The sequence below is a fragment of the Schistocerca piceifrons genome, chromosome 4 (assembly GCF_021461385.2).
Source record: "Schistocerca piceifrons isolate TAMUIC-IGC-003096 chromosome 4, iqSchPice1.1, whole genome shotgun sequence".
Taxonomy (NCBI): domain Eukaryota; kingdom Metazoa; phylum Arthropoda; class Insecta; order Orthoptera; family Acrididae; genus Schistocerca; species Schistocerca piceifrons.
In genome coordinates, this window is record NC_060141.1 from 207,370,277 (window position 1) to 207,514,455 (window position 144,179).

General features: G+C 42.4%; 1 protein-coding gene across 1 annotated transcript; it reads left to right on the forward strand.

Moving 5' to 3' along the window:
* The first annotated feature begins 6,452 nt into the window (after positions 1-6,452).
* On the forward strand, positions 6,453-91,599 carry LOC124795732 (endochitinase A-like). Its single transcript, XM_047259815.1, has 4 exons — positions 6,453-6,475; positions 21,028-21,645; positions 21,690-22,688; positions 91,500-91,599. Exons 1-4 carry the CDS (start codon positions 6,453-6,455, stop codon positions 91,597-91,599), a joined length of 1,740 nt encoding a protein of 579 aa, XP_047115771.1.
* Positions 91,600-144,179: the final 52,580 nt, after the last annotated feature.

The window sequence follows — 144,179 nt, forward strand, 5'->3', positions numbered from 1 at the left end:
ACGCACTCGTGCTTCCTACAGCCAAATGAGCGCGTTAGAAAGATGTCGTATTGTGGCCTTCCGAGTGATGGGATTGTCCTTTCGGAGAATTGTCACACCAGTTGTACGTGATGCATCAGCTGTGCAACGATGCTGGTGCCAGTGATCACGTGAACTTTCTCACACCCGTAGGCAAGACTCTGGACGCAGCACAGGCGCCCGCCAGGGTCGTCGTACTGTAAGGGCGACAGTGGCAGATCGTACAGCTACAACCGATAAGAGGGCCTGTGATCCCAGACATGTCAACACGAACTGTTGCGAACTGGTGGGACTACGAGCACGCACACTTGTAGCCCATCTTCTACTCACGCCACACCATCGACGTGCACGGGTCGACTGATGCATTCGGGAGGACGACGGTTCAATCCCGCGTCCGGCCATCCTGATTCAGGTTTTCCGTGATTTCCCTAAATCGCTCCAGGCAAATGCTGGGATGGTTCCTTCGAAAGGGCACGGCCGACTTCCTTCCCCGTCCTTCCCTAATCCGATGAGACCGATGACCTCGCTGTTTGGTCTCTTCCCCCAAACAATCCAATCGACTGATGCATCAGAGCATCACTTCGAAGATGGAATGGCGCACCGTCGTCTTCAGTGATGAAGATAGAGTTTGCCTGCATGAAAGTGATGGTCGTTGTGCATATGACGTAGACCTGGTGAGTGCTGTCACGCAGAGTGCATTCGTTCAAGACACACTGGCCCCACCACAGACCTTAAGATCTGGGGTATGATAAGCTACAACTCTCGTTTACTTTTGGTGTTTCTGGAGGGGACGCTAATCAGCGCTGGGTATGTGCAGAATGTTGCTAGACCCGTTTTTTTGTCGTTCTTGCAACAGGAAGGTCATGTGATGTTCCAACAGGATAATGCTTGCCCACACGCTAACCGAGAAACTCAATGTACTCTGCAAGACACGCAGCAACTTCCCTGGTCGACATGATCTGTGGATTTGCATCCAATCAAGCACGTGTAGGATATGATGGTGCGAGAAGACAACTCGAACAGAACTACACTACTGGCCATTAAAATTGCTATACCAAGAAGAAATGCAGATGACAAACGGGTATTCATTGGACAAATATATTATACTAGAACTGACCTGTGATTACATTTTCACGCAATTTGGCTGCATAGATCCTGAGAAATCAGTAACCAGAACAACCACCTCTGGCTGTAATAACGGCCTTGATACGCCTGGGCGTTGAGTCAAACAGAGCTTGGATGGCGTGTACAGGTACAGCTGCCCATGCAGCTTCAACACGATACCACAGTTCATCAAGAGTAGTGACTGGCGTATTGTGACGAGACAGTTGGTGAGAGATCTGAAGAATGCCAGGGCAGCAATTGAACATTTCCTGTATCCAGAAAGGCCCGTACATGACCTGCAATATGCGGTCGTGCATTATCCTGCTGAAATGTAGTGTTTCACAGGGATCGAATGAAGGGTAGAGCCACGGGTCGTAACACGTCTAAAATGTAAAGTCCACTGTTCAAAGTGCCGTCAATGCAAACAAGAGGTGACCGAGATATGTATCAATGGCACCCCATACCATCACGCTGGGTGATACGCCAGTATGGCGATGACGAATACACTGCGATGTCACCAAACACGGATACGACCATCATGATGCTGTAAACAGAACCTGGATTCATCCGAAAAAATGACGTTTTGCATTCGTGCACCCAGGTTCGTTGTTGAGTACACCATCGCAGGCGCTCGTGTCTGTGATGCAGCGTCAAGTGTAACCGCAGCCACTCTCTCCGAGCTGATAGTCCATGCTGCTGCAAACGTTGTCGAACTCTTCGTGCAGATGGTTGTTGTCTTGCAAACGTCCCCATCTGTTTGAGAGGTGGCATGAGCCCCCTCCCATATTTCTATCTTAGTCTGAGTAATTCGATTTTCTTCTCTAATTGCATGCGGTGAAAAGTTGCTATTCCTTCACATGCGGACTTCCCACGCAGATTCTCTCGTCACCCGGGTGGTCTGGTGACAGGCGAGTTCTGCTGAGCTTGGAAGGGTTAAGCCGACGGGTGTGAGGGAGTTGAGTGGATGCTTTCCAGACGCCAACATTGTCATAAGAGCGGGAGCGACATGCCGAAAGGGGCCAGAAGGAGCGGCTGGGCTAGAGATTCCGTTACTTCTCAGTGAAAACACTTTCTGGCGAGCTACCAGCGAGGCGTGTGAATGACTTGTGTTCCCAGGCAGTCTTGGCGGGCAAATTCCCGCGTTTTCTGCAAAATCGTCACTGTGATTGGCTTGCTCAGGGCATAGCTCCGTGACGTAGCAAAATCTGCACAGAAATTGGCTCCAAGAATCTCCATTGCTGGACTAGTAGTGCTTCGGCAATAGAGTGAAATTTTCCGCCGGTTTTCGAGTTGCTGATTGGAACGTTTCACCACGGCCACTGTCGTGGGGGCGGGAATGTTCTGTGTTCGGTTTGTACGGGTGCTCTTGAGAGAGTCTGCTCTCGCCTTTCAGTCGGAGTAGGTTACAAGACTGAGCTCTCGCTGCTCTGGACAGCTTGCCTTCCGTTGGCTGTCTAATATAATTTTATTTGATTGTAACTGTTTGACGAAGTTGCTGAAGTTTCGACTTCAACATAACTTTCCGAGTACAGTTGGCAATTGAGCGTTCTGCGTACAAGCGGCCTATGTTGTCTGTCTTGAGCAGTTTTGGCTAAAGTTGACTGTATCGGAGTTACTGTGTGACTTCGCTTGTTAAAATCAATCACTGATTGTGTGGCGAGCCTTCTTCGTCGCCCTCAGAGGCGCATTTGTATTGATAGGAAGTCTTTAGTCTGGAACAACCAGACCAGGATAATTTGTTTCGGGCTATACTCGGGACATTATCATCACCACAATGGGACGTTGAAGCAACCAGCCATCGCGTCCGGTACGCCAGATCGTGTTCTTGCAGTTAAGAAGAAAGCTTGGTAATGTATCAGCTCCGGCAGATTAGCGAATTTGCTCTACGATAATCAGAGCTCAGCAGAACGCGTCTGTTCACGTCTTTTCTTACGTGGTTCTGTCTTGGATGTTCATTGCCTGAGTTCTCACTACTGTAGCAGCAATTAATGTTGGGTTGGCTGGGTGTTTCTCTTAAGATCTGAGTTGCAAGGAATTGGCTCCACATACCACTTGATCATAAATGTCACAACCTAGTTTATGGACAACCTCACCTTCACAGCATTTATTTGAGTATCCAATTTGATGTATTGTAAATGTTTCATGTGTTTTGTTTACTATTTTGAGTTTAGTCATAATAAATCAAATTGTTATTTTGGACAGAACTTTCTTTCTGTTAATCGGTAGAGCAACCCTTTCATTTCTCACTACGTTAGTGAAACTTTCCTTAATTTCTATCCAATTAAATTATTGCAGGTGCCAAACTCTTTTCTACTCCACTTGCAGGGTCGATTACAGTCAGTTCGCGTTTCTTCTTAATCCATGTGCAACAGCAAAAGTCGGAGATAGAAAAGGGGGGCTTAGAGCGTCGCTTCCATATGAAGATTCGAGAAGAATTTAGTGTTAAACACACTGCTAGCTCCGGCACCTCGCATGTTGACTCAGGGATCGAGACGTGGCTGCACGATCCGTTACAGCCATGCGGATAAGATGCCTGTCATCTCGACTGCTAGTGATACGAGGCCGTTGGTATCCAGCACGGCGTTCCGTATTACTCTCCTGTACCCACCGATTCCATATTCTGCTAACAGTCATTGGATGTCGACCAACGCGAGCACCAATGTCGCGATACGATAAACGGCAATCGAGATAGGCTACAATCCGACCTTTATCAAAGTCGGAAACGTGATGGTACGCATTTCTCCTCCTTACACGAGGCATCACAACAACGTTTCACCAGGCAACGCCGGTCGAGTCCTGTTTGTGTATGAGAAATCGGTCGGAAACTTTCCTCATGTCAGCACGTTGTAGGTGTCGCCACCGACGCCAACCTTGTGTGAATGCTCTGAAAAGCTAATCATTTGCATATAACAGCATCTTCTCCCTGTCGGTTAAATTTCGCGTCTGTAGCGCTTCATCTTTGTGGTGTAGCGATTTTAATGGCCAGTAGTGTATGTGAACAGGTCGACAGGCGTGGAATAACGTATCCCGGGACCATATTCGCCATCTGTACGATCAGTTGGATATCAGAGTCTGCATTTCCGCCCGTGGAGACTACACCACTTATTAATATGAGTGTTATAGGATGGGTCGATACCTGGTACGTCAGAACTGTGTTATTGATCTGTAAATGTAATCATTTCATTTACTTCATACGCACAGTTGCACCAATAAATGTTGAGTTAACTGGTAACCTCTAAAAGGATATACTAATTGTTTCTGGCAGTATGTGTAATGCAGCACCCCGGTGAAGGATGTATATTCACGTCTGAGATGACAAACGCAGCCAAGTCACGCTGCTTCTGTAAGGTAATCGAATCGGTAGCAGGCTGTGCAGCAAACTTATAAACACCGGATGCAGATGTGTGTGACTGCAGGACTCAGTAGCGTTGTGTAGGCCGTTAGCGTCATCTAAGACCTGTTCTTCATTACTCGAGGTTAATGAACGACCCAAGAGAGACAGGACGCAAAGCTACGTATATTAAGCACTGTATTTAGTGTCACACTACAGAATTACGTTCAGACATCAGTGGCCGACCCACGCGACGTCCCAGTTGAATTGCTCGAGTTAAAAGAATATTTGTCGTCTCCATATCTCTCTAAACTGTTCAAGTGTTTAATTATGTAAAACAACATCAATGTGTTGATACTGAATTGTGATAAAATACTCGGATGGCACTTTGCGCAGGGAAAGAAGTAACGTAGTGACGAAATACTGATGCCAGCAGTAAGGTTTTCCAATGTAATTGAAGGACTTGCTTATGTAGAATTCCAGCCTTAATGATATAACCAAATTGATTATTAAATATTATGATCATTCATGTGTTACTTTGGACTGTTTGATAAGTTATTCCAGTTTCATATTGGTCACCTGTGTCCCAGCTATTGTAATTATCTGATATAATTGCTTTTATACAACACTGAATGGATTAATTTACATTTGACATTAACAATCATCAAGAAAGCTCTAATTTATTAATTAATTAATAGTTATTTGTATTTTTGCTTCTTTTATGGATCCTCATTAGCAGTATTAGATTTTGAAATTAGCATTCTATTTATTTGCTTCTTGAATTTAATGATTTTTACAGAATAATTTGAGAATTACGGACAGTAGTTGAGTATGATAGCACCACTATTGAGAGGTCTCTGTTTTTTTTTTGTTCTCATTGAAAATTCACTGAGCATGACGTATTTCAACATAGTCTGTTGTCTATGAGAAAGTTCCAGTTTTTGAAATCTCACAAGAGGGCGGGGGGATGTGTAACATTTCTGGTTCTTGGAGCCATGGCTTTATTCCAGCCCACATATCACATCTCAATTGAGTGAAGATACAGTAGCAGACTGTGACGTCGTAAGGTAGGGCGAGGCAAGTACGATAGGTACAATAGCGGGAAATTGCGCCACATGCCAGCTGCATCTATTTGTGTTCCGAGTGACTGCTCTAATGGAGTAAGGGATTGTCCTCTGTCTGTGCATGAAGAATTTTACTTTCAATTACTAATTATCACCAAATTAACATTCAGATTTTGTCCATAACAGCATGGGACAACTTCTTAACACTGCACTACCACTATGTAATCAGAACAACATTTTATTATTATCTTCAAATTGGAAATTTGCGGTAAGGTCTAATGAGATCAAACTGCTGAGCTCATCGGTCCCTAAACTTACGCGCTACTTAATCTAACTTAAAACTAACTTATACTAAGCACAACACACACCCATGCCCGAGGGAGGACTCGAACCTCCAACGGGTGGCGCCTGAGACCGCGCGGCTATCTTCAAATAGACAATTGAATCACTAGAAAGAGCCAGATCACTTCACGTGTCCTCAATTCGTTCAAAATTTCCAACTAACGGGATGGATCGTGCCAAACAGTTCAGTGCTAAGTCGGAGGGGAGGGAGTACTGAGTACTAATGCAATGCACGTCCAAAATTGGATACCTGCTGCTAATGCAGATTATTATCGAGTTTATGAGAGTGTAATTTTGCTTATTATACCTTTTAAATATTTGTTGCTCAGGTGGAAATCGCTAAAGAATTATATTTTGACCAACAGCAATGACTGGTAACTTTCGTGTGGTACTTGTGGACATTCCCGTGATTACCCAACATCGTTGTTCAGTTCGCTATGTTATCTGAAGAAATGTCCATAATAAATGCCGATAAACCACACAACTGATTATTTCGTTGAAAAAAGACTTTGCCAGTTCGTTATAGGTCCATTACACACAAACAGCAAAAGCAGCAAACTCAAGATCTACGTGTTATCTTTTTTGCTGAGAAGATGACATTACTGGAAGGCACCAGGTTGGTAGGAATATTAGAAATTCTGTGTTTTGCTCTGGCCTAGCAAGATACACATGGGTTGGAAAAAAATATGGAAACACAGCGGGAAATGCGTGTTTGAACATAACTGTAGATGCTAGCCAAACCTGCAGGTTACGCCGTTATATCTGACCACGGACGGCACCTGTGTGATGTCCTCAGAACTTCGCAAGTGTCAGACGTGATCAGGATAGTGTTCCGTCTAATTGTGAGTGCATTATGTCGGAGCTAAGTGAATTCGAACGTGGGCTAATTGTTGGTGCTCGATTGGTGGGCGCTTCCTTAACCAAGGTAGCCGAAGTGTTTGCTTTTCAAGAGGCACTGTATCGAATATTTACAAAGGTAACTCAGAAAAACATCATACGCTAAGTCAGCAAGCGGTCGAAAACACGTGTCAAGTTATCGTGACGGACGGTTATAAAAGAGGATTGTGACTAAAAATAAGAGGACGACAACTTCAAAAGTCACTGTAGAACTGAATGTCCCACTCGCGAACCCTGTCAGCACCATAAGCCGGGAAATGCAAGGTGAACTGGAATCCCAAAATCATTCAAAAATGGTTCAAATGGCTCTGAGCACTATGGGACTTAACTTCTGAGGTCATCAGTCCCCTAGAACTTAGAACTACTTAAACCTAACTAACCTAAGGAAATCACACACATCCATGCCCGAGGCAGGATTCGAACCTGCAACCGTAGCGGTCACGCGGCCCCACACTGAAGCGCTTAGAACCGTACGGTCACACCGGCTGGCAAGACCATTCATCTGTGAGACATACGCCCGTAACAGAACGTGATTCCGAAGCCATAAAACCTGCGCAGTGGAGCTATGAAAGAGTGTCATTTGGCCGGATGAGTCTTGTTTCGCACAGTTTCCAACTTCTGGACGAGTTTACCTCCCGAGAGCGATACTTGGCGGGGATTCGGTGATGATTTGGGCAGTCTTATTGTTGTGTTCCAAGGGTCCTATGGATATTCTGCAACTCCACGTTATTGCCAAGTGTTATGTGACCATTTTGGCTTATGAGGTCCTTCCCGAGCTACAAGTGTGATGGCGTTTTCCAAGATGACAAGGCCTATGTTCACTCACACAACTGGCATCTTCCAGGACTGGTTTCATGAGCACGACGATGAGCAGCCGCATCTCCCCTGGAAACCGTTGTTACCAGACTCCATTATTACTGAAACATTGTGGTCCACTTTGGAGAGAAGGAATCATGTTCCCTAGCCGTCTCTATCATCTTTATCTTATTCTCCAAGAAGATTCCCTTGAAAACCCTACAGGTTATGTATTTATCCGTTCCGAGACGACTCGAAACTGTTTTGAATTCCAACGCGTTTCCTACACCCTATTAGGCTCTTTAATGTATTGTGTTTGTGGTGTTTCCAAATTTCTATCCACCCCATGTAACTCGGCCTCTTATACGTGTTGCTACTCCAGTATAAATGCAGACAGTTACGTGCTATCTGTGGTAACACAGACAAGGGAATCGCGCATTGGACTTCATTATTATATTCATTGTGTTTAGATCGACATAACTTCCCCTTTGAATTTAGGCCTGAGAAATAAGTCCACTACAGAAATCAGGCGAACGTTCACCTCAATTGATAACGCCTTCACGTTCTGTCCAGCGGTCAGGAAAGAGTTCGGTGAGCGCTTTCCTAGCCGCGGGCGACTAGTTAGCCGAGTACCCACCGCTCCTTTACCACATGTCGTAGATCAACACACTTCAAATGATACTCTCGCTAAGATAGCCGGTAGCACTTCGGTAAGAATTGTGTGTATCCTTCACCTGTTAAGATTCCTCAAGCGAGGTAGGAGGAATGACGTAATATCTAATAATACCACATCCAACTTTCACACTCCACTGCCCCTGATGTTCAACCTGCCTCAGCCAGTGCAGCTTCTCACCGGCCCAATAACACATGTTTCTTACATTTGAAACGTCCCCTTTGAACAATTTATACAAGACTGTGCTTATACTGACACACAATGTTTTTAGCGCAACGCAATCTGACTTTCAAAATTCCCTACTAAAGAATGGCCCTGACTAACATTAAACTATACCTTTCACAAATCACTTACCTCACAAAAATCTTCGCTGCTCAAGCTACTGCAATACAGCGAGCGCCACTACTGCCAGCTAAATAAAAGATTCAAACTATGGAAGGCACTAACTACTGATAGGGATAGTTTGCAAATGAAAGATATTAGTAGAGAACAAACAATGTATTTACCTTGATATCATCATATATAAATATAGCAGTTCATGACAAATTACAAATCTCCGCCATCTCTCTCCCCACATCCACCACTGCTGGCGGCTCACCTCCAACTGCGCAACGCTACGCGCTGTTCACAGCCAGCTGCCTAACACTACAATGGCGAGTATTACAACAATGCAAAGCAGCCACAGACTGCACACAGCACAGCCAGTGATTTTCATACAGAGGTGGCGTTACCAATAAAAAAACCTAAACAGCCTACTTACATAACCCCCATGCTACCCAAAAAAAATTTTACAAATTTTTTTGGGCACTGGCCAATACATATTTGTTAAAATTTTTTTCACAATTACAATAACAAAGAAATCAAAGGCACACACTAATTGATACAATGTTGGTCAAAAGCTAAAATTTTCTCACAGTCCATAAAGACAGTCCTCATCATTCGTCACAGTAAAATTGCAGTGTTTTTCTCAAAGTCTGACCAGTAAAAGACAATGCACACAGACGTAGTGGATTTCCATGCAGTCTTGAAGAAGTAGTGTTGTCCTTCCAACGGAAAGACAGTGCTGACTCGACATGCAGACAGGTAATGGGCCACAACAGAGTAAACCCACAGCAGAGTCAGTCGACGTTTTGAAGAATATTGGTAGTTAGGTCATCACAGAGCAGACGCACTGTAGTCCTGGTAGAAATTACGGTACTGGTGGGCCACCAGAGGTGCAGACCCACTGCAGTCCTTGTAGCAATTGGTGGGCCATCAAAGATGCAGACCCACTGTAGTCCTGGTAGAGACAGCCAGCAGCCATCTGTTGCAGATGTGCAGGTGCACAATCACCATCGAAGAGTCTTGCGGACAATATAGCAAGTCCATAAACCACCACTTGTGCACTCACAAAGTTTCTGGAATTGTCCTTAGATCCAGCAATGCTGTTATCCAGTCCCTTGCTGAATCATTAACACACGTGCAAACACTATCAGTCCCTACTTCTCACATATTGTCCATGTACTATGACCAACAGAAACGTGTGCAGTGAAATGTTACTTAATTTGAAGAACTGGTAACAATTACAATTTGGTAACATAAAAATACAATAACAAAGCTACAAAAGAACATAATAATACAGATAACATTTGTAGTACAGGCTTTACAAAAGAATAGAAATGAACATATACATCAGTGTTACAGGAATTATGACATGAGTACAAAAATAAAAGATCAGAATCACTTTCGAAACATCAACTTCACACATGAGCATTAAAACAAAACAGAATAAATAATGTGTAAGCATATTTATAAGGTAAATAACATATTATTAATGCCAATTATATTTGAGGATAACAGTATTCCTCATCATAGTGAATGTAGCTTAATATTAAAAGAAAAAAAATTCTATGAAACTACACAGAGACAGGAAGAAAACAAATACACAAGGGTACACAAACATATAGTGGGATAATACAAAAGGAAAGGACAGGGTTTGTTGTACTGCAGTATTTTGCAAACAAAACTTTCTTTACTTCGTGGAGATCTCCCTTCATTCAACATTATTCCCAAAAAGTCCTATCTATACCTGCTTTCTGTATTCTATTCATATTTTTTTCAATATAATTATTTCTCAGTGCACAATACTCATTCCAAGTCTGTTTCATATAACTTCGCAATGCATTCTTTACCTACTCTCCATAGTCAGTTTCTTATATAGTCTACCCCTCTTAAGCTAACTTAAATCTACTGAGCTCAGATGCTAAACTAAGGGACGAGGCAATGCAGCAGCACATAAAACAATTAATATAAACAGCAATGAAAAAAATGGAAAATCGCAAAGCAAGCTACAGTAAATCTAAATTACCAAGCAATTCAACATTACAACTAATATGAGGCAATGCACAGCAAACAAAAAAATAAATCTGGCTTAGCAGAGTAACACAAATTAAAGTTCAGTAGCACTATGCCTGGCAAACAGCAGCTTATATCTAAACATGACATAGCTCAAGCAGAAAAAATATTACAGTAAAGATAACAATGCAGATAAGGGAAATGTATAATCACATCTTAATGTCTAAGTAATTAAAGTGGTGCACCACTAAAAGAAATATTACCATGTACTTGAAAAGAATATTATGTGTCCAGTTACTGTTACTAGTCCCTTCTTATTGTTCTATCCTTTCCAAGTGCTCCTTTTTTAAAGAATGTGGATTACAAAATTATTATTTAATAGATCTGTTGACAGAAAGTGTTCACATTAGCAAATGCATTTTATTTTATAAAAGCAATGCTGCAACACAGCTGGAAACCAGATATCAAGTGAAATAAGCAACTACGAAAAGCAAAGCATAAAAATATCATTCAATAGTCATGTGACATTTCATAAGTAAAAGCTCTCAACTCTCGTAGAAAGACACTTGTCATTATAATGGCCTCCCCCTTTTTTTTTTTCTACCTGTGCCGCTGAAAGGCTAATGGCTTTTTTTTTGGGCGGCTGTCGCCCAGGTAGATGCCCGCGACGCATTACGTGCAGGTGGTCACTTAACTTCCTTAACGGAAATATTTACGACAGCAGTTTCCGCTACAGTGACAGTCATATATACAAAATTTCACAGGTCGAGAATTTACGTTGCAAATGTGTAGAAACAAAATCCTATGAATATAAGTGTCCAATAAAATTTTCAGTGGCATTGTGATACATTCACACATGATTCACACATGTACACACATTTCATAATTCTAAAGTATGATTCTTGGTTTCCAACATCCTTTTCCATAAGTCAGAGTCCCTAATCACTATTCATTACTCCTTACCTTATTACACATATACGTATCCATCGACACTCGTCAATATTTCGTCACTATAAATATGAAGCATAATCAAATAACTCATATAGCCTCAGCCTATTAATCATAAACATACCTCAGCAGCATAATACACATCGTCGTCGTAAAAATAACATCATAACACCTCAGTCAAATCTCAAAATCGTCGTAGCTTCCTCCAATAATTAAAAAAATTCTCTGCTCATGTCAAAAGTGTCATCTGCCTCAAACGTACTTTGAAATCATGCTCCCTTGCCAAATATATCATTCAAAGCTCTCATAGTATCACAATGGGTCTGAAAAAATATGAACAGTTCACACAGTACAGACAAAATACAATTTCATAAGTGTGAAGTTATCCAACTGTGTAATTGCGTAAACATCTGTCACTGATGTAATAAAAAAATGTTTATCTCTCAGTTAAATGATCAGATAGCTGTGTAATTCTGTGTTAGAGAAATATGGTACCGATGTGTAAAGTTGTATAAGCAAATACCATATTAGCTAGGGTTCCTTGAGGTTGCCACACACATGGTACACAAAGTAGGCGTATACCCCCCTGAGGATTAATGTAATTATACCCTCAGGTGTTACAGATTACAGCAATGAAATGAAATGTATCACTGAAAACCTTTGTATCATTGTACTTCAAATATCTTTAAAAATAAATGTTTTAAGTACAAAATTAATCACTCAAATGCGTGTCCTGTAGCGCTAAACGTGCGTCTTGCTGTAAGATAATTCTGTGGAAGTGTCGTACTTATCGTCCTCCGAAAGCTAAGTTCTGCAGAAGTCAATGTACTTACCTCATGATAAACAAAAGTGAAATGTTTTATGTATAGATATCTTAGTTATTACGCTTAATGCCATGATGAAGAAAGTACTGTGCTGTAACGTATTGTTGTGCTACGGAGAAGGCAATCTCATTGTAGCTATACCACAAAAGTTACTACTAAAACATGTTTTACTTTGCAGAATAAAACAGAAAAACTGTGCAGAAATAAAACAGAAACACTACAAAAGCAACATTGTAAATTGTCACTCATTAGAAGCGTCGTGATAAAACCGTGTAGTTGTCACTTAAACTAACCACTGTGTCGTCTGGTATCTCACAGAAAGTACATTAAACCCAGAATGTATTTTCAAGTAAACCAAAATGTTGCATTAAAATCTCATTAGCAGTACCAGTATGTGTCCTAAGTATGTAAGCCTGATAGTCGTTACGTAATCGTGCAACTAACAAGCAAGAATGTACAAATACAACACTGTGTCGTCTGTTCACTATAACAATGCATTCGTAATTTCTGTTTAAAAATGTTCCCTACGTTCTAGACTGGATATTTAACTTCAAACATTGTTGCATGTTAACAGTTTCTTAAGTCTGACAAAGCATACTAGAAATGTGAAGTGAAAAGTTTTATGGCAAAGACAAAGTTAAAAAGCAGATTATCTTTCAATAAATGGTTTTACATGTGAAATGTGGTGTAAACCTTTACTCTTCCTAGTACGCAGAGTTTCAACTTCAACGCAATTATCATGTGGTATACGTCGGATTCTGTATGGTCCATTGTAAACTAGAAAGAATTTGTGACTCAAGTGTTTCTTCTTATGTAACAATGAATGAGCTTTAATGAGAACTTTCTGACCAATATACAATTTCTTTGCATTTGCTTTACCGTGTAGTTTTCTCCTTTTGTCTGCTGCAGATTTTATATTTTTAAGAGCCAAATCAATTATGTCTTTGTGTCGAAGTTTACGTGTATTCGGGAAAGGTACAAGCTCTCTGATTCTGTTCGGTGGTTCTTCATTCTTCAGTACAAGAGTAGGTGGTAAAGCAGTGGAATCATGAGGCATTTCATTCAGCACGTTTTGAAATAAGTGTAAATATCTGTCCCAATGCTGATGCTTTCTGTGACAATAAAGCCTGCAAAGCTTATTGATTTCTTTCATAATCCGTTCGGAGGGGTTACAATGTGGTGAGTACAGTGAAATAAAAACAGGTTTGATTTTATGGTTGCGAAGCATGCGTGACCAAACAGCAGATTTAAATTGCGGTCCGTTATCTGAAATGACTTTAGCAACGTGGCCAACTTCACGTAAGAAATTTTTTACAAAGGCGTTGGATACAGACCGTCCAGTGGCTTTACGTAACGGTGTGAAAGAAACAAATTTTGAAGTAAGTTCAACAGCGACTAGAACGTACGAAAATCCATTAGATGTTCTGACAAGCGGTCCCAAGAGATCAACAGCAGCAAATTCTTTTAATTTAGAAGTAATGATAGGAAACATCGGAGCACGATGTGAGACAGTAGATGGTTTCGCCTTTTGACAAAGTTTACAAATAGACAAGACTCTTCGAATTCTCTTTTCCATATTGTTAAAATAACAAGTCGTTCGAAGAATATGATAACATTTTCGTGGACCAAAATGTGCGTAGCTGAAATGAATGTACCAAATGAGCTTATTAACAAAATCGTCAGGAATGCAAAGTACCCATAGCTTGTCATCAGCAGTGCAGCGTTTGAACAGTATGTTGTTTCTAACCAGATAATAATGCCGAATCTGTGTGTGTGTCTTTTCATGCCATTTGCTCTTGATGTCTTTCCAAATCGGATCTTTATCTTGTTCATGAGCAATGTCCTTTAAAGATGTGGTGATGAAGTTTTCAAAGGCGACTTTCTGAATGTAAAGAATACTGAAATTTTTCTCGAGGTTGCCTTCTGTGGTACTTTTCTCAAGCCCAGCCGGTGCGCGTGACAGTGCGTCCGCAACAATGTTCTCCTTGCCGGGAATGTAGACTATTGTGAAGCGGAATTCTTGCAGAAACAATGCCCAACGTTTTAACCTGTCATGATTTAATTTAAAGACATAAGAAATTGTAATGCACGATGATCACTGTATACTTTTACGTGCTTACCAGAAAGAAAGAAACGGAATTTGTTAAACGCCCAAACGATAGCTAAAGCTTCTAATTCAGTAACGGAATAATTTTTTTCAGATTTTGTTAGCACTCGGCTAGCAAAAGCAATGGTTTTCTGAATGGTAGTGCCATTTTCTATGGCTTCTTGAAATAAATGGGCACCAAGACCGACTTTAGAAGAATCCGTGCTAAGGCAGAAATCTTGTGACAGATCTGGATGAGCTAAGATTGGCGCGTGAAGTAACGCTTCTTTCAAAGAATTGAATTCCAACTGTGCTTGTTCGTCCCAGTTCCAAATAGTATTTTTTCCAGTGAGAGAACAAAGTTTTGGTGTAACAAGAATTTGCATATTCAGAAAACGACGGTAAAAATTTACGAGACCTAGAAAACTGCGGACTTGTCTTTTTGTGGATGGCACTGGAATGGCTCTGATTGCTTCTAACTTTTCAGGATCCGGCTGAATCCCTTCAGAAGAAATAATATGTCCCAAAAACTTCACCTTTGTCCTACCGAATTCAGACTTTTCCAAGTTAACTGTAATTCCAGATTCTGCAAAAATACGTAACAAACTGTTGAGGATGCGATTATGTTGTTCCCATGAAGCTTCTGCTATCATAATATCGTCCACATATAAGGTGATGTGACGTTTTAAGAACTCAGGTAATATGGAATTTAACCCACGAATGAATGCTGCTGAAGAAATGTTCAAACCAAAAGGAAGTTTCCGAAACTGATAACAAACGCCGAAACAAAGGAAAGCTGTGTATTTTCTACATTCTGGATGAAGTTCGATCTGATAAAAGCTGGATCTGAGATCAATGGAAGACAACACTTTTACACCATTAAAATTTTGAAGAAGTTCTTCTAACGTTTGCGGCCTGTCTGTTTCAGGAATAATGATCGTATTGATTTGTCTCGAATCTAAGACAAGCCTGATCGATCCATTTTTCTTCTCAACAACACGTAATGGATTGTTGTATGAGCTTACTGCAGGCTCAATAATGCCCTCATTAAGCATAGATTGTATTTCTGTTCTAACACGGTCCCTATAATGCGCCGGAATTACGTATGGTCTAACACAAAATTTAGTATGCTCACGAACACGAAATTGGTATTGAAATCCCTTGATTGTTCCTGTTTTATGAGTAAAAACTGTGGAATGTGCTTGTAAAATCTCAAAAAGGTCCTGCCTATCAGTGTCATTACAATTCTCAATTGTTTGAATTTTATTCTGAATTAACTTATTAGTGTCAAATGCGCCGTCGATATCATCCCTGTCAGTACTTGCAGAGTGATTGTTAGTGTCTAGTTCCGTAGAAAAGTCCGAACTGTTGTCTAACAGAAGGTAAAGCCGATTAATTTCCTCGTCATGGTTTGAGAGCCAATCTTCAAATTTCAAAGCTATTGACTTACCTTCTTTCTCTAAACTTATTTTAGCATCGTGAAAGTTTAAGATTGCTTTGTATTCATTCAAAAAGTCTACTCCCAATATACTTTCCGTCGACAATAATGGAACAGTGAGAAAGTTCATAGAGAAGCTGTGGCTTTGACAAAAGAATTCTAAATTGGTTTGTTGGCGTACATCTACACTTTTTCCAAAGATTGCACCTTGTAATTTAATCTTACGTAACGGAAGTGTGGGGCAATCGTTCGATTTGTTGCATTTGCTAAAGGCTGTTTCACTGATTACTGAAATGGGACTGCCAGAGTCAAGTACTGCCGTAAATTTTACGTCATTTACAGTAATGTGAATCACAGGATATGCAATGTTGTTATGTTTTACGTCGTGTTCCTGGAGTAAGATGTCCCTAATGTCTTCCATTTTTACGTAATTACTAGCTACGGCAGCTGCGTCGTTAGTGTCATAAGAACATTTTGTGGCTGCCAGCGGTGTGAGTCATTGCCTATTGTCTCTTTGTTGGCGCGCGTCGTTATTGGGATTTGGAGACCTAACTTCTACAAATTCACCTCCTCGAGAGGGACCTGCTCTGTTTGAATCCCGCCAGTTCTGATGCAATTCAGGTCTGTCGTTACGATCACATCGTCTGTCGTCATGTCGGTAGTTCCTGTAGTTTCTTTCTTGTCGGTTAAGTGGTGGAGAATTTCTCCCTGAATCGTAACTGCGCGCTGAACTGTTGCGTCTGAAGTTATTCTGCCTCCCTTGATAATAATTATTTTGGTTCCCATATTGTCTGTTTCTCTGATTGTCTCTGTGATAGTCACTACTGCGGAGAGGTGATCTTTCCCTGTAATTATTACTACTCTGCCAACGGTTGTCGTGCGGGTGGTGTCTATTTTGGTCACGATTTGCGTTGTAAGAATAGACCAGTCGTGTCCGGTTATTGTTTCTGTCGTCACGGAATTGTGACGGATGTGACCTGTAATTGTTGTGTCCTTGTTTTCGCGTTCCGCGATTATCAGTGTCAATTTCTAGTTCTTGTAACAGTCCCTGAAAAGCTTCAATGTCGTCTTTGCAACGTCCTGCTAAAATAATATGTCGTAAATGTTCAGGTAATTTGATTAAGCAAATGCGGATGAGTTCTGAGGGGCTGTATGGGTTTGACAGGTACTGATTCTTGTGCAACATGTCTTCAAAATATTTCACAAGACTGGAGAATTCAGATTGCTCGAAATGTTTCATCATTATGATACCATGTTTTACTCGGTCTTGTGTGGCTTGAGACCAATATGCTGAGAGGAAGGCATGGTAAAATTCTGCTTCACTGTGGCAATCGTGAATGACCGATCGCATTCTTACAGCTGGTTCATTCTCTAAGTAGCCACACATAAATTCTAATCTGTGTTCCAACGACCAGTTGGGAGGAAAACAATGAGAGAATTGATGGAGCCATGCTTGTGGATGAATGTCGTTGCCAGAATTCTTAAATGTTTTGAATTTACGTGTAGTAATGAACAGCTTGTAGTCAAAATCATCATGTCGGCGAGTCGCATATCGGTCATTGTTAGGTTGTGTCGGCCGTTCCATCTCAAAATTCGGTGCACATTGCTAATTTCTTTCATAACTTCCGAAATGCCCTGTGTTATTATTTTGCGGCTTTTCCGTGTTTCTAAGTCCCTCTTCCCGTGTTGGAGCGCCAGTGTCCTCTGAAATACGTAATTCTTGTATTACCTGTGTCAGCTGATCTTGTACTTCCCGGATTTCTCTTTGGTGTTGTGTATTAATTTGATTCTGATTTTGTTTGAATTTTCTTATTTGTTCATACTCTTCTGTGTCAGTGAAGGCTACGGTTCTTGTGTCATTCAGATCATCATCTACCTTTGTAGATAAGTTAGTGACTTGATCCGAAAGCTCGGCTACTTTCTCCGATAGTGTCCTTATTTCTTCAGTGTGTTTTTCTGAACCAAGTTTCAGAGTATCTACTGTGTCCTTAAAGTTTTCCTGAGTTTTTGCAAGTTGCGTAACCAAATCGGTAGATGCAACTGAGTCAAATTTAGCTTGCAAGGTCTCATGATTTTCATGAACAATAATTTGCAGTTCTTTTATGGCTGCTTCGTGATTCTGTAATGCATTTTCATGCCGCGAAAAAATAGGTTGAAAATGCTCACAAATTTGTGTTTTTACATCATTACAGACTTTTTGACATTTCGATTCAATGTTACGTAACTCAGTAGTTAAATCTTCACGTGTTTGTTCAAGTGTTTGTTCCAATGAGTCTAACTTTTTAAGATTTTGTTCCACTGTGTCTAACTTTTGAAGCTTTTGCTGTGTTTGTCTCTGATTTTGTTCCATTGTGTCTAACTTTTGAAGCTTTTGCTGTGTTTGTCTCTGATTTTGTTCCATTGTGTCTAACTGTTGCTGTGTTTGTCTCTGATGTTGTTCCATTGTGTCTAACGTTTCAAGCTTTTGTCCTATTTGTTGCATTAATTGTAATAACAATGCACTGGTGTCTGAAACATGTTCCTCAGTGCTTTTCGGCAGTGAAGTTGCACCGGCAACATTCACATTTTGACAAGTGGAAAATGTGTCTTGACTCATTTGAGAAAACGGTGGGAACCCAAAACCTGAGTCTGCAGTATTTGCAATATTGTGTTCTGTCATTCCCGATTCCTGAGGCGAGCTGTTGCCGACCAATCGATCGATAACGCGTCCCTGTTCACTACCTGTTTCACTGTCTACACCATTGTTTGCCGCCCGCTCCATTTCCCTATGCGCAATTACCAAATTACTACTTTGAACATTAGTTAATTCACTACTCTGCGGCGCTAACACACTGCTTTCGTCTTCACTGCCATTTCTCAGTTTACTTTGGAGCCTAGTATTACGTTTTTCACACGCCATTATTGTCACAGTATTTCACATGATAACACAGAAAAGCGCAATTTGAAGAGCAAAATAAAATAACATAGCAATGGAAATAATGTCTACTTAATTGCCAGCGCAGCTGCGAAATACTTGGTGCAAATCTACATGCATGCCACAACTGTTTTACTGTACAACAATGAAAAACTACAACTACAAAGGAAATTCTCTCTATAATTACGCGCTAGCAATAAACAATAGCTACACTAATTACACAAACTACAAGAAAAAAATCAGAAGATTCCAGTGAGGTATCCTAGGCTAAGGGTCGACATATGAAACGTCCCCTTTGAACAATTTATACAAGACTGTGCTTATACTGACACACAATGTTTTTAGCGCAACGCAATCTGACTTTCAAAATTCCCTACTAAAGAATGGCCCTGACTAACATTAAACTATACCTTTCACAAATCACTTACCTCACAAAAATGTTCGTTGCTCAAGCTACTGCAATACAGCGAGCGCCACTACTGCCAGCTAAATAAAAGATTCAAACTATGGAAGGCACTAACTACTGATAGGGATAGTTTGCAAATGAAAGATATTAGTAGAGAACAAACAATGTATTTACCTTGATATCATCATATATAAATATAGCAGTTCATGACAAATTACAAATCTCCGCCATCTCTCTCCCCACATCCACCACTGCTGGCGGCTCACCTCCAACTGCGCAACGCTACGTGCTGTTCACAGCCAGCTGCCTAACACTACAGTGGCGAGTATTACAACAATGCAAAGCAGCCACAGACTGCACACAGCACAGCCAGTGATTTTCATACAGAGGTGGCGTTACCAATAAAAAAACCTAAACAGCCTACTTACACATTCAACTTTTCGTGATTTGTTAAGGTAGCTTCATTGGTAATAAGAATTCTTTGAAGAAAGAACCTGTACTTTTGATATCGCATCAGAACCGAGTACCAGAATTCCATCAGCGTTCTGCAATCTCATAGATCAGTCTGCTGGTGCAGTGACACATGAAACGAGTGGAAACTACGCGCTAAACGCGAAAAACCTTCAGTTGTCTTATTCAGAGCCACTCCCAGTTACTCTGGAGCTAACATATGGACTGTGAGCAACAGCTGCCAGAACATTAAATTTCGTTCAATCCGCTCTTTGGTTCAAAAAATGGCTCGAAGCACTATGGGACTTAACATCTGACGTCATCAGTCCCCTAGACTTAGAACTACTGAAATCGAACCAACCTAAGGACATCACATGCATCCATGCTTGAGGCAGGATTCGAACCTGCGACCGTAGCAGCAGCGCGGTTCCGGACTGAAGGGCCTAGAACCGCTCGGCCACAGCGGCCGGCCTCTCGTTGGTGTCTCGCTGTTTAGCCTCTGCATAGTATTCCAATGCTTTTCCAATAACAGTGGTTTGCACATTAGTGAATTGTCAATGTTGTAGAACGCCGTCTTTCGACATACCTTCGTGCACTCAATCCTACTGTTCTCTCTGCATTCCTTCTGCATTCTCCATAAGGAGGTAGCACGTATATCTTCTTTTAGTTTGTGAAAGGCATTTATATTTTTCCAAACTGTCAGCACTCGAGACACGCAAACGACACAAGCAGAATGAATGCTAAATTTCCTCTGTGACCGTTTTATAATGGTTGCGCGGTGATGCAACACACGGTTTCCTCCTTCCCTGACGCGATTTCCTTGTTTGAGTATGAAATGACGAACTTCCACATACGACAGCGATAGGTTTCATGTTCAAAATAAAGAAATCCTCTGTTCTAAATATTGTAATCACGCCGAAACTAGTAATAGGATCTGAAGTGTGAAACGCCATTGAATACGTGTCTTTTACGATTACGAAGGCAATCCTAGAAGTAGCCACCCTTACATACTGAGTGAACATTAATAAAAGGCACTAACTGCATGGACGGAGCCCTGACTGAAAATAGAGGATATAAGGTCCTATTAATATGTGTCCTGAAATGCATCGTTGCATGACAATGCCTCCGACTAGGTGCCGTGTCTTCCTTGTGTGTTTCAAGCTGTGTTATTGACGCAGCGTACTTACGCAGCAGATTGTACGGTATTCATATCGGGAACGAGCCGAGATGGTGTTTGTGTATGGCCAAGCAGATGGAAAGAGTCGAGAGGCAGCATGGCTATTCCAAAACGAGTACTCTCACAGGCACCAACCACATGACACAACATTTCAAGTACTTTTTCAAAAATGTTCAAAGGTAGTGATTCTCCAACAGAAAGAGGCTCCTACTCAATGATTTTGCAGGTGCCAGCCAGCCAGCCAGCCAGCCAGCAAGCCAGTAGCAGCAACAGAAGCGGTCCAGCCAGCCGGCAGCAGCGGTCCAGCCAGTCAGCAGCGGTCCAGCCAGCAGCAACGGTCCAGCCAGCCAGCAGCAGTCCAGCCAGCAGCGGTCCAGCCAGCAGCGGTCCAGCCACCAGCAGCAGTCCAGCCAGCAGCGGTCCAGCCAGCAGCAGTCCAGCCAGCAGCAGTCCAGCCAGCAGTGGTCCAGCCAGCAGCAGCGGTCCAGCCAGCAGCGGTCCAGCCAGCAGCAGCAGTCCAGCCAGCAGTAGTCCAGCCAGCAGCAGCGGTCCAGTCAGCCAGCAGCGGTCCCGCCAGCAGCAGTCCAGCTAGCTGCAGCGTTCCAGCCAGCAGTGGTTCAGCCAGCAGCAGCGATCCAGCCAGCCAGCAGCGGTCCAGCCAGCAGTGGTCCAGCCAGCAGCAGCGGTCCAGCCAGCAGTGGTCCAGCCAGCAGCAGTCCAGCCAGCAGCAGTCCAGCCAGCAGCAGTCCAGCCAGCAGCGGTCCAGCCAGCAGCGGTGGTACAGCCAGCAGTGGTCCAGCCAGCAGCAGCAGTCCAGCCAGCAGCGGCCCAGCCAGCAGCAGTGGTCCAGCCAGCAGTGGTCCAGCCAGCCATCATTGGTCCAGCCAGCAGCAGTCCAGCCAGCAGTGGTCCAGCCAGCAGCAGCAGTCCAGCCAGCCAGCAGCAGTCCAGCCAGCAGCAGTCCAGCCAGCAGCAGCAGTCCAGCCAGCAGCGGTCCAGCCAGCAGGAGCAGTCCAGCCAGCAGTGGTCCAGCCAGCAGCAGCAGTCCAGCCAGCCAGCAGCGGTCCAGCCAGCAGCAGTCCAGCCAGCAGCAGCGGTCCAGCCAGCAGTGGTTCAGCCAGCAGCAGCGATCCAGCCAGCCAGCAGCGGTCCAGCCAGCAGTGGTCCAGCCAGCAGCAGCGGTCCAGCCAGCAGTGGTGCAGCCAGCAGCAGTCCAGCCAGCAGCAGTCCAGCCAGCAGCAGTCCAGCCAGCAGCGGTCCAGCCAGCCAGCAGTGGTCCAGCCAGCAGCATCGGTCCAGCCAGCCAGCAAGTGGTCCAGCCAGCAGCAGTCCAGCTAGCAGCAGCGGTCCAGCCAGCAGTGGTTCAGCCAGCAGCAGCGATCCAGCCAGCCAGCAGTGGTCCAGCCAGCAGCAGTCCAGCCAGCAGCGCTCCAGCCAGCAGCAGCGGTACAGCCAGCAGTGGTCCAGCCAGCTGCAGCAGTCCAGCCAGCAGCAGTCCAGCCAACAGCGGCCCAGCCAGCAGCAATGGTCCAGCCAGCAGTGGTCCAGCCAGCCAGCAGTGGTCCAGCCAGCAGCAGTCCAGCCGGCAGTGGTTCAGCCAGTAGCAGCAGTCCAGCCAGCCAGCAGCAGTCCAGCCAGCAGCAGTCCAGCCAGCAGCGGTCCAGCCAGCAGTAGTCCAGCCAGCAGCAGTCCAGCCAGCAGCAGCGGTTCAGCCAGCAGCGGTCCAGCCAGCAGCAGCGGTCCAGTCAGCAGTGGTCCAGCGAGCAGCAGCGGTCCAGCCAGCCAGCAGCGCTCCAACCAGCAGCGGTCCAGCCAGCAGCAGTGCTCCAGCCAACATCGGTCCAGCCAGCAGCAGCGGCGGTCCAGTCCGCGGCAGCAGCAGCTGCGGCATTCCTGCCAGCCAGCATTCCTGCCAGCCAGCCAGCTTTCCTGCCAGCCAGCCAGCGTTTCCTGCCAGCCTGCGTTCCTGCCAGCAGTCACCTCCCACCAGCGCCACCAGCAGTTGACTTTGGCCCCAGTTGTCGTCCGTCTTCGTCCATCCCCTGTTTTCCTCTCTACTTTTCGTCCTGTCCTGTCTTTGTTCCTACTTGTCATCATGTCAGCCCCCACCACCACTACCACTACAACCACCACCACAATAGTCAATACTTCTCTCTCTGCTGCCACCACCAGCATTATGTGGTGTGCCCAGTCGCCCCCCTCATTCCATCCCTCCTCTTCTCACTCTCCCTTCGCCCTCGATCTTGGTCGCCCCTTCCCCAGCTTCCTCCTCCCACACCACGACATGTGATCCTTTCCCTCCACTCTCAGCCTGTTACTGCAGCCCCCACTAGGGTGGTGGCCCAGAGGGCCACTGTCCATGCCCAGCTCTCACCCTCACCTTCACCATCGCCGTCATCTACGTCATCACCGTCGCCTTCACCATCGCCATCCCCATCTCCGGCGCCAGCTCCAGCGTCCACGCCGGGACCTGCCACCTCCCGCCACCTCCCTGTTGCTACTGTCCCACATCTCCTCTCATTCTTCCATCGCCCTCAAACGCCCTAGTGGCACCACTGCCTCCTCAGTTTCCAAAAAGGCCCCGCCCCGTCCTCCTCTCCCCCCAGGATGTCATGGATGTCTCCCTGCCTGGCCCTGCTCCCTCGGCCTCCTCCTCCTCCTCCCCCCCTTTCCCTACAAATACCTCCTCTCTCATCCCGATCCTTCCCTCCTCGAGGCCTGGAACCTCCCACTCCTCCTCTGCCAACACTTTCCTGGAGCCCCCATCTCCCTCCTCACTCCCCGAAGAGACTCTGTTCTCCTCCAGCCGTACCCATCATACTGACATCCTTTCCCGCATACCCATCACCCGGTTTGGCCCCAATGCCTCCCTCGCCCCTGCCCCTTCCCCCTCTCCTACCCGCCAACCCCAACCTCCGCGTCGCCCGCCGACCCTCACTGCCGTGAAACAGAGGAGGAGGTGTTGGCGGAGCTGAAGCCACATCCCTCATTGGAGGTCCGGGCAGTCCGTCGCATTTTCAACTCTGCCGGCACCACCCACCTTATGCGGGTTTTTTCGGAAGACGCCCCCTCCATTGACGGCCTCCTGAAGGAGGGTGCCCTCCTCTTCAACCAACTATACAAAGTCGACCCCTCCTGTTCCCCTCCTCAATCTATCTGCTGCCAGAGGTGTCTGCGCTACAACGCACACACAACATCTGAGTGCCATGAGGCCCCCACCTGCCCGCACAGTATGCAATCGTATTTCCTCCGGCAGTGCCCCAACCTTCAGTCCACTCCCTCCTGTAATACCTGTAATCTCCCGCATCCCACATACTCCCCAAAATGTAAAGCCCGACCCCCTCCGACCACTCCTGAACTCACTGTCCCTGTCCGCCTTCTGGACGCCCCCACCCCTCCTGGCAATTCCCTTCGTCCCCCCCCCCCCCCCCCACTGCTGAGGACATCATCAGGTTCCTCACCATCGTTCTCCAGAATGTCCACCCTTTCCAGCGCCCTCACACCCTACAGCAGATATCCCTCGCTGCCCATTCCGTCTTCCACCTCAAAATGTATGCCACCTACTCCCACAACCAGGCCCATTTTACCTTCTCCTGTCTTGACACCCTCGTCTAAATCCCTGTCATGGTGCGACAGCACCATATCCTGTTAAACAACATCCGTTCCCTTCCTGCCAACAAGAACCCCTTCATGCACACCCTTGCCACCCACTGCTTGGATGCCTTCCTCCTCAATGAAACCTTTTTTCAGCCCCACCACACCATACACACCTCGCCCTACCTCCTTCACCGCTCCGGTAATCCCTTCCCGATAGCGCGTGGCAGAGTTGCCATTGGTCACCACCGCCAGATCCCAGTTCGGCTCCAACCTCTTCTTCCCGACCCCACCGAACACCTGATCCTTAGTCTGTTCTTCCCTGGCTTTACCGTCAACTCCGCCACCATCTATGTCCGCCCTCATGCCCATATTCCTTTTGACTTCCTCTCCCACATTGACCGTACCTTCTCCTCCTATGTGATCGCCGCTGACCTCAACATCCATAGTCGTTCTGCCAACCAGTTATGGCGGTGGCATCGGTTCCTCTCCTCCCTCCAAGGTGGCCTCCTCCCCATTCCGCAGCACACCCACCCCAAATCCAACTCCACTCCTGAAGTCATCCTCCCCTCCCCTAACTTCCTTGGCCGCATAACGGTGTATGTCCTGGACCCCATTGATAGTGACCATCTCCCTGTCCTCCTCACTGTTTCAGATGGTCATCGCCCCCGCCCTGACCCCCGTAATGAACGTCCCCCAAAGTACATCCATGATTATTCCCGTGCTGACTGGAATGCCTACCGGAATACCTTCTCTACCCAGGTCGATGACCACCCCCTCACCTACCGCCATCCTGATGATATTACCCATGCCACCTCCTTTCTCCATCAGACCTTGTCTGAGGCTGTGGAGGCCCACATCCCTTCTGTCGCCATCCACCCCCACCATCCTACCTTACCCCCACAGGCTGTCCTCCTCCTCCATGAATCCCGCCGTCTCTACTGTGCCTTCCTTCATGCGTGTGACCTGGTCACACTACGACGCCACCGGCAACTCCAGTGACACATCCGAAACTTGCTCGCGGCTAAGAAACGCCGGGACTGGCGACAGACATGCACCCGTTTAAATACCACACTTCCTATAAACTCATCCAAGTTATGGTCAGTCTTCCGCTGCCTTACCAGATCTAACCCCCCCCCCTGCTATCCTCTCCTTCATGATAACCAACCCTTCCCTGACAACCTTAGTAAGGCCAATCACTTTGCCTCCTACCTCTCCGATGTCTTTACCATCCCTGACGATCCACAGTTCCATTACTCCCTCTTCCCAGATGTCCGCGATCAAACTGATACCTCTGTCCCTCCCCTCGCACCTAGTTTCCAGTACTTGGACAACATTGCACACACCGAACTCAATGCCCCTATCACTACACAGATTCTCATCACTACACTCCGCACGAAAGACAACACTGCTCCTGGTCACGCTCGTGTCACCTATCGCCACCTTCGTGAAGCTCCTGCCTCCTTCCTCTCCACCTTGGCCAGGCTCTACAATGTAATCCTGCCCACCAGCTACTACCCCGACCTGTGGAAAACCTCCCGTATCCTGATGTTCCTTAAACCTGGTAAACTGCCGTCCGCTGTCTCCTCCTACCGTTCCATCAGCCTTACCTCGGTCTTCAGCAAGGTCCTGGAATCCATCCTAATCCGACACATCCACCAGCATCTCCACCAGCACCGCTTCCTTCCCGTTACCCAGTGTGGCTTTCGGCCATCCTTCTCTTCCGATGACCTTATCCTTCACCTCACTCATCTCCTTTCCGAACAACTTAATTCCCATCGCTCCGCTATCTTCCTCTCCCTTGACCTTGAACGAGCCTATGACCGCATGTGGCATTCCGGTCTCCTCTTCAAGCTCCAAACCTTCGCTCTTCCTATTAACTACGTCTGTCTGATCGGCTCTTTCTTTCCCAATGTCCTTCCTACGTCACCATCCACAACATGGGTTCCTACACCTTTTTCCCCAAGGTTCCATCCTCTCCCCTCTTTTGTACCTTTTGTATACGGCCGACATGCCGCCGCCTTCACCCCTCATCCACCTTCTCCAGTACACTGCTGACACCGCCTTCCTTGCCCTTGCGCCCACCCTGCAGCACTCCCAACACCTTCTCCAATCCCATCTTGACCGGTTCACCACTTGGTGCAACCAGTGGTTGCTTAAGATCAATCCTTCCAAAACCCAGGCGATCATTGTAGGCAAAACCACCCCTTCCTTCCGCCTCCTCGATTTCTACAACACCATCTACGGCCGTCCTATCGCCCTCACTCCCACCCTTAAGTACCTTGGTGTCACCCTCGAGCGTCGCCTCTCCTGGACCCCCCATCTCTGAACGATCCAAGCCAAGGCACACTCCCGACTCTGTCTCCTCAAGCTCCTTTCCGGCCGTACCTGGGGTCTGGACCCCTCCACCATCCTCCATACCTATAAATCCCTCATTCGCCCTATCCTTTGCTACGTCCACCCTGCCGGGATTTCTGCTCTCCCTACCTTTTACAAATCCCTTCAGATCCTAGAACGCCATGCTCTTCGCCTCACCTATTGCATCCGTCTCCCCTCCCCCATGCGGATCCTGTACGACCTTATTCCGTTCCCCCACCTCCTCCTTTTCCTCGAACGGATACGGATCCTCTACACCTCCCATAAACTCGATCCTCCTCACCCGCTGGTTTCTCCCATCCTCTCCCGTCCCCGTCTGCTGCCGCACCTGTATTTCCACGTCCCACCTGCTCTCCATCTCTCCACTCTCCACACCCTCCCCCAAGGTGGCTTCCGCCAGCTCCCCCTCCCTGATGATGCCCTCCTCCCCTCCATCTACCCCTCCTACCAACTTTGATCCTCCCTCCCTCTTCCTGTTTACGTTCCTATGGGCACCCTCTCTCCCTTCTCTCCCCCTTCCCTCCCTCCTCCCTCTCTCCCCACTTCTCCCCCAGGCTTCCCCTCCCCCATACCTCCACTCCTACCTTCTCCTCTGCCATTGGCATCTTGCTCTCCCCTCTCCCTCCCCCTCCCCCTTCTTCCCCTCTTGGTAGGTCCCCGGACTCGCACACGTTACGTGTTTAGTGTTCGCCGTCACGCTCCTACATTCACCTGTGCCGTCGAAGTTGTCAGTGTTTGTGTGCCGTGCTGACAGTTTTTCGTGTGTTTTTCGTCGAGTGTGAACGGCTTCATGTTTTTTGCATTCTGTGTCTACTGTTTTTTGCCCGCCAATTTGTTCAGTCTATGTGTCTTCTTCATATTTTTCATTGTCAATCCTGAGGCTGAAGAGCAGCGTAGGATGCTGCTGCCAGCCCGCCTGATGTACAGGTGTTTAAAATAACAATAAAGGAAAAAAAAATTTTCAAACTACCCCTCCCAGATGATGCACTCTCTCCCTCCATTTATCCCTCCTATCAACTCTGATTCTCAACCCCCTCCTTTCATCCGTCTTTTCCTGGGCTCCTTCTCTCCCCATCCCATCGTCTTTTTTCCCTGCCTACCCTCTCTCTGCCCCCTTCTCTCCCCCAAGTCCTTTTGCATTTCCCTCCTCTGACTTTTCCCATTCCCTCTCGCGTCTGCCCTGCCCTCCCCCCCCCCCCCCCCTTTATGAGTCCTCTACCTCCTTCGGCTCCCACCCCTTTTCCTTTTTCCTCTCCTCCCTCCTTGTTTTCCCCCTCATCTTTCCAGCTTCCCCCCCCCCCCCCCCTCCATCTGCCCTTGGCTATGGTGTGTCTTCTTTGTGCCAACATTTTGGTGCAGTGTTTACAGTGAGTGTTCAGTGTAGTGTGTCTTTTCCGAAGTGTTGCAAACGGAAATCATACTGTCGCTGGGTGTGATTTTCATATCTCTTGCGAACAGAAACCAGACTGTCACCATGTTTTTTTAATTGTCTGTGTACTATTTTACCTGTCTGCTTCCTGTGTATTTTATTAGCATTGCCAACCCTTTGTTTTATGTTTTAACTTTCCACAATTTTCCACCGTTTTTACAATTTAAGACACCGTTTTATCGCCTGCTTTTATTGTTTCTTATCTTCTTCTTACGTTTTAAAAAGTCTGTAGGCTGAAGAGCAGCGTACTAAGCTGCTGCCAGCCCGTCCCCTTAGCCTTAGGAGGGAATCAAAATTCAATAAAGGAAAAAAAAATGTTCAAATGTATATGAAATCTTGTGGGACTTAAGTGCTAAGGTCATCAGTACCTAAACTTACACACTACTTAACCTAAATACCCACATGACATTGCATCCCATGGACGCCATTTTGAACATCTGTTGCGACGTGTATGCGACGCAGCTCTGTACTGTGATCCGAGACGTTTTTTTGTCGTTGTACGTACACCTTCCATTTCCTGACACGTGTTCACAGGACCTTTTTCTTCCATTACCAGTCAGCAATCGTCCCTGCTGTTTGTCGGTTTTTTAATAATCACCCTGTGTAGATAGCGGTTGTTGTCTCAAACAAACGACTATGGAAGAAAGTACCAACCTTATAAAGCGTTAGTTTGAAGTTTGACGGTTTTACGTTGCTTAGTATTTGTTTGCAGCTATCAGTAGGCAATGCTCTCATCGAATTTGTAAACATGGATAAAACTGGTCATCGTTATGTGATACAATATTTTCGTTTGAAAGGTCTTAGTTCAATTAATATAAAGGCTACGTGCACACGACAGGATTCTGACGCGCGTTTTCGAATCGTGTATTTAGACATCCAACATTCAACCTACCAGACGATCACATGAGCGCGAGGTGACGCACGTTAACGCAGAGAGCACGCAAAAAGCCTCTAACACAACCTTGTGCTGACGTGCTGTTAGAAAAATAGATAGCACCCGTGGTGCTGTTCAGTTGACCGCGCGGTTCCCTAGTGACAGGACGTGTTTTCGACAGTGCAGTGCCTCTGCAATATCGTCTTTATCTGCCGACACCTGGTTTGACTTTCAAGTGAAATGTCTCCCCTGCACGGCAATTCACAGAATGGATGTGCGAGTGCAGGTTTGTAGAAACGTGGTTGACAACATGGAGAAGCTTCCATCTGGCCGTGGCTCGCACTCAGATAACCTAATGGTTCACATGATGTTCAGATGTGTGTGAAAATCTTACGGGACTTAAATGCTAAGGCCAACAGTCCCTAAGCTTACACACTACTTAATCTAAATTATCCTAAGGACAAACACACACACCCATGCCCGAGGGAGGACTCGAACCTCCACCGGGACCAGCCACACAGTCCATGACTGCAGCGCCCAAGACCGCTCGGCTAATCCCGCGCAGCACCTAATGGTAAACTGGCCGGTCGCGATAAGCAGGAAACGGGGCTCGAGTACCGGTCTGGCAAAAAGTCTCATTGTCGTCGTTCCGTTATACAACAGATGGTTGTCCATACTCGCAACTGCGAATGCATTCCTCGTGAAGACGTATTTTCTGTTATTTTTCTTCGTTGGACGATGCAAAAAATGAGTCAAATCGGAGGCGAAATTTCTTACATCGAGATACTAACTGACGCAGTAGAAAAAAAAACAGCATTTTGGAATACTGAGTCGGAATTTCACGAAAATAACGAATTTGTTTTGATCTTCTTCCAGGCAAATGATTAAGAAAAAAGGAAAAATACAGATAAGAAAAACATTACTGTCAACAATTATACTGCCGGCTGCGGTGGCGAAGCGGTTCTAGGCGCTTCAGTGCGGAACCGCGAGACTGCTACGGTCGCAGGTTCGAATCCTGCCTCGGGCATGGATGTGTGTGATGTCCTTAGGTTAGTTAGGTTTAAGTAGTTCTAAGTTCTAGGGGACTGATGACCTCAGATGTTAAGTCCCATAGTGCCCAGAGCCATTTGAACCATTTTTGAACAATTATACGTACTTCCTTTCATGCCATACGATCTGCAGAGTTAAGTCTACCTACATTAATAAAGTAATAGATAGATTTAGCCAGAACGTTATCGGCCGATGAAGTAGGTCTCCCATTTATACCTGTGAGATGTCTTCATGCCTAAAACCACCTCGCGAAAATCAGATCTTATTAATTTGAAGATAGATTCATGTTGACGATCACAGAATTGATGTCTCCAGATCTGGCTGGAGATCATCGGCATAAAAAATGACGTTTGTAGGAAAACAGAAACGACGAAATGTAATTGACATAAAAGGAAGGCAATCGTGTGCGCAGAACTTATCCTTGTATCACGGTTGAGGGAACATTCTCCCAGGACGACTTTCATTCCCAGAGGCGAAATGCTACTATTTCGTTTTCAAGCAGCTTTCAAATCATTTCAGCACAGAGAAAAATTTTGCTGTCGCATTTTTCTGTGCAGAAAGTTGATGGTGTCAAATGCTTTGCTGAAGCCTATTAACCTGACTCTGTGGCCTCACGGCTGTTTATGGCATATTTTAGGCTATAAATTACCGTAATTAACGCAGTGTTGGTGCTGTGGCGTTTACGAAAGCCGGACGGGTACTTGTCACACAAGTTGAATGTAAGATCTCAGCATTTGAGGCGTGAACAACATGTTCTGTGCCTTGAATAAAGCAGATAGGCTGCTGAGTGGGCGATAATCACAAGGTGCTTGTGCGTTTCGTTCTTAGGAATAGGTGGAACTATGTTTCCCTCGTGGTGAGGATTATGTTCCATTATGATAGAAAATTAATACGTCTGTTAAGGTAGGTACTAAGCTAGCTGTAACATTTTTTATCTTGGTTATGCTGTTAACGCATATCCCTTCACAAGAAATTTGCAGTATTGTTGTCCTTGTTGTGTTTGCTGTAACACGCATTAGGTGGGAAGTACCGTAGTTATTATGTAGTCTGTCCGCAGCTCGTGGTCGTGCGGTAGCGTTCTCGCTTCCCACGCCCGGCTTCCCGGGTTCGATTCCCGGCGGCGTCAGGGATTTCCTCTGCCTCGTGATGACTGGGTGTTGTGTGCTGTCCTTAGGTTAGTTAGGTTTAAGTAGTTCTAAGTTCTAGGGGGCTGATGACCACAGATGTTAAGTCCCATAGTGCTCAGAGCCATATTATGTAGTCTGGTGATTCTTGCGGGCATTAGTTCATTGCAGCGTGGGGGCTGGCTGGTGCTGGGAAAATTCATTCAGTTCATCACCTGTGACCTGAAAAAGAGTTTGTGATTTTGGTTTTCGATACCCAGACTGCAGAGATTCTTCTACAGAATCGGGGGAGTCGCAACGCTGCATATAAAGGAACGAGAGTGCCTGATTTTGCAGTTGTGAATCCACTTCTTTACCCTGTCTCGCAGCATTCTGAGTTCTTTGTAGCCTTCTGCTTACAGATTTGCCTTGAAAAGTCTGTGAGCTGCATCCCCATTGATCCAATAAATTTTGGGAGCGCAGCCGCAATAACTCTGTTTCTTCTTCATCGAATATTTCGGCCGTGTACCTTTCGGCCGTCTTTCGAGTGAGCCGACAGTCTGAAGCTACAATATTCGTTCCTTCGTTTTAAACCACAGATACACAAGTACGAGATACTTTGATCGGCAGCATAGAGTGTGCATAAGTTGAACCTATGGCTCGATGTATCATTGTTAACTGCACCGTAGCGACCTATTTTCGTGTTTATTAAAGAAAGCGCCGGATTCCATTATCTGTCCAGATTGAAACCGTTCTTGTCGTTAATTAAATCGTTCGCGAACTCACTATATGTGGTACCAAAATGTTGAAATTCTAGCATGGATTTCATCTTGTTGAGACTCGGTGCTGAAAGAAACAGTTTAAATTCGTTTGGTGAAGAATTCAATTAACAGAGACAGCTGTTCCAACCTGGACAAGTCATGGAATCCAGAGTTTTATGTAATAAACTCGCAAAGACGTCGCTACCGTGTAGCTAATAATGGCACGGCGGTATCCCAGCACGGATCGGCTCCGTAGCCACCAGTGATGTGGTAGCCACGGATTCGATTTGTGCGTACTGTTTGCCGCCGACCAACGTCTCCAGCCCTTGCTTATCTGTGGCTAAAAACGACAAAACGAGAACTGTATTTTCAGTCTGTCGCCTCACTTTGAAAGCGCTGAAAGATGCACGGCCGAAATACTAGAAGAAAAAGACGAAGAAGAAAGAGTTTATACGGCACCAGTCCCGAAACTGAATGGGTCAGTTACAGCGCCGAAAAAATATGAAGACGAGCAGCATCCCCATTGCTCATAAATTGCTGACAACTGGCACAAGCGGAAGTACCCTCTGCCTTGCACTTCACAGTTGTTTACAAAGTATGGACGTGGGCGTAAATTTTTTTGAAACTGACATTTGAGCACTGCCCCGTACAGACATCCTCGGAAGCAAATCATAATAATATACACCTAGTATAGATGCAAAAGGAAATTGATGAAACCAAACACTAATGATGATCACATAAAGCAAAGATAAAACAAATCTGAAATAACATACTGAGATTGCACAGTTATTTAATTTATGTAAGTTGGTTCATATGTTTCTTTAGAAAGGAGTAAAGCTCTTTATACACCGCAAAGTCTGTTGATACCAGTAATGTTGACACAGATCTTGATAAATGTTAATTCTCGCACACGACATTCCTTAACAGATGTAGTTTCAGAATCTTAATTCTCTTCTTGTTTGCCTAGTCCACGTTTCACTTACGTGTAAGGCTTCACTCCAGACAAATGCTTTCAGAAAATAGTTCCTGCCACACAAATTTACATTTAATGTCAACAAACCTTTGTTTTTCGGAAAATTTGTTTCTTGCTGTTGGCAGTCAGCATTTTATATTCTTTTTAATTGAGAAGTGCTTGAGAATCTTATATTTTGCTGTCCAAATAGCAAAGCTCATCTACTATTTATGTCTCATGTCCCTGTTTAATTCACTCAGCATCTCCTGAATTAATTCGACTACATTCCATGATCCGTGTTTTAGTGTTGATGATATTTATTTTACTGCGAGCACGTCCACTGCACTCAGTCGTGCTGAAAACAGAGGACGAAGGCTTCAGAAGAAGAGCAAAGGGTGTCGTGCGTTTCCTGCCAGCTGAGGGAGGGTGGGGAACGGAAATTCACCAAATAATAACTGAAGTCTACGAAGAGCACTGCATGTCCGTTGTAAGGGTCAAGGAGTGGCACAAGCGATTCAGTGACGGACGGTTTTCCTGGTCGTTGGCCTACGGTCAGCAACACTACACCGCGTTACCGATTTCATTGTCCAGCACGCAACAGCTGTTCCCCGAGAGGTCGGAATGAGCATCGGATTTGCACTAATAATTTAGAATACCAATTACACACATTCCTAGGGTATACTTAGATTCTAGTCGTTTATTGTTCAGAGGGCAGGACCGCAACTTCATATTAATGTTTTAGGTGATCTTGTCTTATTTCTTTCCTGATTGTAAACAACGTGACATCGATGCACTAAAAAACTTGTGAATCAGTGTTGCCACCTTCACACTAAAGGAATACAATGCAACATACGCACATCTGTCGTCTCCTGCATCTCTATCAAGGCTTTCGACAGAACACCCCCATCTCCCCCCCCCCTCCCCTACAGTTCCCTCTAGTACCATGGAGGCTATCCCCTGATGCCTTCACATGAGTCCTTTCATCCAGTCCCTTCTTCTGTCAATGTTTCCTACATATCCCTTTCTTCGCCGATTCTACAGAGAACCTCCTCATTCTTTATCCTATCAGCCTACCTGATTCTCTGCATTCTTCTGTAGCAGGACATCTCAAAAACTTCGACTGTCTTCTGTTCCGTTTTCGCGCTGTACGTGATTCACTACCATCCAACGCTGTACTCCAATCATTCTCAGAAATTTTTTCCTCAAATGAAGGTTTGTGTGTGACACCAGTAGACTTTTCTGGGCCATGCATGTCCTCTTTGCCTGTGCTAATCTGCTTTTCATGTCCTCCTTGCTTCGTCCGATATGGGTTATTTGGCTATCAAGTCAGCAGAAGTCCTTAACTTCGTCTAATTCGAGACTATCAATTTTGATGTTAAGTTTCTAACTATTATACTTTCTAGTACTTCTCATTACTTTTGTCTTTTTCTGGTCTACTCTCAGTCAGTACTCTGTACTCATTAGACTGCTCATACCGTTCAACAGATCTTGTAATTCTTCTTCACCTTCAGGAGGATAGTAATGCTATCAGTCAATCTTTCCATGGGCATCCTTTCACCCCCACTTTTAATCCCACTCCTGGACGTTTCTTCCATTTCTGCCACTGTTTCTTCGATGTATAGATTGAACAATATGGGCGAAAGATTGCATCCTTATACCCTTTTTAATCCGAGTAGTTCATTCTTGGTCTCAACATCTTATTGTTCCCTCTTGGTTTTAGCACATATTGTTTATCATCCGTCTTTACCTGTAGAGTACTCCTATTTTTCTCAGTCTTTCGACACATTTTGCATCATTTCACATTGTCGAACACTTTTTCTAGATCGACAAATTCTTTGAGCTTATCTTGATTCCTCTTCAATCTTGCTTCCACTATCAAAACAAAAGTCAGAACAGCTTGTATGGTGTCTTAACCTTTTCTAAAACCAGACTGATCGTCATCTAACAGATCCTCAATTTTCTTTTCCATTCTTCTGAATATTATTTTTGTAAACAGCTTCTATGCCTGGGCTGTTAAGTTGATTGCACGACATTTTTCGCACTTACCTGCCCCTGCCATCTTCCGAATTGTGTAAATGATATTCTTCTGCAAGTCTGTTGGTAAGTTGCAAGTTTCATAGACTCCACATACCAACTTGAATAGTGGCTTGGTTCTACTTCCCTCAATGATTTTAAATATTCCGATGGAATGTTATAAGTCCCTTCTGCTTTATTTGATTTGAAGTCTTTCAGAGCTCTTTTAAAGTCTAACACTTGATCCGCTTATCGCCTCCAATTTCTTCTCCTAACCAGGAGCGAATTATTTAGTCTGACCTGTGTGCTTCGGTAGATCAAGTTTTGAATCCCTGCGCGTTAATCTAATTGAATAGACACAATCGTTTTCGTTTGTGTCTACAGTAGAGTTCCGCAGCGCATGTCGATAGTCGTTTGTTTGTCTGTGATTGCTGTGTGTTAATGCAAGCTGATGTCGTGAAACCTCGCTTTCAGCTTCAGTCTGTGTGGGCGTCGGTTACACAACCTGAAGCTGCAATGGACGTACACCACTGATGTGGACCGGTCGTGAGGATCCAAAGGACGCCCAGCACGACCCACGAGTCCGCTAATCGGTCCGCACTCGTGGCCAGCACATTGAGGTTGACCCCTCATCTGTGGTCGAGTGGGAGGCTGCCTCGGAGCACGGCAGGCTGTGAAATGGTTCAAATGGCTCTGAGCACTATGGGACTTAACAGCTGTGGTCATCAGTCCCCTAGAACTTAGAACTACTTAAACCTAACTAACCTAAGGACATCACACACATCCATGCCCGAGGCAGGATTCGAACCTGCGACCGTAGCAGTCGCGCGGTAGGCTGTGAAAGACTTCCCATGGGCTGAAGGTAATGCTTCCCGGTTAGTCTGACAAACAGGTTCCAAATGCTGTCTGTGGCTGACACTCTCCCTCAGCCAGATGCAGTCACTTGTCCTGTTTCAGGGGAAACCTGTCAGTCTGTAAGATCTGGGCAGTCACAGAGGGTGGGATTATTGTTAGTTGGGAGCTCCAACTTTAGGTGCGTTTTGGGTCCCGAATTAGAGGCTCATACGGTTTTGCGACCCTGTAGGCTGCAGAGTCCTTGACTTGCTCCATAGGGAAGTGGGGTTTTCGGTTCTGCTGAACTTGTCAGGAGTCCATTACAAGCAGGAGGTCGCTACACGGGTAGTGGGGGCCCTGTGGCATGAACTGGGCGGTATTTTAGGATAGATTAGTTGGAGGAAACACAGAAAGGGCTGCAGTCTCAAAGGGTGAGGTCGAACACGGGAAGAACGAAGATCCAGGAACCATCTGTGTAACAGTTGTAAATTGTCATAGCTGTGTTGGGAAAGTGCCAGAGCTCCAAGAGCTAATAGGAAGCACTTTTGCTCAAATCGTTACAGGCACTGAAAGCTAGCTGAAGACACAGTTGAGTTCAGCCGAAATTTTTGCCAAGGACCTAACGGTGTTCAGGAAGGATAGGCTAAATACAGTTAGCGGTGGTGTTTTCTAGCCGTTAGAAGTATTTTTTATCTTGTAGCGAAATTGGAGTAGATAGTTCCTGTGATCTACCATGAGTAGAGGTCATTCTTGGCAACCACAATATAATAATAATGGGATCCCTTTACCGACCTCCCAGCTCAGATAATACAATTATTGAAATGTTCACAGAAACGTAAATATTCCAGAATGGGAATCAAAACCAACTGCCAACATGACTAGCTTAGAAGTAGATCTCCACAGAGTAGTAAAGGAACTTAAATCACTTAACAAAAGCAAGTCTTGAGGTCCAGATTGTGTACCAATTACGTCCCTTTAGAGTATTCTGATACAATAACTCCATATTTATCAATCATATACAACCGCTCGCTCAACGAAAGATCCGTACCCAAAGACTGGAAAGTTGCACAGGTCACACCAACTTTCAAGAAAGGTAGTAGGAGTAATCCAGTAAATTACAGGCCCATATCATTTACGTCGATATAAGCAGGATTTTGGAACATACATTGTGTCTGAACATTATGAATTACTTTGAAGAGAATGGTCTATTTACACGTAGTCAACACGGATTTAGAAAACACAGCTAGCTCTTTATTCACACGAAGTGTTGAGTTCTGTTGACAAAGGATTTCAAATTGATTCCCTAGTTTTAGATTTTCAGAAGGTTTTTGACACCGTGCCTTACAAACTGGTTGCAATCAAATTGCGAGATTTCCTGTCACAAAGGTCACAGTCCGTATTAACTGACGGAAAGTCACTGAATAAAACAGATGTGATTTCTGGTGTTCCCCAAGGTAGTGCAATAGGCCCTCTGCTGTTGTTTGTCTATATAAACGATTTAGGAAACAATCTGAGTAGCCATCTTAGGTTATTTGCAGATGACACTGTAGTTTATCGACTAATAAAGTCATCAGAAGATCAAAACAAATTGCAAAACGATTTAGAAAAGATATCTGAATGGTGCGAAAATTCACAGTTGAACCTAAATCATGAAACCCACACAAGTGCTAAAAGGAATCCGTTAAACTTCGGTTACACGATAAATCAATGAAATCTAAAAGCCATAAATTCAATTAAATACTTAGGAATTTTAATTATGAACAACTTAAATTGGGAAGAGCACAGAAAATGTTATAGGGAAGGCGAACTAAAGATTACGTTTTATTAGCAAAACTATTAGAAGATGCAACAGACCTACTGAAGAGACTGCCTACACTACGCTTGTCCATTCTCTTTTGGAATATTGCTGCGTGGTGTGCGATTCTTACTAGATAGGATTCACAGAGTACATCGAGAAAGTTCAAAGAGGGGCATCACGTTTTGTATTATCGAGAAATGGGGGAGAGAATGTCAAGGACATTAAACAGGATTTGGGGGGGGGGGGGGGAGGGGAATAATTAAAACAAAGGCGTTTTTACTTGTGATGGTATCTTCTCACGAAATTTCAGTCGCTGCGTTTCTCCTCCGAATGCGAAAATATTTTGTTGACGCCGAACTACATAGGGAGAAACGATCATGATAATAAAATAAGTGAAGTCATAGCCTACTCGGAAAGACACAAGTGTTCGTTTTTCTTGCGTGCTGTTCGTGAGTGGATTAATAGACAATTAGTGTGAAGGTGTTCGATGAACCCTCTGCCAGGCTCGTAAGTGTGGTTTGCAGAGCAGCCATGTAGAGGTAGATGTAAGAAGGAATCAGACAAGTCCTCCCTCTCATACAGGCCCTCATTGTACACTCGCCACCTATCCACTCTTCCCTGTGCTTTTAACAATGGAATAATTCCTATTGCACATTAAACCACCGATGCTTTTAATTTTACCAAAGGTTGTTTTGACTTTCCTATATGCTGAGTCAGTCCTCGCGACATACAGAAACAAAAATGACTACAAGAAGGCCAAATTAAAAATGTAACAGATTGTTGTCACTACGAACATCAGAAGATTCCTCTTGATCAGAGGATTACAAAAGTGCAATTCGATTTCGTCTAGGTTGGGTATTATGAAAGTTACTGATGTGTCTTTATCAGTATCTTAATTGACAGTAAATAAAACAAAGTTTTTTAAAGTGAAAACAGCTGTCAGAAGCGAGGTATTTTGACCTCCTGCTTCGACTGAAATACAAAAATTGCATCAAAAGACTTTTTTTAAAGCTAATGTCAAGATTAAAGTGTGAATATTCTCATATCAAGGATATGCAGGATTAGTTGCCACCCATCACAAAAACCATTTTGTCACTGCTATTTATTAGAGCAGGGAATAATTTCTAAAAGAGATGAAACACCGAAAAAGTAGATAAAATACCTTCTGCACCATCCAAAATTTTCGCTGTTTAATATCCATTGCTAACTTGCACTGTACTTTTGATTCTTAGGCTGTAAGCTGTTTTATAGAAACTATATTTAATACGTAATCGATGTACTATTCTATTTATTTTTGACTACATACAGGGTGTACATGAAGTCCGAGAACAATTTCAATTATTTATTCCACAAAAGCTAAACATTGTACAGATGTCTTACATATTGCATTTTGAAGAGAAACTCTGAAAGTTTTTTTTACAAACATTCGATATACGAACCATGAGTGACTCGGCAGATGTCAATACAGTAATCGAATTCTTGTCATACCCGTTCCAGCATGGCATCGTCGACTGTGGCAGTCGCTTCCCATATGCTCTCCTGGAGCTCTGCTGCATCACGTGGTAGAGGCGGTACATACACCAGATCTTTAATGTGTCTTTGTTGGTGGCTTCTTACCATACTTGGTTCCAAACATCCGTTGAACAGCTGTAGCACACTTGTTTTTGTCGAACTCCAACACACAGAAAGCTCGCTCCGCACCTGAACTCGCCATGTTTGCGACTAGCTCTGACTATCGGCAAATTATCAAACTATGCTGTGGCGGTATATACGAAAAAAAACTTTCAGGGTTTCTCTTCAAAATGACATATGTATGATATCTGTACAATGTTTGGCTCTCGTGCAATAAATAATTGAAAGTGTTCCCAGTCTTTATATATACCCTGTATAATTGATTGTAATTATAATGACAATATTATAAATTGCTGGGTAATAGCCAAGGGAACTTTACTGAAATGTATCGACAGCAGCGACGAAATAGTAGTAGCTGGGCCGTTGTTTATCTTTGTGTATGGAGAGTTCCTGTCGCATTGGGCACAGAGAAGAAGCAGAGGTGCTTGAGTCATGAAAGAGTGCGAAAGTGTTTGTTGGGCTCTCCAGCCGCCGCGGTCTGCAGCTATGCTCGCGCCAATGTAGACGCACCTAATTTGTTAACCCTCGAGTATTGGGAACACGGTAGGAGTGGACAGGCGGAGGAAACTGCAGCTCCAACTATTGCCTGTCCCATGATTATCCCTGGCTCTGAAGACGACTAGGGGTTCTCATCGAACTGCAGCAACAGCAACAACGGCAGCTCAGCATTGTCGTCTGCTATATTCTTCATAGTCAGCACAGCTAAAATATCGAATGACTGCTAAGTGAAAAATTATAAACTCAGGTTGACATTGCCCAGCAACATTTCTTTCACAAGGTATGAATAACTTGAATAAAAACTTGCAATACTTAAAACTTGTGGGACACCTGTGTTGTCATTGTTCTCAGACATTATTACCAAGCAGAGTCCCTTTCCTTTCCATGCAATCACCGGGTGTCGTAGTCCGCCCTGGTAGCTGAGTGGTCAGCGTGACAGACTGTTAATCCTAAGGGCCCGGGTTCGATTCCCGGCTGGGTCGGAAATTTTCTCCGCTCAGGGACTGGGTGTTGTGTTGTCCTAATCATCATCATTTCATCCCCATCGACGCGCAGGTCGCCGAAGTGGCGTCAAATCGAAAGACCTGCACCAGGCGAACGGTCTACCCGACGGGAGGCCCTAGCCATACGACATTTCCATTTTTTATACCGGGTGTCGTAAGAGTACGAAAAGTGATTAACTATTTACTGCCAGTTAGTGTGTTTGCTAAAGTTAAGTTTCAGTCTAAATTTTCTGCTGCAGTAACTGTTAATTCTTGTATTGCATAAGAGAGACTACTTAAAAGTAAAGTAAAATTTCACTGGTAAAACTAATAACTAAAGATACAGCACAAATTAAGAGTGCACGATTTCATTTATTCTGTATTTAGCTCAGAGAATGACTTCTTCTGGCTTGATATGTATTTTATTGTTGTTATTTGAAAAGAAAAACCAATTGCTCATTTGCTTAAAGTAAATTCTGTTCAAGTTTTCCATAATCAAAAGTAAATTGCTTGCGTTTTTCTAAATTTTGCCTTACGTTACACGGAGGTTACTGAAAGTTATTTTTTTACATAACAAAGTTTAAGTTACGCCAGTCATTTATTTAACCAGTAACTTCATTTAACCTTTATTCAACCAGTAATTTCATTTAACGTTACCTTCAAAATTCTATGTTTCAGGATCAGTAACTGCAAACTCAGTATTTTCTGATTCATTTTTTTTCTCGTGAGCTGTTGTGCTGTGAAAAAGCGTGACAACCTTCTGTTGCCATGCCAGTGATTATTTGCTTGAATTCCTCTGCCATTTCCTTTCCCAAGATTCTGGAGATTCATTGCCCTAGTGGGCTGTCGACCATTTAATTAACCCTTATTTTTAGCTAATCAGTGTTTTCTTTGTGTTATCAGCGATTTTTGTAGTAAATATTATGTGGTGACTTTTTTCCCGCCTGTGCGGTTGGTGAGCGATTGCACTATACTCCAGCCATTTCAAAATTATTATCAGTACTTAGCTTAAGTTTAGAATAGGTTCCTCCTTCAGAAGAATCTGTTGTACACATTCCTCCAACTAACCGCTGCTATGTTCCTTCGGTAACGATAGCCTTACTCACTGTAAAATTTCATTAATCATATGCGAGCATGGTGAGTTACATTGCAATCCAGTAGGTCGATTAGGAAGGTCGAAGTTACAGACAGACCAAATACAAAAACATGACACACACGAACGAAGCCGATCCAGCAAACTTCAGGGAAAAGATTGCTATGTTACAGAATGGATAATGTCAAGCAATTTTGAGTAGTGTTCGAAAGTTTTTTACGTTATGTCACAACCAAATGTTATTACGGTGAACAGAGGTGATGACAAACAAAACAGTTGTCATCTCGAGCGAACGATATGGAATAGATCGATTGGTCACAATCGATCTGGTATTTATAATAGCATGGAGTGTTCAGTAGAATTATATCGTACCGTTTCGCAGGTAATTTCCAAGTTCAGTCATTATATTTTACTTTTTGCTTGGAGGATGGGGTGTGATTGAAGAAGGTGGAAGGAGTCCTACACAAAACCGGAGTACTAAAAGCCATACCATTTATAAAAATCTACGTGTGTGTGTGTGTGTGTGTGTGTGTGTGTGTGTGTGTGTGTGTGTGATACCCATATCCCTTACTGTCTGGCAACAATCGCTGTCACTATCGCAGTTCAGGAGATATGACGTCATAAACAATGACATCAACATCTACATGTATACTCCGCTAATCACATTAAGTGCCTGGCAAAGAGTTCATCGAACCACCTTCACAGTTCTCTATTATTCCAATATCGTATAGCGCGCGGAAAGAACGAACATCTATATCTTTCCGAACGAGCTCAGATTTCCCTTATTTTATCGTGGTAATCGTTTCTCCCAATTCCGGTGGGTGTCAACAAAATATTTTCGCATTCGGAGGAGAAAGTTGTTGATTGGAATTTCGCGAGAAGATTCCGTTCCAACGAAAAACGCCTTTGTTTTAATGATCTCCTGTATCATTTCAGTGACACTCTCTCCCATATTTCGCGATAATACAGAACGTGCTGCCCTTCTTTGGACTTTTTCGATGTACACCATCAATCCTATCTGGTAAGGATCCCACACCACGCAGCAGTATTCTACAAGAGGACGGACAAGTGCATTGTAGGCAGTCCCCTTAGTAGATCTGTTACATTTTCTAAGTGTCCTGCCAATAAAACAGTCTTTGGTTAGCCTTCCCCACAATTTTTTCTATGTGTTCCTTCCAATTAAAGTTGTTCGTAATTGTAATTCGTAAGTATTTAGTTGAATTTACGGCCTTTAGATTTGACTTATTTATCATGTAACCGAAGTTTAACGGATTCCTTTTAGTACTCATGTGGATGACCTCACACTTTTCGTTATTTAGGGTCAACTGCGAATTTTCGCACCATTCAGACTTCTTTTCTAAGTCGTTTTGCAATTTGTTTTGATCTTCTGATGACTTTATTAGTTGATAAACGACAGCGTCATCTGCAAACAACCTGAGACGGCTGCTCAGATTGTCTCCCAAATCGTTATAGATAAGGAACAGCAAAGGGCCTATATCACTGCCTTGGGGAACGCCAGAAATCACTTCTGTTTTACTCGATGAGTTTCCGTCAGTCACTGCGAACTACGAACTGTGACTTTTCTGACAGGAAATCATAAATCCAGTCACATAACTGAGACGATATTCCATAAGCACGTAATTTCATTACAAGCCGCGTGTGTAGTACAGTGTCAAAAGCGTTCCGGAAATCCAGAAATACGGAGTCATTCTGAAATCCCTTGTCAGTAACACTCAACACTTCAATGCGAATAAAGAGCTAGTTGTGTTTCACTAGAACGATGTTTTCTAAATCCATGTTGACTGTGTGTCAATAAAACGTTTTCTTCGAGGTAATTCATAATGTTCGAACAAAATGTATGCTACAATATCCTGCTGCATACCGACGTTAATGATAAGAGCGTGTAAGTTAGTGGATTACTCATACTACTTTTCTTGAATATTGGTGTGACCTGTGCAACTTTCTAGTCTTTGGGTGCGGATCTTCCGTGAGCGAACGGTTGTATATGATTGTTAAGTATGGAGCTAATGTATCAGCATACTCTGAAAGGAATCTAATTGGTATACAGTCTGGACCAGGAGACTTGCGTGAAAACTGCTGCATAAGTGTGACGTTTATGATGTTTAAATTCTTGTTTCTGTGCTACTAACTGTATTGGATATGAATTTCGCAAATAGTAGCCACATGTGCAACTAAAATCACGTAAAAAATTATATCATGGTACCACACGTAGTTTAGGAGATATGACTTCACAAACACTGAGATGTCTCATTGTGCATGACGTTTAATTTATTTCTTCTTTGCTACTAACTCTGTTCGCAAAACATTGTGCAGGCATTATCAGTATGTGATGCTGAATGTAGCTACACAAATGTATCATTGTACGACATATAGCTCAATAGATGTGACTTCATAATCACTGAGATGCGTGAAAAAATGACGCATATGAGGTTGAAGTTTTGTCCTTTTATTCTGTGTTACTAAGACACTCCTACAGTGGAGTCAACTTACGGAAATCCTTGACACCTAGCTGCGCTTCTGACAGCTTTCAACTACGAATTGCAAATGGCTGTAGGTGAAATCAACTGCCGTCCGTAGAGCTATGAAGAGACGTTTACAAAATCGCGTTGTAGACACGCAAAGTAGTTGTACCCAGCGTATGACAGGATATTACACTACAAACACAGTTCATTTTTTGTTTTTGTTTCTAATAGGAAACTGGAAAAATTAGCATCCGGGCAATGCCACGTTTTCAAATAGGTAGCAAATAAATTCGCCTGCATGTAGAATGAAACCCTCCTCTTCGAGACTTTTAAACGAACACTCTACACTTTACAATAAAGTCTTCAGGCACTTCACCTATTATTACTTGTGGTGCTTGTATATGGTAATACAAATTTAAACACACAAGCGGGGCAGTGCTCGATGAACGCACTGAATTAAGGTGCTTGTTGCAAATGCGATTACAGTGTAGCTGAATTGCCATTCTCGGACGTCCAGTTTCTGTCGAAAATAAGCATAAGACGAAACTTTGTTACAGATGTTTCTTGTGTTGCTAGGGTTCTAAGAATCATCCCATGAATTTTTTTTCACTTCGCGTAAGGTAATGGTATTGACATGTAAAAAAAGGAAATGTAAAGGAAGCGACATCTCATTGTGTTTACAATACTCACTTTGATGCCTTGCTGTCGCTTCTAGAGATTGCATTTATGTTATAATACTAACGTTTGTGTTAGTGATAGTTTTACTTTTTGATGAGCAGATGAATTTCTTCTTATTTGGGTAGCAAAATACCTGACGATGACTGAATAGAGAGGACACAAAATGCGAACTAGCAATAACATGAAAATCATTTCTGAAAAAGACAAATTTGCTAACATCGATTTAAGTGATAGGAAGTCTTTTCTGGAGGTATGCCTGGAATATAGTCTCGTATGGAAGGGCAACTTGGACGATAAAGATTCAGATAGGAAAAGAACCGAAGCTTTGAAATGTGGAGCTAAAGGAGAATGCTGAAGGTTAGGTGGGTAAGTCGAATAACTAATGAGGAGGTACTAAATCCAATTGGGGGACATCGAGGAATCATCAGTTCTGTAATGGAGGGAAGTTTGCGGAGTAAAATTTTTAAAAGGAGACCGTGTCTTCACAATAGTTAGCAGTTATGCAGAGATGAACAGGCTTACACAGGATAGACTAGCGCTGATTCAAACCAATGTTGCAAATGATGTAGCCATTGGATGTGGAGTCAATGTGAGCTTCAGGCCTCCGAGCGTCCGTTTACTGACCGCGCAGTCCAGCAAGCAGATACGATCTCGGCTGACCTTGGCAGTGCCGGCCAAGCCAGCTTTGTACTGCACTGTACCGATATCCCTAGGTGGGCAGAGTTTGATTCAGTACAGCGCGACCTTCGGAGCTCACTCGAGAAAGATGATGCCGGGAACGTGTCCTTTCTGGGCTACCAGCGGAAACGGGACGAAATGTCAGGATCAATACTAAACGCGAGCCACACACCTTTCTCTAAGCCTGCGCGTTTACCTGTTCCATCTAAGCATAAGCGTCAAGCCTATGCGTCATCGCCTATACGTCATGTGCGCTCCGGAAATTATTGACAAGTGTTTGTGAGAAGATAGTACTATTTTTGCATTATCCTTATGTTTTCTTCCCATACAACAAAATGACGGCGACCTCTACGGATCCGCGCGTACAGTCTTGCGAGAAGATAGTTGTTAGTCATTGTGTTATTTTCTCACCTGATGTCATTCGTGTTATGATGAAAAAATATTGTTTGTTTAGTTTGTAACGACGTGGTAGATATCTTAAGGAAATTGCTAATGTCATGTTGGTAAGACTTGTGTTATCTTTGGAGTAAGTAAGCCATTTTAGAAGTCACCCGTGTTTGTGGTGAAGTGGTGTACAGATTTTTATAAGTCCAAGGAGAGCTGCCCTTACGAGTTTCAGCTATGCTTTATTTGTTTTACGTCAGTTAATGTTCCAGTTTTTGGGAATATAAGAAGACGAAAGTAGGGCACATAGCACTATTTATAATTCCCATTCAACTGCCGATAGTACTACACAAATATTTGTTACTTGTGGCTGTACATGGTTGGTTTCACTGCGAATGTAATTACTCGCTTTAAAGATTTGAACATATAAAAACTATGGCAGAAAGTTATAGAAGACTACGCAACATCGACGGTTCGTACCTTGGTGATGCAAAGTGGATATTGTAAAACATAAATTTTCGTCGCCTGTAATGCCACACTTATTAAAGCATTCTGGGCTATAAAGCAGATGTCGAATGACTTTCTTGAAGAAATCCACCGTTTGGTCCTCATCTGTCGGAGACATCTTCATTGTGGGCTATATTTAATAATCCAGCTATCACGATTGGATCCAACGAAAGGTTGTACAAACAAACGATATAACTTACTAAACATAACATTCTACGTCCACACTCCGCAATATGGCAGGGGTACTTTGTGTTCCAGTGTCACTTCTGTGTTTTCCTGTTTCAGTCGCGAATGGTTCGCGGGAAGAGCGATTGTTGGTAAGCCTCCGCGCGCGCCTGAATCTTTCTAATTTTATCTTCATGCTCTTCTAGCAACGTATGCTCTCGGAACTATAACAGTAAACCACACCGTAATCCAGAATACCTGCCGGCCGGTGAGGCCCAGCGGTTCTAGACGCTTCAGTCTGGAACCGAGCGACCGCTACGGTCGCAGGTTCGAATCCTGCCTCGGGCATGGATGTGTGTGATGTCCTTAGGTTAGTTAGGTTTAAGTAGTGCTAAGTTATAGGGGACTGATGACCTCAGATGTTAAGTCCCATAGTGCTCAGAGCCATTTGAACCATTTTTTGAACCTCTCAGCAGCGTCTGCCACTGGAGTTGGCTGGGCATCTGCCTAATGCTTTCGGTCTTACTTAATGAGCCTGTAACGAAACGTGCTGTTCTTCTTTGGAGCTTCTCAGTTTGCTCTTTCGATCCTTTCTGGCATGGATCACACACAGACGATCAATATTCAACTGTTGGTCGGGTGAGGTTTTTGTAAGCTACATTTTCTCTGAATTCTTCGAACGAATCGTAATCTGTCGTCTGCCTTACCAGAGAACACCGATTTTGTGGTCGTTACAGTATAAATCTCTTCCAATCGTGTAATAATAAAATAATGAGACTTTCCGCCTAGTTTGGCGTAATACGTTAGATTCATTTATGTAGAGGGTCAATTGCCAATCGCTAAACCAACCGTTGTCCTCTGCTGGCCTTACTGGATTTCACTACAATTTTCTAGCGTTGTGACTACAACAGCACATCTGCAAAAAGCTTCAAGAAATTGAGACGGTATGCACTACGTCATTTACACTATCCAATCAAAAGTATCTGGACTCCTATTAGTGCACTTCCTTCGCCTTTATGATGGATTGCACTCTGCTGGGGACAATTTCAGTGAATTGTCTGCATTTCTGTGGAGAAATAACGGGCTACCAGAGAGGTTAATGATCTTGCACACTGACGTCTGGAGCGTAGTCGACGTTCTAACTCATACCAGAGGTGTTCAGGCTGAGGCTCTGGGCAGGGTAGAACATTCCAGGAATGTTATTGTCCACAAATACTGCCTCACATATACTGCTTTATGCCAGGGTGCAATCATTGTTTCCGAACTGTTCCCCTGCTATACATAATACACAAAGCTGAAATCACACCTAGCCACAAGAATCTCCCCCTCACCGTAAAAGCACATCATCTGTACTTCACTAATAATAATAATAATGAGCGTATGGCATTGGTGGTCGGGAGACCCCTCGTGGTGCGATCGGCCGCCGCTCCACATGTTCTTTAACGCCACTACGGTGACTTGCGAGTGAATGAGTATGAAATGATGATGAAAGACACACAACACCCAGTCATCTCGAGGCAGAGAAAATCCGTGACCCCGCCGGGAATCGAACCTGGAACCCCGTGCGCAGGAAGCGAAAACACTACCGCAGGACCACGAGCTGAGGACTGTATGTGGTGTCACCGCCAGACACCACACTTGCTAGGTGGTAGCTTAAATCGGCCGCGGTCCATTTAGTACATGTCGGACCCGCGTGTCGCCACTGTGTAATCGCAGACCTAGCGCCACCACCAAGGCAGGTCTCGTGATACGAGAGAGCACTCGCCCAGTTGTACGAGAACCTAGCTACCGCCCAGTTGTACGAAGCCTTTCTCTCTCATTAGCCGAGAGACAGAATAGCCATCAGCTAAGTTAATGGCTATGAACTAGCAAGGCGCCATTGGTATCAGTGCCTATAGCTTACGAGTATTCAAGAGAGATGTATTCCAAGGACTAATAAAAAGATAAGTAATAAGCATCTACATACTTTTCTTCTTATTCATTTATAAGTTCTCATGTTCCAGACTTCACGCCCGTCTGCTTTAGCCGTGCGTGCACTATCGGCTACAGCGTTAGTCTAGAGTTCATTTTCAGCAATCTCAACTTCACGGTGTCGGCCCAGCTACCGACACAACATTTATTGGCGACGAGCAAAAGAGTTTGTATTAATTCGTTTACAACATTGGCGACGATTTAAAGTGTTCTTTCTGATTGCTTACATGTAATTGTGTCATGGCTTCGCCACATTCTCCAGATGTACTGTCCGAATTTTATCGCTTGCAGAATCAGCAGACGCAGGCGTTACTGGATGCCCTTGGACAGCTCGTCCAGGGTCAACGTACCATTCAAACCGATGCGGCCGCCGCCGCTTCTTCGCTACCGCTGCCACTAAACGCTGTTGCACCTCCCTTTCGACCATACGTGGCAGCCGATGAGACCTGGCATGAGTGGTCTCGCCAGTTCAACTTTCATCTAGCAGCCTACAGAATTCAAGGTAATGAGCGGCAGCCGTTTTTGCTTTCTTGTGTCGGTGTGTCCACATACCGTGTGATAGTGAAATTGTTTCCCCGACGCGACGTAGCAACTCTGTCCTACGAGGAAATTTTGTCTGCATTAGATGCCTATTTCAAAGAAACAGTTAATGTGGTTGCAAAACGGTATACGTTCTTTCGTACGAAACGTACGGCCGGTCAAACTAATAGGGAGTGGGTAGCAACATTGCAAGGACTTACTAGGGACTGTGCCTTTGAATGTGACTGTGGTCTTTCTTATTCAGATACAATGGTGCGTGATGCAATTGCACAGAACGTTTCTGATGTTCGCATACGGGAGCAAATTTTGAAACTAGTTAATCCCTCCCTTCAACAAGTGATAGACATATTGGATAGACAGGACCCACTTGACTGTGCTCAGGAATCTTTTGAAACTTCGCCAGCCGTGTGTAACATTAACCGGCCCGCTGGACGCGCTGCGCGGCCCGGTAACCGGGCCTCGCATGCGTCCGCACAGCTGCCGCCGCGCGCTAAGCCACGTGTGCCGCGCCAGCCCACAAATGTAGTGAAATCGTGCCCGCGGTGTGCTACTAGACATTCGCGTGAACATTGCCCGTCACGCCGAGCTATTTGCTTTTTCTGCAATAAGAAAGGACATGTTCAAAGTGTTTGCCAGAAAAAGCTCAGATCAGACAATCACAATCATTCCAGGCCCTTTGCTTCGCGCCGGAATCGAACCAAGGACACTCAGGCTCGTGGACCTTCGCCTATGGACATTCATGTCGTTAATTCCACTTCGTCCAGTGACACTTTCTCTAACAGTGACTGTGATCGTCCCACAAAAACTGTGCGTCGACGTCGCCGGAAATCACGTCAATTAGCAAGTGATTCTGTACCAGTGTCTGTTCCAATTGCACAAAACAGTCGCTCTTGTCGTAAGCAGAACAATAAACTTTTTGTGGACTTAGACTTTGAAGGCAAAGTGATACCATTCCAGCTCGATACCGGAGCTGCAGTTTCATTGCTCAATCACGACACGTACAAACAACTGGGCAAACCTCCGTTGCGTTCCGCAAATGTTAAGCTAACTACATATTCCGGATAGAAAATTCCTGTGTTAGGACAGTGCAGCCTTCTTGCAACATACAAGGGACAAACAAAACTTGTGTCATTTTACGTTCTTCGTTCTTCTTCTGCAGTGAACTTGTTTGGTCTCGATTTATTTCAGTTGTTTAACATGTCTATTGTAAATCAGGTCCTATCAGTGAATCAGACTGTGCCTACAGACAGTGTTTCTCGGCTGTGTGACGAATTTGCAGACATTTTTGCACCGGGCTTCGGTTGCGCTAAAAACTATGAAGCACATTTAGAACTGAAGGTAAACGCGCAACCGAAATTTTTCAGGGCGCGCAATGTTCCCCACGCATTGCGTGATGAGGTCGCAAGAACGTTACACGATCTCTAATCACAGGGTGTAATTGAACGTGTGCAAGCTTCTCTCTGGGCCTCACCCTTAGTAATTTTGCCAAAACCTTCCGGAAAATTGAGACTTTGCGTGGACTTCAAGGCCACAGTGAATCCACAGCTAGTGACTGCTACTTTTCCTTTGCCCCGCCCGGAAGATCTTTTTGCTAAACTGTGCCCCGGAAAATATTTTTCAAAGTTGGACCTAGCCGATGCGTACTTGCAAATACCGGTGGACGACGAATCCCAGCGCGTATTGGTGGTTAACACGCATCTTGGATTGTACCGCTTCAAAAGACTGCCTTTCGGGTGTGCATCCGCCCCTGCCTTGTTTCAGCAATATTTACAAACTATTTGTGCGTCGGTCCCTACTGCAGCAAACTATCTGGACGATATAGTGATCTCCGGACAGACAGAAGAAGATCATCTTGCGAATTTACGCACATTATTTCAGGTCTTGCGGCAAAATGGTCTTCGCTTGAGGAAGGACAAATGTGTGTTTTTTGCTCGTGACTTACCATACCTGGGACATGTCATTAATGCCCAAGGCATACATCCGAGTCCAGAGCACCTCCGTGCCATACAAGAATTGCCTTCCCCTCAAAATGTGAAACAGCTACAGAGTGTGTTGGGTAAAATTAATTATTACCATAAATATGTGCGCAATGCCTCTTCCATTTCAGCTCCGCTTCATCGCTTACGCCGTAAAGGTGTTCCGTTCGTCTGGACGACGGAATGTGAACGCGCCTTTCGCCAGTTGAAATCGGCGTTGCTTTCTAATACGTGCCTTACGCCATTCGATCCCCAGAAACCCCTTTTGTTGATGGTAGATGCATCGGATTTCGGGATCGGTGCTGTGCTTGCGCACAAAGTTGGCTCCCATGATCGCCCTATTGCCTTTGCGTCCAAATTGCTCTCGTCTGCGCAAAGAAATTATTCACAGATAGAGAAAGAAGCTTTGGCTCTCGTGTTTGGTGTTACTAAGTTCCATGATTTCTTGTATGGTCGTCACTTTACCATCATCACAGACCACAAACCTTTGACATCGCTTTTTCATCCGTCCAAGCCTGTACCTCCACGTACAGCGCAGAAATTCATTCGCTGGTCTATTTTCCTCTCGCAGTACCGCTACGATATCTTGTATCGGTCCACTGCTAAGCACGGAAACGCCGATGCGTTGTCCCGTTTGCCTGTTGCTGAGGATAAAGCATTCGATTCTTCCGAACTTGCTTGCATGTTCATTGATTCGGAAACCGATGAAGTGGTCGAATCGTTTCCGATTGATTTTCGTCGTGTCGCTACAGCCACAGCTGCTGACCCTGTCCTTGCTACTGTTTTACGTTTTGTTGCTACGCAATGGCCTTTGTCACAGTCTCGGATCGAGGATCCGTTGGTTCGCCGATTTTTTGCTCACAAGGAGAGACTTTTTGTTCGTCGTGGTGTTTTGTTGTTGCGTTCTGATAATGATCAGTCCAGAGTCGTGGTCCCACGTTCGTTACAGTCCTCTGTTTTACGGCTTCTTCACCAAGGACATTGGGGTATAGTGCGGACGAAACACCTTGCTCGTCAGCACTGTACTTGGTTCGGAATCGATGCTGCGATTACGAATATGTGTTCTTCGTGCCCGGCGTGTGCCGAACAACAATCCGCACCGCCGCGGAAAGTCTTTGCATGGCCAAAAGCCACTTCCCCTTGGCAACGCTTGCACATTGATTTTGCTGGTCCATTCTGGAATGCTCGATGGTTGGTTCTGGTCGACGCCTTCAGTAATTTTCCTTTTGTTGTCCGGATGTCTTCCACGACGTCCTCCGCCGCCATGCAAGCGTTGTCTGCTATCTTTTGCATTGAAGGTCTTCCGCAGACTATTGTTTCCGACAATGGCCCACAATTCATGTCCGCAGAATTTCAGTCTTTCTGCCAGGCCAATGGTATTCAACATCTGACATCCGCGCCGTTTTCGCCTCAGTCCAACGGTGCCGCTGAACGATTGGTCCGGACTTTCAAGTCACAGATGTTGCAATTGAAAGAGTCGCATTCTCGGGAGGACGCATTGTTGCTCTTTTTGTCTTCGTATCGCTCTCAGCCCCGAGATGGTCGCTCGCCGGCTGAGTTGCTCCACGGTCGTCCTCATCGCACCTTGATGTCTTTGCTGCATCCGCCGCATCAGGTTCTTGTGCAGCGGCAGACTCCTGCTTTTGCTCCAGGCGACGTTGTATTTTATCGCAACTATCGAGGTTCACGGCGTTGGCTCGCAGGGCGCATTCTTCGCTGCCTCGGCCGCGCGATGTATTTGGTTTTGGGGGCCTCTGGTGAGGTGCGTCGGCATCTCAATCAGCTGCGCCTCTGTCGTCGCTCGGGTTCTGCCGCTCCCCATCTGCTTTCAGCGACGGTGCCGTCCGGTCAGCGCCCTGGGGACCCATCTACTGGCTCGCCTCATCCCCAGGTGTTACCGACGATGCCTTCCATTTTGCCCCATGGCGACGCACCGCCGCCGCCGCAGCAGCAGCAGCCGCCGCCGCCCCCGCTTGTTCTCCCGCCGGCGCCGCCCGCATTCGACGCTTCGTTGCAGCAGCCAAGCGCCTCCCAGGGTCAAGCGCCGCCGATCGCTTCCCGTGACCAGCTGTCCTCCGCCATGGCACTCCCGCCCGCTCCGGACCACATGACGTCATCGCGCGTCGGCTACCCCGACGCAATGGAGGTTGATCCTTCGGTCCCTCCTGTCTCTTTACGGGCGCATACACCGCATGTTGACGTGCACCCTGGACTAGTTTTTCAGGCGTTTCCTAGCTCCCCTCGGACCGAATGGCCGGGTGCGGGTGGCACAACCTCGCCTGTTGTTAGGCTCCCCACCTCATCGCATACGTCAACATGTGGTCCTCCCCACGCCGGGCGGAAGCCTTATCACATGACCGTTCGCCGATTTGCGGGGGAGGAATGTGGTGTCACCGCCAGACACCACACTTGCTAGGTGGTAGCTTAAATCGGCCGCGGTCCATTTAGTACATGTCGGACCCGCGTGTCGCCACTGTGTAATCGCAGACCTAGCGCCACCACCAAGGCAGGTCTCGTGATACGAGAGAGCACTCGCCCAGTTGTACGAGAACCTAGCTACCGCCCAGTTGTACGAGAACCTAGCTACCGCCCAGTTGTACGAAGCCTTTCTCTCTCATTAGCCGAGAGACAGAATAGCCATCAGCTAAGTTAATGGCTATGAACTAGCAAGGCGCCATTGGTATCAGTGCCTATAGCTTACGAGTATTCAAGAGAGATGTATTCCAAGGACTAATAAAAAGATAAGTAATAAGCATCTACATACTTTTCTTCTTATTCATTTATAAGTTCTCATGTTCCAGACTTCACGCCCGTCTGCTTTAGCCGTGCGTGCACTATCGGCTACAGCGTTAGTCTAGAGTTCATTTTCAGCAATCTCAACTTCACGGTGTCGGCCCAGCTACCGACACAACACTGTACTTCACTGTTTGCACTACACATAATATTAGGTAACTTTCTACAGGCATTCGCCAGTCCCAAAACCTTCCTTCGGATTTCCGCGGGATATAGCGCAGTTCATCAATTCAAATCACTCACTTGCTGTCTTCCATGGTCCAGTGTCGCCCTTTACACCACATCAACCGTCGTTTAGCGTTGACTTCAGAAATGTGTGGCGTATGAGGAACAGGTACACCACTGTACGTCATTCATTAAACTCCCTAAATATAGCCACTATTCTACCACCTTGGAAATTACGTTTACAGCCACCTTCTGCAGTGTTCGGCGGTCCCTGTGTGTCACAACACTACGCCTGCCTCATCTAGATATAGCTGTCTTTATTCCTCACGTTCAGAGTCATAACACCAAAAGTTGACTCGGCGAGCTGTGGAAGGGCGGAAATGTCTCTGATGGATTTTGTTGTGACCAGGTGAAACTACTTGCGCCCAGTCAGAACTGTGGTTTCTTTGATTGCTCGATGAGATGGCACATCAAAGAGCACGTGAAATATTAGTTCACTTTATTACATAAATGAATAAAAGATTTACTGAACTTTGACACGCTTCTTTTACCACCGGAATAATGGATAATTCATGACTGTCATGGACTAGCAAAGCATCACTTGATGCAATAATTACCAAACTGTTCCCTTGAGATACACTGTTCGACATTAACAACAGCACAAGTATATCTGAGACTTCAACTACTGGTTAGACCTAAATGGTGATATTGACTGCTGTAGCTGACGTGTTGAACTGGGGCGGGCTTTTGCATGCGCAGCACTACATTGACCCCAGGGTGCGGTCGTTGGTGAGAGAGAGGCGTGATCTGCTGAAACGCCTCCCACACTTCGTTACGAATTGCAGCAGGTCCTCGCTAATGTCTGTGATATCGATTCGCGTTGCCGACTTTGATGTGGCACCACGATCTCTGTACGACACCAAAGGTTTGTTACTCAGGAGACATCCAGTGAATACACTACTGGCCATTAAAATTGCTACACCACGAAGATGACGTGCTACAGACGCGAAATTTAAGCGACAGGAAGAAGGTGCTGTGATATGCAAATGATTAGCTTTTCAGAGCATTCACACAAGGTTGGCGCCGGTGGCGACACCTACAACGTGCTGACATGAGGAAAGTTTCCAACCGATTTCTCATACACAAACAGTAGTTGACCGGCTTTGCCTGGTGAAACGTTGTTGTGATGCCACGTGTAAGGAGGAGAAATGCGTACCATCACGTTTCCGACTTTGATAAAGGTCGGATTGTAGCCTATCGCGATTGCGGTTTATCGTATCGCGACATTGCTGCTCGCGTTGGTCGAGATCCAATGACTGTTAGCAGAATATGGAATCGGTGGGTTCAGGAGGATAATACGGAACGCCGTGCTGGATCCCAACGACCTCGTATCACTAGCAGTCGAGATGACAGGCATCTTATCCGCATGGCTGTAACGGATCGTGCAGCCACGTCGCGATCCCTGAGTCAGCAGATAGGGACGTTTGCAAGACAACAACCATCTGCACGAACAGTTCGACGACGTTTGCATCAGCATAGACTATCAGTTCGGAGACCATGGCTACGGTTACCTTTGACACTGCGATGGTGTACTCAACGACGAACCTGGGTGCACGAACGGCAAAACACCATTTTTTTCGGATTAATCCACATTCTTTTTGCAGCATCACGATGGTCGCATCCGTGTTTGGTGACATCAAGGTGAACGCACATTGGAAGCGTGTATTCGTCATCGCCATACTGGAGTATCACCCGGCGTGGTGGTTTGAGGTGCCATTGGTTACACGTCTCGGTCACCTCTTGTTCGCATTGACGGCACTTTGAACAGTGGACGTTACATTTCAGATGTGTTACGATCCGTGGCTCTACCCTTCATTCGATCCCTGTAAAACCCTACATTAAAGCAGGATAATGCACGACCGCATGTTGCAGGTCCTGTACGGGCCTTTCTGGGTACAGAAAATGTTCGACTGCTGCCCTGGCCAGCACATTCTCCAGATCTCTCACCAATTGAAAACGTCTGGTCAATGGTGGCCGAGCAAGTGGCTCGTCACAATACGTCAGTCACTACTCTTGATGAACTGTGATATCGTGTTGAAGCTGCATGGGCAGCTGTACCTGTACACACCATCCAAGCTCTGTTTGACTCAATGCCCAGGCGTATCAAGGCCGTTATTACGGCCAGAGGTGATTGTTCTGGGTACTGATTTCTCAGGATGTATGTACCCAAATTGCGTGAAAATGTAATCACATGTCTGTTCTAGTATAATATATTTGTCCAATGAATACCCGTTTATCATCTGCATTTCTTCTTTGTGTAGCAATTTTAATGACCAGTAGTGTATCTATCCCGACCGATCTGTGCTGTTGTTAATGCTGCTCTGTTGACAATACATTTTCTGGGCTCGTCAAGTAACACTACTTGGCGAATAACGCCGATGGAAAGGAGCACACTTCGCGCAGATCATAAGCCAAACAGTCGCCATCTCCAGTTCTGCCTCTTCCGGAAACAGGCAATTTCCAGAGGTCGTTCCTACAAACAAACAACTACGACCGGTTATTGATTAAACCACTGACCTAGTTTGTTGAAGGAAAAATATACTATTAACAATATATTTACGATAGTACATCCAACATTAACAACTAAATTATATACACATAACTAACAGCACGAATCACCCCAATTCGCCCTTATGAAAGCTGTGATGCGTGGTGGCATCAGTAGGAAGACTGGGCAGCTTTTGGTGTCCTTTGCATTGTCGCTAGATTTCCGATGATGTCATGCACTATTGCCAGATTTCTGACAGAGATCAATTACACTATGCATAAAATGGATGGAAATTCAAAAATTGACAGGAAATTCAAATAACGATGGGAAATTCAGGAATTGACAGTAAATTCAAAAATAGCCCAGTAATACTAGTCGGTTTTGCCCCCATTCCTGTGACACCACTGCGAAAGTAGGGCTGTTGTGTTAAGTATAAATCGGCAGGAAATTTAAAAATTCGGGTTGGTGCATTTTTGTGCTGTTGGAAGTAGGTTTCTTGTGCTAAGCATAGAGTTCGAGATGGCTGACCTGGAAGAATGGTGCAGCCCTATGACATCAGAATTTAAGATGCCTAATCTGGAATATAAGCTCAGCCTTCATTATTCCCAGATTTTATGGGTTTTCCTCCTGATATAAAAGGTGTTTGTTTCCTCTTGCAGGTCCAAACTTGCCTGTTAGACAGAGGATCTGCTTAACATGTTTCCCCAAGCTATTATTCACTCAGAGATATATGGTTGTTTTCAGCAGTATGGTCACTTAAAGGGTACCTGTATACTGCGTCTCCTGACTCCAATTCCTCTAAACCTGGATATTCCTACTCGTGGTATGCTCATATCTTTAACACCACACTGGGAGGGGGGAGGGAGGGAGGGGAGAGACTGCCCATCCACAGACTCTGGAAACGCCACCACCTCAACTGCCCTCATGCCACTTCTGGCATTCTCAGAAGCTGACAGTGTCCACGGGCACCGCGCCACAGGGCTGCTATACCATCAGCTGCAATCCACAGACTTCTGTGCTACTCTGTACTGGTCCGGGCCATGAGTCGCCACCTTTGGGCTGCATGCTCTGTAGTGTCAGGTGGCTCAGATGCAGAGCCAATACTTAGTGCATCTGATGTTTATCTCTAGGTTTTCATATTTCAACTGTTTTAACGGAATGTAAATGCATGCCTCCTTATAGAAAGAGTGCATACAATGCAGGTGTCTCTGTCTACTCTAAAAAAATTGAACAGTTCATGCAGATGTGGGCATGTCTGTCTGCAGTAAAAAAAAGGGAGGGTAAATGTGTCCATTATCATAGAAAGACACGAGCATTGCATATGTAACTGGATGTTGTAAACAATTATATATACATTTCACAGGATGGAATGAAGAAAAATGAATCAGGGAGTCTATCAACTAGATTTATTTGTTCATCAAAATAGATTTCTGATAATGTTTTCTCAAAAAAAATATGTCCCACATATTGGACTATTTCATTTTTCATATCATATATGTATGTTTCACCATGGAAAAAATATGCCTTACATGCTGAATTTTTACATAATATATTTGTTTTCAACACACAAAACAATGTACAAAAACTGTGTACACACAGCTAGCACAGTTTACAAACAGTTGACACATTTATATATTTTTTAAACCACTTTACTCATAGCATAGTTGACAAACTTACGAATTTGAACTATCCTTGACAAGAAGTATTTATTTACAGCTTCCCTGTCGAAAAGCTAAACTGCGATCTCTTTTGGTATGGCCAGCAACAGCAAAACTTAATCTACTGTACAGACAGTACCCACATGATGTGCCAATGACAAAATAACTCACACATATGGTGTGCAAAAAAAAAAAAACAAAGTATTCACTCACATATACAATATGCAGTCACACACACAAGCACTCACAGATATATAAATCTATACACCCTATGATAAGTGGATCATACTATTCCACATTCACACAGCCTTATTTTTTCACTAAACGTACAACATACAACACACACACACACACACACACACATTCATAGACACTGTTGCCCAAGTGAACAACGTATGTACAGTAGGGTGTAGATCCTGTTAGCACAAATTACTCTCTTATCATCATGTCACAAAATGCCAATTCTCAATTGCAATACAGTGTGCACTTCATGTCACCACAACTGAATAGTGACTTGTTGCACCATATGTGGAGTGGGAGATTGTTTAAGATTATGGAAGTTCCATTTCCAGAATGGGCACACATTCATTGATAAAAAGAATTGTATCGAAGCACCCAACCATACTATGGATGCAGGTATGCAAGACCCTGCCTCCAAGTGCACCTCAAATCATTGTAGATGACAATTCTGTGCAACATCCCTGAACGTCCTCATCTTCACTGTCTAAACATACAGAAGGGGTGCCAGTAACTGATCACAGCAATGGTGATGCTGATGTCGATGGCACTGCTGCTGCTCATGACGGTACAGCTGCTGGTGCAGTTGTAACCACTACCAACCCAGGAAGTTGGGGTCTGGCCCTGTGCTGTTTCGTGGCTGCAGTTGGTGTCAGAGCTCATGATGGTGGCATCTCCAACTCGTCAAGTATTTCTGAAACAACATGGCACAACAGTCTATAATCAATGGGAAAATTTTCACACATACACATACACCCACACCTACACACACACACACACACACACACACACACACACACAGGTATAGAGAGTGATGGGCAGATACACAGAAGTTCTGATTCGCACAAAAGAGTCATGGATCCATATTCCTAATCAAACCTATCTTCCAGCTCCTTCCAGAACTCATTATTCAGAACTGAAGGTTACCTCACTGGTGGCATTGCAGGTGGGCGTGATACAGGAGGCATCTCTAATATATTTAGAATTTCTGAAAAAACAATAGTCTATGAGTAAAACAATTACTTACATAAAAACTCTACATCATCGTCATATTGCTATTATCAGTCTCCTGTGATGGTGTGGCCAGCATCTGAATACAAAGGGTAATATTTACCCGCCAATCCTCAGATGCTGCTGACGATGAAAACGACGTGGGAGCCAGGACATTTAGCTGTTCTTAAACAGCGTGAACGATGCTGGCTAAGTAAAATACAAGAAAAGATACAGACACACACACATGTATAGAAACATACATAATGTCATCAGCAAAAGGATCCTGGGATGGTACAGTCACATCAGGCTCCTGTGATGGCGTACCCATAGGGGTTGACTTTATTGTATTACCATTCATCAGCCCTAAAACAACATAACAGTCAGTAAGTTTCGAAAAGACAGACACACATACATATATAGAAAACAAATGGTGCTTATGTTTAAGATTCTCGTCCACACTAAAGCAGCAAAGGTCTCATCATTGAAGAGGCTCTATGGAACACTGTCCTCATCGACAACCTCCCCGAAACGAGGACAATGGCTGCTGCTTATGCTGCCTGACCGCTTCAAGATGGTGATGGATGTCCAGTACAAATGTCATGTGTCAATTCTAGGAGTAGACTGAGTGAAGCTAATAGCTTAAATACTTATGACTTGTGGAGTGGTGGTGAAGGTAGATGTCAGCCAGTACTGTTGCAGCATCCACTGGGAGTAGGTGCACGTCACAGTCTCTCAGGCATAGTGCTAGGGGTGCATTAGAGAAATAAGAAGACATGAAAACTAGTTTAAAAATAGTTTATTTATAATCTAAATAAATAGTACTTTTACATTATCAAATACATATACAAAATAATTATTCTTATTTTTCTTCGGCCTAAGGCGGTGCATTAGAGGACATTCAAATCTTTGTAGGTCTCTAACAGTGGTGTTCTTATAAATATCATATATCCACTAAGATTTCGCACTACATTTCACGTAAATAATTGACGCTGTATGATGGAAATTTGGAAACAAAATCATTAGATCTTCAAAAATCTCTCTGTCCTCTTCCCAGTTGACCCATGATGGTATCGACTCAACCGTGACACAGTTTTGAGCGTTGATGACTCTGAGAGGTTTACTTGGAGCTGCGATTGTTTAAAATGTTCTGAAAGGCGAAAAATGCGACATATTTAAATACGAAATGTTGATTTTCATAAAGAAAGCCTCGCACATTGATTATAATCTTAGCAGCATGAGGTGCCATCGTGAAGTGGTTCAGTTGTTGTGCTGTATATACTTCTTTATACATGTCTTTCAACAATCCTGCTAAATGGGCTATACTTTATGGTCTGATCGTATAGTATTAATGCAAATGCTGTTGTGTTTTCTGGGAAATTTTTAGAGGTTTTAGACTGAATACTGACATCAATAGGATCACTCTTCATTGACTCGTCCTGTCTGGAACAATCTATCATAACAACTGCAGCTAGCTCCTTAGATTCCCTTGGACTGAGCAGACAACCCTCATTCACCTACGTCTCATAGTACACACAACGAAACCTAGTGTGCATATCAAAAAGCAGACTGAATGCATGTCAGTCTTGCTGTAAGTTGCCACATAGATAAAATTCGGCATTTAAGTATGCTTTGGTGTTTGTTAAATTACAACTGTCGAATTCACTCGAATCGCATTTGAGATTCTCTTTCCTATTTCTTTGAAATGCGAGGATGATAAATCAACAGTTGCTAATTGATCTATCATCTTAATGGACCATGATTGTTTAGTGAGCTTAAAAGTTGAGTTTATCAAACAGGTCCCATGCTTTTAACTTTAAAGACAACTGAATTCCAGTTCCAAGTATTTTCAAAAATTTCAAACGTTTTTCGTCGGGTACAGAGACAGGAGGCACTTCCCAATTCATTTCTTGAGCACAATCCTGTTCTCTTCCCCACTGAGACCTTGTTTAAGTATGTATTACCACGTGTTCCGCTTCTTACTAACGTAATTTCCTGTTTCACATTAACTACAATCCTCTTCATAACACCAAAGTATCCCACAAGCATTTTGAGAGGTATGCATGCAGGAAATCGCCTGTAGTATTTTAGTGATGGTGGTATATCCATAAACCCTCCTGCGTTTTCTAAACCGTTCAAGTACGATTTTTACGTTGAAATGCATGTTTGTAAGTTTGATGTGGTAGCTACATACCTATCACTATCAATTTCAACTTCATTCAGTTCATATCTTATTTTCTGAAACAGGAAACTGGACGCATACTATGCAAGACGCGATGCTGCCATACGAGTCCCATCCTTTCCTAGTGAATTTACCCTCCAAGTACAGGAAACGCCTGCTTGGAATGATAAAAGCATCCTGGTGTTGGATCGCAAAACAAATCTAAATATTGTTCTCAAACGTTGCTGAAGCAAAAGCTTTGTGTGATAAGTGCTCCGTGCATGATCTTTCTAATTTCAGTTTTAAGGGTGTTGACATTCGCAAATAAGTTGAAACTTTGAACTGCTTATTTTAAATATTCATTTAAGTTATCCGTTTTGTATGCACTGTGAGGTACATTCAAAACTTCGCTACTTCTGAGATGTAGACTGCAGTTTGATGCTATGATATTAGGAATGGTGTCACATTTTTCTAAGCTTATCAGCAGAATACTCCAATCCCCTATAATTATTCGACTGGTGGGAAGTAACTCGCGCTTAGTACTGATGATCGACCATTTAAAGTCAAAGAGTATTGTTCCTCAGGCTCAGCTGATGAACTGGTGTGTGTGATTAATGTTCTTATATCTTCTTTGTAGCTGTCAGCATCAACATGAGACATAGATGTTTGGTAGCGTTAAAAATAATAAAATATTGATTCTTATGGAGGCTATAAATCACCGAATGCGTCAAAGTAATAAACACTATTTTGGGTTCTTCGTCTAACATCTGCCTCCCAGTGAGTTCCAGGTCCTCCCACAACTTTCAGATTTAGAATACCGCATTCATTATATTTGCACGTAGTCTAGGTAGTATATTGCGCATGCACACTCCATGTAATCTGAGATAGAGAACTTTTTGACAAATTTAAGTGATCGGTATTTGTAAGTGGTCTGTCGGACAATATAGCTACTTTTTTTTTTTTTGAAGAAACAACACCAGCCCTTTCCTGTATGGTTTCAAATATAGTCCTTTCCCAATAGCCACAGATTCCATGAGCTATTATGCATTTTGATGCATTTTGGTTTCGCCAAGCTACTGCTGTGTGTTTTCTGCATTTTTCACTCTTCTGGCCACTGGTGCCACACCTATGGCTAGGGAGCTAACTGCTGAATGACCTGCCAAGGCTGTTATTAAGAATGGAAGGATTCCACCTCACGTGCTTGCTAGTGGTAGATCTCTAGGCATTTTAATCAGTTTTGGGTTTGAGGCTGTTTTAACTACAGCCATTGATAACTGAATGCATTGTCTTTAAAATCTTGACACACCCTTCTTATTTTTCTTCTTATTCTTCAGTAATCGTTCAACTATTTCATTGGGATTGTCTTAATTGATGTACTGGGGAAATCTGTTGTTAATTCTCTTATTCTGAATGTCAATAATGCCCTTGCCAGGTACGTCTGCGAAGACATGTTTGATAAAGTTTTTCTATTTCGATTTGTTGGTGCATTTTTTCCTACTCCACTGGCTTTCTTATATACCTCCATCATATATAATATCTGGCCATAATTTTCAACATCTTTCAATGAATAGCTGTCTAGCTTTGTAGTTTTCAAGAATAATACATTCTGCAAACCAGCTGTTCTTTCGAATCCTCTGTCTCCAATCTGTACTGCATTCTTTTTTAAACTTTTGCTTTGAGTACACAGTATACATGGTTTATCCTTCCTTTCTCTGTAAGTTCCGTCTGTTTGACAATCGCTGTAACATTTAATGAAGTCATCAGTATCATCTTCTTCCACCTCTTCTTTAGCCTTTGAGAGTCGTTTGAAAGATTCTGTGATAGGCCTGAGTGTATCTCTGAATGACTGATCTCTTTCGAAATCCCCTAACTTTAGCAGTCACAGTGTATATCGAATACCTTACATGATTCAACGACTAAATGTTTTGCTGACATGTTACATACTAAGCAGACTTTGGAACAGTGTGCAACTTACATATATCCTCATTTGCTTTCTTTTCAGTTACATCAAGCTACACAGTTAATCCAGTGTATTCTTTTCAGTTATATCAGCCCTAATAGTTCGTTTGCTGATTAACCGAAAATAGTTTGAAGATAAGTATTTAATTCCTTGATACTTTTGTCGAGTGCTTCAAATGTAGTAATATGACGTTTAATACTGCAATTGAGCACCTCAGTGTTCATGTCAACGCACAGACATATGTTCTGCCTACCCCTTCCAGACTCATTCTGGGAGGACGATCTTGTGAACTTATCCATATCATAGCGTAATTACTCTGTCATTTCAGTACATATACACAAGCTTTTATCTTTAAAAAATATCCTGAGAGTGCGCGACTGCTACAGTCGCAGGTTCGAATCCTGCCACGGGCATGGATGTGTGTGATGTCCTTAGGTTAGTTAGGTTTAAGTGGTTCTAAGTTCTAGGGGACTGATGACCACAGATGTTAAGTCCCATAGTGCTCAGAGCCATTTGAACCATTTTCATCCTGAGAGTGCATCTTTCACTGGGCCAAACGAATGGAAGTTGGAAGGTGAGAAATCTCGGATATATGGTGAATGAGGAAGAACAGCTCAATTAAGATTTGTGAACTCCTCTCGGATGTGCAGACTCTAGTGAGGCCATGCACTGGCGTGGAGAAGGAGAAGTTCGTTTGAATTTTTGTAGCGACAAATATGCTGAATTCGTTTCTTCAATTTCCTGAGGGTACCACAATACACTTCAGGGTTGATCGTTGCACCATGAGAGAGGACATGAAACAGAATAATCTCTTCAGAGTCCCAGATGTCAGTCGCCATGACTGTACCGGCTAAGGGTGTAGTATCTTCATAGGAGACGTGGTGTGGCACCACTCCAGTGAATGCAAGCAGCTCCGCCCTTCGTTGCTCTTTATGGTCTTGTGTTAGCCGGCGAGGAACCGAGTGGGCGCACACCTTTGAGTACCCTAACTGGTGGACGAGTGTGTCAGAACTACCAGTATAGACGTACAGTTGAGCAGCGAGGTGTTTCACTATGATTCGTCTATCATCTCGAATGAGAGTATATTCATGGCTCCCCGCGTGCAATGCACTTCTGTTACAGACGCCAATTTGAAGGCTATGTATAGCAGCCACCTGTCGGAACTTTTTGCAACTATACTGACTTCAACTATGGTGATATAGTCCCTCTCCTGTTGCACACCTGCGCTGAAAGAAATTCCGTTCCTGATGTTATTCCCCCCCTTCCCGACCCCCTTGGGCGCATACTGCAGCAATCCTCGGCCCATCAGAAGCAACCATCTCCTGTCCTACACACCATCCCCTACACCACATATCCTATCTCTGCAGCCACTCCTCCTGCCTCTCCGAAGCACATTCAAGACCACTTCTGTACCAACTGGGATGCCTACAGGGAATTCATTTCTATCGATGTCATAAGCAATACCTTAACCTTCCAAGACCCTTATGTCATCCACCATGCTGTCACCTTCCTGCAACAGACCTTGTCAAATACCATAATTCACCACATACCGACGTAACCCATCTCTCCACATCGTCCCACGCTCCCTCCACATGTTCTCCTGCTCCTCCATGAATCATGTCATCTTTGCAGGTCCTTCCAGACGACTTATGACCTATAAACATATGCTTGCCACTGATAACTCTAATGACTCATCCAAAGTCTGCTGAATACAAAGAAACGCCGCATTTGGTGCCAAATGTGCACTAATCTCAATTCCACACTCCCTTAACTCTTACTGGTATTGGAAGGCACTTCACCACCTTACTGTCAACAGTCTTGCTGCCCCCTATCCCCTTCTGCATGATAAACACCCTCTCCCTGACAACCTAAACAAAGCCAACCACGTTGCAGCCTATCTCTCTGATACCTTCACCACTCCAGATAGCCCCTACTTCGATTACTCCTTATTCTCTACAATCCACGAGCATACCAATACCTCCCTCCCACCTCTCACTCCTAGCTTCCAGCACCTTGACAACATCCCACAGAACTCAACAGGACAAGACATTCAAGATATAATCCATCATAAACGCAACACGGCTCCCAGTCATGACTGCATGACCTGCAGACACCTGAAAGAACGCACTCTCTCCTTCCTGGCAAGCCTAGCCACTCTTTACAATGTAATCCTATACATCGGTTTCTATCTTGAACTGTGGAAAACGTCTCGACTCTTCCTCAAATATAATAAACCTACCGAGTGTATCCTATTCCAACATATCCATAAACACCTACAACACCACCTACCAACTGCTGTCCATCACTGTGGCTTCCATCCCAACTTTTCCGCTGATGACCACCTTACTCATCTTCTATTCCACCAAATCAGCAACCATAAGTGCGCCATTTTTGTCTCCCTAGATCTTGAGAAAACTTATGATTGTGTATGGAATTCTGGGCTTTTTGTAGGCTCCAGACTTATGCACTTCCCTTGAATTATGTCCAACTCATCGTCTCCTTTCTCTCTAACTGCCCATCTTATGTCACAATCAACAACACCAGCTCCTGTACCTATCATCCCACCATAGGTATGCCCCAAGGTTCTGTCCTCTCACCTCTCTTGTTTATGTCTTCTACACTGTCGTATGCCTCAGCCCACTCCTCCTGTTCATCTCCTCCAGTATACCAATGACACAACCTTTTTCACCCTCTACTCCCAAAATCCCAACGATCCCTACAGCTCCATCTCAATCAGTTCACCTCTTGGTGTCACCAGTGGCTTTTCAGTATTAACCCTAACAAAAGACAGTCAATAATTACAGGCCAAACCATATCCAGCTTCCATTCCCACGACTTTTACCGTACCACTTGCGACCATCCTATCCAGTTAATCAACACAGTAAAGTACCACAGACTAACATTTGATTGCCGAGTAACATGGAAGCCCCATCTACTAACCATTCAACAGAAAGCCCACAGTAGACTAAAATTACTAGAACTATGAACTGGCCAAACATGGGGATTGCACCTTCCATAACGCTCCACACCTACAAAGCTGTAGTCCAACCCACGCTCTGCCATGTGAATGTTGCACAGACATCCGCCCCTCCCTCCTTTTACCACACCCAACAGATCCTCAAATGCCATGCACGCGGTATAGCCTTTTGGATCTGCTTACTCTCCGCTATTCACATCCTCTACCAATTTTATCATGAGCCTACTCTTTCATCTTGAACACTTTCGAATATCCTGCCTTACCCATAAACCCAACACTTTCCACCCTCAATTATCCTCCCTGCTCACTTATCCTGGTACTCCGCCACTTCTCTATCACCACATTCCCCCAACATTACACCTCCACAACCCCCACATCCTCTCCCAATGAAACCTGGATCACCTACCCTTAACTGACCATGATATCTACCCTCATACACGCCCGTCCTACCAAATCTAGAAGATCCCTACAGCCACCCCTTGTCAGGGCACCTTTCCCCACCAAGCCTCTGCACCTACTTCCTAAGTCTTAGTTTGAAATTGTATCCCTCTCCACTCTTTCCCTATCCCTCCTCCAAACATTCACCATACAAACTCCCTCTTACACACTACCTTTAAATTCTACATTCCCACCATATCCTTCTCCTTGGCACTCTACATCCACTCATCTCTTCTGTCATCTATGCATCTCTTTTAATCAGTCTTTCCACTTTATGCAACTGTCTATCTGGTTTTCTATCTTCATGTGTGACACTCATTTTCCGTTTGTCTATATCTCTATTTTAATTAATTATGGAATCAACCTTTTATATTTTAACTTACGCAACTAACAATCTGTCTTTTTATTGTACAAAACGTTTCTTTTGACAACCTCCATGTCCAAATTTTACATTATATTTTAAGTTTTCCTCTCATGTGGCTGAAGAGCGGCATATTATATCCACTGACAGCCTTCCCCTGCCCATGTGGGTCTGTGGGGATGAAATAACATTAAAGAAAAATAAAAGTACCCAGCATTGCCTGGGTATATACTTATTCCAGTCTTCTATTAGTCCATCTTACCCTTCCCTCTTCTTCTGTCGATACCCTCCTTTTTCTCTGTCTTTGTCCATCTCCTCCTGCCACTCTCTCTGCCCATCTCTTCCTCCCCCCTGTCCCTGTCCATCATCTGCTCTTTGCTTTCTCTATCCATCTCCTCCTCCATCTCCCCCTGTCCACCTCCTCCTTCCCCTTCTTTGTCAGTCCATCTCCTCCTTCCCCTTTCTCTCTCCATACCATCACCCTCACCCCAATAGGAGGCTGGTGGTTTTACGCCCATGATATTTCTTTCCAGGTCCTAACTAACAAGTGCACAAAAATTGATTGAAATCGTTCCAGGGGTTTAGAACGAGCTTCTTGCCTGCAGTTTCGCCCACGTACGCACATGTCAAATACATTTCACATATGTTTAAGATATTCCACATGAATTTGTACATGATTCACCTGTATATCCAGCGAATTTCACCCCACAGTTTCGTTGTCACGCAAATCAATCTCTATGACGTCATACCACCCGAATTATGTGTAGAACAATGGATTAATTTTGCAGGTACATCCAGTGGTATATGTGACTACTGTCTGCATAATGAATTGCGAATCGAGTTAGTACCAAAGAAGTAATAAATGTAAACATCATACATGAAGCGGCAGTGTTTCACGCTTTTCAGTGTTTTATGACGTCATATCTCCTGAACTATGTGTCGTACAATGATATAATTTTGAGAGTAAATTCAGTGATTTGTATGAATAGTCTCTGAAAAATGTGTTGTGAATACGTTTAGTAGTAAAGAAGTTATAAAATAAAAAGTCATACTTCATGCGGCAGCTTTATTCCAAGAACACCGAAAATGTAATAAGGGATAAACTTTTTCGTTTCATCATTTTGTGGAGGTTGTCATCGAGAAAAAGTGTTGTAGAGGTTTGAAAGTTTGTGTAAAGTTTGTTGCAAGTCACTAAGTGCTCTCATTCTCAAATACTGGGTGAATAAAGCATGTGCATTCGTGTGCCGTGGCTACACTGTTTTTTCAGTGATATGTATACCAAGTTTGGTTGAAATGGGTACAGTGGTTTAGGAGGAGGTGTGGAACATATACACATACATACATAAATACATGCATCTATGGTCAGAATATGTACGGATTTCCAGAGAACACATTCAAAATGGAGTCATTCCATGTGTTATGCCTCTCACATAACGACCCACGTGTAAGTAGCCGGTTTATATGTTTGTATGTTGAAAGCATGATAGTCTGCATTAATAACTCTGACAGTGCTGTGCGCCCTCTGTAAGAGACTGTGTGGCTGGTCAGACTTGCAGTTGGAGGTGAATAGCCAGCAGTGATGGTGGCTGGAACTTCATAGTTAGCAGAGATGGAGTTTAGAGGTCTGAAGTGTTAGCGTGAGCGGACGGTCTGTACGTGACCGTCATAGAGATTTAAAATTATTGACGATTATATAATTTTTTGGAACTGGATGTCACATTATTAAGGTAAAATTTGCTAAATGCATTGTTTACTCTACAACAAAATCTTCCTTTTGCTAACCACATGCCTATTAGTAGTAGGAGCCTACAGTATTTAGAATCTTTTATTTAGCTGGCTATATTGGTGCTTGCTGTGTCGCTGTAGTTCGTGTAATGAAGATTTTTTGTGAGGTAAGTGTCTTATGAAATCTATAGGTCATTGCTAGGATTTCTTCTAATTCAGGGCCATTCTTTTGTGTTATTTATTTGAGCAGTCAGATTGCATTTGAGTTTTATTTGTCATGAAAAATTCTGTAGGTCAGATACGAAATGATAAAGACAAGCAAAGTGACAGTATGTTCAGTTTCATTCAGCAGTTTATGCAATTTCACTTGCATTCAATTTCTCTCAGCGGTTTCAGAAATAAATTAAGAAGTTTCACCTTCCTAGTTGTTCCTGTCCAAGCAACATTTAATACGGAGGTTTCACCTTATCCCTCATGGGGGTACACCTACTTTGTGTACTATGCGTGTGGCAAGTGCAAGGAGCCCTAGCTAATATGGTGCCTCCTTATACAGTTTTACACATCGGTACCATATTTCTCTTACATAGAATTACACAGCTATCTCGTCCTTGAACCGAGAGGAATAAACTCCCTCATGAGGGTACAAGTACTTTGTGTACTATGCATGTGGCAAGCGCAAGGAGCCCTAGCTAACAGGGTATTAGCTTATACAGTTTTACACATCGGTACCATATTTCTCTATCACAGAATTACACAGCTATCTGGCCATTTTGATGAGAGAGACGAACATTTACTACATCGGTGACACATGCTTACGTTATTACACAGTTCGATTATTTCACATTTAGGAAATTGTACTTTGTCTGTACTTTGTGAACTGTTCATATATTTTCGGAACCACTGTGATACCATGAGAGATTTGTGTGATGTATATTGTATGGGATTATAATTTTTGAAGTACGTTTGAGGTAGATGGCACTACTGAAATGAGCAGAGAATTTTTTTAGAGGTTTTGAGATTACTGAAGGAAGCTACGACGATTTAGAAATTTGATTGAGGAGTTATGATGATATTATTACAGTAAAAATGTGTATTATGATGTTGAGATACGTTTATGATCAATGAGGTGATGCTATATGAGGAAAATGATTATGCTACATGTTTATTATGATGAAATATTGAAGAAATATCGACGAATATGTATATGTGTAATAAGGTGATGAGTAGTGGTTAGGGACTCTGGTTTGTGGAAAAGAATGTTGGAAACCAATAATTGTACTTTAAAAGCTATGAAATGTGAGTATATATCTGAATGTGAGTACCAGAATGCTGGTGGAAATTTTTGGACACTGTTATTGATGAGATTTCGTTTCTACACACTTCTACTATAATTTTTCGACCAGTGAAATTTTTCATTGGTGCCAAACTGTCATGATAGCTAAAAACTGCTGTCATAAATGTTTTCGTAAAAAAGTGTATGTGACCTTGATGTAATGCTCTGCTGCGCCCAGCTGCGTGCTAGCCACCTTGAATTGTACCATTTGTTGTGTGGACTTTCAACTTTACTTGTGCCACTTTAGTCACTTTGAAGCTCACCCTTTGCTCGCATATTTGCAGAAAAGGTAGCTATTGACATTTCTTTGCAGAACACACCACAAACACGACACACTGTTACTTGGAAACATATGATTACACTTCGGAGCTCATACTTTGTGCTACTTACTGAAATGCTTTAGAAGTGTTGTGAAACATTCTTATGTCTATGCACCTGATGACAAGTATCTTTCTACGAAAGTTCAGAGAATTTTTATTGACTTATGAAATGCCATATGGCTGGTGAATGATGTTTTTATGCTTTATTTTGTACATATTTGCTTATTTTATTCGATATCTGGTTTCTAGCTGCGCTGTAGCATTGATTTTATAAAATGAAATTCAATACATATGCTAATGTAAACACGTTCTGTCAACAGGTTCATTAAATAATAATTTTATGATCCACATTCTTCTGAAAAAGAAAGGGAACACTTGGATAAGAAAAAACAATAAGAAGAAGAAGGGGCTACTAACAGGAACGTCATGCATGATTTTCTTTCCAAGGTTTTGGTAATTTTTTTGGTAGAATAAGTTGTTGTGGTGCACCACTTTAGTGATAAGATATGACATAGACAGTAAGATGTGAATAAACATTTCCCTTATCTGCATTGCTGTCTTTACTGTTACATTTTTTCTGCTTGTGCTTTGTCATGTTCAGGAATAAGTTGTTGCATTTGCTGCTGTTATTTGTCAGGCATTGTCATACTGAATTTTACTTTGTATTACTTTGATAAGCCAGTTTTTTCACTGATTTATATTTCTTGTTTGCTGTATACTGCCTTATATTAGTTGTAATGTTCTGTTTGCTTTGCTAATTTGAATATGCTGCTGCTTGCTGTGCCATTTTGGATTTTTTGTTGTTCTTGTTCGTGTTAACGTTTGTGCTACTGCACTGCCTCGTTCTCTAGTTTTTGTATCTGAGGGCAGTAGATTTAAGTTAGTGTAAGAGGGGTATGCTATATAAGAAAATGAGTTATGATGAGATGGGAAGAATTGCATTGAGAAGCTGTATGAAAAAGGTTTGGCCAAAGAGTATTGTATGGTGAGGAACAATTATTTTGTTAGGTAGGATTTTCTTGGAAACAAATGATGAAGTAAGAAATATATGAAACTGTAAATACAGATAGTTAGGACTTGAGAACAAATATTGAACTAAGTGAGATCACCGAGAATAAAATGAAGTTTTGGTTGTAAATGAATTACGGTAAGTACTGCAGTACCAAATGTTACACTGAAAACCTACCCTGTCCTTTCCTTTTTTGTTATTCCGCTATTTTTTTATGTGTACCCTTGTGTGTTTGTGTTCTTCCTGTCTCTGTATGTTTACCTGTCAAGATAAATTTGGTAGAATTTTTTCCTTCTAACACTAAGCTGCATTCACTATGATGAGGAATACTGTTATCCTCAAAACTAACCTGTTTTTTTTGCGTTGGAAAGATGTTCAGACATTATTTATTCTGTTCTGTTTTCTTTTAATGCTCATGTGTCAACTTAATCTTTCTAACGATATTCTCATTTTTCATTTATTTACTTATGCCATAATTCCTCTAATACTCATGTATATGTTTATTTCTGTTCCTTTTGTAAAGCCTGTATTACTACAAATGTTATCTGTATTATCATGTTCTTTACTGTAATGATGTTTTCTTTACATTTGTGATTGAATTTGTTTGCTGTAAAACTGAAATTCTATAGACACCAGTTCATCAATTTAAGTAAATAGTAGGGCTTCATTTAACTGCACACATTTTATCTGTTGGTCATAGTATATATATAAAATGTCAGAGGCTATACAACTGTATTAGTGCTTGCACATGTGTTGATAATTCAGCAATGGACTGGTTAACAGCATTGCTGGTCTAAGGATATTGAAAAAAAAAACTTTGTGAGTGCACAAATAGTGGTTCATGGACTTGCTACACTGTCATCAAGACTCTTCAGGTGTGATTGTGCACCCACACAGTCGCAACAGATGGCTACCAGCCATCTCTACAAGGACTACAGTGGGTCTGCACCTTTGGTGGCCCATTACTACAATGATCTCTACAAGGAATACTGTGGGTCTGCTTTCTGGTGACCTATCAATTATACTAATATTCTTCAAGACTTCGACTGTCTCTGCTGTGAGTCTGCTCTGTTGTGGCCCATTACCAGTCATCATGTCAAGAGTCAGCACTGTATTTCTGTTGGGAGGACAACACTACTTCTTCAAGACTGCATGGAGGTCCACTACTTATGTGTGCATTTTCTTTTACTGCTCAGACTTTTTTCAAATGTTCAAATGTGTGTGAAATCTTATGGGACTTAACTGTTAAGGTCATCAGTCCCTAAGTTTACACACTACTTAACCTAAATTATCTTAAGGACAAACACACACACACATGCCCGAGGGAGGACTCGAACCTCATCCAGGACCAGCCGCACTGTCCATGACTGCAGCGCCCTAGACCGCTCGGCTAATACCGCGCGGCGCTCAGACTTTGTGCATAAAACTGTTATAGACTACTGTTCTGATAAATGATTAAGACTTTCTTTAGGGACTGTGAGCACAATTTTTTGCTTTATTGACCAATGGCAAATTACTAATTGTGTGTATCTGATCTATTTGATATTATTAATATAACATTTTTTTAACAAATTAGTCTTGGCCACTGCCCAAAACACTTTGTAAAAAATTTTAAGAGGAGCAGTGGGCTATGTAGGTAGCCTGTTTATATGTTGTCAGCGCGGTAGTCTGCATTAATAACTCTGACAGCGCTGTGCGCCCTCGGTAAGAGACTGTGTGGCTGGTCGGACTTGCAGTTGGAGGTGAATAGTCAGCGGTGATGGTGGCTGGAAGTTTATAGTTAGCAGAGATGGAGGTTAGAGGTCTGAAGTGTTAGTACGAGCGGACGGTCTGGACGTGTCCGTCATAGAGATTTAAAATTATTGGCGATTATATGATTTTTTGGAACTGGATGTCACGGACGATTATATAATTTTTTGAACTGGATGTCACATTATTGAGGTAAAATTTGCTAAATACATTGTTTGCTCTACAACAAAATCTTCCCTTTGCTAACCACATGCCTATTAGTAGTTAGAGCCTACAGTAGTTAGAATCTTTTATTTACCTGGCTATATTGGTGCTTGCTGTATCGCTTAGTTCGTGTAATGAAGATTTTTTTGTGAGGTGAGTGTCATATGAAATGTATAGGTTATTGCTAGGATTTATTCTAATTCAGGGCCATTCTTTTGTGTTATTTATTTGAGCAGTCAGATTGCGTTTGAGTTTTATTTGTCAGGAATAATTCTGTAGGTCAGATATGAAATGATAAAGACGAGCAAAGTGACAGTACGTTCAGTATCACTCAGCAGTTTAAGCAGGTTCAGTTGCACCTTCCCAGTGCTTTCAGTCTAAGTAAAAATATGATAAAGAAGCTTCACGTGGAATCACTGTGGCGCGAAGTCAGATCAGTTCAACAGCAAGATCTGTTCTTCCCTGGCCCCATTCGAGAATGAAACAGGAAAGAGGGGAAAATAATAGTGGCGCCCGGAGTACATCCACCACACAACGTAAGATGGCTTGTGCACTATAGATGTAGACGTATTGGTTAGTTATCTGCTGCATTTAGTTTTGTCTAACCGCTGTCACAACCCACGATAGCCGACGGTCGTCGATGACAACACATTGGTACACAAGTAGTTCACTCTGGCAGCTGGTATGTTCCCCGAATCGAATACACCCTAGACGCCACATCATGTGAAAGGCCTGACGCCTGCACGACCTCAGAAATGGACTGACCTAGTCACAGTATGCCTCTGCCTCCCTGAGATTATATTGTCACGCCCACAGCCATTACAACGTCAGGCTACATCCCAGTCAATTTGACATGTGCGACTAATCCATCCGCCATGTCTTCGACAGGGCTCTGTCGCAACACAGCAGTTTTCTATGTACTTCAAAAGAAGTGTAATATGATTCCCGCCTTATTGAGAAAGGTGTAAAGTATTACGTGCAACGCAAGTGTGGGATAAGCGCAACGTGCTACAAAGACGTGTATCAGTTGCTGACGATCTTTATACATGGATTTTGTTTCGGTTCGTAGGATGCTGAAACTGGAATCTGTAGACCAGCAAATCCGTTTCTGTGCATTCTAATATTGAAGTGTTATGTTTCACAAGAACGATATTATCTGAATCCGTTTTGGCTATTTGTCACTAAATCGTTTTCTTCGAGGTGATTCCTAACGTTCGAGCACAGTTTATGTTCCAAAATTCTGCTGCAAATCGAAGTTAGCGATATGGGTGTGCAATTCAGCGGATTACTCCTAGTTCCTTTCTTGGATGATGGAGTGACTTGTGTAACCTTCCAGTCTCTGGGGGCGAATGTTTCTACTAGTGATCAGTTGTACATTATTGCGAAGTATGGAGCTATTGTATCAGCATACTCTGAAAGGAACCTGTCTGCTATGCAATTTAGAGCGGAAGCCGCGCATAAGTGTTTTAAGCTGCTTCGCTACACCAAGGACATCTACTTCTATGTTACTCATTTTGGCAGTTGGTTTTGATTCGAATTCTGGAATATTTACTTCGTCTTCTTTTGTGCAATGTTTTACTTAATTTGATGCAGCGCAGTAAGTATGACGGATAACGAAAAGAAATTCAGTTCTTTATCGAGTGAAGATATCAGACTGTAATATGTGAAAAACAATCTGTTTTTGTCACCTAATAGTTTTCGAAAAATCGGATGATACGTATTTCATATCGGCCAGAACGCTTTCTCTCAGCACAGGCACCAACATTTGGCAAGCAGTATAGCCATAACAAAACCCTCTCAACATGGACGCAAAGAGCCCGTCTGTAGTAGCGAAACGGCTATACACTAATATGACTGACGCCAATCAATTGTAGAACCTGTATCTCTGTTATGTTGTGGTCTTCAACCCGAAGACTGGTCTGATATAACTCTCCATGCTATTCTATCCTGTGCAAGCCTCTTCATCTCCGAATAACTACTGCATCTTACACCTTTGTGAATCTGTTTACTGTATTCATTTCTTGATCTCCCTCTATAATCTTTACCACCCATCCTTCAGTCCAGTACTAGGTTAGTGATCCCTTGATGTCTCAGGCTGTGTCCTATCACCCGATCCTTCTTCTATTCGGATTGTGCCATAAATTTCTTCCCCCCCTCCCTCCCGCCCCCCTGATCTGTTCAGGACCTCCTCATTAGTTGTAAGACCTGCCCACCAAATCTTGAGCATTCCTCTGTAGCACCACATTTCAAAAGCTTCTATGTTCTTCTTGTCTACACTGTTTATCGTCCGTGTTTCACTTCCACACATGGCTATATTTCATCCAAATACTTTCAGAGAATACTTCCTAGCACTTAAATCTACATTCAATGTAAACAAATTTCTCTGCTTCAAAAACGTTTGTCTTGCCGTTGCCAGTCTACATTTTATATCCTCTTTACTTTGACTATCATCAGTTATTTTGATGCCCAAGTAGCACTGCTTATCTGCTACTTTTAGTGCCTCGTTTTGTAATCTAGTTCCCTCAGAATCACCAGATATAATTCGACTACACTCCAACCTCCTTGTTTTGCTTTTGCTGGACTTCATCTTACATCCTCCTTTCAAGACGCTGTCCGCTCCGTTCATCTGCTCTTCCAAGTCCTTTGCTAACTATGACAAAATTACTATGTCATCGGAAAACCTCAGAGTTTTTATTTCTTCTCCTTGAATGTTAATTCCTAATCAAATAGTCGCGCGGGGCGGCCGCGTGGTCGTAGACGCCTTGCCACAGTTCGAGTCCTCCCTCGGGCATGGGTTTGTGTGTGTTGTTCATAGCGCAAGTTAGTTTTAGTTATATCAAGTAGTGTGTAAGCCTAGGAACCTGTGACATCAGCAGTTTGGTCCCATAGGAACTTACCACCACCACTTAATCATATATTTCTTTGGTTTCCTTTACATCTTGCTAAATGTACATTTAAAATAACATCGGCGTTGGGCTACACACGTGTCTCACTCCCTTCTCAACCACTGCTTCCCTTCCATGCCCCTCTATTCTTATAGATGCCGTCTGGTTTCTATACGAGCTGTAAATAGCCTTTCACTCCATGTATTTTACCCCTCCTCTCTTTAGAATTTCAAAGAGAGTATTCAGCATTGTCGAAAGCTTTCTCGAAGTCCACAAATGTTATAAACGCTTATTTGCCTTTCCTTAACCTATCTTCTAAGATAAATCGTAGGATCAGTATTGTCTCTCGTGTTCCTACACTTCGAATTCAAACTGATCTTCCTCGAGGTCGGCTTCTACCAGTTTTTCCATTCTTCTGTAAAGAATTTCCGTCAGTACTTTGCAATCATGATTTATAAAAATGACAGTTTGTAATTGTCACACCTGTCAACACCTGCTTCCTTTGGAATTGGAATTATTGTATTCTTATTGAAGTCTGAGGGTATTTCACCTGTCTCATACATCTTGCTCACCAAATGGAAGAGTTTTGTCATGATTCGCTCTTCCAAGGCTATCAGTAGTTCTGAGGGAATATCGTCTACTCCCGGGGCCTTGTTTCGACTTAGGTCTTTCAGTGCTCTGTCAAATTCTTCTCGCAGTACCATAGCTTCCATCGCATCTTCATCTACATCCTTTATCATCTCTGTAACATTGCCTTTAAGTTCGTCACCCTTCAATAGTCCCCTACATACTCCTTCCACCTTTCAGCTTTCCCTTCTTTGGTTGGGGTCGGTTTACCATCTGTGCTGTTGAGACTGATTTACAGCTCCTTCTCTTTTCTCCAGAAGCCTCTTTAATTTTCGTGTAGGCGGTATCCATTTTTCCCCTGGTGAAATGTGCTTCTAACTCCTTACATTTGTCCCATAGCCATGTCTGTCATGTTCTTATGAACTGCTGCATCCTAGATTAAATGTATAATCCGTTCTTGTAATTCATTATCAACAACAATTTTTTATCTTTTGGGATCTTATCCATTGAAAGCCTTTTTTATTCTACCATTGATATTTCTAGGTTATGTTCTTTACATATTTTGCTCAGCAAAATATATGCAGGTTGTCTTATACACTGAAGCGCCAGATAAGCTGGTATAGGCATGTGATTTCAAATACGGAGATACGTAAACAGATAATACGGCGCTGCGGTCGGCAAGTGACTGGTGTAATCTCCCCACGGAAAATTATCCTCTACCACGCAATAATTAATAATGGTCAACCAAATCATCCACATGTATTTACGTTTGAAAAGTATCTGATCAGATTTTCTGGTAATATATGCGCCGACAGCTCGTCGACGCCAAGGTATTTTTCTAGTACGTTTATTCTCTGGAACAACAGAGGTACAGAAATGTATGCTCCATGGTTATTACAGTGGGAGAGAGGAACAGCTTCGGAAGTATCGGTTGGAGGATTTTCGGATTGCTAAAAGAGATTTTTTTACTCTTCTTCGCGCTAAAGCGAGCTAGGAAAGTTTGTGCCGCTAGCGTGATAGATAAAGAGAAAAAAAAAACCTGTAAAAGAAAATTACATGAGACTTGGAACCAACACAAAACGGAACATGTACGGAAATGGATTCAATATACAATTTTCCTCAGAAATAAGGTTTGTGACCATTTTATTCTAGAGTGAATGACGAATGAGTTCTCTGTCTGAACCATTGATGATTGTCTGGGCCCTGTAATTAATTGGGAAGTTTCAGCTGTGACGAAGAGAGCCTGCAATCTCTGAGTTTTTTGAAATCGTCCAAAAAGGCTTCGTCCTCATCTGAAATTTTAGATCTGTCGTAAACTGAACGAATTGTTCAAACGATCGATTTTCCCAACTGAATGCAGCGCTTAATAATAATAACAAATGCAAAGATCTTTTCTAGCAAGCCAGCCGCTGAATATTAAGACGAAGGGCTCCACCAGAGATTCTACTAGGCTGAGTTCACGTAATTAATATATTTAAACTGTACACAGATAAAGGACAGAGAGAGAGAGAGAGTGAATGGAATTCGAGAAATTACTCAGAATCCTCCATTTGCATAATTGTTTGTCTGTCTTTTCACGGATCAGCCTAATAAGAAAACACGAAGCCCTGACTTTATTGTACCGATTTATGTGTGAGGGTGAAAGAGCGGTAAAGGCGACAGATACACTTCTGTACAGACAAAACATTACACCAACTTAGCGGCAAGCTGCATTCATATAGACTTTCATCATTTACAGAGTAGAATTCATTATACTGGCGCAGTTGTTAGATCGGTTACTGCTGCTACAATGGCAGGTTATCAAGATTTAAGTGAGCTCGAACGCGGCGTTATAGTCGGCGCACGAGCGATGGGGCAAAGCATCTGCAAGGTAGCAACGAAGGGGGGATTTTCCCGTACGACCTTTTCTAGAGTGTACCATGAATATCAAGAATCCGGTAAAACATCAAATCTCCGACATCGCTGCGGCCGGAAAAAGATCCTGCAAGAACGGGACCAACGACGATTGAAGAGAATCGTTCAAGGTGACACAAGTGTAAACCTTCCACAAATTGGTCCATATTTCAATGGTAGGCCATCAGAAACTGTCAGCGTGCGAACCATTCAACGAAACATCATAGATGTGGGCTTTCGGAGCCGAAGGCCCACTGGTGTACCGTTGATGATTGCAAAACACAAAGCCTTACGCCTCGCCTGGGCCCGTCAACACCGACATTGGACTGTTGATGACTGGAAACATGGTGCCCGGTCGGATGAGTCTCGTTTCAAGTTGTATCGAGCGGATGGACATGTACGGGTGTGGAGACAACCTCTTGAATCCATGGACCCTGCATGTCAGCAGGGAACTGTTCAAGCTGGTGGAGGCTCTGTAATGGTGTGGGGCGTGTGCAGTTGGAGTGATATGGGACCCCTGATACGTCTAGATACGACTCTGACAGATGACACGTACGTAAGCATCCTGTCTGATCACCTGCATCCATTCATGTCCATTGTGCATTTTGACGGACTTGGGAAATTCAAGGAGGACAATGCGACACCCCACAAGTCCAGAATTGCTTCAGAGTGGCTCCAAGAACGCTCTTCTGAGTTTAAACACTTCCGCTAACCGCCAAACTTCCCAAACTTGAACATTATTAAGCATATTTTGGATGCCTTGCAAACTCCCTCGTACTCTTACGGATTTATGGACAGCCGTGCAGGATTCATGGTTTCAATTCCCTCCAGCACACTTCATATATTAGTCGAGTCTCTGCAGTGTCTTGTTGCGGCATTTCTGTGTGCTCGCGGGGGCCCTACACGACATTAGGCAGATGTAACAGTTTCTTTGGTTCTTCAGCGTATTTTCGGAAAACATATGGCATCGTTTGCATGTATGTGATAAGATAAATAGTCTCTCTCTCTATCGCAATGGTTCCCAACCTGATGGTAGTTACTGCAGAGGAATGAAACGTAATTTTCTAAGGGGTAAAAATGAAAGTGTGCAATTGTGTTTCGGTCACGAAACTAAATTAAGTTAGTTTCGTAATAGTAATAATTCCTGTCACCACTATTTTGTAAGAGCCGGAGGGCGCAGGCAGTGTTATTATTTATTAGTGGTAGTAGTAGCAGCACTGTTCAGACGCAAAGCATTGGCAATGTGAAGTCTTTCAGTTCTGCCAGTTCAGAAGTATGAAGTCCAGCAACCAACTGATTGACAAACAGTACGTACAAGGCACACATTTCAACTACCTTGTTTTTAAATATGGGTGTGGCTTGTTGGTGAAACAAGTGTCGCTAAGGAGAAGTGTGGGTTAGAGGAAGCATGTTTTTTAACAAGTGTCTATCCTAACAAGCGTCATTTAGGTATTTTTTTGAGAAGGAGTTGTAGGTAGCATTCGCGAAGTGTTGAGAACTGCTTCATCTTTCTATAAAGTAATGTTATTAGAAATAATCAGTATCAATTGGCTGATTTACTCATTAGTTCGTGGTTTAATAAGATACGTACAAAAACTAATTATCATTTAGCTTTCGTCACTTTATGAAAGTGTTAAAAAATTTATTTTCTTTCTGAAGTTTAGTTAGTCGCTAATGTAGATCGCTTAAAGGGGTGGGGAGGGGGGGAGGCTGTACTCAGGGATAATGGTCTCAGAAAGGTTGGGAATCACTGCTCTATCGGAATATGTGAATCAGACTGGGTTTTCCGTTCTAGTATTGTATCGTCCAGATATATGTTAAAAAGTGTGAGTGACACGCTACACCCTTGTCTCACTCCTTTGTTTGTAAATATACGTTGAATTAAAATACCATTCAAATATAACGCGATGGAGGTATCGTTGCACGGATTCCTCAGAGCGTCTGCCACATTTAATGAATAAACTCCTTGTAGCGTTACTCTGAGGGATGTTCTCAGTTAATATTATCAAATGCTTTTGAAAAGACTATGAACACTATATGGATTTCCCTGTTAGCAAATTCTCTTCGTTTTTCAGTTACTTATTTTCACAAATATTTCATCTGTGATAGGTCCACCTTTTTAAATCGCCTTTATTGTTGAGACATTCAGATATAGTTATCAACCTGTTACTAAAAATCACAGCAATTTTTATTAAGTGTCCAGGAGGCCAGTTCCTCTATAATTATCACTTATTCCTGTCTCCCTTTTTCAATAATTATTCCGATTAAAAATTTTATAAAATGTAGTATAAAATCAATTATTCCCATCTCCTCTCTTCCATTGTGTGCGTGTGTGTGTGTGTGTGTGTGTGTGTGTGTGTGTGTAAAAAGAGAGAGAGAGAGAGACAGAGGGAGTGAAAGTACAAATATAAGTATAGGCAGAACTATTGGTGGTAAGTGGCAATCAGGTGGGCATTTACGTAGCTCGCAGACACAGTTTGCCTACAACACATACTAAGCGAGCTTAGATAAGCACGCAGGGGTGGTTAAGGAAATTAACGACAATGGAAGGCAACTGTATTCCGAGAAGCTTTTAGCCCACAATCAATACACCCAGGTTGCAACAGCGGGCGAATACGCTAGGGCAGAGAAGACACAATACGAACATGTTATCGCAATGCAGAACTGATGTTACACCCTGCTAACTGAGCCAGTCATTCAAGTTCGACTGATTATGAAAATCCTCAATTGTGGCTGATGAAAGAGAGTGCATGCACTGATGAATCAAAACATTATAGCGCTAGAATGAGATCCTCACTCTGCAGCGGAGTGTGTGCTGATATGAAACTACCTAGCAGATTAAAACTGTGTGCCGGACCGAGACTCGAACTCGGGACTTTTGCCTTTCGTGGGCAAGTACTATACCGACTGAGCTACACAAGCGCGATTCCCGGCTCCTCCTCACAGCTTTACTTTACTGTAGGAGACGAGGTACTGCCAGAAGTAAAGTTGCGAGTAGGGGACGTGAGTCGTGCTCGGGTAGTCCATACGGTAGAGCACTTGCCAGCGAAAGGCAAAGGTCCCGAGTTCGAGTCTTGGTCCGCCACACAGTTTTAATCTTCCAGGGAGTTTCATTATGAGCACTGGCCACAGCAAGGTTGTATGCTGCGTGGTGACGCTGAGGGCACGTGACGTGATAAGAGAAGTATATGAGCGAAGTGGAGAGGAATGGGGAACTGCTCTAGCGACGATAACTGGAGCAAATTAGATTAGATTAGATTAGATTAATTATTCATTCCATAGTCCCATAAAAGAGGGAATCCTCCTGGGTGTGGAACATCTCAGATAAACACGTTACAAAAATATAATTAGAAAAACTTGAGTTTCATTAATTTTAATAGTCCTCAGTCAATAAACAGTAAAATTGGGTACATGAATTAAATTCAAACTTGTAATATTTACAGGTTTAATACTTATATCTGCTTTCATTAAATCCATCATTCAGACATTTGGCAGTTTTTTGGCTATTACAACCAAGTATTGCCAAAAATTAAAGTAAATTATTCATTTCAGTGATCCTCAGTTAAGAACAGTCACGTTATGTACAAGATTTAAAATTAAACTTCCACTATTTATAGACTTAAGACTTACATCTACTTTCCATACGTCCATCATTCACACAGTAGGTATTTACTTGGCTGTTACAACCAAGTATTGTCAAAAATTAAAGTATAATAAATTTTCATTAAAATGGTCTACAGCACTTGTTGAGAAACTCATGGATGGAATAGAAGGAGTTGGCCACCAAAAATTCATTTAAATTATGTTTAAATTGTGCCTTGTCTGAAACTAAACTCTTAATGGTTGCTGGTAACTTATTGAAAATATGTGTTGTTGAATACTGGACTCCTTTCTGGGCAAGAGTAAGTGATTTTAAATCTTTATATATAGTGTTCTTATTCCTAGTATTGATACTGTGTACTAAGCAGTTAGTTGGAAAAAGAGATGTATTATTTACAACAAAGTTGATTAAGGAATAAATATACTGAGAAGCTGTGGTTAATATGCCCAATTCTTTGAATAGGTTTCGACATGATGTTCTTGGATTTACACTACTCATTACTCTTATCATACGCTTCTGCACTCTAAAAATTATTTCTCTGTTTGTGGAGTTACCCCAAAATATGATACCATATGACATAATGGAGCGAAAATAAGCAAAATATGCCAGTTTTTTTTATATTTATATCTCCTATGTCTGAATCATTCGCATTGCAAACACAGACTTGTTTAGGCACTTTAGCAGTTCGTTAGTATGTTGCTCCCAACTGAATTTATTATCACGTTGTAAGCCCAAGAATTTTACACTCTCAACTTCTCCTTTTTCCATGTCATCATATTTTATACACACACCACAAGGAAATCTCTTGGAAGTTCTGAACTGCATATAGTGGGTCTTTTCAAAGTTTAATGACAGTAAATGCGGAAATCCACCGAATTAAGCGACTCTGAGAAAAGCCAGGATGTTGTGGCCCAGTGCCTGGGAGCGAGCATCCCCGAAAGGGCGAAGCTGGTAGGCTGTTCGCGTGTTACTGTCGTAAGCATCTACGGAAAGGGGTTGAAAAATGCTGAAACCACGAGTAGGCTACAAGAACTTGGACGTCCACACCTCCTCACAGAATGTAGGGATTGGAGGCTTGCCCGCTGTCTAGAGGAGGATAGGCGGCGATCTGTGGAAGATTTGACGACAGAGTACGGTGATGGCGCAGGCACAAGCATTTTGGAGCACACCGTTCAGCGCACAGTGTTGAACGTGGTGTTCCCCAGCAGAGGACCCCTACATGCTCCCGTGTTGACACAACAGCTTCGTCCTGGGCAAGAGATCATCGAGACTGGAGCGCGGATCAACGGAATCGTATCGCCTGGCCGAATGGATCAAGTTATTGTCAAACCAGGTCGATGGCTGAGTCCAAATACACCGTCATCCAGGCGAACAGCTGCTCAAAACACGCAGCGCGACACAGACGCAAGCCGGTGGGAGCAGTATTACACTACTGGCCATTAAAATTGCTACACCACGAAGATGACGTACTACAGACGTGAAATTTAATCGACAGGTAGACGATGCTCTGATATGCATATGATTAGCTTTTCAGAGCATTCACACAAGGTTGGCGCCGGTGGCGACACCTACAACGTGCTGACATGAGGGAAGTTTCCAACCGATTTCTCATACACAAACAGCACTCGACCGTCGTTGCCTGGTGAAACGTTGTTGTGATACCTCGCGTAAGGAGGAGAAATGCGTACCATCACGTTTCCGACTTTGATAAAGGTCGGATTGTAGCCTATCGCGATTGCGGTTTATCGTACCGCGACATTGCTGCTCGCGTTGATCGACATCCAATGACTGTTAGCAGAATATGGAATCGGTGGGTTCAGGAGGATAATACGGAACGCCGTGCTGGATCCCAACAGCCTCGTATCACTGGCAGGCGAGATGACAGGCATCTTATCCGCATGGCTGTAACGGATCGTGCAGCCACGTCTCGATCCATGAGTCAACAGATGGGGACGTTTGCAAGACAACAATCATCTACACGAACAGTTCGACGATGTTTGCAGCAGCATGGACTATCAGCTCGGAGACCATGGCTGCGGTTACCCGTGACGCTGCATCACAGACAGGAGTGCCTGCGATGGTGTACTCAACGACGAACCTGGGTGCATGAATGGTGCCGGCACGGTAGCTCAGCGTGTTCGGTCAGAGGGCTGGCTGCTCTCTGTAATACAAAAAACTGAGTTAATGGATCAACAACGAACTGAAACGGGTGTCTTTCGACGTCCGCGCCGAGCAGATACAACGAACGAAAACGAACAAAATGAGATTAAAAAAATAGCAAAACGTCATTTTTTCGGATGAATCCAGGTTCTGTTTACAGCATCATGATGGTCGCATCCGTATTTGGCGACATCGCAGTGAACGCACATTGGAAACATGTAATCGTCATCGCCATACTGGCGAATTACCTGGCGTGATTGTATGGGGTGCCATTGGTTACCCGTCTTGGTCACCTCTGTTTCGCTTTGACGGCACTTTGAGCAGTGGACGTTACATTTCAGATGTGTTACGATCCGTGGCTCTACCCTTCATTCGACCCCTGCGAAACCCTACATTTCAGCAGGATAATGCACGACCGCATGTTGCAGGTCCTGTACGGGCCTTTCTGGATATAGAAAATATTCGACTGCTGCCCTGTCCAGCACATTCTCCAGATCTCTCACCAACTGAAAACGTCTGGCCAATGGTGGCCGAACAACTGGCTCGTTACAATACGCCAGTCACTACTCTTGATGAACTGTGGTATCGTGTAGAAGCTGCACGGGCAGCTGTACCTGTACACGCCATCCAAGCTCTGTTTGACTCAATGCCCAGGCGTATCAAGGCCGTTATTATGGCCAGTGGTGCTGGGTACTGATTTCTCAGGATCTATGCACCCAAATTGCGTGAAAATGTAATCAGATGTCAGTTCTAGTATAATATATTTGTCCAATGAATACCCGTTTATCATCTGCATTTCTTCTTGGTGTACCAATTTTAATGGCCAGTAGTGTATGTTACAGGGGACATTCACCTGGGCTTCCATGGGACCTATGGCGGGAATCGAAGGACCGTGACAGCTGTCGATTACGTGAACGTTGTTAGGGACCACCTTTAACCCCTTATGCTTAACGTCTTTCTCAAAAGCATCTTCCAGCGGGATAACTGTCCCTGTAACAAAGTGAGAAACGCACTGTAATGGTTTGAGGAGCATGATAGTGAACTTACGTTGGTATGTTGGCCACAAAATGCGGCTTATCTGAATCCGATGAAACCCAACTGAGTACACTATCGGGCGCCAGCTCAGCGACCACAAACCAGCCTCCCGTAAATTGCGAGGAGTGTATGACCTGTGCATAGACATCTCGTACCACAAACCTCTGGAAACCTATCAAGTACTTGTCGAATCCACGTCACGCAGAATCGCTGCCGAAATGTGTTCCAGAAGTGGACCAACACGCTTTTAAGGTGGTCATATTGTATTGGCTCATCAGCGTATGTGTGGAAATGCACAATGGGCTGCTCATTCCAGCGCAAGCAAACACCCTGAAGCTGCAGTACTCGAACTCCGACTTGCAGTCCCTCTTAACAAATAAAGTCTAACCTGGTAGCCGGAGGAATTATTAAACGGGAGGAACGTTATTCGATATAATATCAAATAGCCAAGGATTCTGTATCAAACATGCTGCCCATAGGAGAATCGCTGTTACGAAGTGGGCTACCAACCATCAGCAATTTCGGAAATCTACCAATATCCTTCCATATACCCGTGACTCTACTCGTGAAAGAACAGCGTTACTTCAGGGATAATAAATATATAGAGTAATGACATTGTTGGTGTCACAACTTCATTGACGGTTATTACATAACGGTACCGGTTTTCAGTGCGTACACTCTACACCCTTAGGAGAGGTACTGAAATGCCAGAAATGTTAGTTTTTACAGTATTTTAAGTATATTATATTATGACACGGCAGTCCACACAGACGTTTCTTTGAGTGGTTAAGACGTCTTTGAGCCAGACGTGAAGCAGGGTGACACTGGCCAGGAAATCGCTGATTCACCCCCATCCCCTCCTCTTCTCACACCGCCCTTCCACCGCCTAGCTCTCGGTCAATTGGTGACAATTCCACATCCTTTTTAAAATCATACTGCCTCTCATTCAAGCTCTGTATGATACGTTGATTACCATGAAGCACCATCAATAGGGACCGGCCACTATTTCCGTCCAGAATTAAAAGCGGAACAAGACTGTCGGCAAGTATTTGTCCATCAGTTATTATTAATAATATTATTATTAATATACTCATTTATACTTACGTTCACTTACTGATTATCCAACAGCGTAACACACCACAGATCTGATACTATAGTTCAATTCTTTTATCTTGGCGGCTCGCGCATGGCCGCCCAGACGCAGCAGATTGCTGCGTTGCCAGATGCACGCGCCAACGGAAGCAGCGCCATAGTATAGTATAGTATAGTTCGCAAACTTACGTTTTGGGGGGACCGCGCAGTTTATGAAGCCACCACGGCCGCATTAACCCCTTCGCTGCTACAGAGATGTGCTCCCCGCATTCCGCGCTTTGCGCGATTTAGTCATCACTGCACTGCTCGCCTGTGTAGACACATGATGTTCCGACTGCTTTGACACACTTATCACTCGATTTCACAAAAACTATTTGGCCCAAAAATTTGATTTTTACACATCTTCTTTACTGATACCTTTCCCCCGTAAATGACTTAATTTTGTTTCGATGTTCAACGCAATTATTGTGCAGCATTAAATGTAGTAAACCATTTCACGAAATTTTGCAGAGGTAAAAGTCCACAGCGTATACTTTCCGTATGGTCGATTTTAGTTGCCACTAGAAATTTCAAAAAATTACATTCAAACGAATAAAATTCATGAAGTTAGACACTTCGATATTGTTTTTAAATAAAGAAAATATTGAGCTTCGATCAAGGTTTGAACACAGAGCGTTTTGCTTAGTAGCAAAACACCTTAACCATTACGCTAACGCAGCTCTTCATTCACCAGAAGTTCTGGAGGACTTTAAAGAATCACGCAAAATACCAACAAACACTGTTGGTATGACTATGAATTACTCACGTTTCGTCGAAGTACAATAGGAAATAAACAATTACTGCTATTCTTTATTCCAAAAAAGCGGTTAGTGAGAATGAATTTCCTTGCTATCGCCTGAATTAGGAGGCTTATTGCTTGTTTGGTTTAATAAATTAATAGAATATGAAGCAATTGCTATAAAGAATGCTTTTTCCAAACTTTCTTTCATAGAAAGTCTGCTATCAAGACACTGCTTTTGTTCAATTACTTTATTTATGACTGAACATTTCTAAAACTGAAGACACTCGTCCGTGCTCTGCACTGCAGTCGAGCTCTGGCAATGTCGTTCTCTGTTCATTGGCTGACTGTGTTTTGTGACGTCAGATGCGCAGAACGAACCTAAACTCGGCCGCCGTCGTAAGTGACGAGCACTTTAGCACAAATGTACGTGTCTGCACCACTACAGCAGCAACAGCAGTCTACAGGCAGTCTTCCTGATTTACCAGAGTATTCTGTGCCACCGCCAAAGCCACAGCATTTGAGGATAGACCAATCACATTGTATGAAAATAGTGTAAAATCAATTAATTTTGTTATTATTCCAATTACGTAAGTTTCTTCATTCAAGTTTTGTTCACTGAAGTGAGAAGACAGTCAACAGCTGAGTTATCCTACTGTATTTTATGACGCAAGATACTTTCACATACAAATTAATGACATCATGGCATATTCTGCAAAGATGTGGTGATGAGGTTGTTGCATATGCGCCGCACGTGATGTGTCCATGGCTCTTTTCTGAGGTACTGCGCACAAACACACACACACTTCTTGCTCGGCCGCAGCATGCCTACCTGCCCAGACAAGATTACACAAATCTCAACAGGTCTCTTGCCAGTTAGAACGATCGTCGTATTCATACTGTGCAAGAGTGTAAGTATTCGAGAACCTGCTTCCAATTTCAGTGATACGCAAACTGCATCAACTATATAGCATTAAAAGTATTCGGATATTAATATGAAATCTGTCTACTGATGTATGTAAACTACACTGATCAGCCAGAACGTTATGACCACCTACCTAATAGCCAGTATGTCTACCTTTGGCATGGATAACAATGACAACGCATTGCTGCATAGAACCAATAATGCATTGGTAGGTCGCTGGAGGGAGTTGGCACCACTTGTGCACATGCAAGTCCCCTAATTCCCGCAAATTCTGGGAAGGGGGGCAATGAGCTCTGACACAAGCGTTACGGAGACGATAGATAAACTCCGGTGGAAGACTCTGCAGGAGAGACGCTCAGTAGCTCGGTACGGGCTTTTCTTAAAGTTTCGAGAACATACCTTCACCGAAGAGTCAAGCAGTATATTACTCCCTCCTATGTATATCTCGCGAAGAGACCATGAGGATAAAATCAGAGAGATTAGAGCCCACACAGAAGCATACCAACAATCCTTCTTTCCACGAACAATACGAGACTGGAATAGAAGGGAGAACCGATAAAGGTACTCAGGGTACCCTCCACCACACACCGTCAGGTGGCTTGCGGAGTATGGATGTAGATGTAGATGTAGATGTTCAGATCTGACGAGCTGGGGGGCCAGCATATCCAACTGGAACCCGTCACTGTGTTCCTCGAACCACCCTATCATACTCCTGACCTAGTGACATGGTGCATTATCTTGTTGAAAAATGCCACTGTCATGGGCAAACATAATCGTCATGAAGGGGTGTCCGTGATCTGCAACCAGCATATGATACTCCTTGGCCATCACGATGCATTGTGTGAGCTCCGCTCGACCCATGGATGCCCAGGTGAATGTTCCCCAGAGAATAATGGAGACGCTGCCAGCTTGTCTCCATCCTGCAGTACAGTTGTGAAGGAAATGTTCCCCTTGAAGACAATTGCTTCACGCCCTCCCATTGGCACGATGAAGAAGGTATTAGAATTCATCAGACCATGCAATGCTCTGCCACCATGCCAATGTCCAGTGCAGATGGTCAACTTCCCATTTCAGTAGTAGTTGTTGGTGTTGTGGTGTGAACATTGGCAAATGCACGGGTCATCAGCTGCAGAGGCCCATCGCTAGGAGTGTTCAGTGCACTATGTGTTCAAGCACACTTCTACTCTGCCAAACATTAAAGTTTAGTGTTAGTTCCGCCACAGTTTACCACCTGCCCTGTTTTACCAGTGTGACCAGCCTACGACATCCAGTCTCTGTAATGAGGGGTGGCTGCCCAACCCCACCGCGTCTGCACATGGTTTCATCTTGATTTCGTCACGTGTTGAAGACATTCACCACTGCACACCTCAAACATCTGACAAGTCTTGCAGTTGCTGAAATGATCACGCTGAGCCTTCGGGTCTTCACAATCTGCCTTCTGTCAGACTCAGATAGAACATGTGCCTTCCCCATTCCACACACTGCACACCAACAGTACGCTCACTGATACTACATGGACCATGCATGTGTCTGACTAGCAATCACTACTCGCCAGGTATCGATGCTATCAGCAGGATGGGTTTATATCGATAGTAACTAGGTGGTCATAATGTTCTGGCTGATCAGTGTAGTAAAGGACGAGTATGCCAGCCAGCACACTCTGTCAGAATAAAAAAGAGGAAGAAGGCGTGTACATACACACACGATACTGTGTACATACGCACACGATATTCAAACATATAAAATCTTGTTACTTACCGAAGATGCGTCCCCCCGGCGTTATTAGTGTGTGTGCTACGCCACCGTTTGTGTTAAAAGGAGCGCATTGTCCTATCGACATAATTACTATAATTTAATAATGTCATGGCGTTGACTGTGAGAACTACAAAGCAGCATGCCCACAGCCAAGTATTCTAGAACACAGAGGTAAATACGAAATGCTTGAATGTTTAATAAGTTCTGCAATCCATTATTTAATAACAAAGACATATCAAGTATACATTATCTCTGCACTATAAGTGAAATGTCTCTATAAAACTGCCACAGTATAACAAACGATGGAAAATCCGAGTACGTCCACACATTACACATCAATATTTTACATTATTTTTTGACCTATTTGTTTTCCCCATACTATTCTACAGACACAATAAAGTAAACAAGGCTGAACAAAAAGCACATTGTAGTATTTAAAACGACTGCTTCTAATAACATCCTTTAGAATATCATGTATAACAGCATAACTGAATGAGGAAACGCAGCTTGCATATACTCTCCAGCAGGGCTACCTGATTTGCAACTGTTTCCGAACACTAGCTCCTGTTATCATCAATATCAGCACCATTTGTCAGACCTCTTACCATGACGTACCTCACCTTTTAGCGTGATGTTATTCTTATAAAGTACAATATAAATGCTTTTGGTTATAGTCTTATCCGTAGGTCACACATTTAGAATAGTGGTAAAGATTGAAAAACCACAACACAGCTGTAGCAGTATGTGAGGGCGATTTCCAGGACATTTTTATCTAATTTACGATCTTCTCACATGACCCCTGAGAAGATAACAACTGAATTAATTGTTTATCAATTATGCAATAGCGCTCTCTGTCCAATCTCCCGTCACCACCTTCCTCTCCCTACTCCCCCACCCGCCCAATGCCTAGGGCAGTGGTTCCCAACAGGTGGTCCGCTGACCCCCAGGGGTCCGCGAGCAATGCCAGAGGGGACCGCAAGATGCTATTAGAATAAAAAATATATTAAATATATTTCGTACGATAACAGATTTTTTTGTTTTGGCCGCTCAATATTTTTTCAATAATGAATATGTCAATGTTTTTTCTAAGTACCAGAAACAGAAAACGTATAAAAGGACTATTAATTTGGCTTTTTTAGGTACTTGATTCTGTGATATGACAAGGAACCAATCATGCTCGATGAGGGGGTATTTTGTTGGGAACCCCTGGCCAAGGGTATTGGGAGGGAGGGGGGTCCAATAACATTTGAATACCGATGCCTTTTGGCCAATAATGCTCCTGAGCCCAGGGACTCTGCATGGAGTAGCATTTCATTCTATCAAATGCCTGAGCAGTACCAGCGCCACCTGTGTCTAGTACTTCAAGCAGTAATTACGATAAAGTACATTCAGCAGTAACAAAGAGCCAGGAAGCATAATAATAAGACTGTATCTGGAAGTAAGTACTTACCCATTATTATTACTGCTACTGTTATTATTTTGTATGTTAATACATATTTATGTTATAGTTTCATTGTTGCTGCAGAACTACATGCTACACAGCCACCAACAGTGGCAGCGGCAGCAGCAGTAGTGGCAAGTGACCAGGAAGTCTGCATTGAGCTCTAAGACCTGCTGACGTTCGATTGACCCTACCCATCAGCAGCAGCATCGAAACTGCGGTCGAGTGCTACTACTACTTGCAGAATACTGCCACTGCTCTTCACTAGTACATACAGTTTAACAGCAAGTGGTTCAAAGCATGTGAATGTGGGGCTAGTCCCAGACAGGGACTTTGAAGTTGTTACTGATATACAGGGTGGTCCATTGATCGTGACCGGGCCAAATATCTCACGAAATAAGCGTCAAACGAAAAACTACAAAGAACGAAACTTGTCTAGCTTGAAGGGGGAAGCCAGATGGCGCTATGGTTGGCCTGCTAGATGGCGCTGTCATACATCAAACGGATATCAACAGCGTTTTTTTTTAATAGGTACCCCCATTTTTTATTTCATATTTGTGTAGTACGTAAAGAAATATGAATGTTTTAGTTGTACCACTTTTTTCGCTTTGTGATAGATGGCGCTGTAATAGTCACAAACATACGGCTCACAATTTTAGACGAACAGTTGGTAACAGGTAGGTTTTCTAAATTAAAATACGGAACGTAGGTACGTTTGAACATTTTATTTCGGTTGTTCCAATGTGATACATGTACCTTTGTGAACTTATCATTTCTGAGAACGCATGCTGTTACAACGTGATTACCTGTAAATACCACATTAATGCAATAAATGCTCAAAATGATGTCCGTCAACCTCAATGCATTTGGCAATACGTGTAACGACATTCCTCTCAACAGCGAGTAGTTCGCCTTTCGTATTGTTCACACATGCATTGACAATGCGCTGACGCCTGTTGTCAGGCGTTGTCGGTGGGTCACGATAGCAAATATCCTTCAACTTTCCCCACAGAAGAAATCCGGGGACGTCAGATCCGGTGAACGTGCGGGCCAATCCACCTGCCATGAAATATGCTATTCAATACCGCTTCAACCGCACGCGAGCTATATGCCGGACATCCATCACGTTGGAAGTACACCGCCATTCTGTCATGCAGTGAAACATCTTGTAGTAACATCGGTAGAACATTGCGTAGGAAATCAGCATACATTGCTCCATTTAGATTGCCATCGATAAAATGGGGTCCAATTATCCTTCGTCCCATAAGGCCGGACCATACATTAACCCGCCAAGGTCGCTGATGTTCCACTTGTCGCAGCCATCGTGGATTTTCCGTTGCCCAATAGTGCATATTATACCGGTTTACGTTACCGCTGTTGGTGAATGACGCTTCGTCACTAAATAGAACGCGTGCAAAAAATCTGTCATCGTCCCGTAATTTCTCTTGTGCCCAGTGACAGAACTGAACACGACGTTCAGAGTCGTCGTCACGCAATTTCTGGTGCGTAGAAGTATGGTACGGGTGCAATCGATGTTGATGTAGCATTCTCAAGACCGACGTTTTGAGATTCCCGATTCTCGCGCAATTTGTCTGCTACTGATGTGCGGATTAGCCGCGACAGCAGCTAAAACACCTACTTGGGAATCATCATTTGTTGCAGGTCGTGGTTGACGTTTCACATGTGGCTGCACACTTCCTGTTTCCTTAAATAACGTAACTATCCGGCGAAAGGTCCGGACACTTCGATGATGTCGTCCAGGATACCGAGCAGCATAGATACCACACGCCCGTTGGGCATATTGATCACAATAGCTATCCATCAACACGATATCAACCATTTCCGGAATTGGTAAACGGTCCATTTTAACATGGGTAATGTATCACGAAGCAAATACCGTCCGCACTGGCGGAATGTTACGTGATACCACGTACGTATACGTTTGTGACTATTACAGCGCCATCTGTCACAAAGCGAAAAAAGTGGTACAACTAAAACATTCACATTTCTTTACGTACTACACGAATATGTAATAAAAATGGGTGTTCCTCTCTAAAAAAAAAACGCTGTTCATATCCGTTTGACCTATGGCAGCGCCATCTGGTTTCCCCCTTCAAGCTAGACGAGTTTCGTTCTTTGTAGTTTTTTCGTTTGATGCTTATTTCGTGAGATATTTGGCCCTGTCACTATCAATGGACCACCCTGTCGAGAATGTGCAGCGTATTGATACTGAAGTACACTACATATGTGACTGGAACTAGCCTACTTGTTTGCCATGACTGAATACGTTGAAAGAAAAATGACTGCCGGATATAGTTCTTTGCTTACGCTAATCAATGTCAGACTGATAAAAGGTAAAGCAGCAGTAGTGGACATGTATGGAGAGGCAACGCTTAATTTAAGAGCGGATGGTGCAGCCATATACATGAAACATTTAAATGTAGCGCATTTACATGGATTAATGATTGTGTCAGACAAATTGTGTCACTGGCACGACATGTTACAGTAATATTCTATGACTTTATTATGTGTTTGCACACCAAAAAAGTGAAGTTGGACCTGATGGATCAGTGCATTAATATGATGCTATAGTGTACAGAGAAGTTGCAGCATTAGAAAATTGCAGCAAAATGCAGGAAGATCTGCAGCGGATAGGCACTTGGTGCAGTGAGTGGCAACTGACCCTTAACATAGACAAATGTAATTTATTGCGAATACATAGAAAGAAGGATCCTTTATTGTATGATTATATGATAGCGGAACAATCACTGGTAGCATTTACTTCTGCAAAATATCTGGGAGTATGCGTACGGAACGATTTGAAGTGGAATGATCATATAAAATTAATTGTTGGTAAGGTGGGTGCCAGGTTGAGATTCATTGGGAGAGTCCTCAGAAAATGTAGTCTATCAACAAAGGAGGTGGCTTACAAAACACTCGTTCGACCTATACTTGAGTATTGCTCATCAGTGTGGGGTCCGTGCCAGGTCGGGTTGACAGAGGAAATAGAGATGATCCAAAGAAGAGTGGCGCGTTTCGACACAGGGCTATTTGGTAAGATGTTTAGCAAACTCAAATGGCAGACTCTGCAAGAGAGGCGCTCTGCATCGCAGTGTAGCTTGCTGTCTAGGTTTCGAGAGGGTGCGTTTCTGGATGAGGTATCGGATATATTGCTTCCCCCTACTTGTACCTCCCGAGGAGATCACGAATGTAAAATTAGAGAGATTCGAGTGCGCACGGAAGCTTTCTGGCAGTCGTTCTTCCCGCGAACCATACGCGACTGGAACAGAAAAGGGAAGTAATGACAGTGGCACGTAAAGTGCCCTCCGCCACACACCGTTGGGTGGCTTGCGGAGTATAAATGTAGATGTAGATGTAGATCTATATTCCACATTTGCTGCAATCTTTAAAAGTTGATTCTGTGAGTGTGGACACTGAATATACTGATGGGATATCGATGTATGCAATTGCCCCAATATGATTAAATGTTATACAAGCAGAATTCATGACATATAAACGTGAAATGTTTGAGCACGAGTATGTAGGTATATGTGAAACGATACTAAAAAGTATTCTATTCAAAAAACGCCTTTTTTTCTTTTCTGTCTCCTAACACCAGTATAAAAAACTTGCAGTCTTAGGTAGAGGATATTTCGTAAATGAGGAAGTACAGTTTTATGAAAAACGACTCACAATTTTTATTATTCATATTTACAACATTTTTATTTTATATTTGCAATAAATATTTTTACAAAAAGTTATTTACAATATGTGTGCAGATATTTATATGAAATTCACTTTTTACTAATAGAGACAGAGTCGTGAATTGTTATTTGCAACATTAACACCAGCAGCAGGAGGAAAACCATACAAACATGCAGATACTTTGTATATATGCACACACTGTGTGCAGATAAAAGAGTATTTACACACACATTCACACGTATCTGTGACAAGCAATTCCACTACTAGTACTCACGCAAACACTTCCATCTATATTTACAAATAAATACCTCATTCACACACACACACACACACACACACACACACGCACACGGAGAGAGAGAGAGAGAGAGAGAGGGAGAGAGAGAGAGAGAGAGAGAGAGAGATAGAGAGAGAGACATCCAATCACATTCAAGTGAATAGTGTAAGAATGGTAGGGTTCCAATCCCATCATCACAGATGAATCGTTTGTCATCATTATGTGACAGCCCAACTATCAGTTATGATGCGGTTTGTACCACAAGTTCTTCAGATAGAAATACTACTTGGTGCACCATATGTGGTGGCTTAGGTGAAGCACTACCAAAGCCGTCTAAAGCACATGTCTTGTAGTCGTCAGTCGTTAGGGACATTGAGGTCGCATGCTGCACATCCTTAGCCCCCATTTGGATGCGCCTGTATCCATACGAATGTGTGCGTCTGGGATTTTAGCCCTACAAACTCCACGATCTGTGAAGAATTCGTTTCAACTTTCATAAGAGCGATAACGTCATTGTTTTGTGGTATTATACTGTAAGTATTGTCGGGATTACTGTGTGAATTACTGTATGTAAGATTACTGCGTGACTCCAGACGTGTTGAAGTCTTCGGATGGTACCTAAATACTTCATATGGGCCACAACCATGCTCCCATTAGTCGAAACTCTGTATCCATGTAAATTAACTTTGGATTAATAAAGCGCTGCTTAGTGAGTTTGTAATGAAAGCGGTACAATTGGAGTTTGGAGAGATCCACCACACTCCTACCGACATAGATAGGCTTCAGGTACTGCACTAAAACCTCAGCCATCTCCAAAGTGAGTAGTCCTTTATTGAAGATTATGGCTCCCTTGAAATTTGGCCTAGCGATATAGTCTTGTACGCCATGACGGTCTTCGCAATGGTAAAGTAAACGGATGTCGTGTTATTCTCTAACATTTTCCATAGTTTTCGCGAAAATCGCGTTCTGCATTAATTTAAAAAAATTCTTCTTCAAAATCACACATCACGGGACCACTCTTTTCAGTATTTAAATCATACTCGTTCAATCAGAGCCGGCCGGTGTGGGCGAGCGGTTCTAAGCGCTTCAATCTGGAACCCGCGACCGCTACGGTCGCAGGTTCGAATCCTGCCTCGGGCATCGATGTGTGTGATCTCCTAAGGTTTGTTAGGTTTAAGTAGTTCTAAGTACTAAGGGACTGATGACCTCAACTGTTAAGTCCCATAGTTCCCAGAGCCATTTGAACCATTTGAACCTCCAGTCAGGGTGCCACCTTTAATCTCTTTCTCTACTCCAATGAGTTCATTTTCATCGGATACCACTGGAGCCCTCCAATTGGCTGACATATCCGTATAAACTATTTACATCCAAGTAGTGGATATAACTCAGTTCATCATCAGAAGGCTTGCACTCGCCCCCCCCCCCCCCATTTAATTCATTCGCGGGTTATTCCCCTTGATGTACCTGTACACCCTCTGGCAGAGCTCCCCACGAATCCCTCGTTCGAAAAAACGGTAGCATGTCACATGGGATGAACAATCAATCAGATGTTTAGGTAAATACTTGCTTAAAGTAAATGAGTTGAGACACCTCTGACAAAAATGCCTTGCCCTTTCTCCTTGGACAACTGCGTGGAAAAAGGGGTGGGACATGCTCTTGGTCCAGACGTAGGAATGTCTGTCCCTTCGGGAATTATCAGTAAGTCAACATGTTTGGGGTACTGACTAGCTACTTTTGAAAAATAGAGAGATCCAACTACTTTATGCATCACGTCCTTATTCTTTTTCTGTACCGTGTGCTCATGACTGGCTGCTTTTGAAAAATAGAGGGGTCCAACTACGTCATGCTTCACATCCATATTCTTTTTCTGTACAGTGTGCTAATTCCCTTCTTCTGCTTTGTCTTCGTCCATGCCATAAACGTGTACAGAATCATCTGGGTTCTACCTCTCAAATTTTGGTGGGTCCTGGAGTTCGATGGGGAGTGATATACCACTGAAGTTATAATGCCCACAGACATTATTCATTTAGTATTTAGCATTACGTTCAGCATGCTTCTCATAGTTTCTGTCAATAGCTAGAAGCGACCAGATGAAGAAAAGTAGTCTCCCTTAGCAGTATTTTCGACACTGATACAGACATTTTAGTGGCTATATCTTTTGGAAGATGTAAGAAGCTGGACCCACCATTCACTGGGTCATAGGTATGTGAGTGCACGTCGAGGTGGAGGACACGACTGTGTGCCTTACTGGATCCTCTTTCCTGCATTTTGGAAAATTGGCCCAATACGATGCTCGAAATAAAAGTGCTGAACCGATCTGCTATTGAGTCATCCAGTGATATCGCGCCATTTCCCCCCTGAAATGTAGGCAACGTCTGTCTCATCAACACCACTGGTGCTATCTTTTTCTGTGGTGAAAACAGAGTTCACAGTACAGAATTGCACAACACGTAAAGGCGGGATATTATGGGTTTCTAACGATTCTAGGAGGTTCCCTTTCCAAAATAGGCAAACATACATTGAGGAAAGAGGTAGGATCCCCGTACCCAGCAGTAGAGTTATCTATGTGGGCATAGGAGTTCCATTTCCTAAAAGTGTAAGCTATCACCAAGTAAGTTAGCGCAAGTGTGTGGTTAACCCCTAACCTGACAGTCACTATTGAAAGGATGGGCTGGTGTTGAACTGCTGCTTTTGTTGCTGCAAAGTGAGCATGATGGTGATCAGACCACATGCCAGTCTTTTCTGCATGGCTGTCAGTAAGAGGGGAGGGTAGTCGTCAAATGGACTGACCTGGCTGTGGCAATGAGAGAAGTCGCCAGTGAGGCAAATTGGCCCACCATGTAGGTGAGAGTGAAGGGTGGCAGCCCGGCCTGTGGCTGCCTGCTGAGATGGATAACGGTGACAGCGGTGCCAGAACTAGCCCAACACTTCCATTAATTTTGTACAGAAGAGAGAAACGAAATTGTCAAATATCTAATGATTCAGAAATAAAAAAACGATATGCAGTCATTAGTCAGCAATCTAAATATCATACTGAATAACAATATCAGTAATTTTCCAAGTTAGAATACCATATATAACTATTCCCCTCGCAGTATTATCGAAAGCATTTCTAAATATTTTTGCATTTCGTTTATGGAGGCTACGTGGGGGTAAGTTATTTGTGGCACCAGACCAGAGGCGCAAAGAGTTTATAGAAACTGTGAAATTAAGTACATGTGAACTTTGTACTTTTTGTTTGAAATAATTATAATTTCTGTTTCATATTCTACAACGAGCGAGAAGATGGATGCATTTAAAGGAGAAATAGTATTGAGAAAGGAATAACACTTGAAAACTGAGCTTTTACAACGGTTTTCAAAAACATAAAATTTCCGACTATGTACGGTTGCATCCAGTAAAGCTAAGGAGATCAGTGCTGGGCGCTCTTCGTTTGAGAATCGTCCCTGAAAAATAATCTTTAACGGAAAATTCATGACTCAAAGTGCTTTAGCAAATGGTTGGAAATTGAAAATTGTTACAAGAACGACATATGCAGCCGACACAAAGTGGCAGACTCATGTTCTTGTCCGACGAAAATGGAACGGCTAGCGGACACTGATTGTTGAATCATCGCATTTCATTTTTTTTAATTTTCATAAATAATTTAAAAAGTGAAAGACATGGTTTTTTTTGTGAATGCGACTGTTTGTATACTGTGGGAAAGACAGGTGGAGATGGGAAAATGGAATCACCAGCAGATATTCATAGCGAACAATTGGCCGACGAGGAAAATCCTACTTACATGAAAATCGAAAATATTTGTTCTGTTTCAACTGAAGTAGAAATGGTTGCAGGACCTTATGAGACCTTATTGGTAACTAAATCTGTGTCAGATCCTTTTGCAGAACTTTTTTTAAAACTTCAGGGTCGCGACAAGGACTTACTAGAAAATTTTCCCATACGACAAGCAGTACAGGCCGAAGAGATTTCCGAAAACTCAGATAAAAACAGGAGAAGCGTACAAAAGCAGGTTTGAAATACTTAGATAAAAAAGAAGAGGAACGTGTAAAAACATGTTTAGAAAATTCTGCCGAACACAAAAAGAACAAGTCAAAGAGATTTCTGAAGACTTAGATAAAATACAGTAGGGACGTATAAGAAAGAGTTTGGATTATTCGGCGAAGCAACAGCCCGGCAGATAAAAACGCTTTTTGAGAATATTCCGGCAGAAATTACCCAGTTGAAACAAGTACATAAAACAAGTATATAAACACAATCCAGATTTTAGGCAAACTCAGCACTGAAATAAAAAAAGGTGTGAACAGCACAATCCACTATAGAATCTACAGTCAGTAACTTGTGTGAATAAGTACACAATTTAACAGTTCAGAACACATAACAGATTAAAAAGTAATTTGTGAAGCAGGAATAGAAAGTCTGAAGTGAAAAACAGTTCTACTGTGTTCTACATGCTCATCGTGTTGTTATTCATATGGACCACTATTCTAATATATGTTACTTCTGACATATGTAGTTGAAGCTAGCTTCCATGTATGGCTTGGGATGTGTATAATAAATGCAAACACGAATATTCAACATAACAATATGATCAGAAATTGAGAGTTGTGTGGATAATCAAAACTATATTGGTCGAGAATAGCACATCAGAAACATAACGAATTAGAAAACCAAAATGTGATGTAAAAGCAAACTTCTGTGTACTCTATAAATTTTGCAAGTGACTACCCTTTCAGTATATCTAACATAAATACATATCTACTCATGTAAACTGAGAAAATAATGTACATAAATGTGATGGGTAATGTCTTTTAGCTTCCTCCAGGTCTTTAAGCTAGAGTTTTTCTACTGTCTGTGTGCAATGGAATAGCTTAATTTGAATTACTTTTAGTGAGTCAATCTGAAACTTTCTTTTAGTTACTTTTCAAGCAAAATGCATGATTAATTATCACACGAGAAAGTAATGTATAATACGAAGTGATCATTATGTTAACAGCTAAAACTATGAAACTTCGTAACAATATCGTAAAATGATAGTGTTAGAAACCACAAAATGCAAGCTCAAATAAATAACTTCAAGACTGACTTGTTAACATAAATCATGTGCTGAACTAAGCAAAAGGATGCTAAGGGCAAGAAACGATTTTTGAAATAATATGTAATTATCTTTTGTTTGAACTATACTAAAGAGACTACTGATCAAACTATTCACTAGTATGTGTAGTGAAATGAGTTGAGAAAACTTTGATTAGCAAATAACTATGAAAAATAAATAATCATGCAACACATGAAAAGATAACAATAGTTCTGTAATAAACTTAAGAATTAGTTTAAAAATAACGTTTTTCCAAAACTTTTAATACTCAATAGGATATGAAATTCTCTGATAGATTAACACTTTGTGTGAGACTGACACTTGAACTGAGGACCCGACCCTTGCCTTTCATGAACAAGTGTTCTAACGATTGAGCTGGCCAAACATATCTCAGGACTCACTCTCACAGCTATACTTTGGCCAGTTCCTCATCTCCTACCTTCGAAACTTCACAAAAGTCCCCCTGCATATCTTGCAATACTGGCACTCCTAAAGGTGAGGATATTGTAGAGACATGCCTTAACCACAACTTGAGGGATCTTTCCAGAGTGAATATTCACTCTGCAGCGAGTGTGTGCTGATTTCACATGCAGACAACAATGGACTTTTACTCATCCATCTTTCCATAAAGAAGTACAAGTAAGAAAAAGCGCAGCACTCACAACTACACAACTATTTTTAATTCTTGGTGTTATGCCATATCACATCTATAATCTACGTTTAAATTAAGTTTCACAAAAGAGAAAACTATCAAAATGGTCTACAGTGACCCTCAATTATCTTTAATTACTTATCTAACTTGTCGTAAATTACAGTGGCTGATGTGGCTTCTCAATAACTATATAACAGAAAAATCATTGTGTTTCAGATTTTTACTTCAAGTGGCAAATGTGAACACCATAAGCTTTAATTGACGATCGACACTAGTATTACGCCAAAAAGAGGTGTAACAGATGAGACTTCTGCAGTTCTGAGTGAAGCTTTATGCGCTGTTATGCGGCATCGCGTGAGTTCATTACCTTGTCGGTGTTCGTCAGGGGGCGGCAGGCAGCACAGCTCCGCTCACCTCGCCGTCTCGGAAGCAACTCCCTCGTAACTTCTCCTTACTACAATTTTCCGAAGTTGGTTCACAAAAACTATCTGGCTGTGATTTCATCTGACCAATGAGGGTCTCAATGTTAACCTTAAGCTCCACCTACAAAAATTCTGTCTATCCAATGAGAAACGTTATACTTTTCGTGGTGGGGCAATGTTTTTAACGTTTGCGACTTAACAGACACGCGAAAAAGTCTCACGCTAAAACTTGCAGCTGGGGTGGTCCTTTTAGTGTTATCGTAAGATCTACACTGTTCTTCTGGAGGGCTCTTATTTTTAACATGGGCTGGGGGGTGGTCCTGACGTAAGAGAGACTCGAAAAGGTCTCACGCTAAAACATGCAACTGGGGTGGCCCTTTTTGTGTTATCGTAAGATCTATACTGTTCTTCTGGAGGGCTCTAGCTTTTAACATGGGCTGGGGGGTGGTCCTGACGTAACAGAGACGTGAAAAAGTCTCACGCTAAGGCTCTAGCTTTTAACATGGGCTGGGGGGTGGTCCTAACGGTTAGCTGGCGACGTGGGTGTCCGTCACTTATCGTAGGGCCTTCTAACTTAACACGGTTCTGCTCTCGGCTTCTGTTCTCGTTTCTCCCCTCGGAACTGCGTCTGTCTCACGGTGGGAAGGTATGACATGCATTTAGGCATTCTTGTGTTAGTCTGTGGTATTCCATTTGCTCACTCGTTACTCGTATTACTTTGGTTAATTTAATGTCACGATTTATTCGGAGCTATGTGACATACTACTGTATCTGCTTATCATGTCAGGGTTTTCATGGAAGGTGTTGGATTTGCCTGACAACTTACATATCACCACCCTTCGAACTTAATTTTTGCACTGAATTTAGGCAATGATTGAATCGTTGTATAAGTCAATCAAAAATTATTCCTTTATCTAAATTTTGTTGCCTACCGTTCAGCTACGTTATTCTGGTTCTATGCTAGTTTGTATTACTAATTTATATTTTTGTATTCTTCCACATTATTCTAAAAAATGACGAGAGAAGAATATTTTTTGTGCTATTATTAATTTTTAATTATTTTCTTTCTTTATTTAAGTGTGAAGTTAGTTTTTTAAGAAGTTTGTTATTGAAAGTGAGGAGTCTTTCACATCGATTTTCATAGAAATATATTTTTTTTATAAATGTACTAATTAAGTAAAATCTATTCCTAACACATTTTCTAAATATCATGTACAAGTAAAATGTTTTTGATTCTAGACACTCATTTCAACATTGTTACACTAACAAATAAGAATTATTTCCAAGAATTGCTTTGACAAAGAAATAGACATAAACAAGTATTGAGATATTATCCTAACAAATGGTACAAATGTTAAAAAAAGGGAAAACATCCAACAAGATAATTTTTTATCTTTGCTTTTAAAGGGCGAAAATAAGTAAAATATAGTTATTCTTTTATTTTCATGAGGAGAAAATAAGTGGCATACAGTTTTAGTGTTTATTATGCCTTACTTTTGTTCTTTATATGCTGTCCATTTCAGAACTAATGACTTATTTTTATCGATAGTCTATTTTTTACTTAAGTCCATAGTCAATGACTGTTATTTGGTAGTTTATTAGCTGTCTGGTGTGCTTAATTTATTTAGTTTTTCACACGTTTCTTTTGCACAATTCCTACATCACATAAGTTGATTTCACATATTCACACAATCCTATGAAAGTTTATGCATGAGGTTGGCGATTGTTTTTTTTTGCACGAAGGTGATGGACTTGAGCGAGATGGATGTGGGCAAGTATTTGATGTACAGCTTTGTTCGTCGTTCCTTGTTGTCTTTGCAAGTGTGTGTTGCTGTTGTGGAGGTCCCATAATGGAATGGAGCTGTGAGTGCAGAATCTCGTGGTTTACTGGCTTTGTATGCGTGAAAGTCATCGTTATGTGTCGCTGAAAGCGGTCGTTTTTCGTTGTAATACTTCGCAGATGACTAGTTTACAATAGGATAGGGATTTGGGAAGGTATGTCGTCTATTCTTCACCCATCTTTTTTCTTGGTCTCAATCTTGTGATTCTTCAACTTCTGTTCTTCCTGCTTTTTCTCTGCTTCTTATTTGCTTCTTGGTTCTTCTCTGGGCAGGATATGGAAATATTTATTGATAACTAGTTGCTTTGAAGTTCTCCTCTTAGTAACAGTTCGATAAATTGTTTGGGTGTGTCCTTTTTACTTTGTGGACGTTTTCTTCAGTTTCGTGCATCAGTGTGCTGTTTAATAGCAGTAGTGTGACTTTTACACATATTTTTTTTGCTAGTGGTGGCTTGCCCAAGCGGTCTTCTCGTCGGGCCGTTTTTTGTTTTTTGCTCGCTCTGCTGTGTGGCGCGTTCCGGGGTTTACGAGCGGTGAAAGTCTGGTGTTTGCTTGTCAGTCCCTGCACCAGTCCCTTCTGGCGTTCAGTGTCCTGTCGTGTCTCTGCAGGGTTGCGACACCGTGCGGCCCCCTGTTCTGTCCCAGCTGGGTTCCGCCTAGTGGGCAGATTTATTGCTCACTTTCGATACAAGAGCCCTCTGTTGGTCTCGCTGTCCTTTCCCTTCTCTTGACACTTCTGCCTTGTAGGAATCGTGTCTTGCTAATTACGTCCTTTTCTTTCTTGATACTTCTCGCGTTGCAACTTGTGGGTTGTTGCATCTGGTCTTTGCTGGAGTTTTTACAATGGTTCTTACAAAAAGTTTTACTTATATTCATCTAACATATGTCTAGTACCTACATTGTTTTACGCCTTCTTAAAAAGCTTTACAAATTTCGGCGCCCTTTCCATGTTACAATTCTAAGATATTTTGAGTCTTAACTTCTAAAAGAATCCTCAACTTGGTTTTTTATTTTTTGTGTAGTGTTGTGGTGTATAGCATTTTAGTATTTCATGCCATTAGACTATCTACACTTTATCCCTTCACCTTAATCTTTGGTACTATTGGTGTTATTATTGAAACTACTTTCTTTTTCCCACCTTCCTCTCTCTTCGTTCTTCTTTCTCCTGACGATCTTATCTGCAACATAATCTTGAAATATTGCGCTGATTATTTACCAGTAATAAAATTAATGTTCAAACTTGTACTGAAAGTGTTTAATACTGCCAGTCTTAGGTAAAAATATCTCTGCTTTATCTCGTAAAATACCCTCTAATTCTCTTTTACTGTGTTCCGAAATACCTTGAGCTTCTTGCAATTTTCCGTCGTTTCTTTATGGACTTCTAACATGAGTTGAGGCGATTCCCCCTTTTGTGCATACCATTCTAATTCTTCATCCTCTTTATGTCGCATCATTCTTAATTGTTTGTTTATAACTGGTATTTCTTCTAATTTTAGCTTTTGCTCAAAGAGAAGTGTGACATTCCCGAATGTTACGCTACCTTTCCCCATATCTATTATTGCTCGTCTCTCATTTAAAAAATCTGCACCTATAATCAAATCTACAGATAGTTTAGGTATAATCACGAAGTTGGCTTCGATCTTTTGACCATGACACGAAAGAGATAACCTTGTTTGTCTCGTAACTTCCGCAGCATTGTTTCTAATAGGACCTCTTACTTTAATCTTACGTGTTTTCAGAACTAGCAATTCCTCATTGGCATTACATTGCATGAATAAATTTTCTGAGATCGCAGTCAGTTCACTTCCGCTATCAATTACAATATTGACTGGGATATGCTTTACCATGGCCTTCACAATTGGTTGAATTTGAAAGGGTTGGTTCTGTTCTTCTTCTTCTTGCATCAACGAATCCTCCACTGAATCATACATGAGTCTTTTTAGGAATTTCCCTTGTGAATTCAAACTTTCTGTAGGATAAGCTTCAACTGCTACTTCTCTCTCTTTTATTTCCTCTTCTCTATTTCTTTCTTCATTTACGCTTTCTTCAACATCCTCTACTTTTTCCTCATCCTCGTCTATCTTCTCCTTCTTCGTCGCTACTTCCACATAATCGCATCTAAATGCTCTAATTATCGTTTCATAACTTCCTTCATTATATCCGTTGGGTTGTGTGCCCACTTGTAACTTATTTTCAACTTCTGTCGACTGCGCATTATCCTCATTGAATTCGCTTTCCCTGGTTTCCATCTCAAATAGCTCTGCAATACTCATTACTTCGTCCTTTCCTCCTACATTCGTTGTGCATGCCTCTGGTAATTCATCTTCCTCGTCAGTATTCTCCCGATTAATTTCGTCCCAACACGATATTGTTATTTTCTTGTCTTCGTTTTCACCTGGTCCCTGCGGATTTGTTTCTTCCTTCTTCTCTTCTCGTGATAAGATTTTTACTTCTCTGTTCAAGTTGACGCAATTCTCCTGGGTCGGTGCGTCATTCTCTTTGGCATGGGCACTTAGCTGTCAGTTCGAACGTTTATCGGGGTTTGGTGGTCTTACCTCCACCTCTTCTATCTGTATTTTCTTTTCTTGTTCAGCTTGTTGATAGTGGTTTCTTTGTTGATAATTTGTCGGTCTATTGGTTCTCCAGTACCCGTTCCGGTTGTCGTTATTCCCTCTCTAGTAGTTGTTGCAATTCCTGGGTGAATTATAGTTATTGCCATATTCTCTTCTAAATCCATAACCGGTTCTTTGTTGAAATCTATTGTCGTTTCTTGGTGCGAAGTTATCACATGGTTCGTAATTATTGTTTCTTCGTACTGTGTCTTGTGGATTCCACTGCTTTTTGCTTTCGTTTTCACGTGCGCTTCGTCTTTTTCTTGCGTCATCTTCCGAAAATATGAACTCTAGTTCCCTTAGAATACCTTTAAATGCTTCGGCATCATTGCCTCCACGACCTACTAATTATTGCTGGTATTTCAATGGTACCTTCATCGCACATAATTTAATCAACTCTCCGTCACTGTATGGTACATCTAAGCATTGATTTTTCTTTGCCATTAATTCGAAAAATTTCACGGGACTCTTCTCTCCTGAATTTTCAAAATATGGGTTCTGTAATAATTCGTAATAATTCGTGCTTCGCTGGGCCAATATCGTGAGAGAAACTTCTCTCTGAAATCTTCGTACGATCGGAATGTCGCTGCATCATTCTGCATGGTTTCTGCGACTGTTCCTGACATGTGTGCACATATAAAGTCTAATTTGTGTGCTAGCGTCCAGTGTTCTGGTAATCCTACTCGGAATTGATCAATAAAAGTTCGTGGATGTAATGAGTTTCCTTCTCGAAAGTGTTGGAATTTTCTGACTGTGAGGAAATGATCGTTGTTGTACTTCGTCATAATTCCATATGAAATTCGCGATTCTTCGCCACTTTTGTTTCTGATAATTTCTCCCGTCGTTCTTTCCGGTTGTGGTAGATCCATTGGATATTGTCCACTGTAACTTTCGCCTACCCTTGCGTAGTATCGTTGGAGTGGTACGCAATAATTTTCTTCCATCGGTTGTGAACGTGTAGCTGAATGCATTGCACTGTACTCTTCGCGACCTGGCTTTCCATTGTCAGGTATTGGTTCGGTATCTTGTCTGGCTAACCTTGCTGCTTCATTGCACGATCCAAACTGTCTTTAAACATACATTTGTGGTTCCGCATGTGTTTGTGATGACGTTTGTTCATCAAGAATTTCGAAACGTGTTTGTTGCTGTGCAGGCTGTCTGATTTCACGTATGTTATTTTCCGCCTGTGATTGGAATCGCAAATGCGTAGTATCTTCGTTAATTGCTTGTTTTTCCGGTGCTGTTACAGATACGGATGTGGTTGCAGACTCTGTGCTTGTTCGATCCTGTTCACTACGCTCTTCAATGGTTTGCAACAACTCTGTTCGCAATTTCTGAAATTGTCGCTTCGTTTGCGCTTCCATTTTGACTATGTGGTTATCATACACTCCTGGAAATGGAAAAAAGAACACATTGACACCGGTGTGTCAGACCCACCATACTTGCTCCGGACACTGCGAGAGGGCTGTACAGGCAATGATCACACGCACGGCACAGCGGACACACCAGGAACCGCGGTGTTGGCCGTCGAATGGCGCTAGCTGCGCAGCATTTGTGCACCGCCGCCGTCAGTGTCAGCCAGTTTGCCGTGGCATACGGAGCTCCATCGCAGTCTTTAACACTGGTAGCATGCCGCGACAGCGTGGACGTGAACCGTATGTGCAGTTGACGGACTTTGAGCGAGGGCGTATAGTGGGCATGCGGGAGGCCGGGTGGACGTACCGCCGAATTGCTCAACACGTGGGGCGTGAGGTCTCCACAGTACATCGATGTTGTCGCCAGTGGTCGGCGGAAGGTGCACGTGCCCGTCGACCTGGGACCGGACCGCAGCGACGCACGGATGCACGCCAAGACCGTAGGATCCTACGCAGTGCCGTAGGGGACCGCACCGCCACTTCCCAGCAAATTAGGGACACTGTTGCTCCTGGGGTATCGGCGAGGACCATTCGCAACCGTCTCGATGAAGCTGGGCTACGGTCCCGCACACCGTTAGGCCGTCTTCCGCTCACGCCCCAACATCGTGCAGCCCGCCTCCAGTGGTGTCGCGACAGGCGTGAATGGAGGGACGAATGGAGACGTGTCGTCTTCAGCGATGAGAGTCGCTTCTGCCTTGGTGCCAATGATGGTCGTATGCGTGTTTGGCGCCGTGCAGGTGAGCGCCACAATCAGGACTGCATACGACCGAGGCACACAGGGCCAACACCCGGCATCATGGTGTGGGGAGCGATCTCCTACACTGGCCGTACACCACTGGTGATCGTCGAGGGGACACTGAATAGTGCACGGTACATCCAAACCGTCATCGAACCCATCGTTCTACCATTCGTAGACCGGCAAGGGAACTTGCTGTTCCAACAGGACAATGCACGTCCGCATGTATCCCGTGCCACCCAACGTGCTCTAGAAGGTGTAAGTCAACTACCCTGGCCAGCAAGATCTCTGGATCTGTCCCCCATTGAGCATGTTTGGGACTGGATGAAGCGTCGTCTCACGCGGTCTGCACGTCCAGCACGAACGCTGGTCCAACTGCGGCGCCAGGTGGAAATGGCATGGCAAGCCGTTCCACAGGACTACATCCAGCATCTCTACGATCGTCTCCATGGGAGAATAGCAGCCTGCATTGCTGCGAAAGGTGGATATACACTGTACTAGTGCCGACATTGTGCATGCTCTGTTGCCTGTGTCTATGTGCCTGTGGTTCTGTCAGTGTGATCATGTGATGTATCTGACCCCAGGAATGTGTCAATAAAGTTTCCCCTTCCTGGGACAATGAATTCACGGTGTTCTTATTTCAATTTCCAGGAGTGTATGTTTTCAGCGGTGCTTTTGTGATACGTTTGTGTAACACACTGTTTTCGACAATTTCACGCGCTGTACATGCTGCTTGTCTAGTAATTTCGTTTATCTGTTTCTCTAGTTTCTTAACTTCTCCCTGGGTGTTGCTACGTAATGTTTTGATCTCGTCCTGAATGTAACTACGCAATGTTTGTACGTCCGCTTGTTTCTTGTCAATGTCTGTTCTCAATTGATTGTTACCTGTTATTAAGTTTCCTATCACTTCTCGAGATTCTTTTGCCTCGTCTTCAATACGACTTAGGTGTAACTGAATTTTGTTGTTTTGTTCTTTAGTCTCACACGTTTGTCTCGTGGTTTCTGCAATTTGTTTCGTCGATGCTGCATTCTGAATTTGAATTTGGTTCGCTATGTCTTTATTTTGCCTTGTCATGGTTTCCGTAATTTGTTGTAATAATTCTGCCAGATTGGTGGGTCCTATTGCGTTTTCTTCCGACATCCTACGCTCTGTGTTTTCGCCGAAGTGTTGGTTCGCAACCGATTGCATTGAACTGTGCTGTGACACGTTTCTGCTCGCATTCCTTGTACTCTGTGCTGAGAGAGCTCTGATTACTTGTACTATGGGTTCTACGTATTCAAGACGCAGGTTAGAATCCTCATCGACTGTCTCTCTACTTTCCTGCTCCTCTGTCGTATGCTGACTTACGTTTTCTATGCCTTGACGTACATTATCCTCGTTATGGTGCGTTATATGTCCTATTTCTCGAGTTACTGCATCGTCTGTTGAACTGTCCTCTATTCTCTGTCCATTTTCATGCTGGGTCTCTACCTCAATTCGGTCAAGGTCTCGATCTGCCATTGCTAATCTTTCCGAATCCCTTATTTTCTGTTTTAAAAGCAATTCACGCGCCCTACTTCGAGTCAACAAGCGCTCATACGATCTCACGCGTTTCATAAACTTCTTGCACACACGACTTGACAAACCATTCACTTACTTGTTGGATCAGAACCAACTTTTCAACGATGTATCCGCCACTTGTGCGCTTTTGTTGGAGAGAAAACTTAATTCTAACAATATTAAGATTCATAACTTAATTATGCTATTGTCTCTGCCAGAATGTCTCACTTTTATTGAATAATTTCTTACTATCGATCGCTGCAGCTACTGTTTTCGACTATTTATAACGTTAAAAAAATTTTTTTCATTACAAAAATTTTTCAACAGGATATTTTTCTGACCTAGTTAGGCATGTGGTCGACATTCAATCATGGTATTTTACCATCCTGGCAGGGTCGCCATATTCTAACATTCTGCGTGGTGTCTGTTTGTTCTATATCGTGTCTGCCTACCACTTTCGCGCAACGACGCTCTGAGCGTGTTTTTTAGGGAAGTGACTAGTTTGAACCTGGGACCTGTTGCTGGTAAGGAGACGCCAGACCACACATGACATGTAGAATTCAGAAGAGTTCAGTGAGACGAGCGATGATATAACCAAATACTTAATGATTTCAGCGTCAGCTCCACTGCACTCCCTGTAAAAGAATCTTAATACTAACTAAATTTAGTGGAAGGGGTTCACGGCTTTCCTAATTTTAGTTATCTGGTAAAATAACGTCGAAAAAGCAGTTAAGTTTACCATTGGAAATTTTATTCTACTCACAAAACATTGTTTATAAATTGCACTATTGATAAAAGGAAATGTTTTAATACAGGATGGTAAAAACCAACTGCATTCAACAAAAATGTGAACGAATATTCCCTGAGTGGGTTTCCAAGTTCTACAATGGATCGAAGGATGACCTATGCCATATCACATCTATAATCTAGGTTTAAATTAAGTTTCACAAAAGAGAAAACTATCAAAATGGTCTACAGTGACCCTCAATTATCTTTAATTACTTATCTAACTTGTCGTAAATTACAGTGGCTGATGTGGCTTCTCAATAACTATATAACAGAAAAATCATTGTGTTTCAGATTTTTACTTCAAGTGGCAAATGTGAACACCATGAGCTTTCATTGACGATCGACACTAGTATTACACAAAAATGAGGTGTAACAGATGAGACTTCTGCAGTTCTGAGTGAAGCTTTATGCGCTGTTATGCGGCATCGCGTGAGTTCATTACCTTGTCGGTGTTCGTCAGGGGGCGGCGGGCAGCACAGCTCCGCTCACCTCGCCGTCTCGGAAGCAACTCCCTCGTAACTTCTCCTTACTACAATTTTCCGAAGTTGGTTTACAAAAACTATCTGGCTGTGATTTCATCTGACCAATGAGGGTCTCAATGTTAACCTTAAGCTCCACCTACAAAAATTCTGTCTATCCAATGAGAAACGTTATACTTTTCGTGGTGGGGCAATGTTTTTAACGTTTGCGACGTAACAGACACGCGAAAAAGTCTCACGCTAAAACTTGCAGCTGGTGTGGTCCTTTTAGTGTTATCGTAAGATCTATACTGTTCTTCTGGAGGGCTTTTACGTTTAACATGGGCTGGGGGGTGGTCCTGACGTAACAGAGACGCGAAAAAGTCTCACGCTAAGGCTCTAGCTTTTAACATGGGCTGGGGGTGGTCCTAACGGTTAGCTGGCGACGTGGGTGTCCGTCCCTTATCGTAGGGCCTTCTAACTTAACACGGTTCTGCTCTCGGCTTCTGTTCTCGTTTCTCCCCTCGGAACTGCGTCTGTCTCACGTTGGGAAGGTATGACGTGGCATTTAGGCATTCTTGTGTTAGTCTGTGGTATTCCATTTGCTCACTCGTTACTCGTATTGCTTTGATTAATTTACTGTCACGATTTATTCGGAGCTATGTGACATACTACTGTATTTGCTTATCATGTCAGGGTTTTCATGGAAGGTGTTGGATGTGCCTGACACCTTACAGTGGGTGGGAATGATAAAAGCATAATTATAAGAATAAATCGCGGATACAGCGAATGACCGCAAGAATGGTTAGTCGATGAAAGAAAAGACCTGGAAAATAAGCACGAACACCAGTAAGAACGCCAAAGTGCATAGTTCATCATGGAAGCAACTGTCTGACTGATCAAAACGTTAAACCTATGCAGTTATCCCCTGATGGGGATAACTGACATCGTACTCCTACCAAATGGGTCGTTGCAACATCAACTCATTCTTGCCACACACATGCAGTATGAGAGTGGAAGACGGCAGCAGTAACAGCTGAAATTCTGAGACCACGTCACCATTTGTATTCAGTACGAAAGTGAAGACACCCCTCTACAAGACAGCAAGTCTCGTCTGACAGCAAGTCTTTACTCTTCGATAACTGCCTCGCAAGTTTATTTACTCTTCGAACTTACAGCAGCAAGTGTTATCTATCTTAACGCTCTGAAAATTGGATGTTTGCGCCAGAGCAGGAACCTCGCCAGCCAGTATCAGCAGACATTGTGAATTATGACCAGTAATAATTTTATAAATAATTTAAACAAACTTCTCTTCAACATCCACCAGACAGTTCTGCGTAAAGAGATGCATATTACCGATTCGAAAACCTAACGTGAAATGGAGAATAGAAGTTCTAATTCCCAACACTAGTAGGCTGTTGTGATGGCGCTGCACCATCTCCAACAACACAGCCCGCTTGAGCCAACACCAAACACGACACACATAACTCACACGAACAGGGTGAAAAAAAATGCCGCATTTGGCGATCGGTATGAGATTCCTAATCCCAATTCAAGACAAAAGCTTATCTAGCAAAACTTGGTCCCACCAGTAGGTTTAATAGAATGACGGTGACAGTATTGCCTGGTCCTTATTTTCATACATGTGGTTTCAAAATGCACCTGATCTGATATTGCTAGATGGCCTTTTGTCACGAATCTGGATGAGGAATCGCATCTCGACCTTCAAGTGCAGCATCTTTTCTTCGCCCTGTGTACTCTCCTTGGAAATTAAAAAAATCAAGAGACACACTTTCGTCCTCCTACCGGCAGCCACTATTGCAGGCCAAAAAAAAAAAAAAAAGTCTGTGGAACAGATGGTGGCTATTTGACTGGCAGTAAATAGCCAGTCACCACACAGCTGTGAATCATGTGAAACTTATACATACTAGGCATTTTGGAGCTAAAGGTGTTTTATGAAGTGACAAGATGGGTCGTAAGCATCAAAATCGAGGTAAATACATATAATGGGAAAGAACGCAATTTTTATGAGTAGCAGCAGCCTGTAACCAGTTTGAATGAGATATTTCATGACGGAAAAATTCAACTGCCTTCAAGACAGAGTGAAGCACCAACTGATGACAGATGACTGTAGCTGTCGCCAGCAACACAGCACACTCCCATTTACTGGCTGAATGTCAAAGAAGGAGCTCCAGCAGCGGACATAAACGCTTCCACGTTTAATGACAGTCGACACTCACAGCTCACGTTTGGTCCCACCACAGGCCTTATATTGCCGGCCACCAGCCTGCCACCACTGCATTCTGCCTGCCAGTTTGTGGAAGTTTCACCCAGATAGTACCACACAGGTCTGTCAGAGACTACACTGAAGCAATGCACATAACTACATTCATGTGCAAACTTCCTTCTGTGTGGGGAACGACATGCTATTTGCTAGTAACTTTCCAACCCAATCACAAACCTGGTTTGATAGTCTGTATTCTATTCATATGACGACAGCATGGAACTGTATTGAACACAGGACCGATATAGACACATGTATTTAACATGATCCTGGGTCGTCGATGAACAGAATGGGTTTCCCCACCGTTAAGCGCAATAAGCAACTTGCTAGAAACCCTTCAGTTCAATCGTATATGCCGCCTGGTAGTCTGTATTTTGTTCATGTGGTGACATCTTGGATGTGTACATGAATCTCTACTGTGTTATTCATATATAACATTCCAACACGGTAAACCACTTAGACGAAGTATCATGTTTGTAGTCTGCATTGCCCTGTACCGTCACCCCACAGGTAAATAGAAAAGCCGACATAAATACCGCACATAATCGTTCACACATTGCTCCATTTGCGAGTGGAAATGGAAAGGGAATGACTAGCAGTGATAGAAGATATACTCCACAAGACATTGTGTGAAGGCTTCCAGAGTATACATAGTCCCATGGCGAGTTCATTAATGTAGATCCATACTGTAGATTGCAATAGGTTCGTGACTAGCTATAGTAGTACATTCATAACCATGGACACTCAGCCAACTGACGTCACTGCCACACACTCTTTTTGTGGGCGACAGTATTATTTTTAACTAACGTTGGTTTTTGGTGTAGGTACTCCTTGATGTGACTGAAATTTGTTGCTGATATAGACAAAGTGTTAAACTCCAATCATCCTTCCTATAAACAGAATGTGGTCTAATGTTCTGGCAATAACTGCATTTTAAGTACTTCCTCAAATATGTTACACATGCTGTATGTTGCACATACAAAATCTAATGTTCCTATCAGATTTCTATCCACCACCCACTCCTAGCGTCCAGGCTTACTAGTCATCAAGAGGATACTGGAGCAGCATGCAGAGCTGTTTCCAGATATGTTCCACAATACAGAGAATTGTCTCCAGACTTTGAGTTTCCACTATCTCCAATGTCTACAGCACTAGTGTTACATAGCACACCAACGAATTTCCTGTTATAGTACCATCGTCAGACCAGGTCAATGTAGTGTTAATTTATGAAATTACTCAATTTGCTGACATGAAATTAGTGCTGTGAGATTGTGATTGATATCAATTACATAGAATACAGCACAAATAACTCCAGTGTTCATGTCTCAAGTGCTAACAGTTTTACTGGATTACAGTGTGTAAGAACCACCCAAGAACAGTGAAAATATATATCGAAATGGGAATATCATATAATACACTCAGTTTCAGAAATATGATGCATGACAGCATAACCATACAACCTGTGGCATCATTATGTATATACATTTTATGGAATTCTCTGGCCAAACCTTATAGAGTTCACCCATCAGAACACTTCAGAGGAAGTCTCTGCTATGAATTTCTAGTATGTTATTCATGTGTGACATTTCGACACAGTAAACCACTGAGTAAAATAACAATATTTCTATGACATCATTCTATAAGTACTAACTTGCATGGTTCTAAGTTTAGAATCCAAGAAGTCGATCCAAGATAGTCTGCAACGTTGTCAACCCAAAATAATTCTTCCATTTTCTGTGGCACTGCCCTCATCTATCCACACTACTCATACTCAGCATCCAGACCTACTAGCCATCAAGTGGGCCCACTACTTGTGCTCTGTAGACCACAGTGAAAGGATGATCATCATCATGAAGCGTTATCAGAGATGCACCACCTCAGACAGTCGATTGCAAGTATTTAACCATCCCCCCCCCCCTCTCTCAGTGCTTATAATTCGTTGTATGTGTATATATGTGTTGTTTAAAGTTTTCTTTTACTTCACCCACAGAACAATAGCTGCCTGACATATCAGATGCAGTGTTTGATACATCTGAGCAGCATTAGAAATCAAGTCAGCATGTAGACTAACTCCATGATGCAATGCCTGATATATCAGAGCAGGACACGTAATTGTTTCCAGATTTCGAGTTTCACTACATTCAGTGTATACAGTGATTGGCAAGCCAATAGCATTGTATAGTGCACCTGATACATCAAAGCAGAAATCAATTCAGCATGTGGAGTTGCTTCCAGACTTCGAGTTTCGGCTATCACCAGCGCCTGGACGACTCGTCAAGCCACTTCCACGGTTTAATGCAATTGTGAAAGTGGTGTTATTTACTGCAACGAACAAGTTCAATGTGAGTGACAGTAAAGACATAGTTGTAGATATTACCTCACATCCTGAGTTAAACGTAATGATAAATTTTGAAAATCCATGATTCAGTTACGTGAAAGTAGTGGTTTCAGACTATGAGTGGCACCATTTATGTCAGAATTCAATGTAAGTAACTGCTATGTTCAATGTTCAAATGCCTGCACTGATACTAGATTGTCATACAAGCACAGCGAGAATATACAACAAGATAATACCACACAGTGCATTCACTTTTAGGAATCTATGTTCAGAAACTTGATGTGCGACATTTCAGTCCTCCACAGTGTAATTCAAGAGCGTGTCAGATGGGAAGCATATGTATACAGGTTTCTTGGACATGTCTGGCATGCGCCTACAAAGCTTACTCATTAAAATACTCCAGGAGAAGTCTTTGCTACAAATTTCGATGCATGCTTTGCTTCAGTTTGCAGTATGCACAATACATCTCCATCACTATCACCTGATGTTGCTAGAGAACTACGTGCATATTTAAATTTATTTGTGTATTGTATTAAGATAAACGAAATTTTAAAAAGTTGAAATAAATATGCAGTTATCTCTCTAAACTGTGTGTAGTTTCATCTAAAAACCTCAAACTTGTTGAATAAAATATGCAGTGAGTATTAATAAAGTAAAAATGACAAGAAAATTTGTTCACATGTCCAGTAATCCAGATAAGGAGTAATCGAAACATATCTTGCAAGGAAGAACATTTACTTATGGGCAGAAGCCTGTAGAAGAACTTTAGCTCAAGTTCATAAATTAGCGCTGCACTGAACTGATCTGACGAAAGTCCTATAACAACAGGTTTAATATTGCAAAGAGTAACACCACATTCGTTGCTACGTGACGCTAGTACTGTAGACATTGGAGATATTGGAAACCCAATATCTGGAGACAATTCTGTGTACTGTGGTGCTTGTCTGGAAATAGTTCTGCATGCTGCTTCAGTATATTCTTGATGGCTAGTAAGCCTGGACATTAGGCGTGCATGGCGGATAGAAATCTGCTGGATATGTTAAATGTCCTATGTAAAACGTGAAACACTTATAACTTATGTGAGGAATCTTTTAAAAATGCAGTGATAGCCAAGACATTAAATCGCATTCTGTTTATAGTAAGGATGGTTGGAGTTTAATGTTTCGTCTACATCAATATTAACTTTCCATCACACCAATGCGTAGCTACAGTGGTTATTTAAAAACAATGTTGTCACGGTACTGTGGTACAGATTGCTGAGAATCGAAGGTTGTGAATGTACTATGAAGCTAGTTGAGAACCTATTGCAATCTGTAGTATGCATCTGCCTTATTGCATTCGCCATGGGACCTACTGTTTGTATCTATTGAATCTACTACTACTGCTGTTACAGCCACAGGTACTCAACCAACAGAGCCACAGTGATTCACACATTTGTGTGAACTTTTACAGCAAATTTTTCTCTACAGGCATCCTTAAAATTCATCAGAAATGATTTACAATTCCCTTCGAAAAGTTTGATGTAAATGTCACTCGTTTACGTATATTGAAATGTACGACAATCGCAATTCAAATCAAAAGGGCAAATATGCCATGTCTCAAACAATTTGAAACACTTGTATGTACGAGACTTCCACGCTATTTCTGCTGAACTACAATAAGAAATCTTAGAAAAGTAGTTACGTGGACCGCGATTGCTTTAGTTTAGATACAAGTGATGGAAAACTAATCTCAAAGTAAAATTGCTTTTTTCTGACGCAAAACTGAAAAGTCAAGTTGCATCCCCCCTGGACGTTAGAGTCCATCAAACGAAGATGAATGTGGGATGATGATAAGTACGTCATTCCCTGTCACTTCTTGGCTACAGATCGAGTCATACAGTTTTACACTTGTAGCGATTATAAGTCTGTGACAGCCATTGGTGAGGTTCTGACAGCACAATGCATATGTTTCTCTAGCTATATGAACGACAATTATTGTGTGTTAGAGAGACAGACCGTGGTGATCTAGTGTTATGTTCTGTTCTTGTTCTTGATAGCGCAGCATTCAGCTTAAGCTCAGATGTCAAATGTTGATGCCTTGTATCTGTCTATTTCCACCAAGGAGCTTGCTATCTTCACGTTGATGAATGAAATGTATATTGTTAATAATTGGGTTTTGCAAGTGTAACTGGGAACTAACAGTGAAAAGCTTGTTGTTTACTGTTGAAAAGTGTTAAAACGAAACCTTGTTTGAAAAACCTATTTAGTTGAGATGAAGTACCGTCCTTGACATTTGTAGAGATTTGAAGCATACGTCAGCAACGAATCTAGTGCTATTTTCAGTGTAAGTCTGTTAATAATTCTCGTCGAAAACGAAATAAACATCAGTGGAGTCAGGCAGGAGACAATACCACAGATCTACTCTTGCAATGTCTGTCCTTGACGTACCCACGTTCATCTTCCTTAAAATAACATAGAGCTCAATGTATCTTAGGTCTGCATTATGTTAAACCCTAGAAAACAGTACCATAAGAAATCCACTGGAGATGTTGGCTGTCCTACCGTACGTACAATGTAAAGCATTACGAAAATTACTTGAATACTAGATTGCTTTTTCTTTATAGGAGGGATGACTAGAGTTTAACGTATCACTAAACATACGAATTTACCATATTATTCCAAACTAAAGACACGCTGCTTGTGATAAGTCTTCGACTCTAGAAAAGTGACTATGTACACCCTGCAAGCCTTCATACAATGCACGGTGGAGTATATCTTATATCATTGTAAGTCATTCCCGTTCTTAATCCAGTCTTGATTGTGTATTGTATGTACACTATGTGATCAAAAGTATCCGGACACACCAAAAACATACGTTTTTGCATTGTGCTGTCACCTACTCCCAGGTACTCCATACCAGCGACGTCAGTAGTCATTAGACATGGTGAGAGAGCAGAATAGGGCGCTCTGCGGAACTCATGGACTTTGATCGTGGTCAGGAGATTGGGTGTCACTTGTGTCATATGTCTCTACGCGAGATTTCCACACTCCTAAAAATCTCTAGGCCCACTGTTGCTCATGTTTCTGAAATGGAAACGTGAAGGGACACATACAGCACAAAAGCGTACAGGCCGACCTCGTCTGTTGACTGACACAGAGCGCCGACAGTTGAAGAGGTTCGCAATGTGTAATAGGTGGACCATCAGACCATCACACAGGAATTCCAAACTGTATCAGGATCCACTGCAAGTACTATGACTTAGATGGGAGGTGTGAAAACTTGGATTTCATGGTCGAGCGGCTGCTCATAAGCCACACATAACACCGGTAAATTCCAAACGGCGTCTCGCTTGGTGTAAGGAGCGTAAACATTGGACTATTGAACCGTGGAAACCCGTTGTGTGGAGTGACGATTCACGGTACACAATGTGGCGATCCGATGTCAGGGTGTGGGCATGGCGAAAGCCCAGTGAACATCACCTGCCAGCGTGTGTAGTGCCAACAGTAAAATTCGGAGGCGATGGTGTTACGGTCTGGTCGTGTTTTTCATGGAGGGGGCTTGCACCCCCTGGTTTTTTTGCGTGGCACTATCCCAGAACAGGCGTACATTGCTGCTTTAAGCACTTTCTTGCTTCCCACTGTTGAAGAGCAATTCGGGGATGGCGATTGCATCTTTCAACACGATCGACCACCTGTTCATAATGCACGGCCTGTGGAGGAGTGGTTACACGTTGATAACATCCCTGTAATGGACTGGCCTGCACAGAGTGCTGACCTGAATCATATAGCACATCTCTGGGATGTTTTGGAACGCCAAATTCATGCCAGGCCTGACCGACCGACATCGATACCTCTCCCCAGTGCAGCACTCCGTGAAGAATGGGCTGTCATTCCATAAGAAACCTTCCAACATCTGACTGAACATATGCCTGCGAGACTGAAAGCTGTCATCAAGGCTAAGGGTGGGCCAACGCCATACAGAATTCCAGCATTACCGATGGAGTGTGCCATGAACTTGTAAGTCTTTTTCAGCTAGGTGTCCATATACTTTTGATCAAATAGTATATATCATCTACCTTCATTTAGCTGTAGGGTAGCGGTATAGGGGAATGTAGACTACATAGCATGCTTCGTCTAAGTGGTTTACTGAGCTGGAGTGTCAAATGTGAATAACAGGGCAGAAATTCATGTCCCTGACTTATGGTCAGTGTTCAGTACAGTTCTGAGATGCCACCAAATGAACAAGATACAGAATATCAGGTGGAATTTATGACTGAATTGAAGAGATCCTAGCAAACAGCATATTGTTCTTAGTGGTGGGGAAACTTACTCTGTTAGTTAAGGAACCTGGATGATGTTAGATGTGTATATGTTGGTATTGTGTTGTGATACAATCCAAGCCGTCTTCACATGAATAAAATGTGGAATATCAAACCAGATTCGTGATTGGCTTGGAGAGTTACTCGCAAATACCGTGTTGTTCTTCACGTAGAGGGAAGTTTGTATTTGAAAATACTTGCATGCATTGCTATAGTAGCGCCTTCAGCAGATCTGTGTATTGTGATCTGGGCGATTTTACTCTTTAAAAAAATGGCTCTGAGCACTATGGGACTTAACATCTGAGGTAATCAGTCCCCTAGAACTTAGCCGGCCGGGGTGGCCGAGCGGTTCTAGGCGCTACAGTCTGGAACCGCGCGATCGCTACGGAAGCAGGTTCGAATCCTGCCTCGGTCATGGATGTGTGTGCTGTCCTTAGGTTAGTTAGGTTTAAGTAGTTCTAAGTTCTAGGGGACTGATTACCTAAGAAGTTAAGTCCCATAGTGCTCAGAGCCATTTGAACCATCCCCTAGAACTTAGAACTACTTAAACCTAAGTAATCTAAGGACATCACACACATCCATACCCGAGGCAGGATTCGAACCTGCGACCGTAGCGGTCGCGCGTTTCCAGACTGAAGCGCCTAGAACCGCTCGGCCGCTCCGGCAGGCGATTTTACTTTAACGTGAAGATCTAAGGACTGTCAGAATGTGATAATCTGCACCAATCGTTTACGTTTGTGGAAACCTTTCATAAACTGGCAGGCAGAATGTAGCAGTAGTTGGCCAGTAGCTGGCGACCTAAGGTCTTGGTGGGCACTAATGTGAGCCGCAAGTGGCAGCTACCTATACCCTTAGCAGTGTTTATGGAAGGGATGAGCTCTACTGTCTGTCACCGGACCTCTTTGTTCAGCATTCGCTCAGTAGAAGGGAACATGCTATGTTGCTGGCGATAGCTACTGCCATCTGCCATCAATTGGCGCTGCACTCTTTCTTGAAGGTAGTTCAATTTTTCCGTGATGAAATATCTCACGCAAATTGGTTGCAGACTGCTACTCTCGGCCGGCCAGAGTGGCCGAGCGGTTCTAGGCGCTGCAGTCCGGAACCGCGCGACCGCTACGGTCGCAGGTTCGAATCCTGCCTCGGGCATGGATGTGTGTGATGTCCTTAGGTTAGTTAGGTTTAAGTAGTTCTAAGTTCTAGGGGATGTTAAGTCCCATAGTGCTCAGAGCCATTTGAACCATTTTTGCCACTCTCGTAAAAATTCCGTTTTTTCCTGTAATATGTATTTACTGCAATTCTGGTGGTTACAGTTCACCTAGTGACTTCACAAAAACACCTTTTGCTCTCAAGTGCCCAGTATGTGTAAGTTTCACACAATTCACAGCTTAGTGGTGATTGGCTATGTTACTGCCAGTGAAATAGTCACCATCTGTTCATAGACAAATTTTTGTGGAGAATTTCACACAGTTAGTTCCTGAACTTTTTTTTGGCTGCACCAAGTGTCTGCCTCCAGGAGGATGAATGTGTGTTTCTTGATTTTTCAGTTTCCAAGCAATATAAGAATATGTGTGTGAGTTACATGTTTCATATTTCCTCTTATTTTAATTCGGATCATGCAGGCTGTGGTGTTAGAGGTGGTATAGCACCATCGCAACAGCATTCTAGCGTTGAGAATTAAAACTACTATCCTCCATTTCGCATTAGGTTACTGAATTGGTATTATGCATATTTTTACATATTGCTATCACTAGCGGATGGTGGGCTGACTCCCAGATGCAGAACTCGTATGTTTTAAGCGGCCTGGCAACTGATGTCTCAGCTACGCCAGACATTCTGGTGGCTGCTGTGGTGTACTGTGAGCTTGCTCTTTTAGTGTGCTACCTTGGATGGGGCAGCAACTGACTTGTCATCTGGTCCAGCAAGTATGGACATAGCTACCACAGAAAGGGGCTTCTCTACAGTGGCGTGTTTGTTTAAATAAAAATGCAACTGTTACTATCCTATTCCAGCTGTTGTTTAAGTGTAGCACAGGTGGACTTAAACTTAGGAAAAGTCAAATCCAAACTTATGATAATGTCAGAGGGGAATGAACTGTTTAAACTATGGTGTCAGGGGGGGGGGTCAGGGGAATTGTCTGACAACCATGACTGCAGGTCAGTGCACGTCTGTGTGAATAGTAGCTTGAGGAAAACATGCTAAACGGTTTTTCAAGTCGCTAAAGATAAGTCAGGAGATAGATTACTCACAGTAGGGTGAAGAACTTGTTTACAAATCCAGAGGCTAAGAGTGGTATTCTTTGTCTAACAGGCGGGATAGAACCTGCAAGGGAAACAAACACCTTTTGTCGCAGACCTGGTGCAGGGAATTTTGGTTGGGGGGGTGGGGTATCCTTGTCTTCTGTTCCAGAACCACAGAACCTGAACCTGTAAGGGAAACAAAAACATCCTTTATCTCAGGGGAAAACCCAAGAAATCTGATATCATGGAGACTGTGCCAGTATTCCAGGTCAGACAAAATAGTTCATAATCTTGGATTCTGACTTCATTGAGCTTTATCAGTAGTCCAGGTAGCTGTCTTAAGTTTCGGAATGACAAAGTGCCGTCTTGGGTTTTTAACTTCCCGTCAATTTATGCTTAGGCCAACAATACTACACCCCATGTGGTGTCATAAGTGTGTGTGTGGGGGGGGGGGGGCCTGAAGCACAACTGGGCTATTTTGAATTTGACACCAATTTTTGAATTTCCCACTTTTTTATACATAGGGCAACTGACCTATTAGAAGAAATTGGGCAACAATGTATGACATCATAGGGGGAGGGGAAGGGGAATATGGCAACAATGCACTTGTGCCAGAACTGCCCTAGCCTACCTACTGTCTAAGTCAGAATTTTCACTAGAGTATCGAACAAAAATCTGAAGTAAAGCAGTCAAGTGCTTTTCTATACATTACAAGACAGTGCTCCAGCAAGTATACAAAAATGCACTTATTGACATGCAAACTGTGTCAAAATTTCAGAGCAATGGTGAACTATATAAATACCCTTAGGCACCTCTGTGCATTGCGTCGCCAGTGATTCATAAAACGTGCTGCAGAATGTCGCTACAACTTTGTGAAACACCCTGTAGTTGCTTCTTCTGACGAAGGTCGGTGGATAGAGTGGAGAATCACCTGCTCACTCTCTTCAGTTCGCAGATCTATGACGAAGAGAAATTCATGACTACAGTCTGGCGACTGATACTGCCTTGTGCTTCCAAGCCCCTCCCCCCCCCCCCCCCCCACTGCTCCTAACCTCACCTCTCCTCCATCCTGCTACACCCCACCCCCACTCCCACCCCCCCATCCCCAGGTCACAATTTATCCCTTAATACGGCTCTACTGCACTTAGACATGATACACATTCTTAATATTTGTTTTTAACCAATTCATTTAACAGTAAACAACAATTTCACACCATTAAAAACTGTTTTTGATAATTTGTCATTTTCTGATCTCCTGCAATGCGGAAACTATTAGTTGTACAGAAAAAATCATTAGGCCAGTTTTGTAGGAAAATTTTGTTTAATTTTACACTCAGAAAGATTTTGACTAAAACCTGTGGTTTCCATCTTATTCAAGAAAACATAAAAAGTAAACTGCCCCACCCCCCATTCCCAACCCCACATTCACTCTCACAATCCACAAGTGGGGGTTTTTAGTATTTTGTTCACGGTATTCCCTCTTACCCCTGCATAAAAATTTGCGAATACACGATTTTCCCCCTAATTTTCCTCTGTTGACGACTACATCCATTGCAGTATGAATGGCTATTTTGGATATTTCAAAAACCCTTCTTATAAACTTTTTATGGATATATACTAAACGGGTTTTCGGTAAATCACCTAAAAGTGTGTTACACAGGAAGTGACAGCTTAGTTTACCACATGAAAACTCCAATATTTACGAAAATATCAGGAGTGATGTCGATATGTGGGTTGATTCTTGAGGTTGCCCTGTAAATAACAGATACAGTATTCCGTTTCTGAATGAAAAACGAGTGTGGATTAATGGGAAACGAAGTGAATGGTGAACTTGTTACCAAGTTTGCTAGTCTACGAGCTAAAATGTATGCGCTCGAGACCGATTCAGGGGCCATAATGCGCAGAACAAAGAGTGTGTGAAACAGTCTTCCGTTGACAGTTGACCATAGATGATTACAGGAAATGTGTGTTGGCTTTTGACGTTAAGAGAACAGTGTGGTATATAATTCAAACAAAGTACCATGTAGTTTCTACTGTTATACAGCACACACTATGAGTATAGTATGATAAATATTTTATGCTTCCAAATAAAGTGAATACATTAGCTTGGGGCCACTACCAGCAGCAAAATGATGATAATAATGTGTGATGTGTATGTGTGATTGTGATGTGTATGTGTGAACAATGTGAAAACGTGATGGTGATTGATTTTATTGTATATGTGAGAAAAATGTAAAATGTGATTTTGTAACTGATTGTAGTGCAATTCTATGTGTGTATATGTGTGTGTGTTTTTGTGTGTGAAAAATGTAAATTGTAACTGACTTCAATACCTTAGCTTGGTATCATCACCAAGTGAAATATGTAAATACATTGCCTGACAAAAGGTGTGAGCAACCACACTACATGATCAGATGCCAATGTAACTTCGTACATGTACACTTCATAACTGGATAGATAAATGATTAGAGTTGCAGTTCTCTAATGCAGGCAGAACTGTCACAAGAGCGCGTTAGTGTTGGCCTGGTAGGGTCTGTAAGGGGCGTGAACAGCATCAGATGTTGAGTGGTCACTGAGAAGAACACAGAGAAGCAGCGTACTCGTACGAGTCAGCATTATCAGCAGCTGACAGAGTTTGAAATGTGTCTCATTGTGGGTCTCCAATTGACTGTCAGATCGAATCGTGCAATATCCAGTTTTGTAGAGCATTCGGTTGTGATAGTGGGACGATGTTGGACTGCATGGGAATGCGAAAGCAGGCATACTCATCGTCAAGGTGCTGATCGACCACGTCTGGCCACCACAAGGAGGATTCGCCATATTGTGCACCAGGCACATCGTAACCCCTTCACATTTGTGCCTACCATACAAGAACAAATAATGGACACCATCCAGCATTCTCTGTCATGCCACAGAATAGGTGAGACGGTAGAAGCAGATGCCATAGAATAGGAGAGAGGGTAGAAGCAGCCGGACTGGGATATTACTATCCCATGAGTGCGCTGCCATTAACATCAAACCACTAATGGCTACATTTGGATTGCAGCCGTAAAAAGATGCCTGATGTTCTTTCTAGTGGGTTGAACCTTAAGCACCGATGCTATCGATCATCTGGTCATCTGATACTGTTTAATGGTGAACATTAGTCCTACTGAAAACACAGGTATATCTTTCGTCATATGTAAGGGACTTCAGGAAGCTACTCTGCTTCTTATCAGTAGTAGGGAACGTGTCTGTAGCCATACGTTCCACTGAGCGCAATGCCGACTGAGGTCGGTAAGAGAATATAATGAAGTTTGGCTCAATTATTTATCTACAATGCGCAACAGAATCTGATAAACATTCAGCGTGGTTTATCAGGGAATGAATTTCATTGATAATCTAAATGGACATGCCTCGAGCAAGACGGATATTCTCGCTAATCACAGGACATGGAAGGGAATGATAGAATGCACATAGGCGGAAAGACTAGTGGACTATATTCCATGAATAAGGACACTTATTAAATGAGGTATTCGCTTCTCGAGCTGTAGCAATCATTTAACAAAGAAAAAAATCATCTTAATAGTTACGTTCCTTTCGAGGGGTGATCCCTTAACAAACTCTCTGGATATTATTCTGACAGCAAAGGACCGTGTCATCGGAAGGTTTTGACTTGGTTGGTCTTATGAACACAGTAAAACTCAAACATTCGCTATAGCTGGGATAGAAAATTGCTGGAAGATAAGTTCACCAATCAAATAAAATCTTAATTATTCCTATGAACTGCGGGCGGTTGTCGTCAAACCTGGATTGTGACCATTAATTCCGCTCAAGAAAACCTGCAGACCGCAGTGAAGAAACTCCATCGTGTGTGGCTAGCGGAAAACAAGTCGCCCTTCCCAAAACTAAGTCGTAAACCGTTAACATTTCCACACGCAAAATTTAGCCACGTAATACTCTTGGAAATTGAATTTAATTCTGCATGTGTAAGCTACATTACAAAATGAATCGTCTGACTGGAATCCCAATCAAAGTGTGTTATCTTAAACATGCTCAGAAGCAGCGCATATTACTCAGGCATGAGGTTATACCATAACTAAGAGATCAGAAAACTTCCTAAAATTTCCCAGACACTGTGGTGAGACGCAATGGTGCCAAACGCTTCCCCCAATCAGGTAAATGCTAAAAACTTCAGAACCTTTTACTCAACCCTTCAAACAGCTTAGCGTACAAAACTTGACCAGAAATTTGGTGGAAAATTTCACAATTTGCGCACTGGTCTGATTGGCCAATCGCTAGACGAACGTTTAAAAGAGACTGAGACAAACCTGTTTTCTCCGTCGGTCAAACCACAAGCCAGCTTTGAAAGCTAAAGTTCAACAGACATTCCCACGCTTCTACAAAGAGAAATAAGAAAGGTCTCTGACTCTGTGACAACTCTTGCACTTCCATCTACCAGCATTAGGCCTATACATCATAGGGTTAACCGTGATTACGTTATGGAGAAAGGCTAACAAAGAACGCTGATACGAAATAAGAGGAAATAAAATCAATAAAGTTTTTTCCCTACGCAGTCCTTCTCCAGGCATGGCTGTATGGTAAACAAACAGAAGGAAAAGAGTCTGGTGAGCTCGGTGAAGCCCAGTTAATCCCTACAAATAATGATTTCATGGATGATAGCTGAGGTAGATGCCTTTCAATATTCCAGTGCCAAGAAGAAAAATCGCGCAAGACTTGTTATTATCTCATAATATCAGGCTCTAGCGATTTTTTTGTTTTGTTTTGTTTTAGTTATTCGCGCTGACACAGCGATGAGTGCCTAAGGAAGAGCCTTAACCTTAATGGACTACTACAAAACTTTTAGTTGTTATTTTAACAGCATAAATACACTACGTGATCAAAAGTATCCGGACACCTGGCTGAAAACGACTTATATGTTCGTGGCGCTCTCCATCGGTAATGCTGGAATTCAATATGCCCTGATGACAGCTCGCAGGCAATGTTCCCCATTCTTCACGCAGTGCTGCACTGAGGAGAGGTATTGATGTCGGTCGGTGAGGCCTGGCACGCACGAAGTCGGCGTTCCAAAAGATCCCAAAGGTGTTATATAGGATTTACGTGAGGACTTTATGCAGGCCAGTCCATTACACTGATGTTATTGTCGTGTAATCACTCTGCTACAGGCCGTGCATTATGAACAGGTGCTCTATCGTGTTGCAAGATGCAGTCGCCATCCCCAAATTGCCTTTCAACAGTGGGAAGCAAGAAGGTGCTTGGAACATTAATGCAGGAGTGTGCTGTGGTGCGAGCCCCCTCCACTAAAAACACGACCAGACCATAACATCACCGCCTCCGAATTTTACTGTTGGCACTACACATGCTGGCAGATGACGTTCACTGGACATTCGCCATACCTACACCCTGACATCGGATCGCCACATTGTGTACCGTGATTCATCACTCCAAACAAAGTTTTTCCACTGTTCAATCGTCCAATGTTTACGCTCCTTACACCAAGCGAGGCGTCGTTTGGCATTTACCGGCGTGATGTATGACTTATGAGCAGCCGCTCGACCTTGAAATCCAAGTTTTATCACCACCTGCCTAACTGTCATAGTACTTGCAGTGGATCGTGATGCAGTTTGGAATACCTGTATGATGGTCTGGTTAGATGTCAGCCTATTATACATTACGAACCTCTTCAACTGTTGGCGGTCTCTGTCAGTCAACAGACGACGTTGGCCTGTACGCTTTTGTTCTGTACGTGTCCCTTCACGTTTCCACTTCACTATCACATTGGAAACAGTGGACCTAGGGATGTTTAGGAGTGTGGAAATCTCGCGTACAGATGTATGACACAAGTGACACCCAATCACCTGACCATGTTCGACGTCCGTGAGTTCCGCGGAGCACCCCATTCTGCTCTCTCACGATGTCTAATGACTACTGAGGTCGCTGATATGGAGTACCTGGCAGTAGGTGACAGCACAATGCGCCTAATATGAAAAACGTATGTTTTTGGGGGTGTCCGGATACTTTTGATCACATAGTATATTATCAGGAACAAAAATATCCAGAATCAGATGATTACAACAACTTTACATGAAATATTCCCCAAAGAAGATTTGTTACTAATTTCATAAGTTTACAAAATAAGAATTCAATCATCATTCTCACAAAGAGGCATGCACTTGATCTGTCGATTCAAAGCAGAGACTCATTGTGCCTAGTAACAAAAGATGCCTTATCATGTAAAACAAAAATTATCTACATAAGGCTAGATATTGGACCATGTATCAATGTGTTGTGTGTCTAAGTACACTAGCGCGTCTCACTGTAAAACACATTTTAATGGGCGAGGTAAATCATGATTCAATCTCATTATAACATAGAAGACAAATAAGTAAAAATCGATCATTACAGAAGATTCGACAATTTTACCTAAATATACAGCATTAGTTCATGGCGATTGTAATAACAAAATCGACATAATTTCTACAATCATTCTGAGGGACACTGCAGTTTATGCCCTAGTCTCTTTACAACACAATATCTGTAACACATATAACACAGACTTGTATTGGGGAGGGACGTCGTACAAGGCTCATCTGGTTTCATGGCTCTGCTTATCGTGAAAACTGCGAATGCTGTTATGCAGAGAATGAAAAACGACATGAAGACGTGGTTTTCGCACAGTCTGTTTCTTTAGTCCCGTGGAAAGCCACTGACAGGTCACACGAGCTCGAAGTCATTCTTTTATCAACCATATCTTGCTGTCTTTCAACTGTCTCTACCATTACTTAATATTATTTCATTAATTACTGATTATAAAAGACTCCAATCTTGCAATTTAAAGCGTCCTCAGAGTTTCCACACTACTACTGTAATATCTCTTTATATTCGATGAATTATTCAGATACAATTCTACCCTTGAATGACGTTTACTAATATTCTATCTTCATACTCGCAGAATCCATGCGAAAAATAGCTCATACAATAGCTATGCCATGAGCGCATAAGTATTCTTTGTAGTACTCTCTCTGGTGGTTGTTAGAAAAAAAGAAAGGGAGCTTCCGAGATTGTCTTCCTGTCGATTAGCCTGAGCTTGGTTTGGAAGAACTGTAATCTGATTATTGAGATTTATGACAGAAGATAACTGAGACAAAACTGTACAATTAAAAAGGAAGTATACATAGATAGCTCCTTCAAATAAAAGGTGTGTATTGGAAATTTGAGAATTAATGATATTTATCGATATATTGCGTAGTTGTTAATCAGAAGGGAACTTCCGAAAGACTGGATACGAACCTGCATTTAATAATCCAAGAGCTCCATTACTTCTTCGGAAGGTTAAACTTCATCAAAGCCAAATATCCGCTTGATATGAGGTTTCCCGACTGATTATACAACGCTCCCAAAGTTACGAGGCATTTTATTTGTACAGATTAGCAGACTGCCGCAAAGCACGAGCCTGCAGAGAAGAAGAATCATCGCCTGATTTCATTCTAACAAGTAAAATTTCAGAATCATTTTGAGTGACTGAGCTATGACTGTGTTTCCTATCATGAATGATTGATTGCTCGAACGAGTTGAGAGCTACAGAATTACGTAGAAAAGATAGAAGGAAAAAAAATTACAGTGGCGACCGTGACAGGACTCTCTTGGATTGTTATATAATATATGTATTTTTTGTTACATGAAAACCAACGAGAACGAGAGGTAACTAATCTGGAGAGAGATTCGGTGCCATAGTAAAAGATTGCTGATACCAAGAGACGATTTCAACTATTGGACAACACCGAGACTACAGAACAAGGCCAGAGAAATCTAATTTTTTTATCCTGTAGTTAAAATAGTTTGAAATCAATTTAGAAAGAACTTTTTTCTAGATAGTAGTTAGATTGTAGAACTGTATATTGTGTGATTTTCGCATCTGGACATCGAACTTTATACCATCTGTGAAGTAATTTGAAAGTTAAGTGTGTCTACGACAGTAAATTTGAAACTGTATTTAGTGACTGGAACCTGATATTGACAGTTATTTAACGGTATTGACTAGAGCAGCATTTAAAATGTCATTGAATCAGCAACGAGAAGTGCAACAGCCTTCAGCTGTTTGCGCAGGAGCAGAGGCCACGGATAGCAATTCTGAGACTGTTGTGGCTAGCGGTAGCAATATAAATAATCCCGCTGGTTCAGAAAACATTCATACAACAGCTGATCAGACTGTTGTTGACACATTAGTTGTTATTATGCAACAGTTGTCTCTATCAGCCCAAGGCCAAGCGGAGGTAAAACGAGACTTATCCGTTATACAAAATGAACTCCAAAATCAATTAGCCGAAAATCAAACAGAATTACAAAATCAGTTAAGAGCAACCTTTACCGAATTAGATCAGAGATTAAATACCCAGACACAGGAAATAAAAGAACAGGCAGAAAGGACCGAACAGAATCTTATTGCTCAAATTGAGCAGGTCCGCCAACAATGCCAAGAAAACAATAGTAAATTAAAAGCAGAACTAACCGAATATGTATCCGTCAAAATTGACACGATACAAAAACAAGTAGAACTGTTTCCGCAAGTAATACAAGCTCAAAAGGACAGACAGTGTTCCGTAGCTATGATACCAGAAATAACAGAATCCCAAGATAATCGAAAGAAGCAATTTGACAAAGTGAAGGAAAAACAGGAGACAGTGGAACATGGAATGAATGTACTTGCGGGAAAGTTTTCAGAAATGACATTAGAGCGGCAAAATTCTCCTTCGGAAACGGTAGAAGAAACTGTGAAAGTAGCTTTACAGTCAATTTCAGAGAGTTCCGAGGATAATTTTTTTAACAAAGGGTTAAAGGAAGTTCGAGAACAACTTGGCGAAGATTTCTCGTGTTGGAAAGAAAATATCGAAAGATCACTAAATCTCTCGCAGGAGGATTTAGAAACACCGAGAAGGAGGAAACAAAACTCTCAATCTGTGCGTGACATTCCGTCCACGTCAAGATCCGATGTAGACAGAACTGGAACGTCACAAGTTAGATTCGATATAACGGATAGCCACAGGGAAAAGTACGAATAGGATGATTTTTGGAATCGTAGTAGCATTTAGGAGAAGATGATTAAACAGAGACAGTTTCAGATCTTTAACCCTGTCAAAAAGAATGTTCATCCTGTAGTCTTTATTCGAAGTTTCAGTGGTCTATTTCCACGATCTTGGACAGAATGGCAAAAGATTAGTTTTGTATCTGGATATATACAAGGAACAGGAGCATTGTGGGCAACCAAACAAACATCTTCTTGTAAATGTTACAAAGAATTTGAGCAGGCTTTTCTAGCAAAATATTGGTCTGCTGGAGTACAAGAAATACTTAGGCAGGAAGTATTATATCCTGAGCCTTTCTCATTTTCTAGAGGATCTCTAAAAAGATATTTTGAGAAATACATTAATAAATCTTTGTATTGGGATGTACCGATTCCTTTGCCGGATATACTTAGAATACTCAAGTCCAGACTACCCACCAGTATAAGGAATCAGCTGTTATATATAAATGATAAGGATATAGACTCATTTATGACTATGCTTGATCGTATTGATATAATTGAGGAGGACAATAAAAGGGCAAGAGAAATGTCATATCAAACAAGAGCAATAGAAGCGAATCTGAGCTGCAACTCGAGTGGGAATGGCAGTAATGGTAGCAGTAACAATAATCATAACCAACTACACTCTCCGAGGAGACTTAGCAATGGACAAAATGCAAACAATAATTATTACCATAGTGGAAACTTTAGTAATGGTGCAGCGAGGGGCTATTTTAGGAACAATAGGAATTTTAATCGATATAATCCAATGTATGGCAACACAGGACAGTTCTACCAACACCAGCAGAACAACAACAATAATTACACAAATCAAGCAAGACAATATAGACTGAATTCACCACAACAACCGATAATCACTGAAGTAGCTGAAGAGACAAATACCAATCGGACCAACAGTCAGTCAAACTAAACATGACCGCATCGTGCCCCGGAGGAGCAGTCAGGGGATCTGTTAGGGGCGAAACAGTAAAATTACAATTGTTAAGATATAATGATGGTGAGCTGTTGACTGAAGAGTTAACAAAGGATTTAATAACGTGTCATAATGACAGATCAAGTGTTCCGTTTTCGGAAGTATTTGTTGAAATAGAGGAAGTTGCAACTAATGTGATATTGGACACCGCCGCTTCCGCCAATGTCATCTCAGGCGCTCTTTTTCGGAGAATTATTAGGAAGAAGAAGGTACCAATTTTGCCAGAACAGAACTGCAAAATCATCGAAGCTGTTGGAGCACGCTCTCCCAATGTCAAAATACAAACACAATTAGAGATGAAAATGGGAAATGTAGCAATAAAATGCACGTTTCTTGTAGTCGAGAAGTTATTAGTGGACTGTATTCTTGGTATTGGGAGTATGCAGGAGTACGAGTGTCAGATTGATTTTTTGGAAGGAATAGTTAAATTTAGATTAAATGGAGAAGAGATAGCACTGGATTTAAACAGAAAGGAAACTGTGCATGAGAAATGTTGTCGCGGTGCCATAATTCAATTAATTGACACTACAAACGGTCGTTGGAAGGAGCTTTCAAAGGATTTGTTACAACAAGAGGACTTTAACCAAACAACAATGATGAAAGCTAGTGAATCAAATCAGTTTACTGGAGAACAAAGGCAGCAGCTTCATTATTTGTTAGGGGCATATGAAGAGATTTTTGATGAGAAACCAGGAATTATTAAAGGGTATATTTGTCACCTACAAGTGAAGCCACATCAGACTTACTGTTACACACACTATCCGATCCCCTGGCATTTAAAACTATCTGTTCAAAGGGAGATAAATAGAATGTTAGAATGGAACTTGATTGAGCCATCAACTAGTCCATATTGTTCTCCGATCTTAGTCGTTCCAAAACCTGGAGGCAACGTAAGATTAGTTCTGGATGCGAGAGAGATTAATAAAATAATAGTACCTGTAAGAACTCATCCGGAAAATATAGATGAATTAATTCAAAATTTCCAGGATGTTTCGTACTTAACTAGTGTTGATTTGAGAAGTTCGTACTGGCAGGTCCAAATGGATGAAGAATCTAGGAAATATACCGCATTTATCTATGCTGGGAGAAGTTACCAATTTAGAGTTGTCCCGTTTGGACTTAATATTAGTGCTGGAATATTTATTTCAGCGTTGGATTATGTTCTTGGACCAGAATTGCGTAGTCGTATAACTGTGTTTGTTGACGACTTATTAATAGCCACAAAAACATGGGAAGAGCATTTGCATATTTTGGAAAGGATTTTTGCTGTTTTCAAGAAAACCGGAATTACAGCAAACTTACAAAAGTCTCATTTTGCGTTACCACAAATTAAGTTCTTAGGACATATGATAGATGCGAAAGGTATCCTGCCTACCGAGAAGAAGATAAGTGCAATTCGAAATTTTCCATCACCATGGAATAAAAGACAGCTGAAGTGATTTATAGGTATGGCATCGTTCTTCCGTCGTTTCATAAAGACTCAAGCCATGAATTCTGAGGCATTAAACCGGCTTCTATGGAAGGATGTGCCATGGCAATGGACTGAAGAATGTGAACTAGCTTTTCGAGACATTAAAGACCAACTCGTTAACGCATCCTTATTATATCACCCTGATATGAATTGTGAGTTCTATCTGTCCACGGATACATCGGATGTTGAATTAGGTGCTTTTCTCTTCCAAATAAGGAAAATAAAAGGGGTACCAACATTCTGTCCGATAGCATTTGCTAGTCGAGTGTTATCGCCCTGTGAAAGAGCCTATACGACCACAGAACTTGAAGCACTTGTGGTTATCTGGGCATTCAAGAAGTTTAACTATTATATATATGGTTCGAAAACGATTGTGTATTGTGACCATCAATCACTAACCTTTTTGCAAACATGTAAATTATTACATCCTAGACTGTCACGTTGAACAATGACACTACAACAGTACCAATTTAAAATTATTCATGTGTCTGGCAAAGAAAATATTATTGCGGATGCGCTGTCAAGATCCCCAGAAGGTTTAATGCCGGAAATAGAATCAGTAAATACTTCGGATTTTCCAGTATTACTGTTGCAGGACAATATCTACAAGACTTATTATGTACATCTTTGTAGAGATATGGGAAATTTACAACGAAAAGACCCTCGATGGAAGAAGATAATTCAGCTAAAGGAACAACAAAATTCAAGGGCTAGTTTAGATCATTATAAATTAGTAAATGGAGTATTATTCTTCAGACGTGGGAAGGACAACAATCCATGGTGGTGTGTATGTATCCCGAAGGAATATGAGGAAATATTAATTTGGTTTACCCACTTATCATGGGGACATTTTGGTGTAATTAAATGTGCCAATAAAATAGGAGCATACTGTTATTTTCCGAATATTCGGAGAAAAGTGCACCAAACAATACAAAACTGTTTACTCTGTCAAAAGGCAAAACCGGATAATAGAGGTAGTAAGCATGTTCTGCATTCAATTATTCCACGAGAGCCAAGGGCGTTAATTTCGTGTGATATCTGCGGCCCTCTCCCATGTCCAAGAGGAGGAGTCAAATTCATTGTTGGATTCTTTGATGTGTTTACAAAATATGTAAAACTATATCCATTAAAGTGTGCTACTGCCAGAGCTGTTGTAGTGAGATTGGTGCGTGACTATCTTCCGCATGTAGGTTTACCGAAATCCATAATTACAGATAATGCCAGAATTTTTACTGGATTGAAATGGAAGCAAACACTAACACAACTTGATATTCGACAAATTTTGACATCATGTTACCTTCCACAAGGTAGTCCAATAGAACGAGTTTTCCGAGAATTAAACCGATTTATGCGTACATACTGTCACAGTAAACAAACATCATGGGCTGATTATTTGTCAGAATTTGAACAAATATTTAATAATCTGACACATACCTCAACTAACTTTACTCCAACAGAGCTTATGTTTAGTCAGATTGAAAAGAACTTCTGGATAAACCATCTGCCAAAGTATGAAGACCATAATTTAAAATGGGAGGAAAAGATTCGACTCGCACTTGTCAATTTAACTGAAAAGGCAATACAACGGAAACTGACATATGATAAACGGATTCACTGGATTCAGACGTTTCATCTTGGAGAAAAGGTTTTATTGAGGCGACACATCCATTCCTCGAAACTATGAAGAACATAAAGAAATGGAATCTTATTTATACCGGACCATATGTTATTGTAAATATACCAAATCCTGGATCATACTTGGTGGCATATCCCGAATCGAAAAGAATAAAGGGATTATTCCCGCATAATGATATTAAGAAATTTAGTGAAGGATCTTAGATCTGTGATACCAAATATGGAGAAGAATTTAGAGTGGAATTTGACTATGAGTCGAATGTGTATATAAATATCAACAAGTTTATGTTGTCTAGAGGTTAAGAGACAGTGAGATTGCTCCTGTGACAGGTTAAGAGACAGTAAGATTACTCCTGTGATAGGTTAAGAGACAGTGAGATTGCTCCTGTGATAGGTTAAGAGACAGTGAGATTGCTCCTGTGATAGGTTAAGAGACAGTGATATTACTCCTGTGATAGGTTAAGAGACAGTGAGATTACTCCTGTGATAGTTTAGCACAAAAATTTTAAGATAGGTAGAAGAATTTGTTAATTACTAGTGTTTGTAAGTGTGGACTATGAGCAGAAGCCACAGTGATATACAATGAAAGTGCATCTACATTTCCTCAAGACACGGCACTTATGTGAGAATTGCGTGTGAAACTTGAACAGTGTGGGATATGTAGGTAAATACGCTGTGTGTATGATGTGCACTGTTCATGCAAGATAACAAATGAACTGTGAAATGAAGCAACAGTCGATAATGTCACTGTTGCAAACAATTGAAGAAACTCTCTGATTGCGCAAGAGAAAATTATTATAATTTTTAGATTTTTTTTATTTTGCCTTCTCTACCAGGAGAATTAATTTAAGAATATTAATTAACATTTTAAGAATAGCAGTTTGTGTGTTTCATATTATGGACATAATTGTTGAAATATATTTCCATAAATGTTCATGAGAGGATGAAGAAGATTCTGCGAGTGGATGATTTGTTAAATGAACATACGTCATCATTAATGATATTTATTTGCAAGTGGATCTATAAATCAATTAATTATAAGAATAATGAAAATTTTTTCAAATTATTCCTTTTGTGGAGTCAGTGTCATATGCCTATGTTTAAAATTTTTCATCAGGTGTAAACTTAAATTTTATCCATAATTTCGTAATTGAAAGCAAACCTCGGACAGATTCAATGCTCTACTTCCACCTGCACTATAACAAAACGAAGATTAGATTTAAAATTTTTTTGAGAGGAATACATTCGATATGAGCTACAACAAAATTTAAATGCCCACAGTCTATTTGGCAATGTTTTGGACAATCAGCATTTGTAATGCAAACCAACTTTGGTTTGAGGACTACAAAAAAATTTGCGATTGTCAGGACTGATGGATGTTCCAGTCTAGTACAGATGGAAGAATATAAGAATCCACTCCGATTTTGAGTTCAACGATGAAATATGGACTTCGTTGCCTTAATCCACTCTCTTCCAGGGATTTATTCAGTCAGAACCTTTTCTTATTCCACTTTAAACCTGTTTCATGTTCACGTCCCTGACCATCTGTTCCTGAGATCATCTTCCTGTTTCTATGGCACGTTACCAGCTTCTATCCTGTACCATAAGCCATCGCCTGTCCTCCGTGCCGCCTCCACCAAACGCTGTACGTCGCCTACCCGGTGTCCGTATCCAGTGTTCCTGTTCCATCGACTTCACAACGAGATCGCCGGCTACATCGTCGAAAGAAGAATTTTGAAAATTGTTTTTTTGAGCAATATTGTAAAATTTTTTTTGGCTATGAGGCACTTTTCCTTCGATCTAATCTATAGAGCTTCTATATATTTCAAAATTACTGGATTTAGGCTTTCCTATCTTCTTTAATACCTGAGCTGGGGTCTATTCTTCCGGGTTTTCCAGGGTTTCCCTGTGAAGGCCAGTTCCCAAATGGGTAGACCTTTTTCGTAATTACACCAATCTACATCTTCCCTGGTTATGTACTCGGGATGCGGGTATACCCCGGTACATGTAAAAGCTACAGCTTAGGTATTCTCGTAGCTTATTGTCTTAACATGTTACCCATACTCTCTATAGTAAAATTCTACTAATTCAAAATATTCCTCTTTTGAATAAACAACCCAACAATTTTTTTTCTGTTAGCTCGCAAAGTGTATTATCACTACCACTCGCTACAGTTGTCTCCATGACTTCTATATAAAAGAGTTCATGAATGGACTAGCACTACTTCCTCTGTATAAGCTCTGCAATATAGTCATTAGCATTCTTGATTTGATTTAACGTCTCTACATGTTTAATTATCTAAACTCATATCATCAGAAATTGACAGCTCAGACAGTGAATTGGAGTTCTTATTACACACATCAATGCTCACACAAAAATGTGGGTAGAGTTGCGTACTGCCACAAAATCAATACAGATCTCTCCTGCCCCAGCCTTATTTGTAAATATTTGTCACGTCACATCAAATCATTTGTAAAGCAGTTCTTGGTGACATGACTAACACTGTGGACCCGCTTGCATCGCAGACAGCGTTAAGGCATGGTCGTTCACCAGGAGTGTGGCATGGAAGTTGTTCCATTAGGGAGTGCGCATTGTGAGTATACCTTGACGCAGGGATCCGAGCGACACACGTCACAGTGGCTCAAGGCTGCAGGAACAGTCCTCAGGCTACTGGCATCTCACCGGCAAGGTCCATTTTGAAACAATTGACTGCAAGGAAGACTACACGTGTGCTGTTAAGAGCAGCAAAACTGCCCCATGGGTGAGGCGTGAGTAACCTCCATGCTGGCAAGGCTGCAGCACTTAGCATGTCAGCCATGTTCCTATGCCTGCCCATACACAGCTGATGTGGGCTCTGAGTGTACCTCTGCTGCTGTTATCCCAGACATCTTTGCCACTTCCCCATTGTGATATGACATGCTACTAAACATACAAAAACAACACCTAGTTTATGTACAAAAAGATGTCTTTACACGGAGTATTCTAACCAATCATCATCATAAACCAAACAAGTTACAAAGTTTCTTTTTACAATTTATATTTGAGTGGCCTGTCTTCCCTCTCTCTCAGTATGACACATATCTGAAACACACTTATGTTTAACTGTTTACAAATGTTACTTTTACAAGTGAAATTTTCCATCATATTAATAAAGGTATTTTTTACACAAACAAACATATCAGTACCCAGGATAATGAGGCCATAATTAGGACAAAAAATGGGGCATTTGCAAGTAATAAAACAAACACTATTACATTACTAACATCATAAAAGAGAAAAAACACAGGACAACAAAACTATGAACAGACTCTATCATAACATGTTACTTGACATCTGTTAATAGAGCATCAGGTAATCTTTTCATATTAACTTTTACACTAATGTGTGAACAGACACTACTTCACCAGCTGAACAATATGTTACAATTAATTCTTTATCCTCTGCCAGATAAACTAAATTAACAACTAACAGACTTACCTAACTACACAGATGGTGACTCATAATCTACAAATCAATCAAAAACAAATCATAGCTATTACTATTGGACAACACTAAAAGCTACACAAATAAAATGTAAGTGAAAACACTGTATCCACTGTAATGACTTTTTCTTCTTGCTCTGTAATCACCTGATACATCTTTCTCTTGGAACTGTGAACACTCAGAACAAACTGCTACATGGTTAACACAAAATAAAATAATAAACTCAATAATAAAAGTCTATGACTGATATAGACATACTAACACACACCTGGCTGTAGATTATCGAAGCACCTTTCTTTCCTTGCAATATACTCTTTCTTTTTATAGCTGTAAATGATATACCTATCTTAGAAACTCACCAACCAGAGTCTATCTCATCAGGCTATTCCCATCATTTCTTGATATCTATTGTATGATGTATGCCATGTGATCTTTTCATGAAAAGCGTCTCCACATCAACCACAATTGGATGAAGGCCTCTGCATATTCGAAACAGCCCGCATTAAAGAACTTATTACAGAGTAACACACGTTTTTTGCATACCAATGAACATTAATCAAAATCTTATCTACTGCTGTCAAACATATGCCATGAAGTGCTCCCTTGTGATTTACTTTTTATCTTTCAATGGCTCTTTGTATTTGCTTAATTGCCATTCATACTACTATGGTGTATCTATCTCTCCCTGTGATTGTAAAACTAACTACATCCCTGATCTTATCAGCTGGCCATTTGTTCTTCAAAACTAAGATGGTGGCCACCCTCATTGTCCCATGTGGCAAGTAATAAACTACTCTGTGGAAATCTGCCAAGAAGATACCCCAGTTCCTGCACTATGTATGACACTGCAAGCAAATCGTCTTCCCAAGCTCCTGCATTGTCCTCACTACAGGATTTGGTGCAGGATAGTAATGAGAAATATATGCTGTGGTAATCTTTTTATGTTGTAAATGGTTTTGTAATCTGTGTGATCTCAGTAAGAGAGCAGTGATAATTCTACTGATGATCCAGTTATAACTGTTTCTCAGATTACAGCTGAGTTAATTCTTATTATATTCAAGAATACCACCTCATCTCCCCTCCTACTGGCTCCCCTCCACTCCTCTCCTTCCCCATCCTCCACTAACCTCCCCTCCCTCACTTTTCTCTCAGCCAATTGCACTATACTACTCTTGGCCAATAGGAATCAACCTCCTCCTCCCTTCCCTCTTTTTAAAATCCAATTGCCTCTCATCCAAGCACTGTCTGTCACAGATAAAGGATCACCTGAAGCACCATCAGCAAAGTGCTACTGTTACCTTCTGACCGAATAAAAATCAGAAGAACGCAGTCAGATTTGAAAATAAGTATTTCTCCATCAATTAATGATAGTAATACCTATTGACAAATATATTCGTTTACAATTAAGTTTTGTTATTTCTTTCCAGCAGCACAATGCACCTCTGACCAGCGCTTACACCACCACAGCAACAGCAGTTTGCAGGCAGTTCTTGATCTATCATTATTAGTATAATAAACGATGGAAATTCCAAGTATGTCCACCCATTACATGTGAAAATTACGTTATTTTTACCTAAGTGTTTAAATGGTATTGTAAAGATGTAAATAAAAATATGAGGCTGGACAACAAGGACATTGCAGCATTTGAAACTAGTGCTACCAATAACAGCTATTCATATGATGTCCACCACAGCACATAACTTAATGAGAAAAAGCAGCTGGCATATATATGCCAGCACAATGGTGACTTATCTGATATACAGAAACTGTTCCTGAATGTTAAGCCCCTATTACCACCAACATCAGCAACATTTGTGAGACTGCTACCATGGCATATATCACCTATTATGGTGATGTTGTTATGCATAACACATAGTATAAATATAGGTTTATCCTCAAATTGCAGATTCAACATTATGTTAAAGATAGAAAATCCTCAATATAATCGTATGACTATCATGTTTTAACACAAAGAATTACATGTATTATGTCAGAATTTCTCAGGTATATATGTGCACTGTTGAATGGTCAAATACCTCCTGTGTTACTAGATAACCACACAGTATGTGTTGGTGACTACCTGAGAACATTTAAGACATATATAGCAACTGGAATACTGACGACTGCAATCACATTGATGAGTCAACATTTAGGAAAAACCCTTGTGTGTGCTAGCTCAACCATTCAGAGTGCTGTGAATGAACATCCCAGGTGGTGCTAGTATGCACTTACAGAATTCACCCATCAGAATGCTTCAGAGGACGTCTTGACATAGAATGTTGATGGGTATTGTGCTTATTCACGCAGTGTGTATGGTCTATTGTCACTACCTGACATCGTTACCAAATTACATAGACATCTGTTATTGTATGTTCACCCTCTCTTGAAAATACCAGGAATATAGCCTGAAATAAAGTGTTATTCACGTTCCACATACCAGCAAAGCTCTCATACCCTGCTTGTCATACATCATTAGAGCAGTAAGAGTTCCAACAACATCCTGTCTATGACCGTGTCGTTGAATAAGCGCCAAATATCCGAGTCATAGGAACCTAGCTATGTCTATTCGATACATGGCAGCATTATTTCTGTAATAAATATGTACTGAGGTACCGCCTGACAGGAATCAGCTGAGATAACTAGCGCTAGCAGGTTTCATTTTGTCAGAAGTTGCACCTACACTGTATGCAGGCAATCTAAAAACGATTATTATACGTTTTTCTTTCTAAATACTGAGAATATTTCCAGTAATGAAGTGCTACTAACAATCTGCATGCTAGTAAAGGTCTCCTGTACATTAAACATTTGCCAATATACATTAATTTCAGATGTTTTAGCTGTATGGGTGTGTGTCAACCATACTACAGTGCTGGCAGGATGTATTTTTTGTTTTGTGGTGGCATGATTCTGTCAGGATTAAATCATACAGCGTTGTTATAATTAAATTGATGGTGTTCCGAGTGCTGCAATGTGAGCTGTATACATTGCAGGCTGCTGAAAGTTCTTAGGTATCTTCATTAACTGCTGAACTCGTGGAGTATGCTGAAAAAATAATATGTAGTTCCATTTTTTTTCACCAGATGAAAAGATGGCGCTGTAAGGCGTGTGAATGAGAAATACAGGGCGTTTCAAAAAGAAAGAGCAGATTTCAAACATTTATTTCTCAAAAACTACAAATGATAGAAACACAATTCAAACGTTTCTTGTCAGAGAAAGGTTCAAAGTTTTTCAATGGTCCGCGCAGAAGTTCCATGCAAATCCGCAGTGGCGCTGGCGTTTGTTTGTAGGAAAATGGCGACGACACCACAGGAACGATCATTTTGTGTGCTGCAATTTGCAAAGTTAGAGTCCATTGTTGGTGTGCAACGTGCATTCCGCCGTCAATTCAACAAACAGCCGCCTCGTCATAAGCAAATTTATGAGTGGCATCACAGATTCGTAGAAGATGGTTGCATCTGCAAGCGAAAAAGCACGGGTCGTCCACGCACATCGGATGAAAATGTCGAGCGTGTCCGTGCAGCTTACGAAAGGAGCCCTAGAAAATCCACGGCACGGGCAAGTCACGAACTAAACATGTCTAAAACAACGGTATGGCGCGTTCTGAGTAACCGTCTGCACATGAAGCCGTACAAACTGCAGTTATTGCAAGCATTGCGTCCTGACGACCACAACAAAAGGTTCGAATTTTCAACTGCAATTCTACAGGACATGGAAGAGGACAATTTTGCCGAACGATTAATTTTTTCAGATGAATCAACGTTTCACATTTCTGGTAAAGTTAATCGGCATAACGTACGAATTTGGGCGAGTGAAACTCCGAGGGACGTTATTCAACATGAAAGAGACTCACCAAAGGTTAACGTCTTTTGTGCAATTTCGGTAAACAAAGTTTATGGACCTTTCTTTTTCATGGAGAAAACTATCACAGGAACCATTTACCTGGACATGTTAGAAAACTGGCTATTTCCTCAACTTCAGGAAGATTCAAATCACTTCATCTTCATGCAAGATGGCGCCCCACCACACTTCTCTGAACCTGTACGACGGTACCTAAATAACACCATTCCAGGACGGTGGATTGGAAGAGCAGGAGCACAAGATCAATGTCATCGTCTGTGGCCTCCCAGGTCACCAGACCTTACTCCCTGCGATTTTTATTTGTGGGGGTACATAAAGGACTGTGTTTATGTCCCACCTATGCCCGCTACTCTTCAAGAGGTACGACATCGAATTGTTGCGGCCGTGAATTCGGTAACTAAAGACCAGTTGCGTCGTGTGTGGCAAGAAATGAGATACCGGTTTGATATTTGTCGTGTAACAAATGGTGCTCATATTGAGGTACAGTTTTGATATTTGTTGTGTAACATTTGGTACTCATATTGAGTGAAGGACCGTTGGAATTGTGTTTCTATCATTTGTAGTTTTTGAGAAATAAATGTTTGAAATCTGCTCTTTCTTTTTGAAACGCCCTGTATTTCCCGTTTTAAAGTCAGTATGCTATATCTCACTTGGAGATGCCTGTCGATTTCTTTTGTGAAGTGATTGTTGGTGTAAACGGTAAAGAAGATAGAAGGTTTGCATATGAAATGTAGTGGCTATTGAGAAGAAAGACTGTGCACTCTGGATTAAGTTTTTTTTATCAAAACAGCAGCTATAGCAGAGCTGCGTTGTGGGAATATCATCTACAGAAACAGCTGGGAAGAGGCCCCTTGACAATAAATGGGCTAAAGAATATGATTAAGAAATTTGAAGAAACAGGTAAATTGGTGGTGCAGCAGCGAGAGATAGGTGGCCCACTCCCACGACAGTTGCTGATTAAGTTGCTGTAACTATAGCTGACCGTGCAGCACATGCTTCAAATTCTGCAGCCAGTGCCTGACCTATGTCGCTGGATTTGTCTCTCCCATAGTCAATAGTTTACAAGATTTTGCGGCGCATTTTATATTGGTATCCTTACAAGATTTAGAATGTACGCCGAATGAAGCCACGAGATATGCTACAACACCTTGACTATGCCCTTAGTTTTCTGGCATGCATGGAAACGGATGACATATGGTTAGGGAATATTCTTTGGGTAGATACATTTTACTTTCCACTGTGCTGTGAATACAGAGAACTATCGCTCTACTCTAACACACGTTGTGTAGGAACATCCATTACACTTAGCTTATGTGACTGTGTGATCTGGTTTCACAAGCTCCTTAATTCTTCGTCCGATTTTCTTCAAGATGACACCTCATGGGCCTGTTAGGCATACAGTGAGGTCTCCACATTATAAGGACCTCCTTGCTCAACATGTGATTCCAGATTACTAAGAACGTATCTGTGTCCACATCAGTATTTTCATGCAAGATGGAGTGACGCAACATGTCGCTTGTCAGGGCAAAAGTTTGCTTTGAGACA

Excerpts from the sequence above, each read along its gene's own strand:
- LOC124795732 (XM_047259815.1), top strand. The coding sequence starts at position 6,453 with ATGACATTACTGGAAGGCACCAG. Across the intron at positions 21,646-21,689 it reads CGGCCCAGCCAGCAGCAGTG|CAGCAGTCCAGCCAGCAGTG; the intron begins GTCCAGCCAGCA and ends TGGTCCAGCCAG. Across the intron at positions 22,689-91,499 it reads CCGCGGCAGCAGCAGCTGCG|TTTCATTGTTGCTGCAGAAC; the intron begins GCATTCCTGCCA and ends TTTATGTTATAG.